Source organism: Stegodyphus dumicola, chromosome 2 (assembly GCF_044657685.1).
Source record: "Stegodyphus dumicola isolate Sdum_Otavi_A_Nest chromosome 2, ASM4465768v1".
Lineage (NCBI taxonomy): Eukaryota > Metazoa > Arthropoda > Arachnida > Araneae > Eresidae > Stegodyphus > Stegodyphus dumicola.
In genome coordinates, this window is record NC_140769.1 from 154,917,627 (window position 1) to 155,058,825 (window position 141,199).

At 35.8% G+C, this 141,199-nt stretch overlaps 2 protein-coding genes across 2 annotated transcripts; both read right to left on the bottom strand.

The window, feature by feature from the left end:
- Positions 1 to 671: 671 nt before the first annotated feature.
- LOC118197062 (prostatic acid phosphatase-like) lies at positions 672 to 72,991 on the bottom strand. The gene is made up of 8 exons (XM_085811332.1): positions 72,245 to 72,991; positions 49,431 to 49,511; positions 48,249 to 48,401; positions 41,075 to 41,170; positions 36,160 to 36,249; positions 33,208 to 33,334; positions 13,230 to 13,309; positions 672 to 2,899 (listed from the first exon to the last, which is right to left on the bottom strand). The coding sequence occupies exons 1-8, from the start codon at positions 72,245 to 72,247 to the stop codon at positions 2,621 to 2,623; spliced, it is 909 nt and encodes a 302-aa protein (XP_085667458.1). The 5' UTR covers positions 72,248 to 72,991; the 3' UTR covers positions 672 to 2,620.
- A 16,247-nt stretch (positions 72,992 to 89,238) lies between these two features.
- LOC118197061 (prostatic acid phosphatase-like) lies at positions 89,239 to 114,276 on the bottom strand. The gene is made up of 5 exons (XM_085811333.1): positions 114,180 to 114,276; positions 101,604 to 101,693; positions 99,265 to 99,385; positions 97,257 to 97,336; positions 89,239 to 90,460 (listed from the first exon to the last, which is right to left on the bottom strand). The coding sequence occupies exons 2-5, from the start codon at positions 101,607 to 101,609 to the stop codon at positions 90,182 to 90,184; spliced, it is 486 nt and encodes a 161-aa protein (XP_085667459.1). The 5' UTR covers positions 101,610 to 101,693; positions 114,180 to 114,276; the 3' UTR covers positions 89,239 to 90,181.
- Positions 114,277 to 141,199: the final 26,923 nt, after the last annotated feature.

A 141,199-nucleotide genomic window follows, 5' to 3' on the forward strand; every position in this document is an offset into this window, starting at 1 on the left:
TGTATCAAGAGATCTTTGTTTTGTGATTCAACTGCTCGTAAACTACTTGTCTTTGTATCCGTTATTGTTCCAGTTAATAAGAATTTGAGTGCTGTATGTATAACTCAAACCTGCTACAAAAGGTGCTGTTGCGAGAAAAAATACTGTCAATAAAGTTAATTGCAGATGTATTGCAAAATGTGTTTAAAACAGCACAATAATTAAAAATGAATATATTTTACATCGTATCAGTTTCTATTTTATAATAAGCAATTTTCTTTAAATAATTACATAATTTTATCAAACTGAAGTGATGAAAATGTACTTAGTCCAATATTCCTTAAATTAGTTTACGTTAAGTGACTTCATTTGAACCACCAATAGAAAGAGGCCCTGAAAACGGGTATCCTGTGGGTATACTATGATTTCTATGTCGCTGGACTCAGCTCTGATGACTGCATGAAAGATGAAACATTTCCACCGCTGTTGTCTTAGTGTCATTTGTAAATAAGGAACTACCACACTATTAAATTTCTAGTGGTGTTGTATCCAAAACTTAACTTTAAAGTACTGGAACAGTGTTAGTGAATATTTTGAGTATGTAAAAGAGCATTAAAGGAATACATAGAAGTATTAAACAACAAAATATTAAAATAATCGAAAAAAGAAACAAAAGCATTTGAATGGGACAGATAAAAATTTATTTCAAACACAAACTCGTAATTTTACATAAAAAACATATTTTTATTCTTTGCATGACCATACATAAAATTTCGTGAAATAACTGTAAAACTAGGCTAAATCTTGCCTATCACATATTAATCACAAATGGTTAACTGATGATATGATGTATAATGGGCCATGCGTGATTTTCATGATGGTCACATAGCCCCTAAAAGAGATCGTGGATGCTATAAATGAGCGATGAATTTCATGAATGGCAAAATAAAAATAAGTAAGATGGTTTGAAAGATTTAAAAGGCGATTCGGGAATATGAATAGAAACATTAGCTTTGAAATTTTGAAAAACTGCATACAGCTACGAAACTCCTATATTGTAAATGGTTTAAGAATCCATTTTAAATTCCTCCTTCTCGACATTATTTAGTCCTTTATATCAAATTCTTAAGCTTCTGAGTTTTTTAGTAATATTATATGCACCGTTGTTTTAAAAATTTTATTTTTATTGGAAAATATATATTGGGTATTGGCTAAGAAGGTGTTTATTTTCGCACTACCGAATGAGAAAGTATTGAACAGGAACAAATAACACAGTTAAAATATAGCTGAAGTAAAGTTTTTATTAAGGACAGCTCGTTTGCTATCTGTCACATTTGATTCTAATGAACATAGTGTTACCGGAGAAAACGGATGTCATTCAGGCGAAAATGAATGTCAAGAGATTGGTTTAAAATTTCATAACTACCTTTCATAAAATATTTTATTTTCGTAGGCTAATATAGAATTCGAGAGGGATTTGATTATTTTAAGTTTCCTTCTCGAGCAATGCATCCAAATATTAGATGTTTAATTCGAAAATAAGCAGTCAATAATTTTAACACAATGTGATTCTTGCTGCTGTTTCAACGGCAGAGGGCTTTCGCCTGTGTTGATGATTCTAGGCCTAGTTTAAAGGTTTCAGAAAGATGGATCAATAATTTAACGTTCTGGAACTGGGGAACAATAGGTAGTTTACACTGACCAGAGTTATCAATACACGAAGACTAGCATTCTAAACAGGAATATTATCACGAGTATCCCATCACAACAAATGTTACTTTTTCTTCCTTGCTCAAAGTAAAAAAAAGTATGGTAATCGCGAAAATTTTCGGGTACCATATTTCAACGAAAATATCCATTTAGACCGCTCCCGATTACATTTGAACGATGTTTTCGCGTTACAACTGTATGTACGGGCAGAATAAAGGTCTCTTTTTCCCAAAATGGATTGTGAAATAAATTTCAAATGGATTCAGAAGAGATGTTTTTCGTGACGTCCGTAAATACGTCCGTATGTATGCATTTCGCATAACTCAAAAATAAGCGGTCTTCAGAACGCTGAACTTTTGTATATGAGACTGCTATAACATGTAGATGTGCACCTCCCTTTTTGGTTGCAATCTGCAGCTAAGATTCTTTAGTGTTATATATTTGGTAAATTGTGCATTTTTTGCTTCGAAAATAATTCAGTTATATTGCTCTTATATTTCGGTTAAGGTATTTATGTCTTTAATTAATCTGCATACAGTAATTGGTAATTGTAGAATTATTAACAATTTATAGTGATTATAGGGCTTAGTGGAAAATAAATTGTGTTTCGATTCTTCATCAAGTGCTTCTTCAATTCCTCCAAATCCAGAATCCGTAGAACAGAACACTATGTACTATTATGCAACGAGTACAAATGTTTAAAAAAGTGTGCGTTACTTTCTTGTATTACAAAATGTAAATATGAAGGACAGTAAGATTATCAGCTACTTTTTCACTTCAAATCAAGAGACGTTTATATTCTTGAGAATTAATAGTTTAGAATTTCGGTTATGAATAAATGCTTTTTTCTTCTCTGCAAAGACAAATTCTTATGAAGTTGATCAATCCGTCGACAGGTTTGGATAATATCAGTTTACGCAAATAGTTCATATTATATTTCACATTCCTCTATCCAATTTTCGGGTGGGTTTAATCTTCTGATCATTCCTCTAAACTTTTCGAATGGACAAAATTCATCACACATAGAAAGCTTAAGCACACAGTGCTCTTCGTCGCCATTTTCTGGAGTTGTAGAGTTGAAGAATAACAGCCGAACTGTGTGGTTCTCATGTTCCTTGTATAATTCGAATACGAGCGTTGCACAAAATGGAGGTTTCTTTCTGTTATACACCTCTAATGTATTCAGAACTGCAGCCAAATTTTTTTTATTCTGAAAGAAAAAAGGGAGATCTTAAATATGTGCAACAGCGGAATCTACACATTTATTAAAATTAGTATATAAACTGTAACAATAAAATCGCTAAAAATGTTATGAAATAAACAAATGATCTACTCTAGTACAAGAAGTAAACCACACATAAATAAAATTTTCGAATCAGGAGAAGAGGCATTCCATTTTCAGTGCGAGGCAAAATTTGAAAAATGTAATAAAAAAAACTCAAAATTATGTAATTAATAATGTTGGGTAATGAGGATCGGAAATGGAACATTTATTAAAACATAATGACTCTCAGAAGCATGAAAAGGTAAAACATTTACCAATGCAATGTGTTTAATAATGATTAGTCTGTAAACTAATAGCCATAGGAATCGCCAGAGATTATAGAAGTCAATGGAATATCACAAGAATCGATATTCATATTGATGGAATGTCAAATGAATAAATATATAAATGGAATGGAATGATCAGTAGAATGCATCGAAGGAATAGTAGTGGTAGTGTAAGATAAAAGTTAAATATATGGTGAAGAAAATAAAAAAAGGGGTTAACAGCCATGAAATCTTTTGAGATAGGTTTGCACTCATTTGCACCACATTTTAAGTTTCTTCCGAGAGTATTAAAAGGAATATATAGACTGGGTCATCCAGAACATTCTGCTGTTTTTTGCTGATATAAGCAAATGAATCAGTACAAAAACATACGAGACTTTCATTGAATAATACAAGCACCATTCTATTTTATGACTTTTTGTTACTAGTCAGGCAACAGGAAAATACCGTTTTGAAAAAAGTTATTGGTTTACCCGTAAAGAAGTCTTCGATTTCTGCTTTAATAACAGCTATTCGGGAAGAGTACTTTTCCGGATTTATTGTCTGATTTGTTGGCAAATATTTACTAATATACTGTTTCTTTGCATTCTCACCATACACAAAGCATTGCGTTTTGGGGAATGCAGACCATTTCTGGATATTACTAAAGATAAGTTTTGTTTACCCCCGAGCTTCTCTTGTAATATTTATTGTATAGAATTTCACTGCTCATTTCCTCCAATGAGCCGTTTAAAAAAGTAGTTTCTCTATATTTTTTCACCAAAGAACCGCATAACTAAAATCGAGCAAGTATATTCTTCTCTTTTAAAAGTATAGGTTAACCACGCTTCATGGTGGGGTACCAAATACAATGGTACTACACACAGTGATCATATGCCGTATTTTTTGGAATGTTTATCATGTTTGATAATTGCTGTTCTGAATTCTTTTAATGGGTCCTTGTTTGCAGAGGATGTACATCCAAAGCGAACATCATATTTAAGGCCGAAATTTCCACGCTTGAATTTCTCGTATCAGCTTCGAACCGTGTTATCAGAAGCAGCACATGTTCTACATGTAGCACAAATTTTATGAGCAGCCTGACAAGCCATTTTTTCCTATTTTAAAATAAAATATTAATGCCAAAATAAACTTCTGGGTTCTCCATTATTACTACTACACTGAAATAAAAACTATGAAATAACACATGCAAGATTTATGCAACATAAGCAGAAGAGACCGTATTTAAACATCTGCATCCAATTAAGGTCACTCTATGTTAGCAGAAATCAAATGATTATAAGAAACTGCGCTTAGATTTGAGGAACTGCAGAAACATTCGGGATGATCCAATATATATATACATGTAAGATATTAAAAGTGTAAATGAAAATTATCAACTTTTATTTTCTATCAGTCCCTTTCCTCCCCCATTTTTATTTGGCTATCTCATCTTTCTGTTCTAAATTATGTATAATAATTTTTCTGGACTGCATCTTTCCGTTTCATGGTTGCTTATGTAATTCTTCGGCATTGCGATAGTTCGTATCCAATCAAAAATATAGAATTTAAACAAAGAAATCAAATCTATAAATAACAGTGCTACTAATGCTCAGCCATCTCCCTTTTTTTTTCGATATTTCGCCGTCCTGCTGACAAAGTGTCGCTATTGTTCTGGTAATGTAAGCTATACGAGGTTGCGAAGGACGTATCTCACCCATAAGTGATGATATATGAATCTATTTGTACATTTTAGCGCTTTTTTTGCGAGGACATAAAACTTTGTTGAATTAAAGGCCTCTTCGGCGTTTTTCTTCTCAGCTATATTATCTAATATATACAAGCAGCTGTTTTTCTAATCTCAAGCTTTCTACGTAGTTTAAATACACGAGCACAAATATTAATGTGTGTATAAGATAAAACAAAATACGACGGCTGCTTTAAAAAAATAATTGGCGACCTCAAAATTAGCATTCTAGATTTGGTGCTCTCCCCTTAAATTCATCTGTTCTCCCAAATTCGAGATCATTCCAAAATTATGTAACGCTGCTTGAAAAAGATATCTAAAACTAATATTGACCAATAATAGTTTAGAATACACGCTGCACCTACGAAGTATAAATACTGAGTCACGAGCACTACGCTTCCCTGACTTCTGCCATGCAAACAACGCTGCGCTGCTTATGCTTCCCTGACTGAAATGACATCATAGCTATTAATCGGCGTATATAAAATTATTTTTATTCACCTATGATCGAAAAGCAATCTGCCAAAGAAAGATCGAAAAGCAATCTGCCAAAGAAATAAATTTTGATGTGCCTACAAATAAGGTGGTGACTCGGCGAAATTAGTTTTGCCAACGATAAGATCAATAAGATCGATAAGATATCAATAAGATTTCTAAACAAGGTAACTACATACTGCTATCTGCAAAAATAAAAGATAACACTTATTAGATTTCAACTAATTAATATCAGATGAAGAACAGAGAAGTCTGACTGCCAAGATACCCAGAGAGGCACAATCGTGCAATAGTGCTAACAGTGTGTTAAAGTGTTATAAGTTCACCAAGTGTGACGCAAGTGTCATCTCGAAGTGCTAAGTGCTAGTATTTTAGTGTTCAGCACATAATTGCTCAGTGCTGTGCTTCACTCTGACATGACACGTCCGACAACTTTATCAGACAAAGCAGGAACTACCTCATAAGATAACTTGGATACGGAGGCCTTATTGACGTCTGAGCTTACACGCGAAGAGCGAATTGCAGCTCTAGCAAAGAACATCAGTCTAAATGCCGACACTTATCGAGGAGGCAAACACGTTCTTTCCCAAGTCTTAAGGAACAGGCTCAAAGATTCACTGTAAGTGCTAAAAGGGTTGGCACTCGAAGGCCCAGATTTCAGTCCAAAACCACCAACACACGAGACAGGCACAAACACATCTACCCTCGTCTGTTGCGGCTTAGCGCACTTCCAACATAACGCAGGACCAAGTGATTCAGCAGCACCAAGCCCTTTCACTGACTTAGAAACAGCTGTAATTCCCCAGGTTCCCATTCCAAGATCTTTTGCGGAGGCGGCAAAGCTGATTCAGCAGCCCAGCCAGTCTAGAAAGCCCAGAACCCATACTCTGCTGATCTATACGGCCCAAGACGCCAAAGGAACAGGCAACGATCTAAAAGCCACCTTGAATGAAAAATTTCCCCTTGCTACCTTAGGAGTTAGAGTTAATACAATAAGGAAAATCCAAAAAGGAGGACTGGCAATAGATTGTCCCACAAAAGAAGACCTCTCTAAACTAGCCAATACATTGGGCAGTGAAGAAGGTCAAAAACTTGTACAGACGAAACTCCCGGAAAAAAGGCATCCTAGAGTTGCGATTCACGCTGTACCGCCAGAAGTAGAGAAGGAGGAGGTCGAAAGGACTCTAGCTTCAGAATTTGCTCTTACAAAGTCCATAGCAAAGGTTCTGTACAGACTAAAAGAAGGACGAAATGGAACAAAGTGGATTATCCAATGCGAACCTGCGGTATACGACAAGCTTACGCAACTCAAAAAGATCAGCTTCGGATGGAGAGTCTACAAAATCTCAGAATATTTTAATACGCGACGGTGCTATAGATGTCAGGCATTCGGACACCTACAAAGTAAATGTAAATTCCAGCAACATTGCGCCTTCTGCTCAGGAAGTCACAGCGTTAAGGAATGCAGAGCCAGCAGATCAACCTGCATCAACTGTGCCGATTTTAATTTCAGAACACGTGGTAAAATCAATACCGCGCATGCAGCATACACAGCCTCATGCCCGACATACGCACGATATGTTGAACGGCAACAACGCAGCACAGCGTACTAACAACCAACTAATAGCAACAAGTAATAATCAACAGATACCCACAGCATCAAATAACCCTACGACAGCACAGATAATCCGCTGCACACAGATAAACCTGCAAAGAGCAGAGGTTGCTACAGCACAGGCGATACAACATGCAACGGAGCATTCTGTAGACTTCCTGGTGATCCATGAGCCCTACTGCCGGGAAGGACGCATTGCAAGTTTCCCTATAACATGGCAGGTCTTCCAGTCAAAAGCAAGGAATCAGGATCAAGCACCCAGAGCGGGTCTAATATGTTGTAACCCAGCCTGGAATCCGCTGCTAATTAAACAGGACAGAGACTTTGTTGCCGTATTAATTGTACTCAAAAATGCACAACTGATTCTTATATCTGCGTACTCCTCCCCAACAGACTCCATCGACAATTTCGTAGCAAACGCAACGTACGCCCGATCTAAATGCCATTCAACGCCACAAGTCTATGGAAGTGATCTTAATGCGCATCATGTAAACTGGGGATACCAAGATATCACTCCCAAGGGACAAGCGCTAGAGGACTACTTAACAGCAAACGACCTACACTTGGTCAATACCAGCGGCGCACCCCCTACCTATGATAATACGTACTGCAAAGGTTGGCCAGATGTCACCCTGGCAACAGGAACGGCTCTATCGCAAGTACAGGACTGGAAAGTTAGCGGAGAACTAAGCTGCTCGGATCACCGTTACATAACCTTCACAATCAACTGTGACACCAACATCTGTATTTTAAAGCTCTTTAAGTTACCAAAAGCCAAAATCCTTCCTCTGACAGCAGCCTTCTCTACTTTATTAACAGCAGAAGAGGAGACACTAGAAGCCTACAACGGCAAAGACGAGATGGAAGAATTTACAGAACATCTTCTGGATAATATTAAGACCATCTGCTCAAATTTGCTTCCGACGCGAGCTGCTAAGAAACGGCACAGCATTTCATGGTGGAGAAAAGAACTCAGGCAACAGCGTCAGAAATGTCGTGCTCTAAGGCGCAAAATAAGAACAGCAACCGACGAGGACACAAAAATGCACTACCTTTCAATTTTCCGTAAGGAAAGAGCATCATACAAAAAGAACATCCTCGCAGCAAAGATAACAAGTTGGAGAACTTTTTGCACGCAGAATAACAATCCATACAGCGTCCTCCATAAATTGTCGACTAATAAAATCTACCAGCAATCACAGATCTTTGCCCACCCCTCTCTTACAACAGACATCGCAGGAGCCACAGCTGCCACCTACTTAGACGCACTGTTCCCGAATGATGATCCAACACAGGACACAACAGAGCAAAGGCAGATACGTGCAGACTCAACACTTCCAGCAACTCCAGCCGACGAGCCCTTCAGTGACTCAGAAATCAGACAGATCTACCGCCATCTCCCTCTCAAAAAGGCACCGGGACCCAATGGCATCGATTATAACATCCTTAGAATAGCCTACAAGGCAAGACCACCCTTCTTTGCTAAATTCTTCAATCAGCTCTTGCACCATCGAGTTTTCCCTCGCGTCTTTAAAGAGGGACAGGTCGTCCTTTTCTTAAAAAAGAATAAAGATGCAGAAAATCCGCGGTCCTTCAGGCCAATATGCCTTCTATCCTCCCTAGGGAAGATATATAAGAAGTTAATTGTCAATAGACTCAGATTTCACCTTCATCGCAGCCGCTACCTCAGCAATAGACAATTCGGCTTTAGAGTTGGACAATCCACCACCCATGCTCTGCACGCTATCTTGGAGGAAATACAAAAGAATAGATCAGGCAACCTGCACACCGTCTTCATCTCGCTGGACCTCCAGAGTGCCTTTGATACATTCTGGTGGCCAGCAATCAAGCAGGCACTCAGGAAAGCGCAATGTCCCATCAATCTCTACAGCGTCCTCTGCCACTACCTGCAGGAAAGAAGTCTACTAATAACTCATAACAACGGAGTTACTACTAAACACCAAGAAAGGGGCTACCCGCAAGGCTCGTGTGCGGGACCGATTCTTTGGACGATTACTTTCAACGCCATCTTGGAGGCCACATGGCCAAGACATACGTCCATCGTCACCTATGCTGACGATGCCGCATTGTTAGTACAAGCAAGAACCCGCGACGAGCTTGAGAAGAATGGCACCGAGTCTCGTGCACTCTTTGCAGAACTCTGCGGCAAACTTAAACTTCAACTATCTACTGAAAAGTCCTGTGCCCTGATCATACCGAAGCAAAGAGCCAACCTGAGACGCAAACCATGCATCAAGTTAATGCAGAGGAACATTAAAATCAATAACACCTTGAAGTACCTTGGCCTTCTGTAGGACAACAAATTAACATGGATCCCCCACCTCCAAAGTATTAAACAGCGAACTTCCGAAATAGCAAGAAAAGCCCGCCTATTTCAGGGACGAAACTGGGGTCAAAACCCCCACATACAGAAAATTCTTTATCTCACGGTCTCAGAGAAAATAGCCCTTTACGCTTCAGCAATATGGGCCAATCCTATGAGTGGTAGAAAAGTCAAACAGCTGGGCTCATACAGCGACCTTACGCCTTACTCTTGTGTAAGGCCTACAGAACAACGGCCACTAGTGCAGCAGTGGTATTATCTGGTCTAATGTCACTGCACATACGTGCGGAAACTGAAGCTGCTTACACTACTGTTATCCATTTAAAGAAGGAAGCTACCTTCTGCGGAAACACTTATGGTCCAGTTCAGTATGAGCATCCAAGGAATACCCTGGAGACGCACCCTGCGCACAAGGGAAGAAATATCAGGATTCATGTAAGCAGAAGTGGCGAGCAAATTACAATACAGGATCCACGGTACCCAATGCAGTACTATACAGATGGATCCAAGCTCGACGAGGGTACAGGTAGTGCCTTCGTCCTGTACCACGGAGGATGCAAGGAAATCGAGTGGAAGGGGCATATTCAACCAATAAACAGTACATTCCAGGCTGAAGTCATAGCCATTACCACTGCGATTCAGCATGCAATTGACAGCGGGATCTCCGATGCAATGCTGTTTACAGATAGTATGTCAACGCTATTCGCCCTAGTCAACCATAACCACACCTCCCCATTGGTAGCGGACCTCCAGAATATCCTACAATCACATCCTCAACTAATTGTAAATTTAATATGGACTAAGGCACACGTTAACAAAGAGGGTAACGAGACAGCTGACCAACTGGCAAAGGAGGCAACAAGCAACATAGCTGCACAGATGGTAACTATTCCAGCGCCATCCTCGTATCTCAAGAGAACTCTTAAGGAAAAAGGTCTGCAGAAGTGGCAAGCTGAATGGGAGACCTGTGATACGTGTCGCAGAACCAATTTATTTCTGCCTAGAGTGAAAATGGAGCGCCAATACTCCATACCTCCCATCACTAATTACATCTCGGGGCACGGGCCCTTTCCCAGCTATTTTGAGCGATTTGATATCTCTCATACAGGCTTGTGCGTCTGTGGGTCGCTCGGAACTCCAGACCATTACATCTTTGAATGCCCGCTCACGGAGGATAATCACCTCCACTTGCCAGCGAACAACCAAATAGCCTTCAAACGATTCATCGTTAAGAACAAAGGCACAGTGAATACCATCTGCAGAATAATCAGCCAGATAACCGCCCTGGGGCAAGACCTATGCCAACCCCACTAATTCAGGGCCTTAAGTGAATGTAAGTACTCCTCTGCATCTAAGGAAATACAGTATCTTCCTTCTGCTATCTTCCTTCTGCTAAGCGCAGGTACCTCCTTTATTAATAGTATTTATGTGTCATGTCATGTATGTGTTATGTTAATGGGTTTTTTTTCTTAAATGTGTAACCAGTATGTTATGTAACGTATACCTTGCAAACCTAAAATCTGTAATACAATATAAATAGCCAATGTATCTGTCATCTGCCCCTGTATGGCAATGTAATAAATCTTTTAAGATCTCAATAAACCCCCGGTAGATAGGGGAGGGCGCGGGACATATGCCTGTTTACCTCTGTTAAACACCAGGCGTCCCCGTCCTCCGTCACCTGTCACCTGCAAAAATAAAAATGATGTATATACTGACTAAACTATGATTCTCTTTCTTAATCCTGGCTCATATCATTGCACCAACTTTTCCTTGTCCTTATATCCATCTTACGTCCATCTGAGCGTGGTGGAATGATGTCAACCTTTCACAGAACTGGCTTACATCCCCGACACTGCCACTGTTTCTTGGAGACCGTTCGCTGAGCTGTTGTGCACACAAAGATGTCCTCGACAACGGACGTCCTGTCCAAGCAGGTCGGAATGAAGTCAAAAGTTTCATCTAAACCGGTACCAGATATTGGTATGAGGTCAGGCTAATCCATTAATTGTTATGTCTTTAAAAAGAAAGGTGGACAGTTCGTGCGTTTTTTATCTAACGTTATTATGAAAAAATATAATTGGATGCAAAAGCATATAATTTGACGCAAAGTACACTGAAATGACTTCTTCACTAGGGAACCCAGCTTCTGTTCGAAAGAAAGGAAGAGCATTGTTTGATATGGAAATAAATAGGTTTTTATTACTAGCTCTCTAACTTGCGTCAAAGAAACGTAACCGCAAACGTCCCATGGACTAAGAAAATTGTGTTACTTTAAGCAGAAGTAGAGATTTCAAGAGGTGTCAGACACAAGTGGATGCTTCAGCGCCCGGAAGAAAAAGGTGAAATAATGTGTCTTTGGAGGGGTACATCTTATAGCAAGTGCAGCAGAGAAAACATTCATGTTATAAGACAGTAATTCTATAAACGGATTATTTTTAAGGCAGGAGGTACTTTTTAAAGCAGACAAAGTACGGCTACCTTTCTAGGGAACGGGGTATCTTCGTGCAGAATTTTCGAAGAGAAATTGGCTCATACGTAAGGAATTATTATTTTTTTTTGTCTGTCTTTACAGTACATTGAACGTAAGGAAAGGTAAGAAAGCTTCCTTGTAACCAAGCTTTTTCAGCCGCCAGAAAAGAACTACTATTGCTGTAGTTTAGCCATCTTACCACTGGTCGGCTCAAATAATTCTTGCCTGCATCGAACTTAAGCATGTTTGGTTAGATTATTTGAACATCCCAAATCACATACGAATTACCTTCCTAACAGACGAGATGCCTTCATGGAGCATTTTCTAAGGAAAACTGGCTGGTAATCACATTACACACACGAAAAATCATGTACAAGCACTTTGCAGCCAGCCCATTCGCCTGGATCCGAGCTACCAATATTCATCTGTCTTAACACTCGCCCGCTGATAGAGGCGATATTTATAGCAAAGTACAAATACAGTATTTCTTTTTCGTTAAAATAATGTAAATTTCCAAACACGTATGTGATGATTTGTGAATGACTCAGATAGGTTTTAAAGCATACATTGTGGATCTGAAATGAAGAAGAAAGTTGGAAGTCACAAAGATGCAATAAGACGCTCTTGTAGCCAATTTAAATTATATTTTTTAATTGTAGTTAAATATTTTGTAGCCACAAATACTTATCACATTACTCGTGCCTATTCCAAAACAGTTAAAGTTTTGATTTTTTTACGGCAGATCAAAAAACAGCAAGCAGCGTCTTGGCGAGAATAAAGAAGAAAAGTGAATCGTATTCAGCAGCTGTTGTGTTTATAAACTCAACTTCTTAGATTCAGTTTTAAATGGTGATTAGACAAGAACTCTATGGCGTTGAGGATCACTGCAGATGAAATAATGACATTAGTGACGCAGTTGAGACTGCCAAATTAAAGTTAGGAATTAAAGGGCTATTGCCATATTAAGTTAGTAATTCATTAGTATTTTTTTTAATTTTATATTTTACATGTATACATTGCAAAATTACATTAAAATAATGTTCAGACGCGTTACATTAAAATAGAATAATATGGCAATACGAACATACTATTTATGAAGTTAGATTATTTTAATGAACAGGAAATATTATATTTATGTTTTGCTATAAAATTCTGAGCAAATCATTTGGTGCAAAATTATCAGGAATACACCATTTTTTAAACGTATTTTTCTACTTAAATTCCGTTTGATTTATTTCACATTTAAATTTCATTTGATTCGAAATAATTCAAACGCTAAGAAAATTGCGAATTAATACATGTACAAATGCAAATTCTTAGATATGTACATACTTACCCCCGAGTACACATATACTTTCTTTCTTTCGCCCTCAATTCTTTCTCTCATTAATGCGGCGATGTGAGTCAAGAGAGGCACTGTTATGAAAAAAATAAACTTTTATTAGAAAGCCATAACTCTGAAAAAAGTGATCATTGTAGAGTACACGTAGCATTCTAAACATTTTTGATAAAATATTGTTACGAATTTTGTATATATGTAAATAATTTTAGTGACATTATATGTGAAACGTAATACTTCTTGTATAATGTAACATAAAATACCACAAGAAATGAAGCTCTACTGGAAAATTAAGATTACAAGTGCATGTCCATTTAACACTGAAGTAAATGACTACCTCGCCAAACCGGCCATTGGGATTAACGCCAATCTGGCGATGGGTTTTCACGACTAATTTTTGTCCCCAATTTTGGCAATAAATCGCCAGAAGTATTAGGGATCATTTGATCGATTCTCTCTGTAGGTGTTGGTGTATTTAATTATGGCAAAGCACACCAGGGCTATCTGCCTAAGAGGAGGGATGCCTTCCGTGGAGGACTTTCTAAGGGAAACTGGCTCGTATACACGTTACACATGGGGAAAACCACGAAAACACCCATGCAGCCAGCCCGTTCGCGGGATTCGAACCTCGGACCGAACTACCAGTGTTCAGCGACTTTACCGCTCGGCCGCTGGTGGGCTGATTCTCTCTGTAACTGTAATTAGTCTGATGCCTAGATGTAGCTGTAAATACGTATGCCTTCCAGTAATTTCGAGAAATCGAAGATTCTAGAAATTTCTCGTCCGCTGGGCGAAAACTGTACAAAATTATATAAGCATCAGTTCTCAGCTTTTAGTTGACCTCGGAGTATTGAGTGTTAGCTTCGCTCTTTAGATGCGCTTTGGCATTGCTGTATGTTTAACGTTGTTAGCAGTTTGAAGTGGTAACTATGTGCTCTGTCATATTGAGAAGAGTTGTACTGTCTAACCACCCTAGCGAGAGCAGTTTGGATGAGAGCCAAGATGGGTCAGTTTAATTGAAGGGGTGTGGGTGAAAAGTGTGGGTATTTTACCCTCTCGGAGGTCGTAGCGGTTGTAACAGCTTTACTATCGTTATTAGTCTCTCGTGCATTTGAAATAGATGAATGTGCAGGTTACTGGCAATATTGAAACGCAGGCTCGAGAGCCGCATGCATTTTTTCGCACAAAGCATGTAATTTTTTTTTAAATAACTTTTTATACCTTTTCTTATCTTTTTGTATGTCGCCATTTTTTAGTGCAAAATAAAAGTTATTGCTGTGTTCCAGCATCGAAGTTTACTTCAAATTATTTAAGAAGTATCACAGGGTGTGGGTGAAAAGCGCGGGTATTTTTTCATCTCCAGAGGTTGTGGGTCATTTAGTGCTTTTTCTTACAATCGTTGAGCATCGCTGTTACTGACCTTCTGTTACTTTCAAATCTTCATTTTTACGATGAGTTCTAATGTTCCAGAAAACTCTACAAATAAACCTTTCCGCAGCGATTTTGAGAAATTAGTGTATAACGTGATTAACGTATTTGATGAAGAATCACAATTAGGAAAACTGACTATCCCAGTTACACAGGCAAAAATGTAAAGGGGAGAAAAAGGTCTAATTAAAACTAAAATAATTTTTATGCAACCTCTTCTCATTAAATTGCTTTATTTTATTTATAGATCATTTGATTATATTAATAAATGTAATTTATTAAAGAATATTGAACAGATAAAAGTTTTTCATTCAGTGTTTGAAAATATTAAAAATTAACTAAGATGCATTATCTAAATTATTATTAATTTAAATTAAAATATTTTTTTCAAGCTATCAGGATTCTGTGTGCATTCAATCCATTACAATCTCTTACGCGCGCAACAATATATACTAATTAAACTAATTCTTTTGATTTTTAATGATATTTTATCTGATTAGGACGAAATTTGACAGTATGTGTACGTCTAGTCTAATTTTGCTGTTGAGCAACGTTCCTACGGCAAACGAAATCGCCACAAGTAATAAAAAAACAATCGTTTAAATTTTATTTAATGTCTAAAAAAAGACTTCGTGAAAAAATTAGGAAAAAATAAAGACAACAGTTGTGGAGTGATGGATGGCACAAGGACTATGCACCCGTCCAAACAGCCCTATCTGTCAAGCAGTTTCTGACCAGCATAAACGTTACCGTGATGGGGCATCCTCCTTATTCACCTGATTTGGCAGCTTTTTTTTTTATTTCCTAAAGTTAAATCTTACTTAAAGTGGCCCATTTTACCTCAGCTGAAGAGGTTCGAGCAAAAACGTAGAATCTCCTGAAGGGGTTCTAGAACGATGTCTTCCAAAAACCTCGTTACAGAACTGTTACCAGCAATGGCGGCACCGAATGGAGAAGTGTGTGAATGCTGAAGCGAACATCTTTGAAGGTGAGAATGTCACGGAGAACTGATTCTGTAAGTACAATGATTTATTGGACCAGTCTCGTTTCTTTTGTGTCACACCTTGTATATCGAGCTTTAACGAAAGTTTCTCACCGCCACAAATATCGTCTGCTCAAATAGTTCGCGTTGGGGAGTGTTTTTATCATGTTTTGCCAAACGAGTTTTGGCATTTGAAAGCATGAGACTTCCTTTAGAACACTGTGTTGTGAAACTGGTAAAAAAATATCGCTATCTTAAGGTACAAGGTGTCTGAAATGGAATCATCACGCTGCCAGATTAGAACCATCATTTACTTCCAGTTCTGTTGCAAAAAGTCAGCTACAGAATATCACCAAATCATGTGCACAGCTTTAGGTACTAATGTTGTATCATATGACATTCTGAAGGTTTCGCACTGAAAGTTTACAAACAAGGACAATGACACTCAAGAAATAGAGCGCTCTGGCAGGCCGTCTGATGTTGATGAGGTTCGCCTGAAAGAACTTGTGGAGAAAGACCAGTATGCAATCACTCGAGAGCTTGCTAAGGAGTTAGATGTAAATGCCATGTCCATTGAGGCCCGTTTCCACTTCTGTGTATGCATATGCGGTGCGTATGCGTTTCTTCAGTCAGGGAAAGAATTCACTTTGATTGACATCTGGAATCCGGTCGATGTGCGGTGACGGATGACATACGGATGGAGTTCAACAATGTTCAACTTCTATCCGCATGTCTGCGGATGCGTTGGGGTCACGTGGCAAAAAAGGAGCAATCAGGTGTTGTCACCAAAAATTAACGGCGGCAGAAGTAGCGATGAACGCTGGCTTAGGGAAAGAATATTTTGCTAAAAAATACTTATTCCTGAATTAACATTATAGCGAGAAATCTGCGTGCTGAAAAAGACAGCAATCAGCTGAATTTAGTTAAAAAAGATAAGAAAAATAAGATAAATGCAACTACAGTACTTGTTCGCAGTTAAAATCAGGCATTCAAGAAATTCAGTTCAAGAAAATCTGGTGAAAAAATTATAATTCAAGTCTATGAAATAGCAAAATTTGTCCTGACAATTATTTTCTAGTTCTCCATACACATTTACCTTTAATGAAAATGAATGTTTGACTTTATCAAACTGCTATAGCAAATCAGATATGGCATTAAAAGATTCGTTATTTTTTTCTTTTGAAACAGGTAAAAACTAAAAACGTTAATTATAAATTAAATTTGATGGTCTTTTAAATATTCCACTGCATTAAAGAGTATGTTAAATTTATATTTCTCTATTTATAAATATACCTTTTTGGCTAGGATATATTTGTAAGCACATGGAATATATTTTTAGCAGCCCGTTGAACTTCAATCGGAACGCCACTTTAAAAGAAAATGTTTTTTTGTAAGAAATGTATGCTAGAAGCTGAAGAACAAGCACTGGTGAATTTTTTAGACGATAGCACACTGAAATAGGACCAAAAAATTTAGTTTTCAGAATTCATTTACTTGTATATAAGCCAAAATGTCATTGATGTATATAAGCCAAAATATGCACACTATACTCGTGTGATGCTAGCTTAGTGGTAAAGCTGAAGGTAACAAGGTTTATCTATTGGGGGGTGAGTTTTCCCACCCTGTCTGAATTTTCTTAGCTTCTTGTTCCAATTTGATCTAAATTCGTGTTTTATAATTTATTTCTATTATTATATGCATTAAATGTAATGCTTCATTTATGCTCTTATTTGTTAAATTTTCCCCGCAAAAAAATGTTATAATTAATTATATAATACGAATTTAAAGCATACCCTGTGCATATATATATATATTTTTTTTTCGTTTCACTTTTATGTGAATGTACATACATGTGCTCAAACTTTGGGATATTTACAGCTATAAACTTTCATTACCAATTAACATGATTAGATAACATGAGACAGTATTAACATTTTTTAACAAAAAATTACTATAATAATTCCATTTAAATTCAGTCCTCTCCAGCAGAAGCGCAGGAAGTAATTAATTAAATATTTCCATTTTCCTTACCTAATGTATGTGTATATATATAAAGAGAAAAAGCTTTTTCTATAACTTCTTCTATAAAACGAGATATGACTTGTACCTTTTTTAACACCTGTAGCTATATCTTGCTGGTGCTATCTTCCATTCTGCACAGACGTCCGAAATGAGGTTGGCCTGTTGTTGAACTCGCGGCCATTAAGTTTCTATACCGAAGGCTTTGAAAAACTATAAAACCGTTGGCGGGGAACCATAGATTTGGATGTAGATTACTATCCGCACTAAAGGTATTGTTTTCACTTTTTTTTTTCTAACTTAAAAACGCTTTTTGGCGAAAATCTTTCGTTAAGATTTCGTTTCGTGTTCTGTTGTTCTACTTAAAAAGATCCTATTTGCTTTATTGCTTTGAATTCGTTCATTTGCTTCCATTTTCATTTTTCACTTCAATAAGTTCAAGCTCCTATCCATTTTCCTTTGTATTGGGCCTGTCTCACATACTTATTTAAAAAATCTGATGTATACACCACATGACTTCCTTGTACGGAATATTAAATTATACGCATTTTTTCTTGCATTTCATTTAAACTTATTAGATTGAATTAAACATACTTCGCCGACAGCGCATAAACCACAATAGAATAAATGCATTTTTTAAAATTCACTCTAGTATTTGTTTACCATAGTGACACTCTGGCGCTAGGTTTACTTAACAGTATTATATTTCGTTCATATTATAACTCAGAATGCACAAAATTTATATCATTTAAAGAATTATCTAATTATTGCCACATGTTCTATTCAAATACTATAATAAAGCTAGAACTATGTATAGAAGAAATTAAGCAAACAAAACAAAAATGGAACAGTTTTTCACAGACGATTGAGTATTTCTCATTCAATTAATTTTTTCACTTCGTGACAAAGCAAAAGTACATAAAAAGTCAAAATAACTGTATTGAAAATTACGAAGTAAATCTTAAATACTTATTTCCTAGAAAAAATTCCAGAAAGGATTAAGCATGATTTAAATAATGAATGGAGGCGTTATCTTTGTTGTTGCGAAGCTAAGTTTCTCTAGATTGGCAACAAATCCGCTACTCAGCTGTTTCAAATGTAAACAAGAGCAATGGCCGCCATCAAATTAGGCTTAGCGGCACTTAAACAATTTTAAAATTGTTGATAATTCTAAAAATATTGCATACATATTTACTAAAGGCATAAAACCCTTAATCGGAAGATAAAAACAACATAATTCACTCATTTTTAAAGCAAAAAATGTACAATTTACAAACATATAAGAGTAAAGAAACTGAGATCATTGAGTCGGGTAACAGAGTGGATATATTTATATATATATGTAGTATCCGTAAGTGCGACACAACCAGCAGAGGGCCTCACAGATGCGCCAGCAGCGAGGTGAAAGGAGTATGACAGAGACTGTCTTCTGCTATCCCACGCGAAGGTGGTGAGATGTCTGTCTACACGTGAAGGTGTAAAATAAGGAACTGTATGTAGTTTTCCACGCGAAGGTGGTAAATTGAACTGCATAATACATCAGCAAGTGCGAGTAGGCACTAATCGGTTAAGTGATAAGACTGGCAAAAGCTATACAGAATCCTGTTTGTATCAAACGGCCCTTGTATTTAATCTAATTTGTACCTTTTCTGATTATCTTTATTAAATGTTCTGTGGTGTGTAAAACAACGTTGGAATTGTTATTTAGCATCTTCAACTCCCCCACTACATATATTTATATACGTTTGGCGCGGCCGATTACGTACGTACGTATCTCGCCTCAAAACTGTACTTACGTACAGACGCCACGAAAAATTCTCTTCAGAATTCATTTTAAAGCAGTTTTTTAGTTTTTTGTAGGAAAAGAGTCTTTTATTCTGTCCTTACGTACAGATATCACGCAAAAACATCGCTAAATTGCATTCGAAAGCGGTCAAAGTGGATATTTTCGTTGAAATATGCTGCCTGAAGCTTTTCGCGATTACAATACTTCCTTTTTACTTCGTACAAGGAAGTAAAACGAAATCATATCATTTTACTCAATAGCGCTAATTGATTATTGTTGAGATATTCGTAATCGCATTCTTCCTGGTTAAAAGGAAGTATAGCTTTCTGCCACGTCCGATACATTCATTAGCTTACAGCCAGGTCCGAGTTATTCTGAAACTTAAATCTCATTCTGTATGTTACTTTTTATTGGTTATTTATTGTGTCTTGTTTATGATTTGTTAAACCATGATCTGTTGTGAAGTTATATATATGACCTCTGTAACCGCTTATCCTTGTCGCTTGGTGAAGTGTTCCTGATCGATGGTGCTTCGATCAGGAAGTAGTAGTAAGGTAGTAGTAGTAAGGTTCGATCAGGAAGTAGTAGTAGGTAAGTAGTTTTTGAGTTTGGTTTTTGATTTTTGCATGTGTTTTCATGATGGACTTGCCTTTCCATCAGGGACGATAGGTTTTTTGGACTGTTGCAAGCAATGAATCGAAATTTAGAGTACATTCAGACCTTAAACTTAATTAATGATAAAAATGTTATTGAAAATCTTATTGAAAGTGGTTCAGAAGAGGAATTAGATGCTATATCTACCTATTTGCAAATCCAAAAAAAAAACTTATTGATAGTGGTCAAAAAATAGTTGATTCAGAAGTTGAAAAACTGTTTCAGGTTATGGTAGCCAAATTGTTCAGTAAACGGCAATTAAAAAATATTAAATCTGCAAAGGAAATTGATGAGATTGTAGGAATTGGTCAAATTCTGACCCAACAAAACATGAATAATGTCAATGTGCAAGACAATAACTCTCTTAAGCAGCGCGAAACTTGGATTAAACCCAAAAAAACGCACAAACGTACTTTAAGTGATAGCAGTAAGTCATCTGTTACAACAATCAAAAATACATATTCCACCCTTAGAATAGATGACGGCATGGAAGTCAATCAAACGCCCAACACAAGCCCTCAGGATATGGACCAATCAGAAGAAGGCGAATTCATAGCCCCTAGAAAAACTGCAAACCGTGTACCGCCGATTATAATATCTGACGTTACGTCTTGGAAGCCCCTTAGAGACGAAATTAAAAAATTTACCACAGCTATGGAGTGCGTACAAAAAGGTGGAGACATCCACATAAAAGTCAAATCTGACGATGACTATCGCTCAGTCACAAAATTTTTGGATACTAAGGAAATACCTTATCACACTTTTCCCCTACCAAGGGATAAGCCCATTAGAGTAGTAATAAAGAAGCTTTCAGTGCATACTAAACCTGAAGAAATATTAGAAGAACTCCAACAAATAAAAATTCCAGTTAAAACGGTAAGACAGATAACCAAAGAGATTGACAATGAAATTGTCAAATTGCCAACTTTTCTTGTAGAAGTCCCACGGACTGTTGAAGGAAAAAAGATATTTCAGGTAACACATATCTTGGACCTTGCGGTCAAAATTACCTCTTTCCAACCTACCCCAGGGCACAAACAGTGCCATAACTGTCAGAGATATGGACATAGTCGCTCCCACTGCAAACATAAACCAAGATGCTTAAAGTGCGGATTAAACCATATCACCACTAGCTGTACAAAAGATAGAAATCTTCCAGGAAAGTGTTGCCTTTGTGGGGGACCCCACGTCAGTTCCTACAGGGGTTGCGAAATGCACCCTGACAATATTAAACGTAAGATTGCTGAAAAAGAAAATCAAAGAGATGCCTGGAGAAAGACAAGAACAAATCCTCCAGAAAACAACTTGGAGAACTTCCCCCCATTACCGAGTAGGAGAAACACTAACGAAAATGTTAATGAAGCCAGTCTCTCATCAGCCAACCAGAATGAAGCTCACGAAAGAGAACAAACAGGCTCCGCCCCAGATTTCCTGAAATGGATAAAAAATCTATTTACCCAAGGCAAAGCGCTATTTGAACGCTTTTTTAAAGCCAAGTCAATAATGGAAAAGCTCCAAATAGGGTGGGAAGCCTTTGAACTTTTAGCAAATTTAAATTATGAATGTTAATATTGTAAATAACTATGCAAGCATCCGACTTACTACCTCCAGCAGTTTAAATTTCGCCTTCTTTAATGCCAACGGAGTTTGCGGCAAGAACACTCAGATCATAAACTTTCTTAATTGCCATGACATTGATATTTTCTTAATTAACGAGACACATCTTCGAGCTAGTGATAAATTTAACATCCAAGGTTATAGAACCTTTAGAAAAGACAGAGAAAATAACAGGGGCGGCGGCACCCTGATTCTCATCAGAAGACACTTGCAGGCCACCTATTTTAATCTCCCAAGTTCTAGTAATATTGAAACTACTGCCATCATAGCTCACTCTCGCACTAATGAACCTATTATGATTATTTCTGCTTATAATCCCCTGGGACATAATATCAGCAACAGTGACATGAGCATCTTTAGCGGCATTATGCTTCCCACTATACTAGCCGGAGACTTAAACGCGAAGCATCACTCTTGGAACTCTCGACGTGCAAATGCAAACGGGAACTTCCTTTATAATTATGCCCTTACAAATGATTTAAGTATCTTTGGACCGACGGATCCCACCAGATACAGCCATACTGGCAGTGCTGAAGTTCTTGATTTTGTTATCACAAAAAATATTGCACAAATTCCCTTCCTACAAGTTTCACACCAGCTAACTTCCGATCATCTGCCTGTCAGGTTTACTTATTACGGCTTTGAAAAAAATATTCCACTTAGAAAAATCACAAACTGGGATAAATTCATTCATTCTCTGAAAAAACTACCAGCGCATCCTGCTTTAGCTGATATTACTGACACTGAGTATCAAATCACTAAGGTCAATAATTGTATAAAAAGTGCTCTTGACAAATCTACTAAATATGAAGAATATAAAAAAGAAAAGCTTCCGGATAACATTATTTACAAAATTAAGGACAAAAATCGCACCGCTAAAATTTGGCGCCGTACTGCTGATCCTAATATCAAAAGAATTCTTAACAGAAAAAATAGGAATATTAAAAATCTTCTAAGTGAATACAGATCGGATAGTTGGAATAATTTATTAGACTCAATGGACTTCAACCCTGATACTGTGTGGCGTATTGGGAAAGCGCTCAGAAAGACTCATAACGACAACATTGGACCGTTGCACACCGATACTGGAATCGCATATTCTGTAAAAGATATGGCAGAAGTTCTTGCAACACATCTTGAAAAAACCTTCACGACAAATAACTCACAAGATGAAGATACAGAAGAAGATTTTAATTTCATTATTCACCTTCCTGATAGAACAGATGGACAGCATATTGGTTACACCTCGCCCTTTGAAATTCAAAACATTATAAAAAATCTGAAAAATAGAAAGGTCCCCGGCTACGACGGGATAACAAATAAAGCGCTCAAAATTCTCCCCAAGAGTTATATTGTCCTAATTACCAACATAATTAATGCCTGCATAAGGCTTAACTATTTTCCGCAGCAGTGGAAAATGGCACATATCATTAATTTTGTTAAACCCGGCAAAGATCCAAAAAATGTTAACTCTTATCGCCCAATTAGCCTGCTTCCAAGCCTTAGCAAAGTTTTTGAGCGAGTTCTACAGAAACGGCTGACCAGACATTTGGAAGATAGAGGGATAATTCAAAATGAACAGTTTCGTTTTCGCCCACAGCATAGCACAGTACATCAACTTCTCAATGTTACTGAATTTATTGCCGATTCCTTTTCCAAAAAGAAGAATACTATTGCAAGCTGTTTCCTAGATTTAGAAAAGGCATGAGGTGTGGCATGAGGGACTCCTCTTTAAGCTACACCTTGCTCATCTGCCTATAAATTTTATCAAACTAATGCAAAGTTATCTAAAAAATCGCAATTTTCATGTCAAAATCAATAATACTTTATCCTCAAGAAAAAGAATCAAAAGCGGCGTCGCCCAGGGAAGTGTTTTGGGGCCAATTCTCTTTAATATCTTTACTAATGATATGCCAATCCCACTAAATTCAAAACTTGTGAAATATGCAAATGACACCGCTATTTTTACAAAATCTTTAAAACCACAATTTGCTGTAGACAAATTAAAAGAAGCAGTTAACATCATCGCACATTACCTCAAATCTTGGAAACTTAAAGTCAATCCGGCTAAATGTCAAATTCTGCTTTTTAGAAGGTATAGAAAATTTACTCCAGGAAACGTAAATATAAAGATAGAAGATCAGCCACTCCGCGTCGTCAATAGTGTTAAATACCTGGGTGTCATTTTCAATTCACAACTCCTCTTCAGGGAACAGACTGCATATGCCTTACGGAAAGCTACAGCCGCAAAAATGGCTCTGTACCCTCTCATCAAAAGAGACTCAAAATTAAACATTCAATTAAAGAAAAGAGTTTACATGATGCTGATTAGACCGACACTACTTTACGCAATTCCCATATGGGCTACACTGTTCAAAACGTACAGACACAAGTTACAAGTCTTTCAAAACAAGATTCTAAGAGAAATAGTTAATTCTCCTTGGTTCGTTAGAAATTTGCAGATACACAAAGAATTAAAAATCAGACCAATTGCTGACCAAATTATTTCAACCTGCCATAACTTTTATAGTAAAATTGAACAGTCTCAATATGATCATATTAAGTAACTAATCAATTATGATCCAACACTTGAAAATGCTGCTAAGCGTCCTAAGAGCATTTTTCATAATCCAAGGTGGTGAAACTTGTAAATAGCTGTACATACTGTAAATATTTCCCCACTAGAGACTTTTGTGTTTTTTTTTCAACTTATTTAGGACTTAAAAAAGCTCAGTGGATTACTACTTTATATCATTATTTTCATTATTTCAAAAATTTTATATTTTATTAGTGTTCCTATAAAGAGACTTTGTTAGAACTATTAAACTTTGGACTTATAAACTCTTTCAGGACACACAAACTGAATTAATTATGTGTGTTTCACCATCCCGCCTTCTAAACTGTGACTTGTGCTGAAATATTGTGTCTTTTAAAATTACAAGTGTTTCTTAAAAAGTGTGTTTATTCCAGAACTTTGTACAATGTGAACTATTTGTGAATACTGTTAATTTATATCACTTTAACATTTCTCATACGAGAACTCTTGAAATTCACCAGAAATATATTACTGTTGACTTATTCCTCATTTGAGCCACTCCCACCAGTACAATTACGATCCATTTAATTCTGAACCTGTTTCAAAACCATACTTAACTTAAATTACTTAATGTTTATTTTTTCAAATACTTTATTAAGCAAACTTTTTCAGTTAGTTATATCTTTTGTCACAACTCGAACAGCTTCCAGATGCTTTTTCACTCTACATACCTTTGTATTTGCTTCAGCTTCGCCTAGTAGGCGCGGCGTTACACGCCCATTTTTTCAATTATATATACCAACGCCTAAGGGCCTTTTTTTCAAAAGCGGTGGTTAAAGCAGCAGAGGCTACTAATTGCCTCCTAACCATTCAAAAGACAAGACAAGACAAGCTTATCCTTGCTCGCTCGTCTTGGCTCGCTGCTCACAGTCGACTGTTGCTCTCGCTCTCTGGCACACTCTCAGTCTGGAGGCTGCTCTCTCGAGTACTTCTTAACTGCGCATTTAGTTGATAAAACTTTTTTTTCCCTTCATTCCTAATTTTTCGGACGTTTTGGCTTCTCAAGTTAGATCGCTATCTTGGATAAGGATTGTTCGAGACTTGGTGAATTGAAAGGAGGCCTGGAGGTTTTGGATCGCTTTGGTTAAGAATTCTACCTTTTGTTTCTTGATGCATTACCGTGCCAAAGCAGCCCGTTAGCAGCTTAGGTTATGGAAACGGATGTAACGCGATTAAAGCGGCTACGTGAGTATTACCCAGGAGTAGATGATTACACAATTAGAGACAAACTAATGCAGGAGTTAGACGCCCTTAAACAAAACAACTGCCCTGAAAACGATACTAGGCTAAAAGATTTAAGCGAGCATATTGCTAGTATTACTATCAGTATGGAAAAGGATAATAAAGAAAAAACGGAAGGAGATTCACAAACCCCAAACTCATCCCAAAAAATGGAAAAGGGAAATATTTTAACTAGAAACGCAAGCGGCAAAAAACGTAAAAAGCAATCCACCGATAAAGAAGGATTTGTTACCCCGCGCGTTATGCACAAGCGTACACTATCAAATGAGGAACCAGAATATCCATCGCAAAAAAATAAATTCGATCAGTTAAATGCTGATGACAAAATGGATGATGATAATGACGAACCATTCATTATACCAAAAAGGACCGCAGGTCACATTCCCCCCATCGTCCTCGCAGATTTTGCAGGAAGTTGGAGCAAATTTAAAGTTGAATTTGAAAATGATTTAAACATAAAAAAATACACCGGTAATCTGTCAGGCGGTAGACTGACAATCAGAGTATTTGAATCAGATCACCGCCTGACAATCAGAGTATTTGAATCAGATCACTATAGAACCATTACTTCATTGCTAAAAAAGCGAGAAATTCCATTTCACACCTTTAAGCTGAAATCAGAAAAGCCAATAAAAGCTATCATTAAAAAACTCCCCAAAACATCTGACATTGAGATTCTAAAACAAGAAATCTTAGATTTAGGAACCCCGTTGAAAAGATAAGACAGATAACTGCCAAAAAAGATGGAGAAATAATTAAATTACCCGTTTTCTTAGCGGAGGTGAAAAGAAACGCCGATGGGAAAAAGATCTTCGACATAAAGAAACTTCGAGGGTTAGACGTTCTCGTAGTAAACTACAAATCAAAGCCAGGTCCTGTGCAATGTCATAAGTGCCAGAGGTACGGACATACACGGGACCTGTGCAACTACACTCCTAGGTGCCTAAAATGCGCAGAAAACCACGAGACGCACTTATGCAAAACGCAAAAAGGTGTCCATGTTCCCATCTGTGTTCTTTGTGGAGAAAATCACGTTTCTTTCTACCGTGGTTGTAAAAAATACCCAAATTATACCCAAAAACGTATTGAGAAAGAAAAAACTGCAAAAGAAGCGCAGGAAAAAGCTGACAAAGATCAACTGAAACTTACTCCTGAAGATTTCCCCCAAATTACTCAGCCGTAGTGCACAGGAAATCCGTGCTACCTCCCAAAATAACAATAACGCAGAAACAACCAATCAAATAGAACATTCTTTCTTTGAATGGGTGAAAATCCAAATTATGCAAGTCAAGAAATTCTTTACTAAATTCAAGACTGCCAAGTCTATATTCGAAAAGTTAGAAGTCGGCATTGCCGCGTTTGATTACTTTTCAAGCCTGAGTTATGAGTACAAGCTTTTTAAGAATCTCATATTTTAACGCAAACGGCGTTTACAGCCATATTCAAGAAATAATTCATTACTTGAGAAAATATAATGTTGATGTTATGATGATCAACGAGACGCATTTAAAACCAAGCAATAGAACAAATATTCCCGGATACAGCGTTCTTCGCGACGACCGAAGTCATAATAGAGGTGGAGGCACTGCCTTAATCATTAAAAATCATTTCAAGCACACCAGATTCAAAATCCCCAATACTGGAAATTTAGAAAAAAAGGCCGCAGTAATTTACACAGGATTCAACAAGGTTGTAAGCAGCAATGATGAGCCTTACCTCATCATTGCTGCTTACAACCCTCCAAATAATGCACTCAGAGCACAGGACTTAGATAAAATTACAAACTTTAATTTTCCCACCTTAGTAGCGGGCGACTTAAATGCGAAACACTACATTTGGAACAGCAGAAACATTAACAGAAATGGCCAAATTCTTAGCGATTACTCCCAAAGGAACAATATTAGAATACTTGCTCCAGATATTCCTACGAGATATCACCACAACGGCAGCGGAGAAGATCTTGATATCACTATAATGAAAAACATTTCAGCAACACCTTATCTGGAAGTCAAAGATGATTTAGCTTCTGATCATAGACCCGTTCTTTTTTACTTTTATGGATTCTATCCACCACTGCAAAAAAACCAACAAAAAGTTAATTGGGAAATTTTCAAAAATCACATGACTAGCATTCCCTGCAGAATCTCAATAAATAATTGCGCTGAATTAGAAAACGCAGTTCATAATCTTAATACCAAGATTCAAGACGCCATTAAAAACGCTACCTTCACCAGTAAGAGAAATGATAGCAAAAACCTTCCGGAGCACATTTTAAATCTAATAAAGCAGCGAAATAACAGAAGAAAATTTTGGCAAATGACAAAAAACCCAACAGATAAAACACACTTTAATTATCTTTCAAGAAAGATTAAACAAGAAATTATTAACCATGGATCCAGAAGTTGGGATACCCTCCTTGAAAACATGGATTTAGAGCCAAATGTAGTTTGGAAAATCGCAAGATTCCTCCGAAATACCTGAGCACAACATCTGCATCCGATCGACTACATGGGTCACACATTTTACTCAGAATCCGACATAGCAGAAATTATAGCAAGCAACTTAAGTAAAGTTTTCAATAAACACGAAAAAGAAAATTCCGAACACGAGGAAGAAGTTAAGGAAGAAATACCGTATTTAAGCGAATCTAATGCGCCATCAAATCTAATGCGCATCCCCATTTTAAAACTTTAAATAATAAAAAAATTGTTTGTCGGCGAATGTAATGCGCATCAATGATATGAGGAATTTATTGAATCTTATTTTATACAACAATGGATTTGTACATAAACTATCAATTAATGTTATGATAATTTTATTTAAATTTAGATACCATATTTTATACAACAATGGATTTGTACATAAACTATCAATTAATGTTATGATAATTTTATTTAAATTTAGATACCATATTTTATACAACAATGGATTTATACATAAAGCAGCAGAACATAGAATTAACCTATTAGTGGGCTATTGTCATGTGAAACAATCATTGTTAATTAGCAATACCGTATATACGGTACCTATCGTCAAATATGAACATGAAATAAATCGTAACATTTCTATCTAGCTAACAGTTTCTACAATCAGTGATTAATAGTAAACGTCTTTATTCACTAATGCTTTCATCACTGGAATCCTCGCAGCTCTCTTCGTCAGAAGCAGATTCATTTCTTCTTTCCTCATCATCATCATCCTCATCCTCGGCGTTTCAGAGCACGTCATCGTCACTGCCATTCAATGCATTTGAAATGCAGCATTTCTTGAAAGATTTCACAATCATTGGTGCTTCGATGCTTTTCCAGGCAGCAGAAACCCAGTGTGCAACAATGTGCGGTGCAGCACGTTTAACTTTTCCTGTCGGGGTAAATACACGGTTTGACTCACAAAACCATTTTTCGTACTCCGCCTGAACGTACCCCTTAAAAAGTTTATTTATACTAACGTCCAGGGGTTGCAACACAGACGTCATCCCTCCAGGAATGATAACAAGATCACTGCCTAGGCTGTGCATCTTTTTTTTTACGTCGTCGGTGAGATGACCACGAAATGCGTTCAGACAAAGCATTGATGGTGGATTAGAGAGCCCACCGGGACGGCGTTTCCATACATTTCGGAGCCAATCAAGCATTAATGATTCCGTCATCCACCCCTTCTCTTGGTTTCGAATCAGGATATCATCTGGGAACAGCTTTTCATTCTTAGGGGTTTTAGGGCATGTTTTCCGTTTGAGGATTAAGAAAGGGGGAAGTTTGCACCCGTCTGCTGTTATTGCCAGCATCACTGTTACGCGTTGTTTTTCACATCCCGAAGTTTTGATGATACCTTCCTTAGTCCCCTTCTCCGTAATGGTGTAGTTACGAGGCATATCAAACCAAATTGCCGTCTCGTCAGCGTTGCCAATTTGCCCCATTGAAAAATTCTTTTCTTTCCGAAGTGTGATGACATACCTCTGAAATGTTAGTAGTTTTCCCTCAAAATCTGCAGGAAGCTTTTGGCATATTGTTGTACGGCGCCTTAGAGATAAACCCATCCGCTTCATAAACCGATCCACCCATCCACGGCTAGCCTTAAACTCTTGTTTCGGTATTCCAAGAACTTCAGCCTCCTCTTTTGCTTTATTTCTTATGGTGTCACTAGTCACAGGTTGTCCATTCTTCCTCCTTTCACGTACAAATTCCAAAACGTTTTCTTCAATTTTAGGGTGTCTTCCTTTGCGAGGGCCAGTGAAATTCTTTCTACTAGCTTTAGTTGCAAACAGTGCCAATTTCTGTTGCCGCCACAAGCGAACATTGCTCTCAGCTACGTTGAACTCTCTCCCTGCTTTTCTATTGCCATTTTTTTCAGCATAAAGAATTACTTTATGTTTGAAAGTAGCGTCATATGACATTCTTCTCTGTTTGCCCTCCATTTCGTGACTACGTACTCTGCAGTTTGTATCCTCTATACAATAATGTGTCAACGATAAATGTAACGGTAAATGTAGTCGAGAAATTTGGTTGACGTCATCGGCGAACTTTGCACTCGAATCTAATGCGCACCCCAATTTTGAATACTACATTTGGCCAAAAACGATGCGCATTAGATTCGCGTAAGTACGGTAGTTAATATAAAATCCCGGCATAATTCTAACTTCATTAAATTCACTTCTCCAAACGAAGTTCAAAGCATTATTAAAAAACTCAAAAAACGGAAAGCAAGAGGGTACAACGTAAACAATGAGGCTCTGCAAGCACCTCCAAGAAACTGTATTGTGTTACTTTGTAACATATTTAACGCATGCATTCGACTCACAAATTTCCCTCAGCAATGGAAGCATTCAATTATAATTACGATACTAAAACCAGGAAAAAAACCCCATGAAGTCACAAGCTACAGACCAATTAGTTTACTCCCGGCAATAGGAAAGGTTTTCGAGAGAATTTTAAATGACCGTTTGACTACTCACCTTGAAAGATTGAAAATTATTGACGAAAACCAATTTGGATTTAGGAGAGGCCATTGTACCACACACCAAATCCTAAACTTAATAGAATATATTGCTCTAAATTTCCAGAAAAAGACCGCAGTCGCTGCATGCTACCTCGATTTCGAAAAAGCTTTCGATCGAATGTGGCATGCAGGACTTGTGTACAAGCTTTCAAACTGCATACTTCCTAATAGTTTTCTAAAACTGATTATTTCATTTCTCAAAAGAAGAACTTTTCAAGTTAGATGCGGTGATTCTCTCTCCAGCAAAAAGTAATGTACAAAGGCGTCCCACAGGGAAGCGTACTTTCGCCAAAATTATTTTGCATTTTTGTCAATGACATGCCTCAGCCTTTCTCTTCAACTGGTTTAAAGTATGCTGATGACACCGTGGTTTTAACTAACTCCCTGATACCTCAAAATGCTGTAGACAAGCTGAAGTACCAAATTAATGAAAAAAATGCATGGTGCAAGCTATAGAAGATTAAAGTGAACCCTTCTAAATGTAACATAGTGATTTACAGACGGTATGAAAAATTGTTCTCGCTTAATATTGACGTAAAAATTGACAATATCCCAATTCCTGTTGTAAATTATTACAAATATCTTGGAGTGCATATTGATAGAACTCTCTTTTCATGATCATGTGACCTACGCGACCAATAAAGCTAATGCAGCATTCATGGCCATCTACCCGTTATTAGGACTAAATTCTAAATTGGATTTAAAGATTAAAAAAACACTTTATATCACCTTAATTCGCCCAGTTTTATTGTATGCCGTACCGGCCTGGGCTACAGCAACGAAAACAGACAGATAGAAGATGAATGTGTTACAAAACAAGATACTTCGATCTATTACAAACGCTCCCTGGTTCATAAGCTCTATGAAGAGTTAAAAATTCTACCAATTCAGGAACAGATTCTGACCACAGCACACATTTTTTTCAAAAGTACGCAAAATTCTCCATACTCTGCCATAAGAAATCTTACTACCTACGATCCCACTCAGGAGAGTGTTGTAAAACGCCCACGTTCAATCCACCACAACCCACGGTGGTAGTAATGTACATAATGTAAATATTTCGTATTTTTTTTTCCGTATCTTATTTACTCACTTTTTTGTCTAGTTTGTGTTTAGTGTTTTGCACCAAGGACTGTGATTTTTATAAATCATCTTGACAAAGCAAAATGTGCACCGTTTTTGGTTTTTGTGTATAGCCAAGTTTGGTGTTTTTTTTTTTTTTTTTTTTTTTTTTTTTTTTTTTTTTTTTTTTAATGTGCTTTTCGTGTTTCTTCAACGGACTAGATTTTGCAAAGCCATTGAACTGTGTAATTTAAATATTTACGAACGTGGAAATTATTTACTCTCTGAAGTTCAGTTAAAATAATCCCAGCTAAATTTTTTTTTAAATTGCATGTATTTTAGATATCAGCTTTTTACGTCTCATCATCATAATCGCTCTGCTTAAAGCAAGGATCAATCTGAATTTGACTTTATGTCATGTGAGTTTACGAGGTACTTGTTTCTCCTGCTCTATGCACGCTCGCGTAGCTGCTAACTGTGTGTAATGACTTCAGCCGCACTTACTCATGTATTTACGAAGGCATTATTGCTTAAATGGACTAATTTCAGCATTTTGTTTAAATGCTTGAACTTTCACGAAGGAATGATTTTCCTGACTTGCCACCAGTGTTTCTTAGTTTTTCGTCCCCTCGACCCGCACACAAGACAGTTTTCCTTTAATTGAAAAAAAAACATAAAGTAACAGCCCAAGAGCCAAGATATCTACTGGTGATTACTCTTTGTAGTAGAGGCCAGACTTTAAATTTACGATCCAGATCCAGCTTATCCTTGCTTGTACTTACTTCTGTGCTTGTATTACTCTGCTTATGCTTATCTCTGCTTGCTTGTATGTCCTGGCATGTAACTCTGCGTGTATCTCTGCATATCTCAGTAATAAATATTTGCTTTGCGAACCACGGCATTTTCTATGTTTATGTTGGGCTCATAAAATTCGCTTAGGTGAGATTTTCCTGTATACACATTGTAAAGAATTTTCCTCTTCCTTTCCAATTTGATGATTTAATTTATCTCACGTATGGTTAGAAATCGGAATATCAGTTTTCTGAATCCCAGTAACGACATCGCCAATTTCTTCTCTTCCCTAGCTTTTAAAAATTCTAATTTGCTTTAAAGCTGCGCTCAATTAAAATGCAATGAATTATAATTTGTACATATGTGGATTTGGCTACTAGATTCCCTAACTCCCTACTCGCTTTTCCAGTGGTAAAAGAGGAAGTAATTTTCTCTTTCCCCACTGTGTTCCTTTGTGATGCAATTGGTAGCACGTTTCCAGTAATTCGGAAAGCCTGGAGTTCGAAATCTCGGTGAGAACACTGCTGGTTTTTCTTATTCCTGCTTCAAAAAGCCTGATAGACTTTGCAACATTTATAGTTTTTCTCGTGATTGGCATAAACGTCAGCCCTATTCAGCCGATAACAACCAAAAGAAGTATTTTTGGAAGAAAAATTGCAATCATCAATTACTCGCCTATTCGTGAAAAACAAATGAATCAAGCTTTGAACCATTTTGTATCATTGTCTTTGTAAATAAACTTTGAAACACAGACTTTAACAATAAAGGAAAAAAAAGAGAAAAAATTATAAAATTTACATACCTGCTTTTAGTCTTTGATATTCTTTGGATTTTGTCGATAAATATAATGACATATCGCTTATCCGCTCCAGTTCTTCCCAATTTTGTCTTTGTCTAGCCCAAGATGGAATAATTAAATTATATGTCTTCTGAAATAAAGAAAATTTATATTGTAAGAAAATATTTTCATGATCTTTCGACATAGAATTTAGTGAACTTAGAGATTCAAAATAAACGTCGATAAAATTTTAGGAAGAACATTTTTATTTAGAAAGCAGATATTACACACACTGGCCAATGAATTAGAAACCCAAAATCAATATGTTAGTTGGACCACCTTTTGCACGGATAACTGCTCTTATTCGTTTGGCCAACGATTCTACGTGCTTCTGGAGAACATTTGCATCCAGAGAATACCATGTATTGGCTATGCAGCATTTTAGATCTTGCAAATTAGATGGAAGAGGAGATTTCTTTCGGATGCCTCTTTCCATCATATCCTATACATTTTCTATAGGGTTAAGATCCTATACATTTCTATAGGGTTAAGATCCTGGCTTGCGGTGGCCAGGGAAGGTGCTGGAAGTCAGACTTATGTTCAGCGTTCAGCGAACCAATTTTGAACGTTTCTGGCACCATGTATAGTTGCATTATCGTCCAAGAAGTATCCGTCGCCATTAGGGTAAAAATGCAACATTCTAGGTGCACGTTATCAGCCAAGATATCTAGGTATCTTATGATTGTTTGTTTGCCCTCGAGGAACACCTGGGCCAGTACATTCATGCCAGCAGAACTGCCCTATATCATGATACTCCCACCAGACCCTTGCACAGTACGAGCAAGACAAGATAGCTTCTTGGCTTCATCGGGTTCTCGCAAAATTCGACGTCTTCCATCAGTGCAAAATAAGGTGTAGCCAGATTTGTCCGACCACATTCCCGTTTTCATTCCTCAGATGTCCAGTGTCTTCTTTTCCGACACCACTGCAAACGAATTCTTGAATAACGGGCAGAAATGAGTGGTTTTTCTCACAGGTACCCGACTATGCATTCCTATCCTCTGCAATTATCTGTACATGGTTCGAGCTCAAAGCTGTTGGAAGAGCCTTGGTTGACGATCTGTGTCACTTGAAGCATAGTAGAGTGTCTGTTCTCTCTTATAATTCGTCGTAGACGCCGTCGATCACTATCCTGGAAAATTGTGCTCGAACCTCAGTCAAGTCTCGCAGAGAAGGAATGGGGGTTCTGATTTTAACTTTTAAAACTCTTTGACATGGCTACTTTTTGGGAACCCAGTGAGATTTGCTGTCTTCTAAATCGAGACCGCTGCTAAAGGGGCACCAACAATAAGCCCTTTTTCAAATGGTAAAAGAGATGTCGATTTTCTCATTTTACTTCATTCATCGTGAAAAGCACTCTTAAACTTCACTTATACTAGCATTCTAACCACGTGTAACCCACGTTATAAGAAATATTTGCATACTTCATCCCAACACGCATTCAAATGAAAATCTCAAGGGTTTCTAATTCTTTGGCCAGTGTGTGTATATGCATCTGCCTTTATAATATGGAGTAAAAAAAATTAACTTTGTATATAGGACAGCTAGTATAACATGCAGATGTGCACCTCCTATTTTAGTTGCAATCGGCCACACCAAAAGTATATAAATATGTGTGTATATATATCCACTCTGTTACTCGGCTCAGTGAGCTCAATTTCTTTATTCTTATATGTTTGTAAATTGTACATTTTTTGCTTTAAAAATGATTTAATTATATTATTCTTATCTCAGTTACGCTTTTAATATCTTCAGTTAATCTGCCCTATAATAATTGTAGTATAATCAACAATTTAAAAGTTTTCTAAGTGCGACTAAGCAAATAGAACAGTCATATTTGTTTACATTTGAAACTTAGCAGAATACCGAATTCAGTTTCTGCATCTTCAGCATCTTTTTGCCGAGTGGGACTAAAATGAAATTTTTAGTTTCGTGCACCGAAACATTTGCCTCCTTGCCCGCTGGCCGAATTGGTTGTTTTTGAGCAAAAACTCTATAATTTTAATAGTAAAAAAATTTTTTAACTGTTTTAATTGCATTTGGTGTTTTATGTTTTTCTATATTTTTCAATTTTTAATGAAGATGTCTTGAGTTTTTATGTATTGTTATTTAGAATTTCCCAAAATATACGTGAATTTATATATTGGCGCGTTTTGAAATTTGAAATATTTGTTATAAGCGATAATAACGCCAAATATAGTTTACGCACTTTATTGAAATTATTTGAAAGAATGAATGAAGCACCTTTCTTTCCCTTCGTGTACTTCGAAAGGGAAAGGGAAATAGGTTGCCACAAATAAAAATTTTCGCCAGTTAAATTATTCATGACACAAACTGAAAACGATGTGCCAAAATAAATTTTTAAATTTCTCGGTAAGTTTCACGCTAAAACTTACAAAATTGAATATTTACGCATAATTTGAGTTGTAGAACTGAAATACGGAAATTAGTATATCATTTCTGGAAAAGTCCGATTTTGTGTCAAAACATTTAGGTGAGAACTAAACGATGTATATAGCTAACATATGTAAGAAGTTGCGCTTTGGAGACATGAAAATTACAGAAAAATTTCGTCAATCGGCCCAGTAGAAAGCGAGATATAGAACTGGGGTTTCCCCCCCCCCTTTTTTTTTTTTTTTTTTTTTTTCACATATTGTTGGCTATGTTAATTCCCTATATTCCATTGTAATGAAGTTCTTTAAACGGAAATTGTGGTAATAATAAAACAGTGGTCAGGAAGAGATAGAAATATACTCTAATCCTAATTCACTTCATCCTTTCTCTCTTGGAAAAAAATAATTGTCATATGAACTATGAATTTATTCAAAATTTTTACAGAATTTGTTAGACCTTGCAGAATCTCAAACGTTTCTGATAAAACAAGAATTCCAAGGCATAATTTGATTTGAAACTTACTTCCATAGACAAAATATCGTACAAGGCTGCTGCATCTGCCCAGGTTTCAATTTTTAATCCGCTGCGATATGACAAATATTGGAAAAATTTCTGAAAGTTAAAATAATTGAGTTTTAAAACACATTAATAATATTGTATACACTATAATATTCAGTTTTACACCGTCTGATATATTGCACGGATTGCTATACGTATTCATGCCCATATTTGAAGATATTCCTATGAAATATTATAAACACTTAAAAATGTTTATATTCCTTATGTAATAAATAGTGTACGGCAGGAGTCGACAACCTTTTTTATTTGCGGGTCAAACTCAACCAAAATGTGTATTAGAAAGATTTCCGGTCAGTAGTATTTCATTTTAGAACTGTATTTCTTGGTGAATAATAAGACAGATTTTATTGAGAAAATGATTACAATATGCTTTAAAAAATAAATTTAAAATTATAATTATTATAAAAACAAATTTAAATGAAAAATTTTATTTTTCTCTTCGATATCAATGGCTTCCCTTATGGTAAACTTCTGACATCAATTAAGTCAGTTCAGTCATCAATTAAGTCAGTTCTGGCTTATAGTTAGTCATCTTAAATTCAAGCATCAGAATTTTCAGTAGTTAAGGTGCTCTTGTTCTTACTTAAAATAAATTTCATGTGTGAAAATATTTGCTCGCATTTATACGTTGAACCGAATGCGAGCAAAATGGAAAGCCAGTTTTTTAGAATTATGCATTATGGACTGGTGCTGCCAAAGTTACCGATTTCGCTTTAAAATTATGTTACAAATTTTATTTTTTAAAAATAAAAGTGCATGTTCGCTACTGCAACTTTGTAAGCAAATAAAAAATGTTATTAGCCCAAATGGACGTTAGACCAGAAGGGCTATTAGTGTCGAAACGGCATTTTGCGTTGAAACTCTACAAACGGCTACTTTTCAAATTGTTGCCATTATATTTAAAGAAACTAAATAATGAAGAATCTTCATGAATGTATGTATGTTTCTCGCACTGTGATAAAACAACGATGCCTAGAGTCATCTAGGTGTTGTTGTCATCAGTTATTTTCCATTTTATTATATATTCTTCAAGTGCTCGCTTCATATTTATGTTTTAAAATTTATTTTTATATATAAATCTTTATTTTCGAAATTCAAGTGAGTCACTTGAAATTATGAAATGGATCACTCAGTGAGTGACCCGCAGGTCAGAATACCAAGGCCTACTGTCCGAGGACACTGCTTCTCAACTTAAATAATAATATTCCTCTATATAGTGATATAGCCTACGCATCTACGCTAGTACTTTTCGTCCTCTTATCAACGTAAAGCACAAAATTCCTGACATGCATCAATATTCTGAATATAGCGCGTCTGTAACATAGCATTGAGCTTTACTGCAGCAACAACGCATGCAGTAGTAGCCTGGAATATGCATCAAACTTTACATAGCTCAAGCATAATTCTTCTATTCATAAATTAATGAAAATTTATACAAACATTCCTACTTACGACATTCTAAAGACGACACATCTTATTCCTTTCATGACCCATTTCAATAATAACTACGTTTAAGATGTATTAAAATTGTCATATGTGTATATGTATAATTAAAGCAGTAATTATTTTAACTATTCATCAATGCGTCATATTGCTTGTTAATGTATTAGCATTATATAATGATATATACATACATTTCTCAAAACTCCTTGTCCTGCCTTTATTTTCGCAACCGTTGGTCATAGATATATACTTCATACAAAAATATTTCAAATGACGCAAAGATTCAAGTTTATACGTTTTTAAATTTAACGACATCATTTTTGTAAAAATTAATGAAATTTAACTTTTTTACACTTTTCCTGTCTTTACAATATATTTAGAAAAACTGCATAGTTTTTTTAACAATAAAACAAGAAATTTTGACTCCCATTCAACAGAAATTGACCAAGATATTTGATATTAAATTCGGAGGTCACATTCAGTGGCCGTACACAAATTGAAGGGCGAAATGTTTGCATTTCTATATAACTAAACATAAGATATTGTTTAGAAAAAAGATTTCTGACGTTGAGAGATTATGTGACGAACATTTCTATGCAGATTATTATGAAAAATATTGATCGATATAATTTTTTAAAAAACGAGATCTTATTCCTAAAATCTAAAGAAGATTCGTTTCCAGAAACAGTAGTCAACTAGTAATATTATTCGCGTTAAATGAAAATGAAAAATATTTGTACTTTGATAACCTGTACTTGGTTATATTACGTGCACTTGTTTTCATTAAATTGGAATCATGACCTAGTGACCGTAAAAAGATTATCAATTTTTTACGGTTCGATTTCAAACGTCATGAGCATATTAATAGCACATTTTTAGATTCTGAAAACTTAAAAATTAGTTTTGCGGAAATATTTTCAGCATGTCAAATGTAACAAAGTTAAGACACCATTAAATCTCTGAAGAATATCATTAAATATGATTTAAGGGGGACAAAAATTTGCCTTGAACTATTCTAACTTATTTATTAACCGATCCCTTAATGCAAATTCAAAATGATATCAAATATCGCAAAGGAATGGGAAACAGTTACGAAACAATCATGAAAAGAACAGTTAAGATAAATTTTCAATCACAAATCTTCAGATAACTTTTTCATGACCATCTGATATATTATTAAACAATGTGAAATTCAGTTATTCATTAAACAATGTGAACCTGTATCAAGCTTCAAGAATATCATACTGAAAAAGAAAATATTGGAATATTTTTTATTTCTTTTAGAAGCATATCAAGCCAAAACGTTTGCATCTACCTACATCTGTATGTCAAACCCTCCCATACGAACCTTGTAACATCACTATAACCACATTGTGTAATGAATAATTTATCTCTCTGTGCAATATTTTCTACATTAATTACCACAATTTATTAATACATGACATTTGTATGTAACAACTTACGTCGAGAAAATCCTATGAGTATCATGTAAACATGTACATGTAAAACGTATACTTCTTCACAAAAGTCAGTACCTTCAACACATCATACAATACAACAAATATGTACAATGAATTCTTGGAAAACATAATATATTTTGAGAACAGATATAATTTTACTCTATTCATTGCACTATTAGACACATTTGCTGACAGGTGACTTTCTTCTTCTTTCTTCTTCTCTCAATCTTTTATTTAAAGGCTCTCTTTTATTTAAAATTACTTTTAACAAGGGCCTATTGTTTATTTATTTTTTGTCCCATGTGTTCTACCATGTCTGGTCTTTCAAATTCACATAAAAAAGTACAAGATTATCTTTCTTATTTTTAAAAGTACGTGCTGTGTATATTCCTTTCCTTCATACCTAAGCTTGATTTTTCGCCCTGTGGGGGAAAGATTTACCAGCTGCGGAACAAGACATCTGTTTACTTTGACTGTCTCTCTGTCAGCACACTAGTTAAAACCATAGAGCTGTAATGTAAACAACGCACATCATCTACACGGCACGAACTTGTAATATAAAACATCTTCCTATGAAAAGATGAATTTTAGAATTTCTCTGAATTTTGGTAGCATTTTTCATGTTTTAAATTTCTTCTATGCCTCATCAAATTAGTTGGTGCTGATAAAAAGAACATGTATTTTCTTGCATGCAGTGTCGTAAAAGACTGAAAAGACAGATAATGAAAACAAACATGTTGCTAAACCTAATCTATATATATAAAGAAGAAAGTCTGTGTGTTTCTCCTCTAATTTTAAACTCAGTCACTACTATAGCTATCGTCGCCAAACTTTCTACGATTCTTTTCTTGGTCCTGGAAAAGGTCAACGTCCACTTTTCTCCAAAAAAAGTAGCTAAAACCAGAGATATTAATTAAAAACTTGGAAAAACGATCCTCTTCGCCCTCATTTTTCTCATTGGCAACAGTCTCCCTAGCTGGAGGTGAAAATCTGCTTTATTTCGAAAGTACTTCCCAAATAATAAATAAAAAATTTCTAAGTTTTACGATGAAATAAAAATAGCATTGCCAAACATTAAATACATTCCTCACGATTCCAAAAATTCGTGGAAAGCCATTTCGACTACGTACGACTTTAATCAGCCGAGATATTAATTAAAAACTCCAAAAACATTAATTTTTGCACACATTTTTCCGACTGGCAACAGTCTCGCGAGTCGGAGATAAAAGTAAGTGTTACAAAATCTATATATATAATAAAGAATGTTTGTTTGTGAGTTTGTTTGTTCGCTTTATTCATTTTTGATCAATTATGATCAATTTTTGCCACATTGAATAGACTAATATTGGATGGAACCTGAGCTTTTACGACCATTTCATTAGAAAGACGAAAATCATTAAAAACTGAGCGCCATTGTTGCTGATATAATGAGAGAAAGAATAAGCTTATTTTTCAATTGATGATATTTTTTATGTGGATTCCATATCGCATCAGAGTGAAAAATGTATGACTATGAATCGTAGTTTTTGTATCGTTATTAGAAAAGGATTATAGCAGTATCGTTTTCTCTGTTGTTCGATGCATTACTCTCAATCAAATTTAACTGCCATCGGGTACTTCCGCTTGTTAACAAATAGTTTATAAATGAATAAATCAATAAATGCCAATTACGTTTTAATGCGCATGTATATTAGTGTATTTTTTTTAGCTTTTATTTCCGAGAATCAAGCATCTGGTAACTCAAATAGCATTTTGAAATTCTGGAAGATCGCCAAATATCTGATAAATATCATTATAATTAACATATTATTATTTTCTTATTTACAGCAATATGGCAGCTAATTTTTTTTTAACTCGAGATTTGCTCTCATTAGAAAAATAATTTGAGGAAGTTGTCAGACCATTTTCATTAATAACCCTACCAGGGATAAGTCATTCAAAAAAATTTTTCCTACCTTATGAGATTCTAAGAACGCTTTACCTTCTTCCAATTCTAATATTTCTGCCGCTGCTTTTCTTGCTGCAGAACATTCCATATCTGTTCCTAAATACTAAGATGGGAAGTATTGATTAGAATATATATATAATAGTTGTTATTTTAATACATTATTTATCACTTAAACCAGAAAAGTCAACGTAAAAAATTTAGTACAAAAAGGAGGTTTTCAATTGCTTTTGATTTTAAAAGCCTTTTTGGCGAGAAAGAAATCGTCGATTTTAATCAGAAAAGTACTTAAAGGGCTGTAGAGTTGCGCGCCTCCACCTTGCACGCAACCAAGAGGTGACTGTTGAAACTGGAAAAATAGACAGAGTCTTGCTAAGGGTTTAAGTCCCTTTTTATTCAACTTAAGAAGTTACAATTGCGTGCCCTTGACGCTCACAAACTACGCCGACCCGGCGGTAAAATAAAAATAAGACTCTGAAAAAGAAATAATAACAAGACTCTAACTATGAGGCTCTCTAAAAGTAACTAACCTCACCGCGTTTTACAATACCGCTGCTACTTCAGCAAACTTTGAATATCACGTTGAACGATTAACAATTCTCCAAGGCAAGCACACAGGCCGAAACGCGGGGTTCTTCAATTTCTGGCTAACTACCTCCGCGCTCGTGAAGTAAGAACAGCACACTTCGAACTCGTTTCCTTTCTATTTAACTCAGAATACTTCCGCTGATAATATGAATCCTTGCGCATTCTACTAAAATTTACATACTCTGGCATTGGCAGTTCCAGGGGAAAGTAAGGCTTGACAGGAAAGATAGTTTAAACTTAAAATAAATGTTAGTTAAAATAAATATAAACCCTACATTTGCCGCTGCCAGAATTTGGAAAACTTGGAAGCAGGTCTTACAAACGACCTGTTTTAAGTTTCTATAATTCTGAACTAACTCTCAAGAGCCTCGTTTACACAAAAACAAAATCTTATGTAACAAATTGTATACTAAATTTCTGTCGATACTTATAAATCTCTCTTCTTACAGCAACTTTTCCTGGACTTCATCAATAAATCTTGTTCTTTTCCTTCCAGCATCTGGAAGGAATGAGTATCAGTATCTTTCTAAATACATTATAATTTACACTTTCTTGACACTAAATAAATTTTTGTTTTTAAATGATTCGTTTTCCTTAGTTACTGCTTACTTCACATTCATTCAATTTTTCAAGCATTAATTTAACTTTACCCTGGCTCTCCACCATGTGTGGTGTCAAACGGGAATATTCGTGTTTTAGTCTTACAACACTTCCCCTAACAACCAAGATTTGTTAGAATTCAACGACCAAATAGACACACCTTACTCGACATTCTACAACTCGATGAGCTACTTTAACATTCTTAGAAATTCAAGTGTAAGTGGAGAACCCTACAAAACACATTTATTCTAACTTCCCCCTCATTCATCTTTAGACATGCAGGCTTTCGCTCTAAAGCATGATTTTATCTACAGTTTAATAGTTAAATTTTGAATTCATTGCTTTTCAGCATTTTACTTTTAGCATCTAAAATTTTATGCTTCTAGACTAAATTCTACTTTTACATAACATTCAAGTATTTACGTACATTTACAAAATTTTAATACATATGATTTTTATAATTTACCATAAAATGAATAAGAGGAAATAAATTTTTACTTTACTCATTCTTCGCCAAGTTGGCGGCACTGAAACTAAAATTCTTATTAATACAAGAATACGAAGTTATTTTTATCTTCGGCCAAATTTTGGCTTTAACATAACAGAATTAGTCTTTCGACCAACAGAAAATGCTTGTTCTTAGCTTTTATACTTAAAGAAAATAATACTTTTGCCTTAGCTAAATAAAGTAAAACAAAACTAAGTCTCAACCGAGACATATTGACTTTCGTCAAAACATAGAACTTCGTACTTATGCATAACATTTCGGAACAAAAGAAAAAAAAATTATAGAAGATTTTAACTTATCTTTGAGTTTTCGATGATTGAAACTCCGTCATTCTTTTCTGGCAGAATTGTTCCCATGTTATAGGTTTCATGGACGTCAATCTTCTCCTTACTGACCTCCGAGTGTCGTCCACATTAGTTTTTCTTTTGCGTCCTCTGCATGCTGGCCTCTTGGCGGAGTAATCGTCAGGTTGTTGTCGTATTCGTTTTTCCATTGGACGGCTGGTCTTGACGTCCTCTGGTCTGGAGTCTTTCTTGAATTTCTTCTGTTGTTCCTGGTATTTTCGTTCCTCCTGCTGCCTTTTCAGTTTCCGGAACGGCGGCCTTGCTTGCACCTGACTCTCTGGCCCTGGGAGCGTTCTCCTTGATGTATAATTTCTACTGCGATACGTTGTAGGTGGTGTTTTCCTCTTTACCAAGGTTTCTTTACGCGGTGGATCTGCATTCTTGTTTTTCTTAAATGCTGGAGTTTGAAAGTTTTCATTTTTTCTTTTGGTACCGTCGTCTGGGTTGTAGAAGGGCTAGGTCTCTCTTCAGTTCTCTGCTTCTTGGGTGGTGGAACAGTTGTTATTTCTGGACCTTCTACTTCTTTTAGACTTGAGTCCTGAGAGAAACTTTTAAGGATTTCAAAATCATTTGGATTATAGTATTTTTTCACCTGGTCGGAACTTGCTTTACAGATCTCCCCTCTCTCGTTCTTAAGGTACAATACGACTCCTTTGATTTCCTGAATTACATAGGGGCCTTCAAATTTTGGAGCTAACTTTGCAGTAAAATTGTCTGGGGCACTTGATAAAGAAAATTTCCGCTTCAATACTTTATCCCCAAATTTAAAATCTGCTTCACGGCGTTTTCTATCATAATATGCTTTTTGCTTATTTCTTGCCGTATCCGAGCTTTTAAGCGCCTGATCCATAAGTTTTTGCACATCTTTCTGTTTAAACGCTTGCTCTCTTTGTTGCACAAAGAATAATTTATCTAAAGGCGTAATTAACTTTCTGCCTAAAAATAATTCTGCTGGGGTTTTTCCCGTAGTATCGTGATTTGCCGTTCTTAAAGCATAAGCTAACTCATTTATGTAGCCATCCCAGCGCTTGTGATGTGTGGTAACGTAACTGCGAATTATTTTTACTATGTTTTTATTCACTCTTTCTGCTATGTTTGCCTGTGGTCTATACGGAACCATTTTGATATGGCGTATGCCAAGTCTAGTGCATATGTTTTCAAATATTTGACTAATGAATTGTTTTCCGTTATCGCTAATGACTTTTATCAGTGCACCGTATTTTAAAATGTATCTGTGTAAGAATGCATCTGCGACTGTTTTGGCTGACGCGCGTTTAAGTGGAACAATTTCTGTCCATTTTGATAAATGATCTACTATTATTAAAGAAAACGATTTTTATTTAACTCGCTGTGGGGGAAGGGACCAAGAAGATCTATGCCTAAAATTTCATTCGGAAATGTAGCGCGAATGCTATTTAAGTACCCTGCTGGGCTGTAGTTAATATCATTTATTAACTGACATTGATTGCAGGACCTGACATACGCAGTTACTATTTTGTATAATTGCGGGAAATATACCGCCTCGCGTACCCTTTTTAAAGTCTTTCTGACCCCTATATGACCCGCTGTTTTCGCGTCGTGGAATTCCTTCAAAATGCTTAATCGAAGCGAGGCTGGGGTGACTGGTTTGTACTCGAGATTTTCGTTTGTTGTTTTCGTATAAAATAATAAATTATCTATTATTTCATAGTTTTCTGCTCTATTTCTTATCGCATCGATATCTGTGTGCTCAAAGCTTTCGGGGTCTTTCAAATATGCATAGATATTTCCAAATTCAGGATCAGCTTTCAGTTCAGTGATAATCGTATCTCTAGAATCCCGAGTAAAGTCTACCTACAGCCGGATGATCCGAAAAGACTGTTACTGGCGCTTTGCCGAAATAAACTCGAAATTTGTGTACAGCCATTAATACGGCTAATATTTCTCTTTCTGTAGCTGTATAATTCCTTTGTGTCTGATTCAACGTTTCACTAAAAAATGCCAGAAGATGGCTATTTTGCATAAGAACCGCACCCATCGCATAGTCTGACGCATCTGCTGCAATTTCCAGGTTTTCCTCCCCCTCCGGGAATTTCAAGACAGGGGCATCGATGAGCGCTTCTTTTAATTTTTCGAAAGCGGTATTTGCTTCCGCTGTCCACGTAAATTTACTTCTCTTTCTTTTGATTACTAAGAGTGGTTCAACAATATTAGCGAAATCTTTTATGAAAGACCGATAGTAAGAACATAACCCAAGGAAAGAAGAAAGTTTCTTGGCGGTGTTGGGCGGTGGAAAATTCTTGATTGCTTTTATTTTTGAATCTTGCGTTTCTATACCCTTTTGCGAAATTTTATAACCGAGATATTTAAGTTCTTTAGTTGCGAACTTGCATTTTGAGGCGTTAATTGTAAGACCGGCCTCTTTTAATAATTTAAAAAATTTCTAGATCTTTAATGTGTTGTTCCAACGTACTACTCGTTATAATTATATCATCTAGATAGATTAAAGTCGATTTTCCTAGGACAGGCTTTAGAACAATGTCCATAGCTCTCTGGAATGTTGATGGGGGCCCCACACAACCCAAAGAGAATGCGTAAAAATGCACAAGTGCCCGATTTTGTTATAAACGCGGTTTTATGTATGTCTTCGGGTCTCATAGCTATTTGATAGTAGCCAGACATTAAGTCCAAAGTAGACATGTGTCATGTAGATTTGATCTTTCTAATGATTTCCTCTATAACCGGCAAAGGGTAAACTGGGAATTTAGTAATACTATTTAGTTTTCTGTAATGGATAGCAAACCTCCAAGCCCTTTTATCCGAAGGAGGAAACTCGTTCTTTTTCCTACATAGTACGACTGGACTCGCGTACTCACTATTTATGGGCGTTATTATTTTATTCTTTAACATCTCCTGAATATGTTCTTCGATGATTACGTCTTTTTGTTTGTCATAACGATAAGGTTTAGTCCTACAAGATTTTTCGGCATTTAATTGGCATAGTTATAAAATGCTTAACTGGCAACAATTACTAAGCCATTTAACAACCAGACTCGAAGAAAAGGAATATTAAATATATCTTTTAAATCCCTTGGGGAGATGATTTAAATTAAAATCTCTAGTTATATTAAAGATATTTTCATTTGCTAAAAATCTTCTTCGTCAAATGGTTCTTTAAGCAGTTCTAGTGAAAAGGAAGTTAAAAGAATGATTAAAAGATCAACAATGATTAACAGTGAATAATTTATACATTTTTGTTTTCCTGACGTAAGAATCGCATTTTTAATAAAAAGTTTAAGTTCTCTTGGTTTGATCATTGCATATTAAATCATTCCAGTAAGAAATGATGTGGATTCCCCATAATTTGAAAAACTGATCTAGAGTTTTTAAAGAACTGAATAACTAATTTTACAAACAGATGGTAAAATAACTTTGAAAGTGAATTTACGAAATCTTGACCTATATATTCGAACAAGTTTTTGACCAATAGAAGGAAAATTTGGATGACAACAAGTTTGCCGTTATTTTTAACGGTAGAATGTTCTATAGAATGATAAGGACGTAGGACATTATAGGAAACACAGAGGAAAAAAAAACATTTGCTGATAATAAAATCTGTCAAATAATTGATGCCCAAACAAGAAACGCCTGTGGAGAACAAATATAAAATGTAGAAAAACACATAAAAGTAAACAGAGGCGACATTTCTTCCTGAGCACAGCGGAATGACAATATTCTACATGAATGATGAAAGCAAACAGTTAAATAAGTCTAATAATGAACTCTAATGCTTAATGAAGAAACTAAAAGAATAAATTCAGTTATTTATTCTGATTTTGGTCAAGTTTTGCCAAAATTAATAACAGATTTTTAATCAATCTTATCTACTGGAAACTTTCAAATTACCTACGGTCTGACAAGATAATTTTTCTAAACAGAATTCTTTAATTTACAGATTTCAGTCATAAGAGTTATTACGAAACAAGAAACGCAAATTTTCAAATACTGTTTGGAGCTATATAGTACTCCTTAAAACTTGAGAAATATATGACATATTTACAAATAAAATCATACAGGTCTTAAATTGTTCTTCTTAATCCTTAAATGGTTAAATCTGAATCCTTAAATCCTTAAATGGTTCTTAGAACGTTATATCTTTTGATAAGTATAATCTGATTAACACGAATGTAGTATCATTTTTCATATAGCCTTACTTTTTTACCTTTGTAGACGATCATACTTTAGCTGAATGTACAGGGTGTCCCATAAATGTTGCCATAAACTTCTGGGGGAGGTAGAGCAAGTCATAAGGATTAAGAATTGCATAGGAACCCATTGCCCGGAAATGTCAGGGTTAAGTGGTACTGGAGGTACAAGATGGGAAAGGAAACAAGAGAGTGATTAATTTGAAACATTTATTGGACATGAATACAAATGGGGTACTACAGCTTGAATGATACAACAGATGCCCTAAGTTAGCCCCATTAGACGCCAAAGATTCCGGGCACCGACGGACCATTGATTGCCAGACATGTTCAAACAAACCGGGAGTCTCTTTGATTGTAGAAGCTGCGCAGGCGAATCTTGCCACGAGATTCATTTCAGACACAACAGGATCGTGATACACGACACTTTTGATGGTGTCCCACAAAAAGAAATAAAGGCTCAATAAATCCGTTCGGCGTGAGGGCCAGAGAATCGGTCCACCACGCCCAAACCGTCGATACGGAAATGATCTCTTCAAATCGCTACAAGCATCCAGTCCAAAATGAGCAGGCGCTCCATCATATTGGAAACACATGTTCACAAGCTCTCCGCTCGTATAGCGTTCCATGCTTTTCGTATGGGGTCTACCACTCGAATGAGACAATCCTCACTTTCCACTAGCACTCTCCTGTACAACAACACCTGGCGACTACAATGCCGTTTTTAGGTAGGGGTTCCTATGTAATTCTTAATTCTTAGGATGTGCTCTACCTCCCCCAGAAGTTTGTCGCAACATTTAAAGGACACCCTGTATATATAATATCACTTAAAGTTAGTGCTGTATATCCAGCTAAAAATTCGTATGAACTTGATGTTAAATACATGTAGTAACATAAAATGAACGCTTTGCAACAAAAATCCTTTGAGCAATACTTATTGAAATCAAAAGATCAGCTTACTTTATCAGTTCCTACAGCCCTGTACTTTACTGGTATTGGCTGCCATGGAAAATTTGGTAAGAATTCCCAGTTTTGATTAGGAAGATATAACGAAGCCACGTGACAGAGAGCGCTGAGCATACAGCGATTCTTTTCGCTGCTTAACACTTCCACCTAGGAAAAGAGGAAAAAAAGTAGTCTTCAAAAATATACTTAAAACTGTATCATTAAAAAAAAAAAAAAAAAAAAAGAAGAAGAAGAAGAAGAAGATACTTATAATGTATTCCTCCCGCCTTCTTAACGAGCCTTCGTGGTGTAGTGATCAGCACACTCAGCTCGTAATAGAGAGGTCCGCGGTTCGATTCCCGGTGAAGCCGTTGCTAATTTTCCAATCTCTCTTGCTTCAAAAAAAAAATACCTAATGTCTCTACACACTTTAAAAGACTAATTTCAATTAATGTTCTAACTACTGCATTAAAAGATAAGATTTTAAGGGACCGATAATTTCGCATTGGAAGTGAAGCTCAGCAATTTTTATCACAAATAATGGTATGAAAAATGTTAGTGTGATTTTTGACATAAGAGTTTCAAACTTTACTAATTTATTTAAAATTTTAAGCTTTCTCTCGAGCGAAACTGTATGTTCAGAATATCTTTTTGAAAAATTTATATTTGGCTTTAATATTAACTTTATATCTACACCTTAATATTAAATTCACAAAAGACTGGTTTTGCCGACATATTTGAAGTTCAACTATAACTTAGATTCAAGGTAGATTTAAATGTAGATAGATATTTAGATTCTGAAGTAGGAAAATGACGATATTAATTACTTAAAGTAACTATTGAAAACGAACTCATTTATGAAACATAATTTGGCATTAGCGAGATTTTACGTTCAGAGTGTTGCCATTGGAAAATTTAGAAATTTTTTCACTGTAGCCATAACCGCGACTTAGAAAGCTCTATTGTTTTAAATCATCACAATCTTGAGCCTTCAAATAACAATATCTGAAGTTTCATTATGGTTGGTTGAGCGGATAGGCCGCTAGGAGTTCATATATTGGAGAAGTTTTTTTATGATCACTCTGTATATCCAAATAACTTTCTGCATTCTACACAGCTATTACAGTACATTACAGCCGTGATTATTATTTTTACAAACTGCCATTCATGTTAAACTGGAATTTGAAATTATTTTACCTCCTCTGGATGTGATGATATGAAGTCCTCATACCTCCAACGTAGTAGCCGTCCCAGCGCATAGCTCTGATATTTACCAAGCTAAAAAAGACAATTCAGTGCATAAGCATCTCTTCAAAAATCTCGAATATTTCAAAAATGAAAGATAACAGAAATAAATTTTTAAAATATCATAATGCGACGATTATGTGTTCTTATAATTATGTAACTTACTGAAAATAATTGCTTTATTTCGAAAAAATAGTAATATAGGTTTTGTCATTTACGATTATGAAAGAATAAATTTTTTTTCATAACGGTAAATGCCTTTTACATGCGTGTCCTGGAAGATTACTACGAACACAGTTATTTTACGTGTATTTTAATCCCTGATATAGAAATACTCGGTATATGACTGGCTTCGACTAAAAAGTACTCACTACAGTACGCTACGGTATGAAATTTTCTAAATAAACTAAATTTTAATTGGTCAAAATAAAAACAAATTCTGAAAGTGAATACATAATATAATTTTTAATAGGTAAATGATTAGCTTTTGCCCCTATATATACTCAGGTCTCTTTTTTTTTGTGCGGTTTTAAAATTATATAATAATTTTAAAAAATAAAATCTGAAAGCTTTTAGATTTGATATTACGCCCAAAGGGTCGTGTTGCGCCTGCGCGCGCATTTCATTACTAGCGTCGGCGCATGCGTCTTGAGCTCTTGGAGTTTGTGACATGAGATTGTGAGCTAAGAGCGTGTGAGAGAATTCGTGGCTTCGAGTGGCCATGAACGATGTAAATTAATGAGATTTAAAGTGAGATATAATACAGTCCATTGTTCCTGAGTTTATTGAATTATAGTGTAGGGCCTGTGCAAAACATCGTGGTCCGTCATGGGCCAGAGATCTATGGATTATGAGTTATATACAAGTAACAAGTAAGTCAGCAGTTTCGATTTAAGAATAAAGTGCCATTTTGTTATTTTGAGATACTGTGTAAGAGTTTTGAGAAAATTTATAGTATTTATATATTGTGTTTAAGTAATTCAGAAGAATTACTTATTATCTTCTGTTATTTCATTAAGAGTACAATGTTGATAAAAGGTGCACTTAAAGCTATTGGCTTTAGAACTGAATATAGAGTTAAGTGAAAAGATAACTGTTACAGATTTAAATTTAGCGATTAAAAGTAGTGAAGCTTTTAAATCCGATCCAAATTCGGTAATAGAGTTGGGTAATTCCATAGTAGAGCATCGTAAATCTGAAGAAGCTAAAGTATTACAGTTAGAACAAATTAAATTAGAGAGATGTAAAACAGAACTGGAAATTGCTCGATTGCGAGCTGAAACAAAAATTGTTAATAATGATCAAAACGAAAGTAAAGGAGAAAGTTCCGATTCCTTAGATTCCCTTATTAAAAGTATAAGAACATTAACATTGAAGGTTCCGAGTAAACCTGAAAACTGGAGTTATTTTTTCTCGTCTTTAGAAAGAGCTTTCGCGACAAAAAATGTGCCTGAGAAATCTAAAGCGGAAATATTGTTAAACGTGTTAGGGGAACGGGCTTCGAACATTATCGTGTATATTAGAGATGAGGAGCTAAGTGACTATGAAAAAGTAAAAGCTATTATTCTAAAAGAATTCGAACCTACACCACAAATTGTTTTAGAAAATTTTAAAAAGGCTCAACGCCTAAATGAGTCCCATGTGCAGTTCGTGTCGCGATTAACCACAAATTTCGAATATTACTTAAAATTGAGGAAAGTGTTTGATTTTGAAACTCTGAAGCAGTTAATAATATCATACAAATTTTTTGAAACATTAGATCGAGAAACGTCAACCCATATTTCTATAAGGCAAGCTGAAAGTTGGTTTCCGCCTCAACAAATGGCAAAGGAAGCAGATTTATTTTTCACATCTCGCGGAAAGTCCCTTGCCGCAAGTGTGCACAGTTTTCAAAAATCTCGCAGCAATTACAAAACGTCGAAAAATGTTTCAAAGGTATTCCTTGCCGATGTAAAAGGCTTAAAGTGTGTTCTTTGTGAGGAAAATCATTTTTTGGCAAAATGCCCAAATTTCTTGAGACAACCGGTGAATGATCGGGTTGAAATCATCAAAAGTCATAAATTATGCTTTAATTGCCTAGCATTAAACCATTCCGTCAAAAACTGCAAATCAAAGTTTTCGTGTTCCGTTTGTGGGAAAAGACACCACATGACACTGCATTTTCCAGTAGAAAATAAATTATCGAAAGAGAAGGAAAAAAATAAAAACGAAACAGCGAGTAGTTCCAGTGTGCTTTCCCCCCTAGCGCCAGACTTTCTGCCTAACAGCGGTAATACTCTACTTACAGCGACTAGTGTAAACAGATCCAAAAAAAGTGTTCTTCTGAGCACGGCTATTTGCTTTATTAGTGATGGTATGGGTAAGCTACATACAGTCAAAACATTACTTGATGGCGGCAGTACTTCATCGTTTATAAGCAGAGACTGTGCGAATAAATTCAACTTTGATTATGAGAAGGTAAACATTGCGATTTCCGGATTAAATGATTCCTTGTTTACAATTCGGAAAAAAGTTTCGGCATGCATTAGCAATAAAGATAAAAGTTACGTGAGACATTTAGACTTATTAGTAGTACCAAAAATCACGCAAGATTTGATTCCGTCAAGGAATTTCAAGGAAAATTGATATTAAAATGCAGGATTTTTGTAACATAAAATTAGCTGATAAAAATTTTAATGTTCCAGAACGTATAGAGATGCTTTTAGGAGCTGAGGTTTTCTTTGAGATATTAAAATCTGAACAAATTCGCTATGAAAACTCGAGTCTTATTTTACAAAACAGCGTGTTCGGGTTTATAGTGTCGGGAAGCGTTACATCAGAACAGAGCCGCGTACATTGTGGGTTAATGAAAACATCTAATGACTTAGAACAAACAATGAGAAAATTTTGGGAAATAGAGAATGTTGAAATAGCCATTCCAAAAAATAAAGAAACAGCAATATGTGAAGAACATTATGTGCAAACTCATAAGCGGGATGAAGAAGGGAGATACATTGTAACAATGCCACTAAAGGAAGATCCTATTTGCTTAGGAAATTCAAAGGATGTTGCCCTTGAGAGATTAAATTCCCTATGGAAAAGATTAGTTAAAGACCCTGAATATTTGAGTCTGTATCAGGATTTTTTAAAGGAATATGAAGAGCTTGGGCATATGACTGAGGTTAAAGAGAAAAATGAGCCTAGGGTAGTGTACTATATGCCACATCATGGGATATACCGACCTCAAAAAACAACAACTAAATTGAGAACAGTGTTTAATGCATCATGTTTAACATCAAATGGAATTTCGCTAAATTCTTTACAACGTAATGGAGGGGTTATTCAAGATGATCTCTTTTCAATCATGCTTAGATTTAGAAAGTACCTATTCGCATTTACGGCGGATATTAGAAGAATGTATAGAATGATTAAAATTAACCCTGAACAGAGATGCTTGCAGCGAATCCTGTGGAAAAAAGAAAATGATGCACCTGTGAAAATCTACGAGCTTAATACTGTGACTTACGGTACAGTTAGTGCGCCATACTTAGCTATGAGAACTCTTAAACATTTGTCGATTGATGAAGGTCCGAAATTTCCATTAGCTGCGCCAGTCTTACTTAAAAACTTTTATATGGATGATGTGCTTAGTGGAGCGGAATCTTTGAGTACAGCTAAGGAACTTAAATCTCAGTTAACTGCAATACTGAAGAGTGCAGAAATGACACTGCACAAGTGGTGCTGAACTTGCGGAAGAAGATCACTCCTATTCCTTTCCTAATGAAGCAGAATCTACAACACTTTGAGTGTCTTGGAGGTCTAGAAGAGACTGTTTCTGTTTTAGAGTGAAACTCGATAATGACATAGTTAGTTGTTACCAAACGACAGATATTGTCCACAATTGCAAGATTGTTTGACCCGATTGGTTTACTAGGGCCAATCATAAGTAAAGCCAAAATATTCCTCCAACGATTGTGGTTGTTAAAGCTGAATTGGGATGAATCACTACCAAAAAAGGAAGCTGATGAGTGGAAGAAGTTCTCTACTGAACTGGAAGTTTTAAGTAAAATAGAAATTGAAAGGTTTATTCTTATTGCAGAAGTAGATTATGTGGAACTTCATGGATTTGCAGATGCCTCTGAGGTAGCATACGGAGCAACCATATACTGCAAGTGCCGTTCGAGAGATGGAGAAGTGAAGACAAGACTAGTGACGAGTAAATCCAGAGTCTCGCCTATTAAACGAGTTACTATTCCGAGACTGGAGCTATGTGCGGCAGTCCTACTTGCAAGGTTGATGGTTAGAGTAATATCTGCATTAGAGATTCCTGTGAACAAAGTTTATCTGTGGAGTGACTCCATGATCGTGCTTTCATGGATACAAAAGGAGCCTTTCCAGTTGAAGACATTTGTTGCAAATCGAGTGGCAACAATTCAAGAGTTGACTAATGGTCATCAATGGCGTCATGTGTCTTCAAAGGAGAATTCGAGTGACCTTATATCCCGAGGCTTGGATCCCAGTAAACTTCTACAAAATGATATGTGGTGGAAAGGCCCTCTGTTCCTGAGATACGACGACTACCCAAATAGAGAGATTCCGGTGGAAGTCATTGTGAAGGACTTTCCAGACGAACTTAAAATCCTTAGTGACTCTAATATTTTTCTTAATGTGAAAGCTTGCTTAGTTGCAGTAGAATAAATATGTTATTAATGTTTAAATCTGCATCGTATTATTAATGGATATATTCGTCATAACATCAACTTAAGTTTCGGAGATTTCACTGCGCTGCTGAGTGCACAAAAGGTAAGCTAAACTTAGCTATCTTTATTCTTCACCTTTTCTTTAATTTGTTGTTCGATTCATTGTTGAACGCAGAAAATCTTTCTTAGATTTCTCCAATTCTGTTTTCAACCATGTCAATTCTGTCTTCCATACCTTCAAATTTGTTTTCTATTATGCATGTAATTTCGCTTTTCATTCCCTCTTGCCCTGCTTCAATCTTTCTTAGCTTTCATCACAGCTTTAAAAATTACTTGACCAGCTTTCATCTTTCTTTAGCAGATACTTGGCCAGCTTCCGTCTTTCTTTAACTGAATCTTGGCGAGATTTCATCTTCTCTTTACCTGCGTTGACGACCCCTTCCATCTTTTCTTGGAATGCAGTAAATGCAGTCATCATCTGCCTCAACTGTTCTTTCATCGCTCTTGTGACTGGCATTCAAATACCACTTCTGACACCAAAAAGTGTCGCGTGCGTAAGGGTTCGTAATAGATTGAATGCCCAAGTCTAATGAAAAGTTAATAAAATTTATTCTTATCACAAGAAATAAAACAAAATGCTGAAATTGTTCCTCACAGATATTCGTAAAATATCACAATATCACATAGTAGTTATATTTTAAACTACTAAAACGTTAAATAGAACACAATTCAAACACAGAGACTCCGATCTCACCGCGAATTCGCTATAATCAGCAACTTAGTAAACAACTAATAACAACTGAACTGAGATGTTTTGTTCTGGCTTTTATAAACATTCTTATCATTCACGAAAACATTCTGGTATTTTCTCGAGGTTTCTGGAAAGCAAAAGAGTAGAATTACGAGATATCTGTTTATTAAATGTTAAATTCGCGTGCTTCTGTATTTTTACTTTTCCGACATAGCTGTCTCTTAAAATAAATCTCGTACTGCATTGCACGGGGATATAAAACAATTTTAATTATCATTCTACTAAAAATAGCAAACTAAATATAAAATTCGGAACAATATAACCCCAAAAAAATTAAATTTTAGTGAAATTATAAAACTTAGGTGAAAAGACTTAATTAAAACTCCTAGGAATATCGCGACTGTAGTGAGTTATAAACAAAATAGAATTCTCTTTATTTAAGGTACAAGATTCTAATTAGAATTTATTTTGTTTTTCCCTTGCTTAGAGGAAGGGCCAGAATTTTCGGGTGATCTATTATAATCAAAATACATTGAAATGGTTCATCGGCTAATTCTGGATACAGAAAAGCAAGGATTTTTTGGAAGAGGGATTTCAATTGATTTCAATGTTCCTGCTCCCTGATGAAATGGCATTGAAGTTGACTGAATTCCTCTTCTGTTATGTTCTTTTTTCTTTAAATTTCATTAAAAAAATTGAATTGGGGTATTGCTTGTTTAAAAGCTTTGGTTTTTACATTTATTACATTCTTTGTTGCATTTATAGGATTATTTAAAATTTATTAATTATAAGTTTAAAAAAAGTTTGGTCTTCGTGAAACATAGTTCTAATTTCTTACTTTATATACATATATGTGTATATATATATGTATAATTTTAATAACATTTTATGTGAAATAGTGGTATTTTTTGCATAATGTAACATGAATTGCTTGAAAGCGACTAAGCTCTGCTGGAAAAACAAGATTACAGGAGCAAGTCTATTTTACATTAAGGTGCATAACTATCTCGCTAAATTAGCGAATTATCGCTAAGCTGGCAACAGTTTTGGTAAACCTTTTCTGTAACAGAATTCGGCTCTACGTAATGTGGCGACCATTCGGCGACATTTTGGCCCGGTACCCGTATTACAGTAATAGATATTGTAATTGAATAAATGTAATTGATTACTGTATTATCTGTATTCTTATGTGGCCCTCAATTAGTTTCAATAAGCAAAAAGTACTAGAAATATCTTAGGCCTTATGTTATTTGAAACTTATCTGGGTCCAAATCTCAAAGAACAAAAACCAAACTAAATACCTAATTTAAACGCTTGTTTGGGAAAACATCTCGTATAATTAGGGAAACAACAAAAAAAGAATTAAAAATTTTTTTGACATATTTTTAGGGATTTTTAAAAAATACCTCATCACGGTGTACACTTAATTTTTCAAAATACTAACTTGATGTGAATCATTTACCTATCTGTCTATCCTATTATATACCATACATAGCATTGATTTATTGCACTCACGATTTTATTCAAAATTTGTAAATCCTTGCCAAAATGCTAAGAAATTATTTTCCACTGTAAAGTAAAATAGCTTTGTTGGATAAAATTCGAAGCCAGATACTGAGTCATGGAAGCCAAGCCGTTATAGGGAGTACCAAGTATAGCTCCATTCCAGTAATAATGCGTGCATGACTTTTGAACGTTTTTGAAGTCTACTTATGAGTTGGGAAAAATAGAATTACGACATAAGCAAAAGAAAATGATTTTACTTATCGACAATTGCGCTCATTTAGATCATCTAAAAAATGTATGGCTGGGATTTCATCCTCCTAATACAACATCCATAGTTCAACCAATGGACATGGTCATAATAACAAATTTAAAGACGCTGTATCGAGAGAAATTGTTTAATTACACACTGGAGTTCTTTGATGAAACCCTATTAACATGATCATCAAAGCCAGAGCAGTCACTGCAAAAATGTTTCATTTTGAAAACAATGCAGTTTATTGCTGATAAGTTGCTAGGCATAAAAAACAGCTCAATACAAAACTGTTTTGTCGTTTTGTCAATACGAACTGTTTGTCAATACAAAACGGTTTTGTTATCTCCAGAGATTTAAAAATCTCTGGAGATTCCTGAAGTTTTGATACTGAGGAATGTCAAAGCATACGACAAGTTCCTACCATTATAAGGATTTTAAGTTTTACTTTTATTTTATTTTAAAACTTTACTGTCCCCTCTTACTTTCCACTTCCGGCCAGAATAAACGCGATTAGTTTTAGTATGCAAATTGAGTGTGCAAACGTTAAGTATTTAAGTTGTGGCTTTTAGCCAAAGAGAGAGAGAGAGAGAGTGATTTCTCGCCACCTTTATTTCACGCGCGCTTTTCAGTCTGTTGCTGGCCTCCTTTAAAGCCAGAGGTTTAGTCCTCTTGATATTGAAGACGTATTGTACTTTTTCCCGCATTCTGTATGCTACATACGTAAAGATCTAAAAGGACAATCTTAGTGTTATTAGCCTCTGTAAAGTATTTGGGTTTAGCTCTCATTTAAATGCAGTTAGTTTGTAGTTCTTATTTTTACGTTCAGACTACAAGTTCTGGTCTTTGTATACCGAAAGTGCCGGAGCGGCTGTAAGCTGTGAAGAATAAAGGTAATTCAACCCTTCCCTTCTTTGTCATCTCTTCTACAATTTCAAAGGACATGGTTTAAAGTAAACTCACTGTTCTACTCAGGACACCCACATGTTCGCCAAACAGATTAAAAGAAATAGTAGTCCTGATACCATGAATAATGAAGAATTTATAACATTAAGAATTAACAGTATGGCATATTAAGACAAAAATAAAATTGAGGATGTAATTGTTGAACAAAATCCAAGCATCAATCTTTGACGAAGAAAGCGATAATGAGGATGATGACCTATGTGTACTTGTGAATACTCGAGAGTCAAAATAAATTTACAGTCTTATTCTGTCCAGAAGGTAATGAAAGAAGCCGTACATCTGATATGATCAATATATGTGTTGATTTGTGATGTGTGATTGTAAAACTTCAAACTTTCATACGTGAAAGATAAACTGTTATACTAGATGTATTTTTGCAGAAATAAAATTTGAAATTGCGAAAGTTATGATGTATGAATTATCTTTTCTGCACAGTTTATAGTACAAATATTTTCTCTATTTTAATTGATTAACTCACGGAAATATGTATGTAATTAATATATTTTTACATACGTGTTATATATTTTGTTTTACAATTTATTATCAGTTCGTTAATTGGGGCAGCCGCTAAGGTAGGCAAAACAGATCAATTCCAACGCGTCCTAATTAAATGCAATCGACTACATTATAAACAGCAGTATAATACATTCTGAATCTAAGAGATATTTTATACACAGAACAGGAATAAAAAAGAGATTATATAAACAGAAAAAAGAAAGAGCAATGAAATAAGTAAGGATCCAATATTATTGAGCCCATTGAAGTCATCGAAGTTATGCTGATGTAATGCGGAAATCATCGAAATTGCAAACTGATGCAATAAACATAAAACGAAGTAAGCCTACCGTCAACATCATTAACTAGTTACTAATTCTGTTACACTAATTGCTCTCGATTTCTAATTCTGTTACACTAATTGCTGGCGAAATATAAGCACATCGAAGACTTCAAACTAAGAAAGCATTTACTTCAGTAAGAAAAATTTTGTCAGTCATATATCTATCAAATAATTAATCAAATATATCAATATATCTAGCAAAATTTCCCCAAATTGGATTAGTAGCATTGGTATTTCGAACAAACTGCAGCCTTTACATCCTGCATGTGCATGCAATATCAATTTCTCTGCCATATTATCCCTAAGACCTTTTAAATAGCTGCTCGAAGCTCGATTTTAAGGAAAGAATGAAACTGCTATTATCTGTTGAGGTTGCTTATGATTCAGTAATAGATTAGAAATATCGCACTTCTATAACTAAGATTTACTTTCCGGGGGAGGAAGGCATATCCAATGTTTTTGTAATTGTATTCTATTTAGAAAGCTGAAACTCAGTTTCGTTGGCGGGGGGGGGGCGGTTGCAGCTCCTTTCGTCCATGCTATATTATTATCTTAATTAGATGCGTCAGCTTACTTGATTATAGTTCCTGCTTTTATGATTAGATATAAATTAATCTTTCCTTTCACGTTCTGTTTTCATCTGCTTAAAACCTGCGATAGTTTACCTGTGTAAGTCTACCAAGTCCTTCTTCCCACACAGCTTCTGGATTCGGATCCGATGGATACAAAAAATCAGGAGCACGCATTCCATGCCGGAAGAACTTGGGAGAGAAAAATAAGTTCAATAATCACCTCACTTCATAGCAGGTGTTTGGTAGTTCGGTCCGAGGTTCGAATCCCGCGAACGGGCTGGCTGCATGGGTGTTTTCGTGGTTTTCCCCATGTGTAACGTGTATACGAGCCAGTTTCCCTTAGAAAGCCCTCCACGAAGGCATCCCTCCCCTCGAGGCTTTGCCGTAATTAGGTTAGGTTATTTAATTACGGCAGCCCTCGAGGCTTTGCCGTAATTAAATAACCTAACCTAACCTAACCATGGCAGGTGTTGATTTTATAAAACAAAACAGTAAAATAGATTATTATTTTATTTACATGGATCAAAAATAGATGATTTACTTGAAACTTTTGCAACAATGATATTTCGTTTTTTTTTCATCTGATACTGTTTTGGGGCAAGAACTCAATACGAATTTTTAATTCTTTTAACAATCTCCAAAATAATAATAAATTTTAAATTACTGATCTTATATTTTGTAAATTAAGTGTTAATGATCTTTCTTTCGGTCTCACTGAAGTAATGGCACTACATTTGCACATAGTACTTTATTAATCCTAGAATATTTTATAACACATAACTACATCTAATTGCTAAAAGCTAAATCGAAAAGTAATAGAAAGATCTGTTATGTAAAAATGAAAACGTTTCTTCGCTAGAACTAAGATATAAAAAAAAAAATTACTGTTTCGTGAATTTCTGACATCTGTCACCTGCAACGAATATCTCGGGGCATTTCTGATGACTCGCAATTCATGACTTTTAAAATCGTCCGTATAAAAGAATACAGAGGTTTTGAATTGCAAAATATGCTCACTGTCAACTGTAAAAAAAATGATTTGATGCTGACTTGAATGTTAAAAAAAAAGGGGGGGGATATAATGCGCATGCACATCGCGGTTCTCCTCGACATATTGCTGAACGCAGAATTCGCTGCCAAACTCTTTATGAGAAATATTTGTCTGAGCAAAAATAGAAAAATGTTGTCACAATACATAAATTTCGAGTGCATTTAAATGAATAAAGTAGAAAGAAATGTTTTTATTATCACTTATCACAGTATATTTTAATTTCGAACTCCTTTCTTATCAATTCTTGTTTCAACTTACAACTCCCTATCAAAATGTGTTTTTAGAATCACGTTGAATACAAATGAGTTAGAAGATGTATTTAAGGAAGGTTCAACTTACTTCGATAGAGAGTGCTAAGAATCCTTAGTAGTGCGTTTTTTGCCTTCTGGCTAAGTCACTTTTACGTGCCTTTTTGATATTCGCTGGCTAATTTATTTTAAGAGCCTGCTATGATAGATAATTGTGTTCAGCTTCGGCTAAGTCTTGTTTAGTTAATTATAGTTGAATTTCTTATTCTGAATTAAAGCCCGAGTAGAGGCTCGCTGTAAGACTGTTACTCTTATATGAGTGAATAAAAGGAGATTTTAACACCTCTCGAGTCTACGTCTTTAGTTGTTTGAACTCAGCCATAAGTCGCTATATAGTTCACTAGGTTCCTCGACGTTCATCTTAGACAAAAGGGGTTTGGAACCCTACATTTCGCGCTCGAAAATTTTTATTGGACTATGGCGTTATAAAGTGGGAAATTTGCAATGAATCCCTCAGGCACCAGTTTACCCCACGGAATGGTTCGGTTTCATATAAGGAACCATTGCGGACAGCAATGAAACTAACTGCGACGTTCGAAGGCAAATGTCCTTTGTCGGTTATGACCTTTGTCGAGGACATGGAGTTGCATTTTACGCTACATTCCATCAAACAACTTCAGAAAAATCACAAAAAAGCAAACTAACTTAAAAGGGCAAGCCCTTAAATGGTTCATGGGTATCGGAAAGTTCCTGATGGGGGATGCAGGCTCTGAAGCATAACACTGGGAAAACTTCAAACCTGCGCTACTGAAAGCGTTCCCGGTGGTCAAAGACTAAGCGAAATTGAAGTCAGCTCTTCAGTAAATATCAGACGAATGTAGAAGAACTGACCGATTTTATCTTGAGAAAAATTCAAGTGTTCAGTCTACTGTAGTGGAAAGAAACCGGATAGTGAAATAATCGAGGTAATTCTGCCGTGTTTACTTCCTTTGATTCAGGATTTCATGAAAGTGAGAAATCCACAAACGCTGTAAAGTTTATTTCAGCTCACCGTGATGTTCCAAAGCAGACGAGCAGCTGAAAAACGCGCGTACGGCAAATTTTCGCCAGGGCTGGTATTAGAGCTTTTCGTCTCAACAAAGACCTCAAAGTAGACAGCACCCTTATCAGCACTCGGTGTTGGTGTATTTAATTATGGCAAAGCACACTAGGGCTATCTGCCTAAGGGGAGGGATGCCTTCGTGGAGGACGTTTTAAGGGAAACTGGCTCGTATACACATTACACATGGGGAAAACACCCATGCAGCCAGCCCGTTCGCGGGATTCGAACCTCGGACCGAACTACCAGTGTTCAGCGACTTTACCGCTCGGCCGCTGGTGGGCTATCAGCCCTCGGAGAAAACCTAAAAAGGCAGTAGCAAAAAGACTAGTCAAACGAAATTATTTTACGATCGCCAAAAGAAGCAACAGAAACAAGGGGCTAAGAGTGTCCGAGAAGAGGGTCCGATCATACTCTGCGTCGAAAACGTCCTCGGAGATTAAGTTAAATACCGTAATGATACAAAATTTGGCCTTGCCCGAAATTAACATAATGTTAAAAAACCTGCCTACCATAAGCCTTACTCGACAGGCCGCAGTGCAGCTTTTTGGAGCAGGAATTTTTTTAAAAAGCATTTTCGACGGTTTAGACTGTTTAAATCCACGGGGCAGAAAGTAGTTGCCGCCCAAGGTAAACAGTGTGTGCGCATTGTAAGCGTAGGGCTGCATTCACAGATTAAAAATGAATACCCAAAAGTGAACTTTCTTGTAGTGAAAGATCTGTTAACGACAGTAATTTTGAGGGTGACCGCGGATTTAAATTTTATGAATTCTACTTTACAGGTACAAATAGACGCTGTACAAGAAGAAGGGGGAGAACTTCCAGAAGTAAAGCTGAATCACCTCGAGGAAGAGAATAACAAGAAAATTTAAGCTCTGGGTAAGAAATTTTAATAAACAATTCGATTCGAAACCTGGCTTCTGTCAAGTAGTTAATCACGAAATAAACGTAGAGGTAAAAGAGACGTAATAACATAAATAATAAATAAACGTAAAGTAAAAGAGAATATTATAGCATATTAGAGATGTGCTGGAAAATAATATAATTACTCAAAGTAACAGCCCTTACGCAAGCCCGGTAGTCTTATACAGAAAGACAAACGGCCTCCCAACTTCAGATTCGAAATCGTGGAGATTCGCCGTGGACTACCGCAAATTAAATAGCGTAAAAAAATATCCCGTATATCCCCTGCCGGTAATAGATGAAATAATTCGAAAAATACGATCGACAAATTACATGACAACGCTTGACTTCACGTCAGGGTATTTTCAGATACCAGTACAACCCGAAGATGAAAAAAAAAAAAAAAAAAAAAAAAAAAAAAAAACTGCCTTTGTAATAAAATCAGGCGTATATGCCTTTCTGAGAATGCCGTTTGGCTTAAGCGGAGCTCCGGCTACATTCCAGAATATAATGGATATCGTCTTAATATACATCCTAGGCGAAAGTTCTTTCATTTATCTGGATGACATTATTATTATAAGTGGAACTATTGAGGAGTATACGTAAATCATTTAAAAGAAGTTTTTTTCATTATTAAATAAAACCTGCCTCAAGGTGAAACCTTCAAAATTAAATTCGCGGGTAAGGATTTTACATACCTAGGGTATGAAATTTCGAAAAAGGGGATAGAAACATATAATTCCAAAATTTTACCAAACAAGAGTTATCCGTCTCCTAACACTACGATAAAACTAACACCTTGTTTGGGCATCTGCTCATATTATCGATCCTTAATAAAGGATTTTGCGAAGATAGTCGAACTCTTTTACTGGTTCTAAAAAGGAAGAAAACTAGATTCACGTGGATGGCAGAGGCCAACACTGCGTTCGAACAATTAAAGCACGCATTAATCAATGCCCCAGTACGCAAATTCCCCGAAGGGAACCAAAATTTAGAAATCGCTGCGGACTCCTCTGATTCAACAGTCCAAAACGGGCAGCCAATTGCCTATTTTAGAAAAACTTTGAATCAAACTCAACGAAATTACACCGTGACGGAAAGAGATACTCTCACCGTCTTATTAGCAGTGCAGAAATTTCGTGTTTACCTTGGAAGCGGCCCGGTGATAGTCTATTCACACCATGCGGCAGTTGATCCTTTCTATTCCAGAAAAAATCTTTCACCTCGGCTTATACGCTTGACGTTAAAGTTGCAAGAGTATAATCTCATAATTAAGCACACGCTGGGAAAAGAAAATGTTGTTGCGGATGCCCTGCAAAGAATTAAGATTAATAAAGAGGGAAATATTATTAGATGTACGAATTTAACCTCGAAAATAATTGAGTCCCGCGATACGATCATTCTAGAATTGAAAACGGACCCCGATTTCAAGAAAATATATGCATATCTCGAAGACCCCCAAAATTTTCGAGCATCTGGACATTACGGCAATTAGAAATAGGGCAGCTTACTATGAAATCATTGATAAATTGCTATGTTGCACAAAAATAACAAACGACAATCAACAATACAGGCCGGTGATGCCAGCGAGTCTACGATTAAATATTATAGAAGAGCTATATGATTCACCTATATAGGGCCACCTCGGTATTAGGAAAACATTGCAAAGGGTCCACGAAGCGATTTATTTTCCGCAATTGCAGAAAGTTGTAACGGCGTATGTTAGGTCATGCAATATGTCCCATATAATTAATGATGTTACTTATTATCCGGCCGGGTACTTAAATACAACAACGAGATGGTGGACATCGATTTGCTGGGACTTTACTCCTGAACCAGGCGAAATAAAAATATATATCTTTTAACTATCGTAGATCATTTTTTAAAATGGGTAGAAATAATTCCTGTTAACATGAGCATCGGCAAAAATCCTTTCAGATTCGTTTTTAAATAAGTATATTTTAAAGTACGGGGCTCCATTAAAAATAATATCCGATAACGGTACGCAATTTATTAGTCAATTGAAAATCTTTGCATAAGACTTGGCATGAGCCATCCGAAAATGGTACCATATAGGGCACAGTCGAATATAGCGGAACGCGTGAATAATAATATTGTTAAAATGATTCGGGGATACATTTAGAATTATCATGACCACTCGGATAGCTGTGTCAATTAATTAGCCTTGCATTGAGAACGGCGAAGCATGACATTACGCAAAAGACCCCGTGGAATTTTAGGGAGGAAATTTTTAACTCCTTTTTGTGCGACAAAGGCAAAAAGAATTTAAGTTAAAGGACATTCAGAAAAAAATCGACGAAGCGATAAAAAACGCAGATTCAAGCAGACAGAAAACAAAATTTACTACGATAAGAATAGACGGCAGGTGGAACACTGTAGGTCATAAAGTACTGAAAAGTAAATATTCTTTATCATCTGCACCAGAAAATCGAGTTGCAAAATTTGAGCCCAAGTTCGAAGGGTCTTTTATCATTGAAAGACTAAAATTTACGATTGTCTCCATAAGTTCAACTTACTTCGATACAAAGTGCTGGGAATCCTTAGAAGCGCGTGTTTGCGTTCTGACTAAGTCACTCTTGAAGCTGTTATGCTCGGCCGTATATTACCGTGCATTTTTTACAGTCGCCGGCTAGTTTAACTTAAGGGCCAACTACCTTAGATAATTATAATTTAGTTTCTTATTTCGTATTATGAGTTAAAGCCCGAGTAGAGGCTTCCTGTAAGCCCGAGAAAGGGCCGACTGTTATTTTTATGTGAGTAAATAAAAGGGTATTTTAACCCCTCTCGAGCCTACGTCTTTAGTTGTTTGAACTCTGCGATAAATCCCTACATAGTTCACCAGATTCATCAACGTTCATCTTAGACAGAAGAAGTGAGGATTTCTCCGCCTTCTTAGCATGCCTTCGTAGTGTAGTGGCCAGCAGCTCGACGCGAATTCGAGAGTTCTGTGATTCGATTTCCGGCGAGGGCTTTGCTCATTTTTCCTGTCTCCTGCTTTGAAATAACCTAATATCTCTACATGGAACCCTGCAATAGTTTATCAAAGAGGGGGGAAAATTCTTAAAGCATGGTTCAAAAATCTATAGAAAGTTTTTCAAAGGGATTTATGACTGTTGCTGTTACATAAAGGCAAATTAAAATAGAGTAGAGAAAAATATTAACACCAACTCCACATAATTATCAAGAATATTATTTTATACCCAACTTTCAAATATGAAATACCCTTTGTTTACCAACAGTGCCATCAATCCATTAAAACTGCATCACGACAAAGCAAATAGCCACGTGTAAAAGCCCACCTGGAGTATCAATTTCCTGTTAAAAAATGGAAAAAGAAACGGGTATTTGAAACTATGGATTTTTGCTATTTTGGTCTCTTAAAAAGCGGATTGTCCAATCGTCGGCCTACAAGCCTCCTAGGGCTTTATAAAATTCCTTAAGAATGGGATAAAGTACCTCTTCTATTACTATAACGAATTATTTATTGTCTTGGAAATTACGGTGCAGAATGATAGTGAAGAATACGGGCTATCAAACAGAACATTTAAAACAGAAAAGTTTTAGATCAAATATTTCTTTAAATACAATAAAAATCGTCTAAAAATGTACGATCAACTTCTGTATATGTATTTCGCACGAGTGTTTTTTTTTCAGTTGTTTTTAACTTCGTATAATTAATTATGTAAAACACTTACTTTGTCCTTTATCAAAATGCAGCATGACACTTACAAAAATAACGATATTATATCCCATGACTAGATCTATCTAGAGGCTGGAATTGAATTATTTATAACCGATTTATTTAATGCATTAAAAAATTGACAGTTTGGACTATTATGTTACACATAAATTTCCTGGGAATATGATTACGTTACAAAATACAGCACATTCCCGATTAACCAGGTTAATACCAAAAACGAGTCAATGCTTAAGCGAAAATGACGGTTAATCCGATAGCAGTTAAAAAACTCAAAATACCTTATTATAACTATAAACCTGTAGAAAAGAGGGGCGCAGTTCTATATCTTCCATTTTACTGGGCCGCTCGCTAAATTTAATTTGCGTTTTCACTCTGAAATGCTCTACTTAGGATACATATTACACTTATATACATTCACTTCCAAAAGTTAAGCACGAAGATGTAAAATGCAAAAAAATCAACAAATACTGCTTTGATTGACACAAAATTCGGCAGGAAAGTAGCATATATATTTATGCATAAAACAAAATAAATAATTATATACAGAAATGAAAACAATATTAAATTTTTGTAAGTTATCAGATAATGACATACTGGAGACTTAACTAGAATTATGTATAAAGTGAAAATAAACAGCATAAAATAAAAAAAAGGACATTAATAGGGTATGTGATCCCTCCCTCATCTGTATACAAAGTTTACACCTTGTGACCATGCTTTCAATTAGGTGGTCAACTACCGCAGAATTAAGCAATAGCCATTCTTCTTGTAGAGCAGTTTCCAGCTCAATAAGAGTGGCTGGAGGTGGGAAACGTGAATATACAGCACGGCCGAGAGCATCCCAAAGATTTTCAATGGGATTAAGGTCGAGCGAATATGCTGGCCACGACATGCGCGCAATCCCTTCACTCTCCAAGTAGTCATCGACGATGTCAGCTCAATGAGGACGTGCGTTATCGTCCATTAAAACAAAAGTAGGGCCAACTGCTGCAGCGTACAATCTCACAATGGGTTCTAGGACTTATCTCGATACTGGACAACCGTCAAAGAACCCCAACAACGTAAAGAGCAAATCTTGGCTCATTAGTAAACAGTCAGACACATTCCAATTGACATGTTCCCGGCACCACTATAATCGTGCCCCTCTTGATTGGACCGATAGAGGAACACAAAAGCTGCAGATAGCGCCTTACCAATGGACGCTGTAACCATAGACGTCACACGTGTGGAGGTCGCTCTACGATCCCGCTTGGTTACAATAGCAATATGTCGATCTTACGCGGGAGTTGTAACCCTTGGGCGACCGGATAGGGATCTTCAGACAACTGTCTGTGTGGTTTGGAATTGTTTCCATAAACGTGAAATTACAGAATGATGAACGCCGAAGAAAAGAGCAACATCTGTGATCGACTGTCCTGCTTCAATGCGCCCCACAGCACGACAGCGCTCAGAATCTTCCATTCGTCTTCTGGAAGTCATAGAAACACGTATGTCTTGAAAACAAATTGTAAGGAAGCTTTAAACACCTTCTATCAGCACTTACAATCAACTTCTGTAACCCTTCATAAAGCTGGCTTCTTATAAGACTGCCTTTTTTGCACATTTCTTGACATGAAAGCACGATTGGCTGTTACCTAACATATTTGCATACTTCCATCTACCTCTGCAGCGAATTGCATCCTCTTCAATTCGGATTTGCTTCCAGAAATAAGCATTTTCCTCTCCGTGCTTAACGTTTGGAAGTGAGTGTATATCATTGTTCTAATATAGGTATTTTGACACAAAATCGGACTTTTTCTGAAATAACATGCCGATTTCTTTCCATATTTCAATTCTGCAGCTGAACTGATGCCTAAATATTAAATGTTGTAAAATGTGGTGTGAAACTTCTCGAGAAATTTAAAAATTTATCTTGGTGCACTTTTTTCAGTTCGCACCAATTCATTTGGCGAAATGCTTAATTCATCGCAACCTATTTTTCGTTACCTTTTTTTGTGCACGAGCGGAAAAAAAGGTGCTAATCATTCATTCTTTCAAATAATTTTAACTAAGTCTCTAAAACACATTTGACATTATTATCGTTTGTAACAAACATGCAAAATTTCAAAACGTGCCAATATATAAATTCTAATATATCTTTGCAAATTTTGAATAAAATACTCTAACTTGTTCCATGTATGCTTAGAAATACACCTTCCTTAAGATGATGGCAAAAAGTTACATGTTTCCGGAAAATATTGCCAAAATTGTTTACGATAAATTTACAAAAGTTACTAAAAAATACAAATTTTAAAATACATCTAGAAATAGTTGCGTATTTTATTTGGATTGAACCTAAATCTCGAATCATGTAAGAAGGATCAAGTAAGTTTAATGAAAAAAAAAAGAGGTATTAATAATTATATACTAAATTCAATTAATATTGAGGAGCTAAATTCTTAGAGCTAATTTTTTAAGAACTACTCAAAACTACTTTTTGCAAAATTTGACACTTTGGAATGATTTGAGAATTACAATCGAACTAGGGAAAAAAATAGGTATGTCAGGAAAAATCCGATTTTATATCAAAATACCTGTGTTAAAACAATGCTATATATAAATCTAATATATGTCTCGGAAACCGACATTGTTTAAAAGGCCGATTTTGCCTAAAAATCTCATTTTTTTTTATTTCACATATTTAAAGGCCATACTCTTAACTATCAAAAACAACTTTTCTTTTCTTGATATGTTTATTAGAAGTGGAGATGTCCTAGCTTCTTTGAGAGACCACAAAGCTGAAGCTTTTGTTTACCACAGCAGAAGCGAAAGTTCAAAGGGCAAACTAAAAATGCAATTTTCGCTCTTTCTTATGTTATTTGTTAACTAATTAATTTTAAGCATTTCAATTAGTTTGGAGAATCTGGCAAAGTATTTTTATTATGAATTTTCTCATTTTCGTTTGGCAACGTGAATAGTTACGTCCTGAGAACTTTAAATGCGATTTCTGCTAACTTTTTTTATGACTTATGTTCACAGTAACCATGATAACCAAATGTGTTCTTACAAAATCACTTGAAATTTTGAGACTTTGTGTATTATTATGCATGACGTAGAATAAAAATTAAAAAATTTGGCTTACAGAATTTAAATTATGTAATTTTTTTCTTCAATAGTGTATGCATTTTTTAAACATTTTTGTATGTTGACTATACACATAAAATAAAGTCAAAAATGTTTTAAACATCATTATTTCCTTATCAAGTGATGGTTGACGTTTTTGTTAATTTCGATGTAAAATTTTCAGTTTTTGCATAAACTTCACAAAATAATGAATTTTTGTGCAATCCAATACAAATTACATAGAAACATAACAAACATTTTGATAAGTCGCACTTTCAAGACATGAAAAACGCAAGTTCAATTTCATCAATCGGCCCACTAAAACAGAAGGTATAGAATTTGTCTCCACTTTTTTGGAAGGATGGTTTTTGGAAGGTGTACGTTCTTAATTATTTCACGCATAACTGGCGGAAATTTTTCAATTTTGATACAACTGTTTATTCATCTTCGTCTATGCTTGCTTTCGGTTTTAATTAAAAATGTGTGTTTAAACGTATTTTAAACAAGGTCAAATGGCGTTTTCTTGTTTCGAGAAAATATCAGGTTAATTGAAATTGAATGTAATACTTTGCACTGCGAAAGCCGAAATATATAAAAGTATATTAAAATGATTCTGAAATCGAAATGTTTGCAGATTATTATAACTTTGACACTATGCTCTTCCTTTTCAATCTCCATTGAATTAACATTTCATTCTTAAGTAAATCAATATTCGTGAAAACATTACAATTAATAATAACTTAAATTTGAAGTATTATTTAGTACTTTGGCATTATGGCAACCACGTTGGCGCAATTTGGCGATTTTTTAAAAAGAATAAGAATGGTAATTTCAAACCGGAGAAAGTTATTTCATATTATACATGTTATTAGGTCATTTCAATTTTAGCTCGATATTTATCCCCGAAAACAATTTATAAAACTGCTTACAAATGGTATCTCCAGAATCTATTTATTCCAACTGACCACAGGCGCACCAGCGGCCGAGCGGTAAAGTCGCTGAACACTGGTAGTTCGGTCCGAGGTTCGAATCCCGCGAACGGGCTGGCTGCATGGGTGTTTTCGTGGTTTTCCTGATGTGTAACGTGTATACGAGCCAGTTTCCCTTAGAAAGTCCTCCACGAAGGCATCCCTTCCCTTAAACAGATAGCCCTAGTGTGCTTTGCCATAATTAAATACACCACCACTACACCAATCGACCACAGTCTTGGCCATATCTAGTTAATTCTTCCAAGCGAAATTTAACTTTCATTAATTCTTTATTCTAGCAGTACATAGATCGCTGTAGTAAATGGCAGATGACTATTCTCGAAATAATTACCGCTTCGAATGCCAACGTGTTAATTACACTTTTTCACCCTGCATTTCAAAAAGAGTGTTTTCCGCAACATAACATTATTAAATCCGAATGTGAACATCTTTCGTGGCAAAATATTATATTGTTGCAAAAATTTCGCAGAATTTTCTTTATTTGCAGTCAAATCTCACAAGCGCATATTTCAAAATTCAGCTCAAGACCAAAAATATCGCACTTTGCCTCTAGAGCTTCTGATACAACTAAAGCAGCATGTACATTGCGTGAAAAAAAGGGGACAGTTCTATATCTCACCTTCTACTACGCCGATTGACGAAATTCAACTTGCGTTTTTCCTGTCTCGAAAGCGCGACTTAGCATATGTATTAGATTTATATATACCATTGTTCTAATATAGCTATTTTGGCACAAAATCGGACTTGTTCTGAAATTACATTTCAATTTCCATATTCTACGACTCAAGTTATGCCAAATTGCCAAGTTTTGTAAAAAATCGCAGGAGTAGCTTTTTAAAAAATTAGCTCTCAAAATTTTAGCTCCTCAGTGTCAATTGAGGAGCTAAAATATAATATAATATTATAATAATAAATAATATATATTTATTTATATCTCTGTTTTTATTAAACTTATTTGATTCTTCCATTGATATTTCGAAATTTAGGTTCATTCCAAACAAAACTCGCATATTTTTTATGATTTATTTTTAAAATTTGTATTTTTAAATATATTTTTATAAATTTTTCGAAAAACATTTTGAATTATAATCTATTAAATATTTACCATCATCTTAAAGAAAATGTATTTCTAAGCATGTTAACAAAAGTTTAAATTTTTTTATTCAAAATTTCCGAAGATAGACGTGAATTTATATATTGGCACGTTTTGAAATTTGGCATATTTGTTGAAAGCGATAATAACATCAAATGTGGTTTAGGCACTTTGTTTAAAATGATTTGAAAGTAGAAACGCTGGGACTTTTTTCCCCCACTCCTGCACAATGAAAGAGAAAGGAAAATAGGTTGCCATATATTAAGAAGTTCGACAAATGAATTTTTCTTGGCGTAAGCGGAATAAAATACCCCAAGTTAAATTACTAAATTTTTACGCAAATTTCCCACCAAATTTTACAAAATTTAATATTTAGGCATAATTTGAGTCGCAGAATCGAAATACGTCTAAAAATTCGTATGCTATTTCAGAAAAAGTTGCATTTTGAGTCAAAATACCTATGTTAGAACAATGCTATATATATATCCTATGTCGCGCTTTCGAGACCTGAAAACCGCAATTTTAATTTCGTCAATCAGCTTCCATTAGAAGGGAGATATAGAACATTTTTTTTTCTCGCAGTGTACGAAAATGGCGACGTTGCTACTCAAACATACAGCTTTCGATACCTATTAATTGAATAATTGTTAAGCTCCTGGTTGCCACAGTTTAGCGTTTTCTACCAGGATGGCAGAGATAATACCAAAGTACCTGTTATTTAGGCATATAATAAAAGTAAAATACAATCAAATTTGCAATTAAAATAAATTATTTTATATTTAAATAAACAATTATTGTACATCAAATCATAGTTGTAATTCCATGAGATTCAATTTGCAAAAATTCTCTAAATGGGCAGAATACATTCTATATTTATTACACATCAAAATAAATAACGTATTAACATTTTAAATAAACAATCATTGTACGTTAAACTATAGCTGTAATGTTATCAGATTCAAAACTTCAAAAACTCTCTAAATGGGAAAAATTCATACCATATTTATTGAAACAGAAATACTTTAATGCAGCTGGATAAGCTTCTTGCCATGCTCTAAAAAATTTGAGTTTACTTCAGAAGACGAGAAAGGAAACATATGGTTATTCTCCATAGTGATATTATAATCAACGAACCCCAATACATGAATGTTATTTAGGCAAATTATTACTGATATAAATAACGAATGTAATTTCAAGACAAGCATTATCTTCTAAAGCCGTGTATCAATTACTTTTTAAACTATAACAGGAGAACTTATATTGATATAAATTATGGTTTCTATGTATTCGAAAACAGAAACTGCAACCTTCCGCCAAGCAGAAAATTCCTGTGCTGTCGATCGACTGTTTCGATACAACCCTTTTACTACGGATTCATAAAATCCATAATCCTTTACTAGATTACTTCCGAAGAACGTACAAGGTTAGTAAAGTCACCCGATTAGTGGAACACCTGCATTTACCAAGCCGGCAGATCTTCGCAGAGATCGATTAAAACATTTATTGACAAAGCTGCTTAAGCACGTTTTATCAAACTCTTTTGTCTCATTTTCAAAGTTCACCGCTTTATCAGATGGCACAGATTGTAAAGTGTCTACACGTCTGACGTCGGATGGTCAGCTCATAGAGGGTAAAAATGCTAAATGTCCGACTAGTTGCGCAGAGACATCTGCGCATTAGCATAATTTCAATGTGCCATGCCAGTCTAGCGCTATTTTGTTTTTGAACGTGGTCGGATGGTGTGGTGTAAAAAAAAAAAAAACAGTAATCCATACAAAGTGGTGCCAGACACCAGGGTACCTGGGTATTACTAACCCTACCCCTCATCGAACAAATTACAGTATAGTTTCGAATATATGTGAATTATAACTGAATGCATTAACGAACATATCTTAAAATGTTGTGGATATACATAATTATCAGGTAATGGTACATAATTTTTTAACAGCATATCTCCTAACGGTAACTTAAAGCATTAATCTGGATAGAAAGTCAGTCAAGCACAGAAGCTGTCGAGTGGTAGCGCTGGAAAGAGAACATAGACAAACATGGCAAAACAAAAGAGGTAAGTGCGCTACTTTGGTGCCGCTAAATTGACAACATGCATGATACTAAAAAATAATATATAATACAATAACAGTACAGAAATTTGTAGATTATATATGTATAATAATAATCAGTCATTACACACAGAAGTTAAGTTAGGTTAACACACATAATGGCTCGCGGGCGCTTAATATTCATAGGATTATTTACATCATAGTTATACTTAGTTATCGCAGGATTGTCAATAGCCTCCTGCTTGTCATAAAAATTCCGCGATAGGCGGCTGTAAAAATCCCTGAGTTCCTCAAGTTTTAGCTCCTTGTGGAGCTCTCTATTCCTAACATACCAGGGGGCATTGCAAATTTGTCTAATTGCCCCATTCTGGGCTGCTTGCAGTCTTTTTCTAAGTGATTTTACAAGAGTATGCTCATACCGGGCAGGCATAACTCAGAATGGGGCGTAACATAGATTTGTAAATGAGCAACTTGTTATCTATAGATAGAACGCTGTTTCGAGCAATTAAGGGGAAGAGTGAAGCTTTACTAGCTCGAAACGTCTTCATAATATTTGTAATGTGTGGGTTCCATGTAAGAGATTTAGTGAGGATCACCCCAAGATAAAGGACCTGCTTGACCCAGGGGATGCTTTCTCCATACATCTGCAGGCAGACTGGAAATTTCTTTTTTGTTGTAAACAATATAGCATATGTTTCCTCAACATTAACCTTAATTCTCTACTTGACAAGCCAAGCCTCTAATGCCTGGATGTGTTCTTGTAAGTGTATAGCTGAACCAACAAATGCGCTTTGTGTAAGGATCGCAGTGTCGTCTGCATACATTGCGAGTGTCGTGTTGGGTGTAGTGGGTATGTCGTTCACATAAATGTTGAATAGAGTAGAGCCCAAAAGGGACCCTTGTGGTACTCCAGCCCTTATAGGGCGGCTGGTGGATAATGTGCCAGAAACGTGAACTACAAAGTGTCTACCTGTTAGGCAGGATTTGATCGTGTTAGTGATGTAGCCTGGTAACCCCAGGTTGTGTAACTTGTATGTGAGGGCATCTAGCCACACACGGTCGAAGGCCTTAGCAAGATGGTGTGGTGTTGAGTATTGGAGTGAGTGAATTCTCCTAAACAAGACACAGAAATGGAATTATCTTTCACTCGTAGTCCTAATTTCTTCACACAATCTCTTGAAATAAATGATCCAATGTCACATAAACATCTACAGTTCACAAAATGTTGTTCAGAATTTTGAACTTTAATCACTACAGTGTGGAATGCAACAAAATGTGACTAGTTTGATTACTTTTTGCTTCCGAATCATAATTAGAAGCACAAACTGTAGACGGAACATCCTTCACATTCGCTGACTCATTACTTTTTCGGATAAATTGTGTATAAGGAGACATACTGTTTAAATGAGTTTTTTTTCTTTGAATTGTTTACAATATGCAAAATACTGCTCCTAAAGCAATGTTCATATGTATTTAAACTCTTACATTTTTTGAGCAAGTGCATTTTAGATAAACAATTCAAACAGTAATTATTAGATTTTACAAACTGTATTCTTTGCTGAAACGTTACTCTTATTCTAATTTGCGGTTTTGAAATGTTCTTTCATACTTCTTAAAGAATTCAATTTATGTCGTAAGTTTCGAAATCTCATTACATTTTAGCTGTTTTTCCCACAATAATTTTGTATAAAGATCTAACTTTTGTAAAATTAAACAAGTCATTTAAGTATTTCTAAAATTATCAATGATTTGATTCAATACTTCTAATGAATGAATCATTTCATTAATGCTGTCAGCTAAATTTAAAATAGCAATAGCTGATTCGTTTTGAATAGTTGGTTAACTTAGGGAACGTTTAATATAGGCAAAAAGTTTTTCTCCTTTTGTTTGAATGTCTTCCGTCTAAAAGGTTCCATGCTATCTCTAAATTACAATCCGAAATCTGAATAGTTTGAAATATGCGATAAACTTTAACTTAACGAAGCCTTCAAATATTGCAATTTTTGAGCATTGAATAAATTTGTATTATTTCTTAAGCATGCACTGAACAGATCCTTAAAAGCTATCCATTCTTTAATATTACCTCCAAAGGTTGGTAATGCTAACTTAGGTAATTCAACATGAACCTATTCTGAAATTACACTATCAGATTTATTTTTAGTACTTTGATTTTTTTAATATTTTTTCATCTTTAAATTTCCATAAATTAATTTTATCTGCAAACTCCTGAATACTATCTATTTCGTTTTCTAATTCTTTATTTTCTGTATTTTAAACGTTCAATTTCAAAATCAAGCTTCTTTAATTCAGTTCCTTTTTGTTTCAATAATTCAACGCATTCTTCTAGTATGGAAATTTCCGGTTATGTTTTTACCACCAATCCTCGAATTCCATATCACAGATTATGTTCTTACTGCATTAATATAATATTAACAAGACATAGTGCACAATAAAAATTAAGCTTTATTTAGGAACTTCGCGCACACTGCCCGACAGCCTGCCTGTTTCGCTCTGCTCGCTACTCGTAAGAAATTTCTCCTCTAGGGTTGCCACACTTATCGGAGGGCGCAAGGCGCGCTCCTTATCGCCATCACCACAGAGTTTCCCCCCCAGTTCCTTTAATGACTATTCAAAGGAACGACATAGGTTATGAAATTATCTTAGAGGATCCGTACTGTCGGGTATTTTTTACATGATTACAAAATTAGAATATAAAATTAGAAAAGATCAAAATCCAATTCAATATATAACAAGGTATTGACACATATAATAAACATGAAATAACAAGAAATATGTTAAGATATGAATTTTAAAAGAAATGTTTTAAATTGTTATGTAAGAAGCAAGTTTCTTAGGGAAGTGAACATGTCTTCCCGATCTGGTGACAGTTTGTGTCTTAGAGAGTTCGTTTGCAGATTTATTCTGCTGAACTGTCTTTAAGTCTTTATTTGTTTTCAGTTCAGGCAAATTAGAGTCCGAAAGCAAATAGGCTGGTTTCACACGGTCTATAGACACAGTAGATTTCAGACCGTTAACATCAATTGTGAAAGTTTTGTCTGTTCTAGAAAGGACTTTATGCGGACCTGTATATGGTTGGCACAGAGGTGGCTTTACTCGATCGACACGTAAGTATACATGCGTACACGACTTTAAGGTAGCACTTACGTAACATTTTTCTTGGCAATGTGCAGATGTTGCTATTGGATTCAATTGTTGCATTCTATGCCTAAGATTCGTGATAAATTGTGTGTCATACGGAGATATCTTAGATGACGTTATCATATCACTAGGCAGCTTGAGAGTTTTGCCGTACACCAGTTCAGCACAAGATGACTGTAGATCTTCCTTTACGGCTGTCCGAATACCAAGCATAACAACTGGTAGTGTTTCAGTCCAGTTATTGGTCTCGTGAGCCTTGAGAGAAGATTTTAAATGTCGATGAAATCGTTCAACAATGCCGTTGGACATTGGATGATAGGCTGTTGTTGTGATTCTGTTCGTACCTAGAATGCGCGTAAATTCTGCAAAAAGTGCGGATCTCATTTGAGAACCTTGGTCTGTTGTTATGCTCGATGGGCAGCCAAAACGAGATATCCAACAGTTGAAGATGGCTCTGCAAATGGTTTCCGTTTTCATATCCGGGATGGGAATGGCTTCAGGCCATCTGGAGAATCTATCTGTTAGAGTCAAAAGGTACACATTACCTTCTGATGGAAGTAACGGTCCGACGATATCCATATGGATTTCTGAAAAACGTGCATCAGGAAGAGAGAATGTGCCCAGTGGTGCTTTAGTATGCCTAGTAATTTTCGATTTTTGGCAAGATTCACAGGATTTCACCCAATTTTTGATATGACGTTTCATATCAGGCCATACATACCGAGAACAAATAAGCTTCGTAGTAGCTGCAATTCCTGGATGTGACAGATTATGCAGATGATTAAAGATGAGTCTACGAAAGGAATTCGGAACAAATGGACGAGGAATGTCTGTTGATATGTCACAAAGAATATTACCATCAGAATATTGGCACGGTTTAAATTCCAGTTTCAAAGATGATGTGTTGTTTTTGAGAAGGTCTTGTACCTCCGGATCATGCCGTTGAGCTTCCGAAAATTTTTTAAAATCCAAAAATGGAGATTTTGTTATGGAATCAATTTCGATTCTTGAAAGAGCGTCAGCAACGACGTTTTTTGAACCTTGCACATGCCTAATATCAGTAGAGTACTGAGAAATAAAATCTAAATGGCGCAATTGTCGAGGTGAACATTTATGAGGGTTCTGTTTAAAAGCGTATATTAACGGTTTTTGATCCGTATAAATTATAAAATTTCTGCCCTCTAACATGTGTCGGAATTTCTTAATTGCAGAATAAATAGAAAATAATTCCCTATCATACGCGGACCATTTCTGTTGACTTTTACTGAGTTTCATAGAGAAAAATGCTATAGGTTCCCATGTTTGTTGAGACAACTGCATAAGTGTGCCGCCGATTGCGACGTCTGAGGCATCTACCCAGATGCTTAGCTGGGCTCCGGGAATAGGGTGTCTCAAAAGGGTAGCCTGAGCAATGGCATTTTTGGCAGCAATAAAGGCTTGTTCAGCATTCTCGTTCCAATTTAATTGTGGGGATGAATCCTGAACACGAGAACGAGATTTCTTTTTATTAATATAGCCTTCTAACAATTTTATTAAAGGAGAAAGAATATGTGCTGCTTTAGGTATGAAACATCTATAAAAGTTAAACATGCCTAAAAATCGGCGAAGCTGAGTGAGAGTGGTAGGTTGAGGAAAATCTAAAATACATTTGACTTTGTCAGGAAGAGGTTCAATTCCGTTTTCACTAAGGTGAAAACCTAAGAAATCAATAGATGTTTGACCAAAGGTGCATTTTGAAACGTTTATGCAAAGTCCATATTCCTGAAGTTTGGAAAATAAAGCTTTCAAATGCCTGCAATGTTCCTCAGAATCTTTAGAGGCTATGAGCAAGTCATCGACAAAAGCGTAAACGCCTTCTAAATCCCGCGTGACTTCATCTATAAAACGTTGAAAAGTCGCAGATGCATTGCATAAGCCGAATTGCATACGGATACTTTCGAATAAACCGAATGGTGTGCATATGGCGGTTTTGTGGATGTCGGCTGGGTTAATTGGTATTTGATGGTATGCCTTAATCAGGTCGACATGACTAAAAATTTTAGTACCGTGCAATGCAGCAGTAAAATCGGCTAAGCATGGAATAGGGTATTTGTCTTTTATTGTTTGAGCGTTCAATGCTCGATAATCTCCTACAGGTCTCCATTCCAGACTTCCCTTTTTTGGAACCATGTGAAGTGGGGATGCATAATTGCTGCTCGAAGGTCTCAAATGCCCCAATTGCATCATAGTTTGAAATTCTTGTTTTGCTATTTTTAAGCGATCTGGAGCTAACCGACGAGGTTTTGCAACCACAGGTGGACCTTTAGTTATGATATAATGAACGGTGTTATGTTTAACAGGTTGGTTAGGATCTGGTAATCTAGTAACTGAAGGAAATTCTTTTAAAATTTTGTGATATGGTGTATCACTAAATACAGTTTTTACTGAATAAATGCTTGCATTTTTCACGCAACCGACGGTTTTAAAATGCGTTTTTAAATCTTTGAGACATTTGTTTCTGAGATCAGGCACCAATTCAAAGAAATGGAGAAATTCTGCTCCAAGAATGGGTGTACTAACATTTGCTATAAGAAAAGTCCATGTAAACTGTCGTCTTAATTTGAAATCCAAAGAAAGTGTTTTTTGACCATAAACATGAATAGTAGAAGAATTAGCAGCGAAAAGTGTTTGTTGGGACGAATTCCGTTTTTGAGAATTATTTGCTGGAAGTAAGGACACGTCAGAGCCGGTATCGACCAAGAATGAAAGGTTTGTTCTACGGTCACGAACGAACAGGCGACGTGAAACTTGAGGCAAAGAATAAGTCGCCTCTATTCTTTGCTGGTTTCGTTTCCCTGCCATGAACAAGGTTTTGTACATTTGTCATCTCTACACTTTTTCCCAAAACGTCTATGATACCAGCAAACAGAATAATCTCTCCTTTTGGAATTGCTTCTTTCCTTATTGCGATCTCCGCGATTTGGCGAGCGACCACGAGAAAGAGAAATGCGATCAATACGTTTGTTTAATTTTTCTATTTGTTTAAATAATTTATCCTCAAGAGACTGATCGACTGTGCGAGAAACGGCACAAGTCCCTGGGGTTGGATTTACTTCTAAAATTCTGTCGGCAATTTCTGCAGCTTTATCTACAGTTAAATTGGACACCGCTGCCAAAATAGACTGAACAGTCGAAGGCAAACGTTGAAGGAATAATTCTAACATTAAGTTATCAGGAACATTTAAAGATTCTGCTCGACGTTTCATATTTCTAAGCAAATCGGAAGGTTTTCGAGAACCTAATTCTTCTCCAGATGATAATTGGCGAATTTCTTGCTGAGAAGATTCTCCTGAACGATTTATTAACTCAGTTTTAAGCTTTGCATATGGATCAATAGGGTCTGGTTTCATAAGTAAATCCCGTACTAGTGATGCGATATCTGGAGGAAGATGAGAAACTACATAATTATATTTAGTAATGGATTCTGTGGTAGGTTTGGGGGTGGCAAGAGCAAAAGTACTTTCACACATAATAAACCATAAAGATGGGTCTGATCGGTTATAAACCGGAATTTGGACGGCATGAACATCAGACATTGTGCAAGGTTTTTTAAGCCAAAATAAAAGCAAAAATTTAACTAAAATGAAATTAAATGATAAGTAGAAAACAGAATTATAAAATGATCTATAATTAGTACTCATCTGTGATCCGGAGGACGAAAATCGATGTAATCCATTACTTCTGGTTTGGAGATCTTGAGTGATGGCTTGTAGTCAAAACCGAAAGTGCTTGAGAACTGTTCATACGATTTAACACAGTCCGGGTTACCATTATGGAGATTTCCGGTTATGTTTTTACCACCAATCCTCGAATTCCATATCACAGATTATGTTCTTACTGCATTAATATAATATTAACAAGACATAGTGCACAATAAAAATTAAGCTTTATTTAGGAACTTCGCGCACACTGCCCGACAGCCTGCCTGTTTCGCTCTGCTCGCTACTCGTAAGAAATTTCTCCTCTAGGGTTGCCACACTTATCGGAGGGCGCAAGGCGCGCTCCTTATCGCCATCACCACACTAGTTCTATTAAATTTATTTCATCAGCTGTTATATAACTTCTATTTTCTTAATATAATTAGTTACACGTCTGCATAAAGAAGTTTTTTGTTTTAAAAGTTGTAAGTTTACTCATAATTGCTCAATACAAAAACATAAGTTGTTCTCAGATTACACCAATATTAAGATGAAATCGAAACACTTTTATCTTTCATCATAATGTTCTTAAAAATAAGGTATAAAATAACTTTTTCTTAAATAAAACATACGTAAATACTCAATATTCACTTACCTTGAAAATTGAAGAAATTTTTTCGCGCCCAACATGCGTAGTTACAATGCGTTTCGGACGATCAATAATTATCTTCACTAGCACTTCGTCGGTGTAAGAGGGCTGATAACAGCTATGAGTTAATAATACGTGATTGTGATTTAATTATGAGAATTAATAAAGAACTGAACCAGAGAATTTATTATAGTGTGTGTTATTTGGGATGAGACCCAAACATTTTTGGTCGGAGTCGGCCGGAGCGTGAGTTTTGTGCGTGAATAAATAGTGTTTCGTTTTTGAGAACGCAGGAGTGTTTGTGTTTGCCAGTATTCCTGGCTTGTTCTTTTCAACGAATATCGCTGATTTTGGATAAGGATATTCATCAAACGTGAATCACTGCAGAGGTAAGTGATTCCTCTCTTGTTAATTCTGTACATTCTGTGTTTGTTCTGTTATAAATAACAATGTTATTTAAGGGTGCTAAAAAAGAAAATTTAAGACTTATTGCCTTAGAAATAAATCTAAATGTTGACGAAAAAATTACTATAGCAGATTTAACTGATATTGTTGAGAATAGTGAAATTTTTAAAACTAAGCAAGATTTAGTAAAAGAGATAGCAAACTCTATTTTCGAAAATTGAAAACAAGAAGAGCAAAAACAGCAAAAACTTGTCGAGTTAGAACAAGTAAAACTTGAGAGATCAAAGAATGAGTTAGAGTTGGCTAAGCTTAAAGCAGAAACTAAACTTGATGGTGTAAGCGAAACCGAAACAAAATCAAAGTCACTAGATCAATTAATAAAAAGTATCAGAACCTTAACTGTAAAAATTCCTATACGGCCTGAGAGTTGGGGATTTTTCTTTTCGTCATTAGAACGAGCGTTTATTACAAAAAAATGTTTTGGAGGACTATAAAGTAGAAATTCTGTTAAATCTGTTAGGAGACAAAGCTTCGACTATAATAACCTATTTACATGATAAGGATATCGCGAATTATGAAAAAGTAAAAGAAGTAATTCTGAAGGAGTTTCAGCTAACACCGTATTCGTGTTTAGAAAACTTTAGAAAAAATGTTAAACAACCACATGAAACTCATGTGCAGTTTGTTTCACACTTAGTAACTACCTGGGATTATTATTTAAAATTAAGGAAGGTAACTGACTTCGAGACCCTCAAACAACTAATAGTTGCAGACAGGTTATACCAAACTTTAGATACGAGAACAGCTTCTCACATTGCTGTGAGGCAAGGTAATTCATGGTTTTCACCTAGTGAGTTAGGTAAAGAAATAGATTTATATTTCACGTCACGAGGAAAACCTTTTACTGAGAATTCTCATGTTAATCGTAAGAATAACAGCTCAAAAAGTGTAGCTAAAAAGTTTTGATAAGATGTTAAAACAGAGAACTGAATTTTATGCCATGAGAATCACGGTTTGGCAAAATGCCCATCGTATTTAAAATTACCGGTTCAAGAAAGAGTGCAAGTTGTGAAATCTAATAAATTATGTTTTAACTGTCTACATATAAATTAATTATCAAATTGCCCATCGAAATATTCCTGTTTTTGTCAAAAACGGCACCCCAAAACTCTTCATTTTCCGAAAGCAAATATCGTAAAGGAGAAAGAATGTTCTTCATCGGAACCAAAAAAAAAAAAAAAAATGTATCTGACTGCAACGTTCCCAAACGAGATGACTCATCGACCTTGAATGTTAATGCGCAAGAGTTCGTTCAAAAGGCATTTATTAGCAATTATTCGAATAAACAAAATGCAGCTCTGCTTTCAACCGTCGTATGTTTTTTAATTGATAACGAGGGAAGAAAACACAGAGTGAAGTGTCTGCTGGACGACGGCAGTATGTCCAACTTTTTGATATGTAATTTTATTGAACATTTGCAGTTAGAGAAAGAAAAAACAAACATTTCGTTTTCGGGAATAATAAACGATGCTACTTTAACAATAAAGCATAAAATTAATGCTTCGATATGCAATAAAGAAGGAACTTTTATAAAGAATGTGGGCTTTTTAGTAATTTCAAAAATAACTACTGATTTAACACCTTCGCGCAAAATTAAAATTTCAGTGCAAGATCTTCCTAATTTAAAATTAGCAGATGAAGTATTTAATGTTCCAGAAAGGGTAGATATGTTGTTGGGAGCGGGAGTTTTTTATGAACTTTTGAAACCGAGTCATATTCGAATGAATGATCCTGATCTTATTTTTCAAGATACAGCTTTTGGTTTTATCGTGTCTGGGAGTATTCCAACAGAGACTGAAAACATTGTGGGTTGATAAAAGAAGAAGACAACTTTGATAAAACTCTTAGAAAATTTTGGGAATTAGAGAATATTGAAACTGATAAACCCAAAAACAAAGAATCTTTAATTTGTGAGAAACATTTCGTAGAAAATTATACACGAGATAAAACCGGTAGGTACGTTGTTAAATGCCATTAAAGGAGATCCGGAGACTTTGGGAAGTTCTAAACAAATTGCAACGAGTAAATTAAATTCCTTATGGAAACGCTTAGTAAAGAATCCCGAATATTTAAAATTATATTCAGATTTTTTAAAAGAATATCAACAGTTAGGACATATGGTTGAGGTGAGTGAAAGCGAGGAGAAACAAGGATCATATTACATTCCTCATATTGAAGTATATAGGGGAAAAGAGAAAAGTAAGTCGACTTCCTTGAGGGTAGTATTTAACGCTTCTTCTTTGACAACCAAAGGAAACTCTCTAAATTCTATACAGTATAATGGAGGCGTGATACAAGATGATTTATTCTCAATTATGCTGAGATTCAGGAAAAATATTTTAGCTATCACTGCAGATATACAAAAGATGTATCGAGCTATTTCTATCCATCCAAATCAGTGGAAATTGTAAAGGATTTTATGGAAAGAAGACACTGATAAGCCAGTTAAAAACTCTGAGCTAACCACCGTTATGTATGGAACTGTGAATGCACCATTTCTAGCAATGAGAACACTTGTACAGCTGTCAAAGGACGAAGGAGATAAATTTCCTTTAGCAGCACCTGTACTGAGAGAAGACATGTACATGGACGATATTCTATTTGGAGCTGCGTCGTTAAGTTCTGCGTTAGAACTTCAAAATCAGTTAATAGGCATTCTGAAGAGTGGAGGTATGTTACTCCATAAGTGGTGTAGTAATGCTACTGAACTGTGTCAAACAAACAACAAAACATATCCCTTTTGTAAATCAGAAGAATCTAAAGCATTGGGTATTTTATGGCATTTAACAACGTAATAAGTCAAAAAAGGATTGTTTGAGCTTCAATGTTAAAATCAAAGAAAACGTAAAGGTTACGAAACGGCAAGTGTTATCCGTCATATCTCGCATCTTTGACCCATTGGGTATAGTTTCTCCAAATATAATTATAGCAAAAATATTTATGTAGAAATTATGGCTATTAAAATTGAACTGGAATGATGTTCTGCCAGAAAAGGAGGCTAAAGAATGAAAAGAATTCTCCACTACCTTGCAGCTAATTAACAGCATTGAAGTCCATAGATGTATTTTATTAACAGATACAATCAATATTGAACTAAATGGTTTCTCTGATGCCCCAGAGGCCGCCTATGAAGCAGTTATCTACTGTAAAGCCTCATCAGCAACAAACCATACATCAGCGTGTTTCCCCCATAAAGAAGACTACAATCCCAAGACTTGAGCTTTGCGCAGCAGTGCTATTCGAGTGAAATCATCGTTAAAATTGGAGCTTACTGCTATTCACCTTTGGACCGATTCTATGATTGTGCTGGCATGGATCAAGAAAGAGCCACATCTGCTCAATACATTTGTTGCAAACCGGATTTCAAAGATACAGGATCTAACTGAAATAGCACAGTGGCATCATATCGCTTCTGAAGAAAACCCATCAGATCTCATATCTAGAGGTATGGCTGCCAAAAGACTGTAACTAAGTCAACTGTGGTGGAACGGGCCTGACTTCTTAATGAAGGATGAGTACCCTATAAGAGTTATACGTGAAGAAATTACTGAAAAGGACAGTAATGAACTTAAAAACTTTGCTGATTCTGAACTATCAACAGGTTTAAATCTAAATGTGAATAATTTTGTTAATGATTTATTGAATTTCAGTAATAAGTATTTAAAATTAATTTGTATTATAAGTTTTTGTTTTAGGTTTTACAAGAATTGTAAGCAAGAACAAAAGAAGGTAGGTAATTTACAAGTGGAAGAATTGAAAGCAGCTGAAGAAACTTTATTAAAATTAGTGCAGGATGAGTATTTTATAAATGAAATAAAGGGTCTTAAAAAATCAGGCATTGTTCCAAGAAATAGTTCTATTAAAAGTCTTAACCCTTTCATTGACAGTAATGGACTGTGTAGAGTTGGAGGTAGATTAAGAAATAGCAATTTAACGTATGAGAAAAAAATTCCTATTATTCTGCCTTCTAAACATTGGATTGTAAGTGGTAGAAATGTTTGTAGAAAATTTGTAAAAAAATGTATACCATGTTTAAAGCTAATCCCAATGTAGCTCAACAAATCATGGGTGATTTACCCAAGGAAAGAATTACAGCTAATCTTACATTTAATTGTACTGGAGTTGACCTCTGTGGCCCATTCTTAATTAAGAACAAAAACCAGAGAAAAGGTATATATCAGAAAGTTTATGTGTGTATATTCATTTGTATGGTTACTAAGGCCATTCATTTAGAGCTGATAACAGACCTAACATCTGGAGCATTAATAGCTACCTTGAAACGTTTCTTTGCACGAAGAGGTAAAAGTTCTATACTATTTAGTGATAACGCTACTAATTTTGTAGGTGCAGATGAAGAATTAAAGAGGTTAAATAAACTAGTGAACGAACAAGATGAGTTTTTAGCTGGTTATTTGAGCTCTGAGAATATCGAATGGAAATTTCTCCCTCCCAGAGCACCCAATTTGTAGGCCTTTTAGGAGGCTGGAGTTAAATCTTTTAAGAGCCACTTCAAACGTGTTGTAGGTAATGCAAAATTCACATTCAAATATCAATTTTTAACAATTTTTAACAGTTATGATTCAGATTGAAGGAGTTTTAAATTCCCGACCATTGACACCCTTATCTTCGGACATTGACGATTTAGAGGTTCTAAAACCTGGGCATTTTTTAATTGGTAGAGCAATTAATTCGATCCTGAGCTAGATATCACGGAATTTAACATTAACAAGTTAAAACTGTGGCAACAGAGCACAAAATTAGTACAAATTATCTGGAAAAAATGGAACTCCAATTATTTAAGTCATTTACAAAATCTATCTAAATGGCAAAGCTCTAAGGACAATATACAAGTTGGAGACATGGTCTTAATTAAAGATAATTTGCCTTGTTGTAACTGGGCGGTTGGTCGTATAATAGAAGTATTTTATGGTAAAGACGGAAAGGTTCGCATGTGTAATGTAAAAACTCAAACTGGAACTTTCAAGCGACCAATTACCAAATTATGCGTCTTACCAATACAAAAATGAGCATTTTCTTTATAGTTATTGTATAGTATTGAATGTGCTTCACATAAAATGTCATTATGTAACTGAAATGTTATATTGTATTGTTTTGAGTTATACGCTAATGTATATGGTAAATGTCTAATTATAATAATGATTTTATGTACTATTATATGGTAAATGTCTAATTATAATAATGATTTTATGTAATATTACTTATTCAAAATTGTTTATGATATACTTGTTTCAATTTTTATACTATATCTTAAGCACAATAGTTGAATGCTACGCATTGCAACGCGGGGCGGCATGTTTGCGCCTACGCACCTCTAATGTAATCCGCGCATGCGCATCTGTAATGATGTTCAGACGAATTTGAGAATCGCCATCGTCGGTGTAAGAGGGCTGGTCACAGCTATGAGTTAATAATAAGTGATTGTGTTTTAATTATGAGAATTGATAAAGAACCGAACCAGCGAATTTATTATAGTGTGTGTTATTTGGGATGAGACCCAAACATGCGTCTTTTAAAGAGATCATTATACGGTCTTAAACAGTCAGGACGTCAGTGGTACAAAAACTTGGATGAAAACTTAAAATTTATGAAATTTAAATCTCTTAAGTCAGATAATTGATTTTATATTAAAAAGACGTCTAACAGTGAAACTATTATAATTGTTTATGTCGACGATCTTATCGTTTTTACCGATTCTAAGCAAACGTATGAAACAATTCGCGATAGTTTAGCTTCTGCTTTCAAAATGAAAGACTTAGAGAAATTACATTATTGCTTATGAATAGAATTCTACCAAAATGAGAATTCAATTAAAATTTCTGAAAAGAAATACGTTGATGATATTTTAAATCGGTATAATATGCAAAATGCTAAATCCGTGTCCTACTTACAGACAATAGCAAAAATTATCAAAAGAGATGAGTCCTAAAAACGAAAACGAAATCGCTGACATGAAAAATGTTCCATTTAGAAATCTGTTCGGATCACTAATGTACCTATCAGTAGCTACTAAGCCAGATATCACATACGCCGTGAATTTTTAAGTCAATTTAACAACAATCCGGAAAAGAACATTGGAAAGCTGCGAAACGAATACTTCCATATCTAAAGGAAACCCAAGATCAAGGACTATATTATACGAAAACAGGAAAAGCATTCATCGTTTTTGTGGATGCAGACTGGGCATCAAATGTCAATAATCGAAAATTCTACGCAGGTTTTGTATATATATTAAGTGGTTCAGCCATAACCTGGGAATCACGAAAACAACGCAACGCAGTGTAGCTCTATCTTCAACAGAGGAAGAATATATGGCTCTGTCTGAGGCCGCCAAAGAAACCGTCTACCTATGTCGTTTCCTGAAAGAGCTGCGTTAGAACGTAGAAAACCCAACAACAATATACTGCGACAATCAAGGAGCTCAGAAAATTACGAAGAACTCAGTGTTTCACTCCCGTACAAAGTACATAGACATTCGACATCATTTTGTGCGTGAAGTATGTGAACCCGGTGAATTGGATGTGCAGTACATACCTACCAGTGAAATGGGAGTTGATGTGTTAACCAAACCCTTGACTCCTGTTGAACATCAAAACTGGTGTACAATTATAGGATTGAATTGTGTTTAATATGTACTTTGTTGTACTTTTCAGGAATAGGAGTATCAACGTCGAAAGGGGGTATGTTGGCAACCGCTGTTGATTCCCCTAGCGCATGCGCATGATAAGCAAGTTCTTTGCTGCATGTAAGCGAGAAGTGCTAAGCGCTGTGTAATATCATGTTTCTACTCTATTGTTCAACGTTTTCATAGCTTAAATAAATGTTTGTCATGTATAAGGAAGACATCATTTTATTCTTCATTTTACTAAAAAGGTAATGAAAAAATTAAAAAATATAGTAATTCAATTACAAAACAGTATTTTCTGATATCTATGTTATTAAAATCTGTGCGCGCCTGTCTGACTGACTGTTTGTTTGGGGCATTATATCCTCCGGAACGGCAGGGAATTGAGTTTCGAGAGACAGTACACCCCCCCCCCCCCAAATTCCAAAAATTCGTGGCAAGCTACTTCGACCATTCTCATCTTCGTACAACTTTTATCAGCCGAGATATTACTAAAAAAACTCTGAAAACGCTAATTTTCCCCCTCATTTTTCCGAGGTGCAACAGACTCGCACGCTGAAGGTAAAAATCTCCTTTATTTCGAAATGTTTTGCCACTACTTGCTTTCAAATCGTAGTTTGTTAATAAAGCATTTGAAATAAAAATAGTGTTGACAAACATTAAATATATTTTTACTACATAAGGTCATGTTCTGACTTTGGAGAAAGCAAGCAGTTTCATGTGACGTCATTGTATGTCGAAAATGTTTCCGTTATAACAGCATCTTAAATAAATAGCTGCTGTTGGCAACGTTTTAGTTTCAAATTAAGATAATTGACACGGTATGCTATTACCACGTTAATTCTCTTATTGATATTGAGAAAAAGTTGTTACATTACATCAGATTTAAATCATGATGTCATACGTATGCGTATTAACCTGAAGTGTCAAAAGTTTTTGAGGGCCCACCAGCGGCCGAGCGGTAAAATCGGTGAACACTGGTAGTTCGGTCCGAGGTTCGAATCCCGCGAACGGGCTGGCTGCATGGGCGTTTTCGTGGTTTTCCCCATGTGTAACGTGTATACGGGCCAGTTCCCCTTAGAAAGTCCTCCACGAAGGCATCCCTCCCCTTAGGCAGATAGCCCTAGTGTGCTTTGCCGTATTCTCAATACACCAATACACCATCAAAGTTTTTGCTTCCTGTCTTGGCAACAAAACATTATTTACTAACTGGTTGTTGCTTGGAAAGAATGAACTGACTTCATTCATATTGAAATGCTGTTATGCACTTTCGTTTCAGGTGTATATATAACTTATAAATTTTGCTTTGGTCGCAGCTAGTAACTTTGTATACAGTACATTAAATTAATAGTTCATTTTATTTTCGGTTTTTCAGTACATAGAATTTATAAATATTGCTTTAGCCGTAGCTCGCTCATCTAGCGGGCTTGCCCACTAGCATATATTTATTCTCAGACACTAAAGTTATGCACTTAATATATTATTAAATGCTTAAATAATTAATTTCATATTCAACGAAAACTGAAAAACAAAACATTCATATTCAACAAAAACTGAAAAACAAAACATTCCTATTCAACAAAAACTGAAAAACAAAACATTCCTATTCAACAAAAACTGAAGAACATTTTTAATTCTTGAAATGAAAGCACTGAATGTTTTCATATTTTATTTCCTGAGATTTATAATAAAAGCTAAAGTATTACGTTATGTAGTAATTTAGACAACACAGTGTAGGTTCTTGCTGCGTCGGTTAAGTAATGAGCTATACAAGTCTCTGTGCGGCTCTAGATTTAAAAGGGAGCTTAATTCTACATATTTTAAGAAATATGCAAGTAAACTCATAAATTCAATCTTTTCTTGGTACCATTATATTAAAAATTGCCACCGCGGACATCTCCTGGGGCGCTGAAATTATTGTCTGTCCCATCTTCTTGGATCATGTACTTTTGTGCAAGATAAAATCTTTGATGATTTCATATACAAAAACTCCCAAAGACTCTGATTTGTACCTTTCGTACCATTAGGTAATGATTTACAGAGTACAAATGTTTAAAAAGCAGTACGTTACGTTCTTGTCTTACAAAATATAAATATGAATGATAGTGAGATTATCAGCTACTTTTCCGCTTCAAATCAAATGAAGTTCATATTCTTGAAAATTAATATTCTCCGATTTCAGTTACGAATAAATTATTTTCCCTTCTTCGCAAAGACAACTTACGAAGTTAACCAGTTCGTCGACAGGTTTGGACAATATCAGTTTACAAAAACAGTTAATATTAGATTTCACATTCCTTTTCCCAATTTTGGGGTGGATTTAAATTTACGATCATGTTCTTAAACCTTTTGAACGGGCAAAATTCATCACACATAGGAAGCTTAAGCACAAAGGGCTCTTGGTTGCCATTCTCTGGAGTTGTAGAGTTGAAGAATAACAGCCGAACTGTGTAGTTCTCATGTTCCTTGTACAATTCGAATACGAGCGTTGCACAGAATGGAGGTTCCTTTCTGTTATACACATCTAATGCATTCAGAACTGCAGCCAAGTTTTTTTTATGCTGAAAGAAAAGAGGTGATCTTAAATATGTGCAACACTGAAATCTACACCTTTATTAATATATAATTTCCATAAACTGTAACAATAAAATTGTTAAAGTTATGAAATTGTTAAAGTTAAAAATAAAATTGTAAAGTTAACACCTCTGGGTTCTATAGAATTACTTCTTCTTCTTTATAAGCTCCACATTATATTATGAGATAAAGAAATTATCTGCTCTAGCAGAAGAAGTAAAACGCACGAAAGGTAAAATTTTGGAGTCAGGAGAAGTGACATTCCATTTGCTGTGCAACGCAAAATTTGAAAATTGTAATAAAAAGAACTCAAATTTATATAATAAAAAATGTTGGGTAATGAAGATCAGAAATAAAGTATTTATTAAAACATAATGATTTTTCAGAAGCATGAAAAGGTAAAAACCTTTGCTAGTAAAATACGTTTAACAATGATTAGTTTATAAACAAATAGCCATAGGAATCGTGGGAGAACATGGAAGTCTATGGAATATCGCAATAATCGATATTAAACCGATGGAATATCAAATGAGTAAATACGTAAGCGAAATGGAATGGATAAGTAAAATGTATTGATAGAATATTGTGGTAGTACATTTATAAGAAAAATAAAATACATGATGAAACAAATCAATAAATACAGGAACCTGTTGAGAAACCTGTTGAGATAGTTTTGTACTCATTTATGCCACATTTTCAAGTGGCATAAATTTCTTCGGTGCCACAAGTTTCTTCGGTGTGAGAGTATTCAAAGGAACATGTATATTGGGTACTTCAGGAAGTTCTGCTGTTTGTTTATGATAAAAACAAATCAATCAACACAAAACATACGAAACTTTCACCGAAGAATACAAGCACCATTTTATTTTATGATTTTTTGTTATCACTCAGGCAACTGGTAAATTTCGTTAAAAATTGGTTTACACTTAAAGAAGTCTTCGATTTCTGCTTTCAAAACTGCCATTTGGAAATAGAGTTTTTCCAAATTTATTGTCTGATTTGTTGGCAACGGTTTATAATATGCCGTTCCTTTTCTTTCTTAGCACATACATAAAGCATTGCGTTTTAGGAGATGCATACCACTTCTGTTTATAATACTAAAAGATAGTTTTTGGCTTAGTTTTTGGCTTATCCCTTGATCTTTTCCTATAATATTATTGTATAATATTTCACTTCTCATTTCCAGCAATGAGTCTTTATTTTGTTGCAACAAAGAATCGCATGCCAAAACTCGAGCAAATATATTCTTCTGTTTTAAAATATAGGCTAACTACACATCATGGCGGGGTACCAAATACAATGATCACGTACCGAAATTTTTGGAATGTTTATCATGTCTGATAATTGCTGTTCTGGATTATTTTAATGGGCCTTTGTTTACAGAGAATGTACATCCAAAAGGAACATCATATTCAAGGCTGAAATTTCCACACTTATACCAGCTTCGAACTGTGTTATCATCAGTTTCGAACTGAGTTTCTCATACCAGTCTCGAACTGTGTTATCAGAAGCAGCACTTTTTCTGCATGTAGGAAAAATATTTTGAGCAGCCTGACAAGCCAATTTTTCTATTTCAAAATAAAATATTAATGCCGAAATTAGCTTCTGGGTTCTCTAGAATTACTTCTTCTTCTTTATAAGCTCCACAGCCTGTTACAGGCCAAGGCTGCTCTCGAAGTTTCCTCCACCTGACCCCATTCAGCGCAGTAGCCTTCCATTGGTTAACTCCAATTAACCTTAAATCCTGCTCGACATCATCTATCCATATAGTAAGTGGTCTTCCTCTTCGTCGTACTCCCTCAATTCTCGAAAAGGTTATCTTTTTGATTGGAAATGCATCATCATACTTAAACACATGGCCCAGCCATCTGATACGAGATGCTTTTACAATTCTCACAATATAAGTTTCAGCATATTTTCTATATTTTCCATATAGTTCATGATTGTTATTATGAGATAAAGAAATTATCTGCTCTAGCAGAAGAAGTAGAACACACAAAAGGTAAAATTTTGGAGTCAGGAGAAGTGACATTCAAACATTCATATTCAACAATAGAAACTGCTCTTAGATTTTCAGGAACGGCAGAAAAATTTGGAATGGCCCAGTATATGTATGTAATGTAAGATATAAACTATGCAACAGAAAATTATTAACTTGAATTTGCCAATAGTCCTTTTCATTCCCCATTTTGATTTTTGATTTCGCTGTCTCCCCTTTTTATTCTAAATGTTTTATAATAATTTTTCTGCACTGCGTCTTTTCGTTTCACAGTTGCTTGCGTAAACCTCCTACATTGCGACAGCTCGTATTCAATCGCAGATATAGAATTTAAACAAAGAAATCAAGCGTATGAATATCGCTGCTACTAATGTTGAGACATTTTTCCTTGCTTCGCCGTCCTGCTGACAACCTGTTGCTTAACCTCTGCTAGTTATTCTCTATTGTCCTGGAGATTAAAGCTGTACGAAATCGTGGGGAAGGGGGCATATCGCACCCATAAATAATGATACGTGAATCTGTTTATGCTTATCAGCGCTTGTTTTACTACGAAATAAAACTACTCCTTGTGAATACTGTAATAATTTGGAGAGATTAAACGATGGCATTAAACAGAATGACACTGATACAATAAAGACCACATAGATAGAATAATGACACTTGCAAACACAACAGATGTCGCCATGGATTCAACAGATTTTATTTCTGATTAAAACAATTCTCGAGGCACAATACTTCATTCATATCATTATGGACGCAATATGCACCCCACAATTTTGTAAGCTTAGCACGCTGTAAGCTTAAAGAAACGAGGGGCAGCGGTAAGTTAGAAGGAAGCGGAAAGCCGAATATGATACATTCAGAAGAAAACCTGGAACAGAACAGTCAAATTTTCGGTTTCAACTGAAATCTTTAGTCTGTACCTACTTTGTAGCATTACGTAACACCTTAGGATGCACATTAATTTTGATATGATGCAGTTTAGACTGATGTACTATAAATATATCCACATGCCATTTTTATTGTATTTAATTTTTTTTTTTTGTTTTGTTTAATTCTCAATTACATTATCAATGATGAAACTTAATCAATATTAAAACACAAGCAATAAACCATAAGAAAATTATGCAATTTCAGAAATTAGATGTTGATGTTGTGACTTATCTCATTTATCTGACAGTAACATCAGAACAAGCCCATAAAATTCATCGTGGCAAGGACTGCAAGATTGTTCCTATCGTTGGCAACAGACTTGAGCACCATACAGGTGACAGTTCCGTCCCCAAATCTGATGGATAGCATCCTGGGGAGACGGGCCCGAAGGTCTCCAACACCTTTTTCCTTACCACAAACTTTTCGAGAAGACTTTTCGCTTGCGGTATATTTAGAACACTTCCATATCACACAGACACACAGTACATTAAAAAATATTCATGTCTTCTCTGGGATTCGAGCCCGAGCCCTTCGGTACGGCAGTCAGTGTCACTAACCACTATTCCGGCTGGGCGACGGAAATTAGATGTAATAACAATGTTGCAATGAGCGTTTTACTTGAAGCCAAAATGTGAGAAGACAGAGAAAAAAAATATCGCCAATTCTTCATTAAGGGCTCTAAGTTGGCAAACTGAGAAGCTTTTTTCCGCGACACACGATTTTTCTCCCGATTGCTTTAGACTCCAACACATTTTTAAAAACATGGTGAAAAATCGCTCAACCAATATTTTTTTAAATTTTTACTGCTTTGAAAGAGATAGAAACGTTTGTTTACTATCTGTCATCCCCCCGGGGGTCGACGTAGAGTACTCTGCGAAGCTACTGGCTAGGATCTGCACCTAGGCAACGGGCTACTGGCTAGGATCTGCACCTAGGTCTCGGCAACGGGGGTATAATAATTACGAGCCTGGCGGTTCCCGATGATCCGTGGGGTGGGGACTGTCTCCACGCTTCACGGGTTGGGTGACGTAAATCCTCTTAACTAGGGCATCGGTAGCCAAACAGCGCCTGGGCCATGGAGCGTCCAGTCACCGCTGTCCTTGGTAATCCGTGCAAGGCCTGGAGGGAGGGGTAGCTCTTGTAGTACTGGCGGGTAGCATCTAAACGATCAGTCAAAACTCTAGGCATTCAGCCCACCCCATCGTGGTCTCTGATCGCTGGGACGGAGGTCTTGGTTGACCAGTTTAGCGATGGGCCTGCTTAGCAGAGAGATGTTTCTGGTGATGTGGGCACCGGGACCTCAGTTGGAGTGTACAACCATCTCCAAGGTGGCGTTTTGCTGGGACGCCCGCCCCGTGCCTAATATCGGGGGACTGAATTGGGTATTACCAGCCGCGTAGTGTCACTAAGTTGACGACGCGCGTATAAAAATTAGTTAGTTAGTTACCATCTGTTAAAAGACTGTTTTTACTATCGGTTTTTATATCCAGTACATTTTTAGATGTTAAAGTTTTAAAATCATAAACATCAAATAGTCTTAAAGTCGAATAATTTTCGAAAATTTGCCAAAAATTTAGAAATCAAGATACAATTTTCCTGCAAGTTTCAGTAAAAAGACTTTATTCGCTCTGTTTGATGGTGCAATCGGTAAAATTATGATATTATGTTTATTCGCTAAAAGGAGATGTGTCGAAAAATCATTTAAATATTAAATTTTAAAAAATCTAAATCGGATTTTGGAAAAAATTCGCTTTAACACATAGCATTGTTATCGACAAACAGTGTATGCAGACTGCGCAAAACAAATGGGACATTTCTATATCTCACGTTCTACTGGGCCAGTTGACGAAATTCAACTTGCGTTTCTCATGTCTCGAAAGTGTGACTTAGGATGTGTATTAGATTTATATATAGCATTGTTCTAATATAGGTATTTTGACATAAAATCGGACTTTTCTGAAATAACATACCAATTTTTTTCCCATATTTCGATTCTACGACTCAAGTTACGCCAAACTACCAAGTTTTGTAAAAATCGCAAGAGTAGTTTTTAAAGATTAGTTCTCAAAATTTTAGCTCCTCAATGTTAATTGAATTTGGCAAATATTTATTAATCTCTTTTTTTATTAAATTTGTTTGATTCTTCCTTTCACATTTCGAAATTCGGGTTCATTTCAAATAACGTTCATCCACTTTTTATGATTTATTTTTTAAATTTGTATTTTTAAATAATTTTTATAAATTTTTCAAAAACATTTTGAATGATAATTTATACGATTTTTGCCATCATCTTAAAGCAGACTCATTCCTAAGCATACCTGCAAATAATTACAGTATTTTATTCAAAACTTCTGAAGATGTACGTGAATTTATATATTGGCGCGTTTTGAAATTTGGCATATTTTTGAAGGCGATAAAACATTAGATGTGGTTTAGACACTTTCTAAAATTATTTAAAAGTTGGAACGATGTGACTTTTTTTCCATTCATAGCACAAAGTAAAAATGTAAAAACGACAAGCCTTTTTTTCCGCTCCCGCATAATGGAAGGGAAAGGAAAATTGGCTGCCATATATTAAGAAGTTCGCCAAGTGAATTATTCTTGGCACAAACTGAAAAGAATTGCGACAAGCTGACCTCTTGTCTAAGAGCCTACGGTGTAGTAAAGAGATATCAGGGCACTGCTATACATGGCTCTCCGAGGGCTGATTGTGCCGCCGAGTTCAAGAAATAGATTATTTTTAAGGCAGGCACAGTACGGTTACTATGGAACGGGATATCTTCGTTCAGGATTTTCGAAGAGAAATGTGCTCATATGTAAAGAATTATCATATTTGCTTGTCTTTGCAGTACATTAAATGTAAGGAACGACAAGAAAGCTTTCATGCAACTAACCTCATGCAGTCACATTACACATACGAAAACCCTTGCAGCCAGGCCATCCGCCTGGGTCTGAACTACCAATATTCAGCTGTCTTAGCACTCGGCCATTGGTGGAGGCGATAGTTATAGCAAAGTACAAATAGAATATTTCTTGTTCGTTAAAGTAATATAACTTTCTACACATGTATGTGATGATTTGGGAATGACTCAGATAGATTTTGAAGCATACATAGTAGATCCGAAATGAAGAAGAAAGTTGAAAGTCACATAGATGCAATAAGACGCAGTTGTAGCAGATTTAAGCCATATTTTATTGTAGTCAAATATTTTGCAGCCACAAATACTCAGCACATTATTCGTGCCTATTCCAGAATAGTTAATTTTTTTTTTTTTTTTTTTTTTTGCGAGAGCAAGAAAAGCAGCAATCTGTGTCTTGGCGAGAGCAGAGGATAAATGTAAAGCCTATTCAGCAGCTGCGATGTTTATAAACTCGACTCTTTAGTTTCAGGTTTAAATGGTGAGTGGACAAGAAATATAGATCATTGCAGTCATTGGAGATGAAATAATGACATAACTGAAGCAGTACAGCTTCCTTGAAAGGGAATTAGTCAAGTTAGGAATCAAAATGGCTATTGCCAAATTAAATTGATAATCCGTTAGTCATATTTCATATCTTACATCTATACATTGAGAAATTTTATGTTCAAACGCGTTAAATTAAAACAGAGTAACTTCGCAATAGATATATATTTAGGAAGTTAGATTATTTTTATGAACAGGAAATATTATATTTGTATTTCGCTATAAAATTTTGAGCAAATTATTTGGTGCAAAATTATCGAATATACACCATTCTTTGAATGCATTTTTCCTACTTAAATTCCGTTTGATTCAAAATTATTCAAACACTAAAGATATTCTGAGTTAATAAATGTACGAATACTAATTCTTAGATCTATACATACTCACCCCAGAATACACAAACACTTTCTTCTCTTCGCCCTCAATTCTTTTCTTCATTAATTTTCCGATGTGAACCAAGAGAGGCGCTGTCATGAAAAAAAAAAAAAAAGAACTTTTATTAGAAAGGAGCATAACTAAGAAAAATTGATTTTCGTAGAACACATAGCATTTTAAACACTTTTTGTTAAAATATTGTTCCGAATTTTGTATATATGTAAATAATTTCAGTGACATTTTTTATGAATCGTAGTGCCCCTTGTATAATGTAATTTGAAATACTTCAAGAGACGAAGCTTTACCAGAAAACTAAGATTACAGGTACAAGTCCATTTAATACTGAGATAAACGGCTACCTCGCCAAACTAGCGATGGTTTTTAGCGCCAAGCTGGCGATGATTTCTGATGATTAATTTTTGTCCCCAATTTTGGCAAGAAATCGCCAAAAATATTGGAGACCATTTGGTCTGAGACACGTATAACTGTAATTGGTCTGATCCTTACATGTAACTGTAACTGTTATGTGGCCCTATATGTAAATGTAACTGTATATGCCTTGCAGTAATTTCGAGAAATCGAGCGTTCTGGAAATTTCTTGTCGGCTGAGAGAAAACTGCATAAGACCGGAGACAGCATTAATTCTCGGTTTTCAGTTTAGATTGATTTCGGAGTATTGAGAGATCCTCGGGCCAGCTTCGTTCTTTACATGTGCTTTGGCATTGCGCTATGATTAACATTGTTAGTAGTTTGAAGTGGTAGCTACTGATTGTGCTGTGTCATACTGGAAAGAGCTCCACGAGATTTTTCACGGAAAATTCCAGAACTTTAGAGTGTTTCTTTTTGAAAAAAAAATTTTTCAAGCTATCTTCGATTGTGTGTATTCAATCCACTACGAACCCCTAAACAACGCAACAGTATATAATAATTAAAATATTTCTTTTGATATTTAATAATATTTTATCTAAATATGATGAAGTTTCACTGTACATATTTGACTAGCATAATTTCGCTGCTGACTAATGTTCCTAAGGAAAACAAAGTCACAAGTTATCAAAAAAATCAATCGTTTAAATTTTATTTAAAGTATAAATAAAGTTTAAATATTAATCTAAAGTACGTTTATGTATAGTGTTTGATATTTGCATTTTGGTAATGAATTTGTGACAGCTAACGCTCACTTTACAAAGGCTTCGGTGGACCTCGAAGCATGTTACAACAAAATTTCTTTATTTCATTCACTGTAGTTGAAAATTTAAAGTTAGAATTTTAATCACAACACGTACATTCTCTCCCTGTTGTCTCTTCTCTGTGTTCAATTCAAATTCCTGATAGACTTAACAACGTTTATAGATTTTTCGTGAGTAATATAAACGTCATCCCCTGTTCAGCCGACAACAAAACCCGTGAAAATATTAAAAAAAAAAAAAGAAAAAGAAAAAAAAAAGAAACGTGATTACCAATTTTCTATATAATCAGTTACTTGCCTATTCATGAGAGGCAAACGGATCAAACTTTGAAAGATTTCGTGTCCCTGACCTTTTCGGAGATCAGCTCGAGAGTTAAATCTACTATTATTCTCTCTTCTTAGCATTCTCTTCCGGCTCGAGCTTCGGCAGGTAGCCGAGAGGTCCTACTGCTTCTGTGAACTACTTTGTCTACTTTGACGAGCTCAGGAGACTACTTTGACGAGTGGACACCTGAAATGCCTTAAATTTGACCGAGGGAATAAGATCTACTCCATCTGTAGGAAATCTTATACTGATAATTTAACTTCTGAACAGCTTCTCACCTGTTTGGGACTTATAAAAGAGGACCTATTGAAAAGACTTATCTTCGTATTGGAAATGCTGATGGCTGTTGGATTCATGGATCTGGTCTGGCCTAATAACTGGCTACTTAGGATGGGTAACAACAACAGATTTCGTATCATTGTCTTTGTAAATAAATTTTGAAACAGAGATTTAAACAGAAATGTCAGAGAAAAGAAAAAAAAAAAACGCTTATGAAATTTCCGTACCTGCTTTTAGTCTTTGATATTCTTTGGATTTTGTGGGAAAATATAATGAAATATCGTTTATTCGTTCCAGTTCTTCCCAGGTTTGCCTAGCCCAGGATGGAATAATTAAATTGTATATCTTCTGTAATAAAGAAAATTTATATTGTAACAAAAAATTATGATCTTTCGACATGGAATTTAATAAACATAGAGATACAAAATGAACGTTGATATGATTTTACGAAAAACATTCTTATTTAGAAAACGGGTACTATCTGATACTTCATTATGTGGAATACATAGTTAAAAATATCTGATGTGGACACCACATGACTAGCACTGCTGGAGTGCCAGGTGAACTGTAGCTACTATCACTTGGCATTCTAGTCGTGCCTAATGAGGCCCACCAGCGGCCAAGCGGTAACGTCGCTGAACACTGGTAGTTCGGTCCGAGGTTCGAATCCCGCGAACGGGCTGGCTGCATGGGCGTTTTCGTGGTTTTCCCCATGTGTAACGTGTATACGAGCCAGTTTCCCTTAGAAAGTCCTCCACGAAGGCATCCCTCCCCTTAGGCAGATAGCCCCAGTGAGCTTTGCCGTAATTAAATACACCAACACCAACTAGTCGTGTCTACTCAAGAACATTTACATTTTTGATATTGCTGCGATAGGAACAGAGCAGAATGAAACAGCATCTAAGCGCCACAGAGGCAAAACCTGAAGTGTGTAGTTATCCAATATGAAAGCACACGAAGAGAAAGGTTTTGGTTTGTAAAAATACAGGAGCACGCGCATTTAATAAATAGATATCTCGTAATTTATATTTAAATCGAATAAATGCAACTGTGCGTTAACTGTAACTGTAATTCTACTCTTTCGCTTTCCGGAAACTTCGAGAAAATTGAAATTACCAGAATGTTCTCGTGCATGATTAAAAAGCCTGATAAAAATATCTCAGTTCAGTTTATATTCTCAGTTGTTTTAGCGAATTGCTGTTGTTTACTTAACTGCTGTAATTTCGAGATTCGGATTAGCTTTCTCTGCTCTTTGGATTGCGTTCTATTTAACGTTCTAGTAGTTTAAAATATAACTACTGCGCGATATCGTGTGATATTGTGATTTTTTACGAATATCTTTGAGGAAATATCCAGCGTTTTATTATATATCTTATGATAAGAGTAACTTTTATTAACTTTTCATCAGTTTTGTGCAATCAATCTCTTACGAACCCGGATCCAAGCAACAATACTTTTTAATATTTTTTTAATATTTTTAATACTTTTTAATAGTTTTCATTTAACTAATTTAATTCCTTTTTTCACAGGTCGAAGTATAAGCTCAATCTAAATAAAATTCGCAGATATTTTCTGATTACTTATTTTAATTTATATTTTTTAGTAATTTTTATAAATTTTTCGGGAAACGTTTTGAATTTTATCTTCTAAAATTTTTGCCATTACTTTAAAGTAGATATATTTCTAGGCGTATCTACAAAAATTAGAGTTTATTATTCAGAATTTCCCAAGATATATGTGAATTTATATATTGGCGTGTTCTGAAATTTGGCATATTTTTTATCAGCGATAATAACGCCAAATATGGTTTACGCACTTTGTTGAAATTATTTGAAAAAGTAACCGATGCACCTTTCTGTCCCCTTGTGCACTATGAAAGGGAAAGGAAAATAGCTTGCCATAAATTAAGAATTTCGCCAAGTGAACTATTCTTGGCTGAAATTGTAAACAGTGCGCCAAGATAAATTTTTAAATTTCTCGGTAAGTTTCTCGCCAAAATTTATAAAATTTAACATTTAGGCATACTTTGACTCGTATACTCGAATTATGAAAAAGAAATTGGTATGTTATTTCAGAAAAAGTCCGATTTTGTGTCAAAATATCACTGTTAGAACAATGCTGTGTATAAATCTAATAATATATACTAAGTCGCGCTTTCGAGACATGAAAATCTCAATTTAAATTTCGTCAATCGGCCCAGTAGAACGCCAGATATAGAATTTCCCCTCTTTTCTTCGAAGACTGTCCAGCCTTCTTCATACACTTTTGAAGTTTTCTGTCTTTTTTTTTTTTTTTTTTTTTTTTTTTCGTATTGTTCGCTATGTAAATTCCTTATTTCTATTGCAATTTATTCTTTTAAAATGAAATGGTCGGGAAGAGATATAGAGGTACTCTTATCTCCATTAGCTTCATTTTTCTCTCTTGAAAGAAAATTAATTATTAAGTCGATTATGAACTTTTACAGAATTTATCATACTTGTAGAATCTCAAACGTGTTTCTGATGCGATAAATGAAACGTTACTCTAATGAACATCAATTCAAGACATACTTCGATTTGCAACTTACTTCCATAGACAAAATATCGTACAAGGCTGCTGCATCTGCCCAGGTTTCTATTTTTAATCCGCTGCGATACGACAAATATTGGAAAAGTCTCTGAAAGCAAAATAATTGAATTTTAAAATGGCATAATGATATTGTATGCACAGTAAATATTCAGTTTTGCTCTGTCTTATATATTGCCACGGATTGCTATGCATCTTCTTTTATCTCATATTTGAAGATATTTCATATGAAATAATATAAGCATTTGGAAATGTTTATATCCTTTATATAACAGTAATCAACCCAAAATGTGCATTAGAAAGATTTTTGGGTCTGTAGTATCTCATTTTAGAACAGTCTTTCTTGGCGAATAATAAGACAGGTGCTATGACTAAGACGTCCGAGAACGATAGTATTATAAGGTGTTTCTCCCGCCTTCTTAGCGCGCCTTCGTGGTGTAGTGGTCTGCATGCTGGGCGCGTATTCCAGAGGTCCGTGGTTCGATTCTTCCAAAAAATGCCTAATGTCTCTGCAATGGCACCCGTACTAAAAGGGTGGTGGTAAAAGGTAACTCATTTTTCACTTCTAAAAAATACTTAATGTCTCTCAGTATCTGCGATTGTGAAGAGCAAAGACGTTTTTAAATAGGTTAATGTTGTATAGGGGCTGAAATCGATTATTAAACGAAGATCAGAGACGTTAAACATGGTAAGAAATTGCTTTTGATTTAGATAACAGAAACATTTTATGTATGGTAGGATTTATGTACAGTATATACTTGTATTTCACCCACTGCATTTCTATTTTAGACTTAGATAACTTTTAGAGACATTAGGATTTTTTATGGAAGCAGGCAAGATGAAAAATGAGCAATCGCCTTCGCCGGGAATCGAACCACGGACCTCTAGAATACCGGCCCAGCGTGCAGAACCACTACACCACGAAGGGAGGCTAGGAAGGCGGGAGAAATACCTTATATACTCCCCGTTTTAAAGGGCGACTGGGGCTTTTAGGAGACCCAATTGCCAAATCCTGGGTGAGGAGAATCATCATCCAACACCCTTTTAGTTCGGGCGCCACTGTAGAGACATTAGGTTATTTTTGGAAGCAAGAGAGATTGAAAAATATGCAACGCCTTGGCCGGGAATCGAACCACGAACCTCTGGAATACCGGCCCAGCGTGCAGAAACACTACTCCATGAAGGCACGCTAGGAAGGCGGGAGAAACACCTTATAAGGTAAATAATACAAAAATAGGATTTTTTTAATTGAGAACAGATTAATTATTTTCCCTTTATTTCTTACTGGAAAAGATTCTTTGGTTTACGTCCAGTATGGTGTAACACTCCAGATATGTGGTACAGATTTATGAAGTACTAGATGCGTTGCAATGTTAATTAAAGGAAAGAAAGTATTTGTCTTTGAATTCAACTTATTGAAGTGCTTATAAATACACAACACTTGTTCGTTTTTCCATCTGGTGCGTACACGAATGAATCGGAAGGTTTCTGACATGCAGCTGCCCTTGTGTAAAGTATGGCTTTTTATTTATTATTATTATTATTTGGTGTTACAAATTCACGTTCAGAACGCAAACAAAGCGCGTATAATACAATAAAATGCATGTGAATGCGTGAGAAATTAAATATTTTACGCTTTGCTGAACGATAACACACTTTATAAGGTATTTCACATGCCTTCTTAGATGCCTTCGTGGTGTAATGGTCAGCGCATTCGGTGCGCATTCGAGAGGTTCGAGGTTCGAGTCCCGGTGAAGGCATTGTTTGTTTTTCATCTCTTCTGCTTTCAAAAAATACCTAATGTCTCCACAACGACGCCCGAACTAAAGAAGGTGGTGGATGATTATTCCCCACTACCAGAATTTGGCAATTGGATCCCCTAATCTCCAATCGCCGTTTAAAAGGGCGGGTATATAAGGTATTTCTCCAGCCTTCTTAGCATGCCTTCGCACACTCCGCGCATTCGAGAGGTCCGAGGTTCGAGTTCCGGCGAGAGCATTGCTCATTTTTCATTTCTCTTGCGTAAAAAAAAATACCTAATGTCTCTACAACTTTAAAACATTTTAATTCGGGCGGTGGCAACACATTTATCTTAAATACCTCGGTTTGTTTATTAAATTCGAGACAAATTAATATAATTACGTTTTCCCGAGTGGCAATAGCTTTTTTTATATTGCTGAATTTTCTGATTAAATTTGAAACATATATATCTTACGTTTTGCAGAGTGGTAACGCAAAGCATTTAAATCACTATGTTTGGTTTTTGAGAAATCTTCCCTTTCAGAATGTACCTCTGCGGGAGAAAATCACTATTTAGACTCACAACCGTCAGGCCCAACATGGAATACATCAAGGAATTGGCAAGAGCAGGTTAATACATCGCCTGCCAAAAACCAGTATAACCCCAAAGTTCCAAAGCTGAGATATCTCATGTACACAGTGACCTTCTTTTTCTTTTGAAGGTCCAGTGTGGCAGGTTTCATAAAGATTGGAATTAAATTATAGATTTACGTAAAAGAAAAACAGACATTCATTTTTGTCATATATCTTAAAAGTATGAAAACTATGAAACCAGAAAAATTTATAACAAATTATACAAAAATCTCATATAATCTTGTTGCAGTAATTAATCAGTATTTGATCTGTACATCTATTTTTTAGCAGAGTTTAGCGATGTACAATTTAAGTATGCGAACTGATTCCAGCATTAGGTCTGCCAACCTTGAACTTCGGTTCGGTTTGGAGAAAATATGAATGATACTAATCATTCAAAAACAATAATATCAGTTTAATTAACTGCTAAATACATGTAGATAAGCTAGAGAAGATATAATCTATGAAGTTTCTAGCAACAATGTGTTTTGCAAAATGAGCAGAATCATTTGCAGTTTACGTATTGCTTATGTTTTGAACAAATTTATCATATTTTTTATAAATTGTTATTATTATAAATTACATTATTATAAATGATGATAATTTCGCTAATTACATAAAATCAATTTTTTAATGTTTCATAAAATCTGCAATCTATACTTTGAGTTCAAAGTTATCAAAAGATGATTCTTAAAATTTCTCTGAATTCTGGCAGCATTTTTTCAAGCCTTAAATGTCTTCTATGCCTTATAAGGTATTTCTCCCGCCTTCCTAGCGTGATTTCATGGTGTAGTGGATCTGCACGCTGGGCCGGTATTCCAGAGGTCCGTGGTTCGATTTCCGGCGAAGGCGATTGCCCTTTTTTCATCTCTCTTGCTTACAAAAAATCCTAATGACTCTACAGCCTTATGAAATTAGTTACATAAAAGGCACATATAATTTCATGCATGCGGTGTCATGGACGATTGAAAACAAGCATGTTGCTAGACCTAATTAATAAATAATATTTTTAAAAAATCTTACAGTTTTCTGATTTTATAAAATTCTCAAAGGGACTTTTTAAAACTTTTTGCGTGTTACCTTTATTTATTAAACACTGTTACGGATTTTGTATTTATTTATCTATTTTTAGTAGAATTTGTAATTAAAATTGTTTCATACTCTCGTGTAATGCAGCACGAGACTTATTTGAAAAGAAAGCTACGCCGGAAAACTTAAAATACAGGAGCACGCGCATTTAACATTTTAAGAAATAAATATTTCGTAATTGTACCCTTTTGCTATCCAGGAAAATCGAGAAAATAGCAGCATGCTCTCGTGTAGGAACAAAAGGATTATAAAAGCCAGAGGAAAGCATCTCAGTTCACTTGTTTACTTAGTTCTTGTTCTTGACTATAATTCGCGGTGAAATCGGATTAGCTTTCTCTGTTTTGAATTGAGTTCTATTGAACGTTTTAGTAGTTTAAAATATAACTACCGTGAGATAATGTGATATTACGAATATCTCTGAGAAAATTTAAGTATTTTGTATTTATTCTTAGAATAATAATAAATTTTATTAACTTTTTATCGACTTGCGCATTCAATCTACTACGAACCCGTACGCACAGGAGTGTACGTTGTACACTCCCGTACGGTGTCAGGAGTGGCGTTTGAATGCCAATCACTAGAGCGATGGAAGAGCAATTGAGACAATCTGTCACTGATTTTGCTGCATTCCAAGAAAAGATGGAAGCTGGACAAGCATCATTTAAAGAAGAGATAAAGGATTCCGTAAAAGAGATGAAAACTGGCCAATATATCGTCAAAGAGGAGATGAAAGCTGGCCAAATTTCTGTTAAAGTAAAAATGAAAGCCTTTTAAGAGAATTGAATCCGGACAAGAAGTGATGAAAAGAGAAAATACTTGCATTATGGAAAATAGATTTGATGCTATGAAAGGCAGAATACACGCGGTTGAAAATAAAGTTGGAAGAATTGAAGAAAACGTTTCTTCTGTTAAAGAACAAATAGAAGAGAGAGTTTCGACAGTGGAACGGCAAATCTATTAACGAGTTTCTTATGTCAAAAAACAAATAGGAGATAAAGTTTATGTAGTGGAACAACGAATCAAAGGAACAGATTTTGCAGTCCAACACCAAATTGATCACAAGGTTGCTGTGGTCGCCAAAGAAGCTGATACCTTGAAGAAATTCGTAGCGGAAGCAGAGATCAATAGAGATAGTTTTAAATTTTTATCCATGCCTGCTCGTTCCTCACTGAAGATATCCACATATGATGGGAAGACCTTCGGCACATGTACAAGACATAATTCACAATAGTGTCGGAATCGAACCGATGGGATTCCCAAGCTAAAACCTGCCATCTCGCCGCTTCTTTGAGATAAGACACGGCGGATTTCCTTCAGACTCTTCCCGAAAACAAAGGCTAGAAAACCAAACGATAAAGCCAAAAGCTTTAGAAGCTGTGTGCTGCGCACTGGAGCTGAGCTTTGAGGAGAAGTGTTCAAAAGAATATAGTAGGCTTCAATTGAAATCCCACAAACAGAAGCCCACGGAAACCCTCCAAGAGCTCGTCACGGATGTTGAAAGGCTATTTCATCTCACCTTTTCGAAGTGCCCGACAGAAACAAGGGAAATCCTGTACTTGCAGTACTTCATTCGACGGAATCCGGGATCCCGAAATACAGTACGTTCTGCGAATGGAGGATGTGAAGGACTTGAAAGGCACTATAGTGTATGCCTTGAAATTCGAAGCAGCCCGGCAAGTCACTCGTAGAGACAGCCACCCAATCAGTGGTGCTCTAGCCCAAAAGCCAGAGGATCAAATTGATCAATCAAATTAAAAGCCAAAATTATCATCTAGATGATTTAACCAGACAACGGAACACCTTGAGACGGAATATTGTTGACAAGAAAGCGACCATAAAGTGCTGGAACTGCTGCGCTGAAGGCCACATTCAAAGAAACTGCAGAACTCCCAGGGCACGGATGTTAAGACCGTTCCTAGAAAGAAGGAGGGAAACTTATTAGTGGCCATCTCGCGGGGCGGAGGGTGCCACATAATGAAAATCCCTAGTTTGAAGCGCTGCAGATTCCTGCAGTGAGTGACGGCAGTGAATTAGCTTTCATCATGGGACGTATCCATGAGAAAGAAGCGACGAGATTCGGTGAGAAGATCGACATCGAGGGGAAATTAGACGTTAACATCATGTTTGAAAGTGCCGTCTACCACCTCGAAGCATACGTGGAAGATATTGCAGATCCTTGCATACACGGATTGGACTTTCTAAGGAAATACACGTTTTCCTTGGACTTTAAAAACAATGAACTACATAATGACGAAGGAGTGAAATCTATCCACAAAATCATAGCTCAAGACAAAATCACAGTACCAGCAAGAACAGAATTTTTACTTTGGATCCGTAGCCGAATGCAGAAATTTTGGCTACGGCATCATCAAATATCCCATTGACTGTAACAGCTCGAAAGGAGTACTAGCAGCCTCAGCACTTGTCGACTTATCAAGGACCGCTATCCCGGTGAGAGTTGCCAATGTAACTGAAAAGGCGAGAGTTATTAAGAAAGGTGCAGTGATTGCAGCATGTACTCCAGTACGCAGCGTTGAAAAAACAGTATTATTTCAGAATCATTGTCTTCAGAGAGCATTACATCGGAGTTATTGAAGAATAAGCATTTAAACGATGAAGAGAGGAATGCTGCCGAACGTGTCATTAAAGATCTTCAAGATGTTTTCTCCCGCTCGTCTTCTGAAGTGGGTCGAACCAATTTGACGCAACATAGAATCGACAATGGTGATGCTTGATTGGTGGATACCAATCAAGCAACATCCAAGAGTCTGATGATTGTTAAACAGGAAGAGGCACGAACACTTTTAAAGGACATGCAAGAAATCGATGTCGTGGAGTCTTCAGCAAGTCCATGGGCATCTCCAATCGTCCGCGTCAGGAAGAAAGCCGGTTCAACTCAATTTTGCGTTGACTATCGTCGGTTAAACGAGAATACGAAAAAAGACAGTTACCTTCTTCCTAGGATTAACGACATTCTGGAAACTCTTTCTAGAAGCAAGCGGTTTTCAACACTAGACATAAGTGAGGATATTGGCAACTAATCTTGGACATGTCATCTCTGCTAAAGGTGTGTGCAAGGATCCTGAAAAAGTGTCAACCGTTAAAGAGTGGAAACATCCCGAAAATGCCCTTCCGAAATCTGAGAAGCTTCCTAAGGCTTTACACCTACTACAGCAGATTCTTGAAGAACATTTCTTCCATTCCAAGACACCCTTCACAAGCTGACTGAGAGCAAGCAAAAGTTCTTGTGGACAAAAGAATGTTAGGATGCATTTAAGAACCTGAAGGAAGCTTTAGCATCTGCTCCAATCCTGACGGAACATCAGCTCGACAGACCATTTATTCTCGACACTGACACGAGCAGTGAAAGTGTTGGTACTGTTTTGTCCCAAGAAGTAAACAGACAAGAACATGTAGTGGCTTACTGAAGCAAAAGCCTGTCTAAATCTGAGAGGAATTACTGCGCCACCAAGAAAGAGTTGCTAGCCATAGTCAAAGCCGTAGAACATTTCCATCACTATCTATACGGCAGAAAATTCCTGTTCCGCACGGATCATGCATCGTTATTCGCCTGGCTTTTAAATTTCAGTACAATTTAAATTTTGAGTTTCAAATAACTAGGTAGATACAGACTCCAGGAATAAGACATCACTATCCGTCATCGGAAGGGATCACACACGGAAACGCCAATGCCTTGTCTAGAAGACCTCGTCCAGAAAGCTGCCGATATTGTTCTAGGGTCGAAACGAAATACGAACTGCTAAGTCCGGTCGCAACGACAAATTACGACATCAACATCGGCTGATCGAGACCTGTGGAGTGATGATGCAGTCAGGATAGACCAACTGGAAGACGGTGACATTAAACCCATAATTCATTTAATGGAGTCTTCAAATAGAAAACCTACCTAGCAGGACATTTCGATCTATAATCCTACAGAGGCTGTTCGCACATTTTTTAGACGATTTTGGTAAGCGATAATAAAAATTCGTTTGCTGCAAAAGAAGTAATTGCAATTGTACTATGTTTTTAAAAGCCAAAATTATCGTCTGTGGCTTGAAAGTTTTGTTTTTATTCAAAATGGCGAATTTAAAAAAGCAGTGGCTCTAAGGCTACATTTACGCTCTTTCCGAAGAGAAATATGCATACTCCGTTATCCAAAAACGATGTGAGAGTCATGGTTTTGTGATATCTAAAGCGTTGATAGGTAATATCATCAACAAGAAAGCAAAAAAAAACGTCAAATTGGAGCCTCAAGTGGGACAAAAATTCCAGACAAGTATCCAAGGAGAAAACGGATATCTTCGACTATTGCAAAGGTACGTTGTTTAACGTTAAAAGAAAATCCCTCTAGTCAAAAGACAGTTGCAAAATCATTAAAATGCTCGGTGTCCACTGTAAACAAAATGATAAAATTTGATTTAAATCTTAAGAAAGCGAAAAAACGCAATATGCATCGTCTTCTTCCAAAGCATATCGCTCAACGCAGAACACACTGCAGAATTCTATATGAGAAATACTTATCCAAAGAAAAATGGAAAACAATTGTCACAATAGATGAAGCATGAGTGTATTTAAATGATTGTAACAAAAAAAGAACCATTTATCATCATAAAAGGGGAGAAAAAAATTCAAGTACATGGTTCGAAAAATCGAAAGAAAGTTTTTCTAAGGGATTCATGATTCTTGCTGGTTTTTCTTATAATGGCAAGTTAAAAATAAAGAGAGTGCAAACAAAAATCAAGATTAACTCCAAATACTATCAGGAACATATTTTATCGCCAATTTTTCTGAATTAAATACCATCGCTTTACCCACAGTGTCATCAATCTGTGAGACTTCATCAGGACAAAGCTAGCAGTTACACATTAAAATCCACTGTAAATTTCCTAAAAAAATGGAACAAAAAACTGGTATCAAGGCCATACCCTTCACTGATATCAATACTAAAATCTCCCGATGTGTCACCTATGGATTTTAGTGCTTTCGGACTTTTAAAAACTACATTATCCAAACGTTGTCCCAAAACTCTAACAGGACTCTGGAAAGCTGTTCGGGAGGAATGGGATAGAATACCTCTTCTGCCACTTCAAAAGGCATTATTATCCTGGAAATTGCGATGTCGAAAGATAGTTCAGAATAAGGGATGTCAAATAGAACATTTAAAACACAAGAATTTTAGGCAATTTAGTTTTGTGAATACAATATACATCATCTAAAAAATATGTAAACAGCCTCTGTATAACAAAACAATATTGATCCCTCGGGGACTCACTCCATATTCGAAATGGAATCTTGTACTCGAAATTCGAAAAGGATGATGGAAATGTTTTCCGATGGAACCTGATACTTCCAAAAGCCCAGATTTTGGATGTGCTTAAAGAACTATATGACAGACCTGCAGGAGGTCACTTTGGAATAATGAAGACATTGCAAAAGGTTCGTGAGTATTTCTACTGGATTAATGCAAAGGAAGACGTGCAAAAGTGGTGCCGATATTGTGATGCCTGTGCAGGTCGGAAAGGACCGAAGAAAGGCAGCCGAGGCAAGTTGCAACATTACAATGTGGGAGCGCCTTAGACATATTGGAACCTTTGCCACGAACTGCTGATGGCAAAAAATACATCCTGGTTGTCTTTGATTACCTTACCAAGTGTCATGAAGCATATCCTATTCCTGATCTAGAGGCTGTCACAGTAGCTGAGGTAAGAATACAGCACTGGGTTTCCAGGTTCGGAGTGCCTCTTCAGTTACATTCCGATCATGGAAGGAATTTTACCTCGGCTGTGATAAAGAAACTCTGCAAGCTACTCGTCATTAACAAAACCCAAACGACGCCTTTACATTCCCAGTCGGACGGCTTGGTCTGCCACTTCAAAAGGCATTATTATCCTGGAAATTGCGGTGTCGAAAGATAGTTCAGAATAAGGGATGTCAAATAGAACATTTAAAACACAAGAATTTTAGGTAATTTTGTTTTGTGAATACAATATACATCGTCTAAAAAATGTGTAAACAGCCTCTGTATAACAAAACAATATTGATCCCTCGGGGACTCACTCCATATTCGAAATGGTATCTTGTACTCGAAATTCGAAACGGATGATGGAAATGTTTTCCGATGGCACCTGATACTTCCAAAAGCCCAGATTCCGGATGCGCTTAAAGAACTATATAACAGACCTGCAGGAGGCCACTTTGGAATAATGAAGACATTGCAAAAGGTTCGTGAGTATTTCTACTGGATTAATGCAAAGGAAGACGTGCAAAAGTGGTGCCGATATTGTGATACCTATGCAGGTCGGAAAGGACCGAAGAAAGGCAGCCGAGGCAAGTTGCAACATTACAATGTGGGAGCGCCTTAGACATATTGGAACCTCTGCCACGAACTGCTGATGCAAAAAATACATCCTGGTTGTATTTGATTACCTTACCAAGTGTCATAAAGCATATCCTATTCCTGATCAACAGGCTGTCACAGTAGCTGAGGTAAGAATACAGCACTGGGTTTCCAGGTTCGGAGTGCCTCTTCAGTTACATTCCGATCAAGGAAGGAATTTTACCTCGGCTGTGATAAAAAAACTCTGCAAGCTACTCGTCATTGACAAAACCCAAACGACGCCTTTACATTCCCAGTCGGACGGCTTGGTAGAGAGGTTTTAATTGAACCATCCTTAATAACCTCTCATTAGTGATTTCCAGAAACCAACAGGACTGGGACAAGAAGTTCCCACTGTTTCTGCAGGCTTACCACAGTGCTGTCCACGAGACTACCGGCTATTCCCCATCTCAGATGCTCTTCGGTCGTGACCTTCGTCTGCCATGTGGTCTCTTACATGGTCACCCTCCGGATGTGCCTTCATCGCCTGAGGAATACATCCAAGATCGCTAGGCCCGGTTTGAAGTGATGCATAAATTTGCACGAGAGCGAGCCAACTTGGCGACGGAGAAGATAAAAATCCGATCCCAAGTAGCACGGCAACGTGTTAACGACGTTGCAAACTGGTCGCGGATGTCGTTGCAAAAACGTTGCAATATGTCGTCTTTAAGAAGCCCAGATGTCTGCGAAACTCCATTGTTTTGCAACCGTTGCAAAGACGTGTTTATTACGTCTTTGCAGATAAGGTTTATGTTGAATAGTCGTCGTTATTGCGTCTTTTTCACGTTATATTTTGGCTGTGAAAGCATCGTATCACAACGTCTTAATGACGCCTATATGTTCGCAGAATTCAACCTTTTTGCAACAGTTGTGAAAACGTCGTTATGACGTTCTTGTGTTACATATTGATTTATGCAGATAAATAAGCTTAATAATTAATGTATTTTTCTTCTTTTTTATAATTTTGTATTCCTTGTATTTTTTTAAAGTTTAAATATTTTATCATTACCTAAAAACCAGAAGATAATACAATTTTTTCTCTTTAGACTAAATATGCATAATTAATAATAGCTTTAATTATTTTCAGTACTTTAATTCTAAGTTACGGTTATTTTATATTTCATAATTTTTTTCTTAATTCTTTAGTATGTAAGTGAGAGTAATTATGAAAGTGTTATTATAAATATATAACAGTAACAGTAGGTTTTAACAGTAGTCTACCAAATGACAAGTAATAAAACTGCAATTAGCAATCAATAAAAAAATATTTAGTGTTTTTTAATTTTTCACACTTAAATATCGCATGATTATAGATTACAATATTTCATAGTAATCTTAATGTTTCCTTAACACTATTTTTTCGATCATATGCGGAAAGTCTGAGCACCAACCTGTTCGTTTAATATGAGTGATATACGATATAGCACTTACGATGTTATAACCGAATCCGTGTATCCAAATATTGCACCGCTGGATCACTGAAGATTGGAGAAAACCACCATGTAAGTTTAATCACTAGGAAACATAAAACACCAAAACAGAACACTATTTCACTGTATGGCACATTTTAGCACGTTGCATTGTAGAGCAGATATTCACAAACAAAATAAGCAGAAATTCGGCATTACCACCATGATTTCTCCTCAATTCAAAATAAGCTGCCATCATTATATTCTTTTCCATCGTTCTCTTGCTGTATTGAAGATCTCCAGTATTTAATTCCGACGGTGAATTACAAAAACGTGAAGAAAATATTTCTGAAAATAAGATGGAGTCTGAAAATGTCAATCTCTCGAACAGCAGTTCAGTCTAAACTTTCCAGCGGTTTATACGATAGCATTAAACCTTTCGACGGTTCTTCTGATAATTTAATAGATTTTTTTTAAATGGCATAGAAGAATTATTTCAACAGAATAGAATTACAAACAATATCCACAAGATTATATTTACAAAATAATATTTATCGGGCTATCGGGATCGCTAAAACATTTGTGATGTCAGTATAGGCAAATCCTGAGTGAACCGTAATACTAGGATTAAACCAAGCATTTTTAAATGCATGGAGGTGGACAAAAACATAACAAACAGTTCATCAGAACTTTTATAGATAATGAATTTTGTATTTTGTTCTCAGTTTCTCTAATTTTGATGTCAACATTTATTAGTAATTTATCAAAGCCATTAATTTTGTCGTTTTCCATTAAAAGTGTTAATATTTCTTTCTCCTTTTCCATTAATTTTTCCGTTCTTCTCCTGACTGTCAGTGAGTTTTCCGTCAGATATATTAGACAGCCGTTGTATATGCATGGATATGCAACGTCTTTTAACACTGGACATTTTCTCAGAATTCTTAAAATCGCCCCATTTATAACCGTGAATACATCTTTACGCACAATCATATCTTCGCGAAAATTGTACTTTTTGCTCTGTATGCGGTAAAATGTTTCATATTATGTCAGCATATTAATTCAAGCAAATTCGTCCTTACTTCAAAAATAATAAATAAAGTCATATTTCAGCAGTGAAATAATTGCTAACATGTGATTTCCATTGATTTCGGAAATATGATTTTTTAAAATATATAAAATACGTAACTTACTTTACAGATTAGTTTCATTTTCAAATAGTTTGCTATAATATTTATAAAAAAATATTATTTTAACAATAATTTAGCAAATTGAAACAAATACCATATCATCGCTATGAGCAAAAATGGTATTGCTCCGATGTACTTACCTTTCGGTATTTCTTGAGAAAATTAACATGCAATCATACAGATGTTTTGGATATACATAGTTGCATATTGTTACATTTGGTGATGGTAATGTTCATAGGTAGGCGTGATACAATATAATAATAGATACAATATCATGGTATAGATACAATATCATGGTATGGAGATAGTTTGCTATAATATTTATAAAAAAATATTATTTTAACAATAATTTAGCAAATTGAAACAAATACCATATCATCGCTATGAGCAAAAATGGTATTGCTCCGATGTACTTACCTTTCGGTATTTCTTGAGAAAATTAACATGCAATCATACAGATGTTTTGGATATACATAGTTGCATATTGTTACATTTGGTGATGGTAATGTTCATAGGTAGGCGTGATACAATATAATAATAGATACAATATCATGGTATAGATACAATATCATGGTATGGAGATAGTTTGCTATAATATTTATAAAAAAATATTATTTTAACAATAATTTAGCAAATTGAAACAAATACCATATCATCGCTATGAGCAAAAATGGTATTGCTCCGATGTACTTACCTTTCGGTATTTCTTGAGAAAATTAACATGCAATCATACAGATGTTTTGGATATACATAGTTGCATATTGTTACATTTGGTGATGGTAATGTTCATAGGTAGGCGTGATACAATATAATAATAGATACAATATCATGGTATAGATACAATATCATGGTATGGAGATAGTTTGCTATATTATTTATAAAAAAATATTATTTTAACAATAATTTAGCAAATTGAAACAAATACCATATCATCGCTATGAGCAAAAATGGTATTGCTCCGATGTACTTACCTTTCGGTATTTCTTGAGAAAATTAACATGCAATCATACAGATGTTTTGGATATACATAGTTGCATATTGTTACATTTGGTGATGGTAATGTTCATAGGTAGGCGTGATACAATATAATAAATAGATACAATATCATGGTATGGAGATAAGGCACAGATATGAACGAAGACTGAAGGCACGTTAAAAGTGTGTGTTTGGTGGTGATAACAATGGCACTCTGAAAAAATTAATTAAATTCTTCTGAAATTAAAATACAGAGCATTTAACATTTTAATAAATAGATATATCGTAATTGTACTCTTTTGCTATCCAGGAAATAGTAGATTAAAAAGATTATAAAAGCTAGAGGAAAACATTTCAATTCAGTTGTTTACTTAGTTCTTGGTGTGACTGTAGCGAATTCGCGGCGAAATCGGATTAGCTTTCTCTGTTTTGAATTGAGTTCTATTGAAGGTTTTGGTAGTTTATAATATAACTACAGTGAGATACTGTCATACTGTACGAATATATCTGAGAAAATGTAAGCATTTTGTATTTATTCTTGGGATAATAATAAATTTTATTAACTTCTTAATGGCTTATGCATTCAATCCATTGCGAACCCGTACGCACGCAACAATATCGAACTTAAACTATAGTCCTTGGCACTTAAACCATAAAATTCAATTCAACAACAAAAATATTTGAAAGCGCATATTGTTAGAATTTCCAATACATATTGTTAGAGCACGGACATTAGTGGCAAAGCTCAATTAGCAGTGTTTCTTCGTTCTTGTGATAAGAATTTTAACATTTTTGAGGTATTACTGGAACTAATACCGATGCCTGGTACTACCACAGGAGAAGATATATTTACTTGTGTTTTTGGACTTCTGCAGAAATACAATCTACCTTTGGCAAAATTAAATTCTGTAGCTACAGATGGCACTCCATCAATGACCGGGAAAAACAAGGGCTTCGTAGCATTACTAAGAAAAAAACTTAGTGAAATTCACGGTTCAAACATTCATCATATGCATTGTATTATACATCAAGAAGTTCTATGCACGAAAGTAATAAATATGGAGAATGCTTTGTCATATATAAAAAAAGTTATAAATTTTATAAGATCTCGAGGTTTAAATCAGCGTCAATTCACTGCTTTCTTAAGTGAGTTAGATAGTGAATATTCGGGTTTGTCCTACTATACCGAGGTACGTTGGTTATCTTGCTCCAAGATTCTCAAACAATTCTGGGATTTGAAAGAAGAAATATGTCAGTTTTTAAAAACGAAAAATCAAGACGTAAGTTTGTTCTATGATCCAATATGGATACAAGATTTATCTTTCTTGGTTGATATAACCAACACTTAACCGATTTAAATTTATCGTTACAAGGAAAAATTCATATCATTACGAACATATTTAACATATTAAAGCATTCAGATGCCAACTAGTTCTTTCGGAAAAACAACTTAAAAATGAAGATTTGACGCACTTCCCGACGTGCAGCATGAACAAATCAAGTTTAGATGATACTTGTTCGAATCAAAAATACGCAGAAAAAATTGCAAATTTAACAACTGAATTTGAAACTGTTAATTTAATTTATTCTATCGTTTAAGCACGGTGCTTGCGACAAATATTTCCCTCAAGCGGATATACTTTCTTTTTGTTCAAGGCAAGAAATCCGCAATCTTTACTATGTTCCTTTAAAGATGTTTCCTTCGATATGGTTAATAAGTTATAATTGTGTTTTGTTTTGTCAATTTTCTACAATTGCAATTCAGTTGTAGTAACTGTGATATTAACTGACATATTTACAATGAAAAATTGTGATGTCTCTCTGCACGTCTAGATACACGTGATTCGTATTCCTTTTACTTGCTCTAATAGCTGCAAAACATATCTATCTACATATGCACGTGCTTGTGAAAAATCAAATTGTGTAGGCACGTCTACGTACTCGTGACTATTAGCGTCTTTGCTAAAGATCTCTGAAAAAGAAACGCATGTAATGCGCGCGAAAAGTCTAGACATTCTGCAAAAGCACTTGCAGGCATTATGTCACGAAAATGAGTCGAGTTTGCACACCTGTACTAATTATAGAAAGATCGGATAATGTGCGTCAAGAACACAGAAAAAAAACCTTATCAAAATCTCTATCAGTTACTTTTCAGTTAGGCCAAGCCATTCAGCTGCGTTTTCGTAAACAGAGGGATATTCTATCAACGGTTATTCTATAAACGCTGTGAATTTTATGCACGCAGTTACACCTTTAAATATCAAAAGACTTTTCAAGTATTAGAATTAAAACCTTCCTTAAATATTATTCCGAATAAAATGCTGAATAAATTTATTTTTGTGAATATAGAGTGTCCCGGACAAAGATAAATTTAATGATTAAGTGTGAACCAGTGAATATAAATAAGTAATTTTTTCAAATTGCCAATGGTAACAGCAATTCATACTCTTCAAAATAATAGCAAGTTAGTTTTCAGTTGATGTCAAAACCGTTTACGAAATAGTTCCTTGTTTAAAAAAAGCTCTTAAAAACGAAATACTTCCCATTTATAGTTGTGATGCCAAAAGATGCAAATTTGCTTTTCTTAAGCATTGCAAATATAATCAGATTCTAGAAGCAGTGAGTTATCCAGTTTTGAAAGATAGGCAAGACATGAGCGTGTTCATATAAATCGAAGTTTCAGGAAAGGAATCCGAAGAATAGGTCCAGAAATCATGAAAATGTTCGGAAAATCATCGACATCGAAATTCATCGAAAACTTTAACATTTCTGTAAGACATATTTCCCGAAAAATGTAGATATCGAAAACGACTATTCCTCAGATTAAGCAAGGTTTGGGACAAAAACCTTGTGGAAAAAAAAAAAAAAAAATCACACCAAATTACAGCAAAAGGTACAGCAATTGGAGTAAAAATTATTGTTTTTACTTCCTTGTACGAAGTAGAGAAAAAAATCTCTGGTATCGTATTTCAAAGAAAATATCCATATTGACCGCTCCATTTGAAAGATGTTTTTGAGTTACATCTGCACGCACGGAAGAATAGGATTGGATTGGATTATTCATTTATGGCAAAGCACACGAGGGCTATCTGCCTAAGGGGAGGGATGCCTTTGTGGAGGACTTTCTAAGGGAAACTGGCTCGAATACGCGTTACACATGGGGAAAACCTCGAAAACGCCCATGCAGCCAGCCCGTTCGCGGGATTCGAACCTCGGACCGAACTACCAGTGTTCAGCGTCTTTACCGCTCGGCCACTGGTGGGCCACCGCGGAAGAATAAAGGCCAATTTTTCCCGGAACGAATTGTGAAATGGATTTAAAATGGATTGAGAGCAGATATTTTCGTAACGTCTGTATGTACGTACGGTATGTAGCTCGTATAAATCAAAAACGAGTAGCCTCAGAACGTTGAAATTTTGTATATGGGACTGCTTTAACCTCCCTTTTTGGTAGCAATCGGCAGCACCGAAAGTATATAAATATATCTGTGGAGGTACCCACTCTGTTATACGGTTCGGTGAGCTAAGATTTTTAATCTTATAGGTTGGAAAATAGTGCATTTTTTGCTTTAAAAGTTATTGAATTACATTGTTCTTATGTTGCGGTTAAGGTTTTTATGCCTTTAGTTAATCTGCATGCAATAGTGTTAGAATTATCAACAATTTAAAAGTTGTTTAAGGTACACTAAGCCTAACGAAGCCGCCATTTGTTTACATTTAAAACTTAAGATTATAGTGAATTAAGTGAGTTTCTGCACAAAGTTCAGTGTCTTTTTGCCAAATGTGGCCAAAAGTTTCGTTCACCGAAAAATTAGTTTTTCTGCCTAATTTTAATTAACTTACACTGTAATAATTTAAATTGTAAAAATTGTTTTTTTAACAATTTAACTCTATTTGGTGTTTTACGTTTTTCTGCATTTACAATTTTTAGTGAAAATATTTTGGAGATTTTATGTACTTTTTCTTTGCTGCGAAGTGAGAACTGAATTGATTGAATGAGAAATATATCTCTAATGAAATTCGGGAAAATAATTTCAAATGAAATGCATCAAAAATGTGCACCATTTAATAAGTTGTACAAGGAAGTCATGTGTGTCCACATTAGATTTAAATTTATAAGTAATTGAATCTATTAGAAAGTGCACGGAAACTACTCCCATGTTATGAATCGCTGGTTATATTACGTCCTAATATCAAACGTTTCTCTAAGTATGTGGCAATTTAGTTTATTTTGACTAACAAGTTAGGTTTTTCAATTTGCATCTCTTCTATCACTTAGTCAAGCGGTTTTCTCCTTCCAGGTGGTTACATAGATTGAGATCAGCATAGGTGTATGTGTAGGTCAACTGGAACTGGAGAGTTGTCTGATGTCTGAATCTATCTGAACTAGCTGCTATCTGAAGTCCTAGTCTGGGTCTAGATTTGGCGGAGTAAGCTTGAGGATGGAGCCGTGAGAAAGTAGCAGCTGGTGATTACTGATGTTTAAATCCTGTCCGGGTATATCCTGTTCAAAACGGTAAGATATGGTTGAAAGCTAGCGTGTCAAGGATAGAACTATGATTCCTCTTAGAGTAAATCTGAAGTGTGAATTTTATCGTAATCAAGTGAACTGTTACCTGTGTATTAATTATTATCTGTATGTTAAAGAAATGTTCCAGATGTTAATTCTCAATTAGAGACTCAAAAGAGTTTTAAGTTAAATGTTATTGAACTCTTGTTCCATGAACTTGGAAACATCATTTGCATCACCACAATTCGTGAAAGGGAAATCCGTGGCACTTAATAATTAGACCTCACAGAGTCAGCTGTAGTGGTTATAATACGCTCAACACTCTCCAATCCAACAGTATGTGCCATAAGTACTGCTGTTTCCGTGAAAGACCTAAATTGGAGAAGGTCGACATTCTCGAAATGCGTTGGTAAAAGGTCGAATGTTTGGTTACATTCTTATACATTCGGATCATCACCGATTGTTGTTGCAATGATTAAGACCACATAACGTCAAACACATTGTTAAGTTATAAAAGTATTTTCTCCCTCCTTTCAGCATGCCTTTATGGTGTAGCGGTAGCACACCAGGCGCGTATTCGAGTCTCTTTGAGGACATTGCGCAATTTTCATGTCTCCTTCAAAATAACCCAATGACTCTACAAAGTAAGTTTATTATTGGTGTTCGTTTCTTTTCTCATTCAGAATGTAATATTCGTTTTAAGTTCAAGACTTTATGTATATGTGCTGTTACTTAAACTTTTTCCTATTTTGAGATATATCATAACATGTTTTAATAATAAAGTTTGATTTAAAAACCTAGCAAAAATATTTTTATTCAACATTTTCCATCAGTGCATGGCAAATGTCTGCATGCCAATGTAAGAGAGAAATAAATATCTTTCTTTAGCAACTATTTCGGGCATACACCAAGCGATTATGTGAATGTTGACATTCACCGGAGAATGTCGCAATTCTCCAGCTTTCAGTCCTTCACAGTAGCACTATCATTTTTTGATTCTAGGTCTCTTATACTTGCACTGGGTATGCAAAAGTTAGGGACGAGGCGGTTTTTTTTCAATATAACGTTGTGCAAAAGCTCTTCATTATCAACGAAAATAATACCATAAGATTCCCAAAATTTAACAACATTGTTAATACAAGCAAAACTTCCCCAAAAAGAAATCAAAATGATAGAAAGGAACTTTATGAAAAAAGCAGCATAGAGCACAATGCAACAGAAGGCCGAAACATCCATGTGATTGATGTCCAGCAAGAAACATCCCGCCTTTAGTAGGAAATATGATCTTCCCCGACAGCTGTGCAGGTTTCACATCATTTGTCCATTCTGAATATGCGGTTGTTTATGAGTTGTTGAGGCATTGTGTTCCTTTTCTCTTGTAAACTGGCGATAAGTTACGTGCTGCCACGCGTATCCCTAAAAAGTTCCATACCTGCTCGATGGGACGTGGTCGTCCATGGAGCGTTGTCGTCCATGAAGAGGAACTGGGGACCCATAACATCTCTGAAAAGAGGGATGTAAGGAAGGAGAACTTCGTTAGAATAGCAGTCCCCGGTGACGCAATCTCTTTGGAAAATGTGAAGGTCGGGACGGCTGCCAGCATCATTTCTCCCCAAATGAGAACATTGCGACCTTCAAATCGGTCCCTTATAATGATGTTGAAGGGGTTATTGCGTGTTTCCCGCTCTCTCCAGATATGTATGCGGCTAGAATCGCAACTCACACTAATTCGTAAAGAGTACTCGATCGCATTAATTATCTGTCCAATTATGGTGGTCACTGCACCACAGAAAACGCCTTTTCTGATGAGCAGGCATTAATGGTATGCATAGTACAGCTCATCGTGCAAACAGACCACAATTGTTCAGCCTACTGGTCATGGTAAAACGCAATATCGGTTATCCAATTGTCCGTTCCATGTGTCTTGAGATTTCTCCCGCTGTTCGCTGACTATTTCTTCTTGCTTGCAGGGCAATATAATATACCGGTTGTCCGCTGATGTGGTTGCTCGTGGAAGACCACTGCTTAACCGTCAGACAGCTGTTCCTGTAGTTTGAAATGCTCTTTAAAGTCGAGAAACAATGCTATGAGCAGTCCCAAACTCCACAGCCACACTTTTCACACTTCGACCTTCCTTACCCTTTCCAATGATTCGACTTCGGGTAAAAGTATCCAGATGCCGTGTAACAGAGTTATTCTTCGACATTTCACACTGATGCAGCAAATCGACGTTGTTTAAACTGATATATGCTGTGCAATAGATTTCCCAAAATGCTGATCTCATATCTCCAGCAGTCTTTATACCCTTCCGACACTGCCCCATTACTTCTAGCTGCATATATAGGCATGTGCTAATGTACCTTGTCAGGAAATGTATGTCTTTTCACATGTTTCGGGAATATACTGTATCCTGAATAAGAACAGTTAACTCACTGAAGCTCTGTTCGAGATTGTGTGGAATAGACGACACAAGCAGGAAGGGTATACGAAACCCTTCATTCTCTATACTTTACATTTACTCCCGAACTTCGGGATATAAAGACCAACCACTTGTGGTCTAAACGTCTAACTAAAACTCTAACGAAAAGCTAACTTTGACTTAGGATACAAATGCCTAGCACTAAGACTGGCCTTTATTTAAAAGGGTACGTATGTAGCACGCCGAGCTGCTGAAACTACAATACGTTTTCAAATATCAAGAGGGCTAAACCTCTGGCCTTAAAGGCAACCAGCAACCGAGTGAAAACTCGTAAAACTGCAGTGGTAAGCGGCTCGCTTCCTAAATCTCCTTCTTTCTCTAACTCTTGGCAAAAAGCCACAACTTAAATACATGAGCGTTAGCAAGACAATTTGCATAAACAAGTTAAAGCATTTACTTCTGGCCGGAAGTAGAAAATAAGAAATGATAGTACAGTTTTAAAATAAAATAAACGTTAGTAAAACTTAGGATCCTTACAACCTGACCCTAGTCGATTTCCTGATTAATTTTTCAGTCCGCTGTATCTATGAACGAAAATATAAATGCTTTTAATCCCTTCTTTTTCAGAGAGTTCTATTTATTAGAACTATAAATAAATTTGTGGTTCATTTACCAGACATCATCATCATAATGAGTATATCTTGTTTTGACCTTGCTGATGTAAGCAAATCGAAAACTTTTACTTGCATACATGTAGTAGCAAAGTTCAATGAATAACTTTGAATGTCTCGTTGAAGAAATCGTGCAGTTCCATTTTTAATTGCTTACTGAATGAAGTGATATTCTAGTTTGTTGTAAAATGCTTGAAGCTGAGTACCGTTCTTTGATTAAATGTTTGACAAAAGAAGATCTTAATGCCCCCGTTGCCAAAAAAGGGATAGTGCTTGGATCATGTGTATGGTAATACGTCTCCTACTGTCTTCAATAAAAGAATGGGTAAAATAATTTCATATTAGCTGAGATTCCGTAGAAGATGATTTTCCTGAAAGTTAACCTCTTGTGACGTCGTGGATGCTTCAGTGGGAACGGAATCAACACTGGTATTGGTGATGAATCACTTTAATTACACAACATAACACAGATATAACATTTAATTAATACATTTAGAAAAACTTGAGTACATATCCGAGTTGGTGACACGATCAGAGACGTTAACGAAGATAGCACTCGTCATCACTAGACAAATTTAGTCTCCACACCTCAGCTCGCTGGCGGAGCTTCCCAAACTCTCTCTCACTGACAGGCGTCCGACAGAAATCTCATCTCTTTACGCATGCGTATTCCTCAGTTAAGTCGTTGCCATTCACAGTTCTTTAAAATAGGCGTTAAAATGAATTACAGTACTCGTAATGTGAGGAGTTTGCTAACGACGTTCTCTCTAGTCAAGAGCATCATAGGTCTTTCTAGTAGAGTTCAGGAGCGTTCTTTACAGACTAACTCCTTCCGCCTCCAGATTTTGTTTTCCTCGGACACAGAGGAAACAAAACTTTTTTTAAAGTTCCTACGGGATAAAATACAAGTACAGGCAGGCGTTCACTACAAACAAACACCTTCCGCCTCCAGTTTTTGTTTCTCCGGACACAGGAGAAGTAAACCTTCACAGTTCACAGTTTATGGTTTCAATAGATTGTTCAACCAGTTAATTTTAAACCACACTGTTACAAAGGCTCTCCACTCTCATAACCAGGCCATCATAAAAAATACATATAACAATACATATACAATATATAAAAAACCAAAACAAAATGTTTTCTCTGTAAGAATAAGGCTAACAATTTACTATATAGTATGAATTTAAAAAAAAATACAATATACATAATCAAATAACAAGACAACTTAAAAGAAATGATAACTAGTCTATTTAACTGGCATGTACAGAGTTTCTACTTAAGCAGTCTACATTTAAGTTGTCACTTCCCTTTTTATGATGTATCGTAAAATTATAAGATTGTAAGGCTAAGGCCCAGCGTAACAATCGACCATTTCTACCTGCATTATTTTTTAGCCATACTAGGGAATTATGGTCCGTTTGAATGGAATTTGCCAATAACCTTTAGTTAAGTCTATCAAGGTGATAAATTTGGCTGCTGCAACAGTTTCAACACGTTGCTCTATATTGGGGATCGGATAGAACTCAGTACGCGTTATTTCGTTTAACTTTCTGTAATCAATACACGGCCTAGGATCCCTACCTGGTGCTTCAACAAGGATCATGGGTGAAGTATACTCAGAGGGTCCTGGTTCAATAATCTTGTATTTTAACATTTTTCAATCTCGACTTTAAGAATTTCGTTCTGTCGATTTGTCATTCTATAAGGCTTATGCTGTACGCGTTCGTCACTGATTAGTTCGATATCATGTTCGACTAAATTCGTTTTCCCTGGAATATTCGAAAATATAGCAGAAAACTTTACCAATAACTTTCCCAACTGCAGGATTTGTTCATCATTAAGCCTTTCTTTAAGATTATCTTTTGCTATTATTTCATTAAAATCAAACACATTGGGGTCGGTTAACATATAAGGAAAATCCTCCTCTAATTCCGAGGGTTCAACTATCTCCTCGTTGTCAAGGAGCACCATATTCAAAAGTTCAGGTCTCTTATGATAAGGTTTTAACATATTGATGTGATACACTTTATTCCCTTCCTGATTCCCTTCAAAACTAACCACATAGTTTGTTTCTGATAATCTTTTCTCTATTTTTCCCGGCCCTTTCCATTGAGGAGCGAGTTTATGGGGTTGGTTCACTGCTAATACTAATACAGAATCTCCTTGCTGGAATTCCCTTTTCACGGCATTTTTGTCATACCATTTCTTCCTTTTGTCTCTCACCTCTTCCATTTTCTCTGCAGCTAATTCTCTACTTTTCTTTAACCTATTGATTAATTCGAAAACATATTCTATTACGGTATCTTCTTTTTCCTGAGGATCTAACCATTTCTCATACAATAATGCGACAGGTGTTCTGAGGTTGGTCCCGTACACTAATTCAGCTGGACTAAATCCTGTACTATCATGCGTTACTGTTCGCAGGGCAAAGAGAGCGGCAGGTAATTGTACTTCCCAATTTGGGGCAGCTTCAATACATAATACCTTTAAGACCCTTTTTATTGACCTATGGAACCGTTCTACAGGATTGCTCTGGGGGTGGTAAACCGAACTTCTGGAAATTTTTATACCAAACCTCTTCAAAAATTCAACGGTTAAGCGACTCATGGAAGATTTTCCTTGATCAGTTTGAACCTCCCTTGGAAAGCCCATCCGACTAAATACCTGCAAGAGTGCACTTACAACAGATTTCGACGTTATATCCGATACCGGGACGGCGTCAGGATATTTAGATGCTAAACACATAACTGTAATAAGATATTTATTACCTTCAGTAGATGTAGGCATAGGCCCGCAAGCATCTACATTAACCTTACTAAGGACTTCAGAAATCACAGGTACTATAACCAACGGTGCTTTCTTTTTGTCACTTGCTTTTCCTACACGTTGACAGGAGTCACATGTTTTAACGAATTTCTCAATGTCTTTATAACAATTTGGCCAGAAAGAATGTCTTAGTAACCGGTCTTTTGTTTTCAGCACTCCTAAGTGACCTGAAGTTCCTTCATGACAAGTTGCTTTAATTTGCTCTCTGAGGTTTTCTGGGACAACAATTAAATGTTCTTCTCCTCCTAACTTATTTACTTTCTTTTTTACTAAAACCCCATTTTTAATCCCATAACTTGTTTTACTTCCGCTTTTTACTAGTTCTAATAAAGGCGCAAGTTCTTTACTTTTTTGTTGTTCATCAATAAAAGTACTTGAGTCTATTTGAATCGCAGGACTTGTGGGGACACAAAGGTTGACAGGAAATAATATCTCTCTGTTTTCAGACCTCTCATGAACATCGTCCTCCTCTTCCAATTCTAACTCATTCTGCTCAGAATTTTGATTCGTCTCACATAAATTTTCCGCTTCCTTACATTGTCGTGCTTGAGATCGAGTAACGACCGCATTAACATTACCGACATACTATCAGGTTCAATGTTTCTTCTAACCTTCTTCGGAAACATACAATGACCTGACTAGGAACAGAGAGCTTACTAAAGCTATGTTCACTAATTGTAGTAAGTAGACAGGATACAGACGAAGGGTATACAAGACCCTTTATTTTTCTTTATATACAATGACTTCCGTACTTCGGAATACAATGACCCTCCACTCGGTGTCTAACGTAAAAGGTATAAAAATAAAACTAAACTCTAATTTAACTTTAGAATAAGATTGGCCTTATAATAACAGGAAGCGTATGTAGCACAGAGACTGTGAACACTACAATACGTTTAATTTATCAAGAGGATTAAAACCTCTGGCCTGGAAGGCAAATAGCAACTGCGTAACTTCTAAGGTAAGCGGCCTGCTTCGAACTCACTGCTTCCTCTCTCCTGCTTGGCAAAAAGGCCACACTTAAATACTTGGCGTTCGCCAGACAACTTTGCATAAAATCCTTCACGCTTATAATTCTGGCCGGAAGTAGAAAATAAGAAGTGATAGTAAAGATTTAAAATAAAATAAACAATAGTAAAACTTAAGATCCTTACAATACGAGGAATAATTTTTCTCAGTTCCTCTGAGAAGAGCCGCTGTCTGGTTTCCTAATATATATCGTCCTTGGTCTAAGTGGTCTCCTATAACAGCTGCTTTGGTGGTTACTGTACCCAAATCGCATTCAATATCTACTTCAGCAACAGGTAAACAAGTCATATGATCATCCAACAAATGTCGAACCCATACATGTTCTCCCTTCATTCTATCTCTGTCTACATATTTCTGACAAATAATATCTACCGTTGCTCCTGTATCTCTTAGAATAGGTACTTCAAATCCATTTACTCTTCCATTTAACGTATAGGGATCTAACAGATTCTTTTCTGATCTCCCGCTTATCGATACAAGTCTGCCTTTTGGGTTTTAAAATTAGGGCACTGAGGACGTAAATGGTCAAAAGATCCACATTCATAGCACTGGAGTCTTTTTCTCCTATCAAAATTCGAGTCTGACTTTTTCCCAACATTGCGTGCATCATCATCTTTTTTAAATTGTGTACCTTGAGGGTTTTTTCTATTTTTGAAAACGTTACCAGTGGACTGAAAAACACCCATTTGTCTACCTGATATTGTCGTTTTCATTTCACCCAATTTCGTTTTCCCAACCATCGTCTTTTTCGCATCTTCAAATTCCTCTATTTTACCCACCAACAGTTTTGGTGAAGTGATCGTAGCCCATTCATCTATAAAATGTTCCTTAAACTCATTAGGCGTGCGCCTTTTAATCTGATCTACCAACATTAAATCCTTGAGTTGCTCAAATGCTTCGATTTTTAATCCCTTAAGCCACCCATCTAAAAATGTCTTAATTTCGTGATAAAAATCGTACCACGTAGCATCCGGATTTTTCTGAGTCTTAACAAGAAGTTGCCGAAACTTCTCAGCACTTAATTTAAATCTTTTAAGTAATAATTCTTTAATATGTTGGTAATCTGTAGCCTGTTCTTCAGGTTCCCTAGCAATTATATTATTTACCTCAATCGGAAGGACACCAATGAGATATGACACCCATTGATCCGTGGGCAATTTTAAAACTTTAGCTTGCCTCTCAAAAAGTTCTAAGAATAAACTGATATCATCAGTTTTTAAATTAAACTTGGGCATAAGTTTCTGAAAATTCTGATTAAATACCGTTTCACCTCCAGGTTTAGCAGATTCAGTGTTCTGTTTTTCTTTAAGGCATTCTAGTTCTAACTGTTGCTTTTCAATTTCTTTATTTTGTTGTAGTATCTGAAATTCCCTCTCCCTAGCTTCCTGTTCTAACTGTAATTCTTTCGCTCTTGTTTGCTTCTCTAAGTTTTCTTTTTCTATCCTATCAGTCATAATACTTTCTAACAAATTTTTAACAAATTCTTCCTCATAATGTTTACTATTCATTATTAAATGTTTTAAATCTATTACTTTCATATCTTCTAAAGCTATTTCCCCAAGTTCTGAAGCGACAAGGAATAGATCCCTTTTCTTAGCTTTTCCCAAAAATGTCATTTTTACAAAAGTAATTGCTCAAAACAAATAACTTAAATAGTTATTCACAAGTAATACACATAAAAATATATCAGAGATATTACAAAATTAGGCAAATAAAAATAAAAGGTTAATAAAACCATTAATCATTTTGGATTTATTTCCATTCAAACATAAAAACGAATAAACAACCTTACTGAACTTCGTATAAAAAAAATAATAACAAATTCTTTTCATTTAGTACAGCCAGACAGAAAAAAAACCAGAGTGGCGCCAATAAATATAAACACCTTTAATTAACTCTCGTTTTCATGACAGCTACTTCCGTTGGCAATCCACATGGCCAACGCAATTACTACGTAAATTCGATAGGCGCAGGTTTAAATCAGAACACTATTAGAACATTTCTTTACTGCTCAAAGGTTTAAAATTAAAATGAAATGATAAAATTTAACATTCTACTTCTCAGAAAATACGCATCCTATTAAAATACAGCACTGGTGTGCTTTCATGAGAAAACAAAAGTAACAAGTTTTTAATATCTTCAACAACTTATTTCTTTCACAAGAATTTAACATAAATTTTCTTCTAATGACTTAGAAATGAAAATTTCAATATTGCACTGATGTGCTTTCACATATACACAAAATAAACAGTTCAGATTCTATCACACCAATTGATAGCGAAACGTTAAATATAAATACACTGATGTGCTGTTTATTTACGGGAATGGATTTTTCCCATTATCATCTCGTTAGATATATAAATGCAACACTTTGATTGTTTTAAAAACTCTTATGCACTGACGTGCTATAAAATGCACTGATGTGCTACGTGTTAATGGGAAAATGTTTTCCCGAATATACCACAAAAGGAAAATATCTTGTTAGATATACTATAAACCAAACACATTGTGTGTTTACACTCGTATGCACTGACGTGCTACTTCTGCTTTGGGAATTGATTTCCCGAATAAGTAATAAATAACTACATTATACACTTCAGGCCTGGAAATGAATATTGTGGAGAACACTGGTCTCTTGTCACACAAATCTCGGTGGAACCTCCAAATTTTTTTTATATTCTTTTGTCTGTGACGTCGTGGATGCTTCAGTGGGAACGGAATCAACACTGGTATTGGTGATGAATCACTTTAATTACACAACATAACACAGATACAACATTTAATTAATACATTTAGAAAAACTTGAGTACATATCCGAGTTGGTGACACGATCAGAGACGTTAACGAAGATAGCACTCGTCATCACTAGACAAATTTAGTCTCCACACCTCAGCTCGCTGGCGGAGCTTCCCAAACTCTCTCTCACTGACAGGCGTCCGACAGAAATCTCATCTCTTTACGCATGCGTATTCCTCAGTTAAGTCGTTGCCATTCACAGTTCTTTAAAATAGGCGTTAAAATGAATTACAGTACTCGTAATGTGAGGAGTTTGCTAACGACGTTCTCTCTAGTCAAGAGCATCATAGGTCTTTCTAGTAGAGTTCAGGAGCGTTCTTTACACTCTTCTTGACTTGAGCGAATACTGCCCATGTCCAATAGGAAATATTTAGTGATAGGAGATTTCTTTTGAAATACAAAACAATGTGTATCCTCATCAGGCAAACCCCTGCAGGCTAGAATTTGAAAAGTAGCTTGTTCAGATTCTTACAAATCATAACCCCTAACGATGGAAAAAATGTAAAATCAGTGCACAAATCATTCATTTGATTTAAAACATTCAATACAAATCAAGTCAAGCAGAATAATTCATTAAATAAAAATGATAAAAAAAAGTAAAAAATGATAAAAACTGCTATTGTAGGGGGTCAAGCTATGTCTTAAAACAAGTTGTCTTAAAACAAGAGTTTATAGACCAAAAACCAAGGCTAAATACTGAAATCTAAAATTGCACCAATAATTAATAATTCGAATAAATTAACTAAGGTAAATAAAATATACAAAAGTCTATGAGCAATTCTATATACATTCGTATTGAAAGACTGGAACAAACTAATCCTAATATGTGCACTGATGCAAGAGAATTTTAAGAAAATGAATTTTTAGCAAACATAATCTTTAATGTAGTATCGTACGAATAACTTAATGTTTTAAGAGAAGAAATGAGGTTTTGGAGCAGCTTTGAGACCGATAGAGTAAAGTCATGTTAAGTCTGTCCACCAAGTGATTCAAATAAAACTAATCTTTTAAGTATGTTTCAAATTCTAGATGTGGTGATAGTACTTTATTAGTTAAAATGCTAGAAAATGAGTTAAGTAGTTTTTGTTATAGATGACAGAAATTCGCTCAAGAGGGCTGTCTTGAGACTAAAAAACATAACCAGGCTCTTTTTTGAACAGATATAAGATATTATTAAACAAGCTTGTCAAATTTATTAAAAATTGGAAGATTTCTGAAAACAGTGTCTAATTTAACTGTGTTAATACAGCCAGTCTAAGCCACCATAATGATTTACGCATAGCCTACAACCTTACAACTTATAAGTGAAAATTAGATTGACACCGGTAAATTAGCAAGCTGGTTTTTAACAGATTTAGGAGCAATTTTGTTATTTTTTACTATTATAGTTGATATTATAAGTTTTTTTTTTTTTTTTTTTTTTTTTAAAAAAACCTGTAGAGACTAGGATTTTTTGATGCTGAGAGACTTAAAAAATCATCACGAAGGCATGCTAAGAAGACGGGAGAAATACATTATATACCACCCTTTTAAACGGCGACTGTGGATTAGGGACTGTGGAAATATCAATGTACCCTTATGGGGCTCATGAGATGTTACCCCGGATAGTTGCGGAATCTGGACTAGAACCGAATAGTCTAAGTAAGCCGCACGGATGTTCAGACTCTGCTCTCAACTGTCAACTATGGATTAGGGGACCCAGTCGCCAAATCCTGGTGGTAGAGAATCATCATACACCACCTTTTTTAGTTCGGGCACCACTGAAGAATCGTTAGGTATTTTGAAGCAGATGTCGTGATAAATGAGCAACGCCCTCGCCGGGACTCGAACCACGGACCTCTCGAATACGCGCCGAGCGTGCTGACCGTTACACCACGAAGGTATGCTAAGAAGGCGGAAGAAATACCTTATAAACCACTAAATGTCATTACAGACAGTTTAAATTCCTTTTATTTGAGTGTTTACTGTGAATTTTCTCGAAATGTCTGATTGCAATTAATTAGTTTCATGGTATTAAAATTGAATATCTTTCTTTTGTCAAAAATTTGTCTTCTTTTGTCAAAGATTTTTTTTGTTGGGTTTATATATTTGTCGGTCTAAATAATCAGCTTCTGCATCATTGGTGTTAGCTTTCTTCAGGTTAAGTCATTTATGATAAACGTTTTGTTTTTACTTCCTCATACGAAGTAAACGCAAAAAATTTCTTGTATCATATTTCAAAGAACTATCCATTTTGACCGCTCTCAAATCCATTTAAACGATGTTTTTGAGTGGCATCTGTATTTACGGATGAAATAAAGGACTCTTTTTCCCAAAACGGATTGAAAAATGGATGTAAAACGAATTCAGAAGAGACATCTTTTTTTTTGGTGACGTTTACGTATGCGTATGTACGTACGTATGTATACATCTCACATAACTTAAAAGCGAGTAACCTCAGAACGTTAAAATTTTGTATATGGAACTGCTATAACATGTAATTGTGCGTTTTCCCTTTTAGTTGCCGCACCAAAATTTTATATATGTATATACTCACTCTTTTCCCCGCTTTGATGAGTTCAGTTTCTTATTTTATATATGTTAATAAATTGTGCATTTTTTGCTTTAAAACTGATTGAATTCTGTTGTTTTTATGTTTCTTAATTAATCTGCATTCAGTAAATGTAAAATTTTCAACAATTAAAAGTTGTTTAAGTGCCACTAAGCCTAACGCTACTGCCATTTATTTACAATTGAAAACTCTTAGTAGAATAGTGAATTACGTCAGGTTCTGCATCTTCAGTCTCTTTTTACCGAATGGGACCAAAAGTAAACTTTCAAACTTTTAATTTTGTGCACCAAAAAAATCTCCCTTCGTGTCCGTTGACCGAATTTCTTGTTTTTTCCTAGAAACTCTTAATTTTAACTGTAAAAGTTTTATCAAGTACTATTTAACTGTATTGGATGTTTTATTTTTTTCTGTCTTTTACAGTTTTCAATGAAGTAAGTTTTTATGTATTTTTTCTTTGCCGCGAAGTGAGAAGTGAATTAATCGAATGAGAAATATATTTCTAATGAAATTCGAGGAAATAAATTTAAATGAAATGCAGTAAAAATGTATATAATTTAATAGGTCGTTCAAGGAAGTAATGTGGTGCCCACATCAGTTTTTTTTTTTTTTTTTTTATTTCTTTGTTACTATGAATGATATTTATGCTGTCGATACAGCTGAAATGAAATTTCAAAAATCTCAAGTTTTTGGGTAACTGCTGATAAAATTAAAGTTGAGAATAGGTTTGTAAAGTTCAAGCAAGTAAATCTCAAGCGGCTACGTGGTATACAAGTTTTCAAATTCATAGCAATTAATATTATAGATTTAAATTTTGGTAATGGTCTTAATCACGATAATGTTTATTAGTAATAATCCATTGATTGTGCACAATTATACAGCGTGTTTATAAAGTCTTTATAAATTTTTAAGAAATACGTTCTAATTCCAATTTCTCTGGAGGCGATCTGAAAGAATGCTATGAACAGGGGAAAAATAGCCATTATTTGTATCCGTACAAGTGGATTAACGTATCAACAGGTACAAGAGCACTTCGTCCGCAAATTCAGAAAACAAGCCCCTACCAGAGTAGCTATTAAACGCCACAAGTTGAGCAAAGCATTGTCGTTCCAGATTTTATTACAGTTTTTTAGTCAAGGCTGTATGGTTATTTCTCTGATTTATCAGATATGTTGGAAGATGCAATATTGAGTAATTCCTCAATCGTATTTTCATACTGTTACGAAATGCCCAGCTGCTTCCTCGCAAAGATAGCTTCCCATCGCCAGAAAGTGACAAGGAAAGGAAGGATTGTCAGATTTGGCGCGAAATCGATCATTTGGTGACAAAACTGGTGATATGCTATAGACGGAGCGAGAACATTCTAGAGCGAATTCTTACCGATGTTCCCAACAATGTTCTCGAAGGCAGGTCAAAAGCTGTATATACCCTGCCTGTTCGCGGAGTAGAGAGTATGTTGAGTTCATTAGTAGTGACTTGAGTTCAGAGGTTAGCTTCAGAGCGACCGAACCAAGTCGGGAGCTGTACTTTAAAGCTTTGCCGTGAAGTTGTCTTTACCGTTGTAGCCTGAAGGTTGTTTCGCTGATTGTTTCAGGTGTTTATCATCGTTTTTCGACGATTGTAAACGTGTCTTCGGTACTGTCCTGTGTAATACTGGGGAATAAATAGATTTTTGATTCGTCATCAAGTGTTGGCGTTGGAGACGACTGCGTCATAACTTTGTAGGATTCCCCACCGTGTAATTTTAAGTTACTGTTGCAAGTGAAGAATCTTAAGAACTGATAAGCGAATAATCGCTTGAGTTCGTGTGACAGGAAACAAGAAGATAGAAGGGTAAAATAACTCTTTATTATTCCAATTAAAGTTTAACAAAACTCCGTCTTGGAGTTATACAATAAAGCCGACACTTGGGCTTGAACTTAAGAGACTAAGAATTAAACTAATCTTAACTAAAGAGATATAGCCGAAGCTATCAAAATTCTAGCAGAGTTGGCTCCTTAACGCTAATTGACTGCGAAGCTATCGAGGGCCTAAAGTATGGTCGAGCATAATAATAGCTTACGAAAGAGTAGCCTAAAAAGGCGGACGCGTGTAGTCAGAATATCTGGTATTTCTCTCACGAAGACTGTAGAATGTCGCGCTTATATACCGTTCTTCCTCATTAACATTCAGACGTGATTCTAAAACTACGTTCTGGCCGGAAGTGATAAGTTAAGTAAGAATCGATAAGAAAGGAAATTTATCTCAAAATTTAACTGTTAATAAAATTAACATAATCCTTACAACCGGAAGACTTTGCTGCGTACTTAGCAAGATGACACTCGAAGGATACACATAAAGGTAAATTCCACACATAATTTTATTCTTGGATAATTCACATTATCACTGGGTGCACTACGCGCCTCTCAATTTTCTACACCTCACATTTTTTGAAGAATGGACTAAATTTAGAAAAGTAAACTCTACGAGTCTAACGGCAATGCAAAGCAGCGACACGAAGCAAGAGAAAAGACGGAAGAGAGGGAGTTGACTGACTGACTGTTTGTTTATTGCCAGAATGCAGCACATGGCCGCTTGTCCGGCTCCATAAATTTGCCATGAAGGCACGTCAGAGTAGTACTATCTTCAATTAAGAAAGATAGGAGGTGGTAAAGAGGGGGGCCAACATCGCAGAGCCAAGCAAGGAGACGATCATAGACAGACGGGAAGTGTGTAAATCATCAGTGTGAAATAAACAAAATACATAAACAAAGTACAAAAATTTTATTACTAAAAGATACAATCAGAATGTAAAAATACTATGTACAAGGCGCTTTACAATTATATACAATTCATAATTAAGTCGGAAAATTTGAGTCGTGGGTGAGGTGAGCCGCGAGAGGTCTCAATTCTTCATCATCAGAAAGAATAATATAATTGAGTGTGTCGAAAATTGCAAGATGGTCACAGTTCAGTGCTTTATTGAAAAATTGTGAGTTCAGCTTGTGCAGGTGTTCTTTGATTGAGTGCAGTTGAAAGTCATGATGCAATGTGACGTTACTAACGTACATGTGTGCATTAGTCATTTGCCTAAGCACTTTATTCTGAATGATTTGCAACTGCTTGATTTCATTTTCTTTCGCAGTGGCCCATGCAGGCGACGCGTAAGTTAGAATAGGCCTGATCATAGTAATGTACAGAAGTCTTTTCCTGCGTAGGTGAAGGCTTGAATATTTGCCAAGTAAAGGCCTGAGGCAGTTATGCCAATAATGCTGTATGTTAATAATGCTGTATGCTTTCCTTTTAAGGTTTTTAATATGGTTGCTCCAGGTAAGTTGTCTGTTAAATACTACTCATAAGTAAGTGGCCTCGTCAACATGTGGGACAGTTTCTCCAAACAGTTTGATATTTACATTCATCTGTGCAAGTCTGCGTTTCTTTCTAATCATTAATAGATTCGATTTTTGTGCGTTAATAGAGATACGCCATCTTTGGCACTATTCTTCAATGTCAGGCATGCGTTGCTGCAGTTTGATTATGGCATGCTTGGCGCTAGCGGACTTAACGGCTAAAGCCGTGTCATCCGCGTAGCAACCAAGAAAATAGTTAGGATCACTAACTACGTTAGGGAAGTCTGCTACGTAAAGGAGATATAAAATGGGTCCCAAAATGGATCCTTGCGGGACCCCTGCATTTATTGTTTTGACACATGAGGAATCATTTCCTATAGAGACTGAAAATGACCTGTTAGAGATGAAAGAGACAATGAGCAAAATGATCTCTCTGTCAAGTTTGTGATGTATTAGTTTGTAGATAAGTCCCTCATGCCAAACGCGGTCGAAAGCTTTCACCACGTCCAGCATGAGGAGAGCCACATTCTGATTTTTGTGCAGTGCATCACCACAAAACTCTACCAATCTGATTAGTTGCTTGGTGGTGGAAAGTTGGCTGCGGAAGCCGAACTGCTCAGGTGGAAGTACAGATAAGTAGGGCCTTAGTCTGGTAAGAATAATTCGTTCAAATATTTTCGCAAAACCGGCGAGCAGACTTATGGGTCGGTAATCATCCGGCTTTGTGATGTCTTTTCCGGGCTTTGGAATTAAAATCATCTTTGCATGCTTCTATGTAGTGGGAAAATAGCTCATGTTCAAACATGCGTTAAGGATGCTTGTGTATTTAGTGACACAGCTATCAGGCAGGTTTTTGATAGCGTTGTTGCTGACTGTGTCATAACCAGGAGCTTTCTTAGCTTTGAGTCTTTTAATAACTTCTTTTACCTCAGTAGGCGAAGTGAACTTGACAAGGTTCCTAGCAGTCGGTGCATTTAGCCAGTCCCTGATGAAATAGGAAACTTCGTAAGTAAAGTTGATATTTCTAGGCTCTCGGTTCGGCATAAATTGCTGTTCAAAATGGTTAGCAAAAATCTGTGCTTTATCACTATTGGTGGTGGTAATGTGGTTGCCCGCATATATAGGTCTGTTGCTACAAGGCTTTCGTTTTAAGTTTTTAGCGAATTTCAAATAGAACCGTCAGCAAGGTTGAGATTGAGAAGTTTCTCTTCCCATACTTCGTTGCGGTATTCAGCAATTTTCTGTTTAATTTCTCGATTTAATTTATTCCATTTTCTTTTTACATGGGGATTCCAGGTCAAATGCCATCTCTTGCGTAATTTATTCCGCTCAGAAGTAAGATCCTTAATGCTGCGGGGGAGAAAATTCGCGAATTGTTCTCTGCTGATTTCTTTAGAGGCATTATTAATGGCAGTTTTGACGCCATTAGTCAAGTTCTCTATTGCAACGTCAATATCTTTTCTAGTTTTGAGCGTGCCAATATTCGGGGGATTAATCTGAAGAATATCTCTGTAGAGATTCCAGTCCTTGAGTTTAATTTTATCGGTATTCTTTTCCCTGGTTACTCCAAGTGTGACAACCACTGGCAGATGATCCGAGGTGAGTTCATGTAGAACTTCAATAGTCATGAGAAAGGAAGTATTAGTAAGGAGGAGATCTAAAATCTCTGCTCTGCGAGGATCATTTGGCCGGTAAGTGTATTCAGCCGGCGCCTCTAGTGCAATGGGGTGATTTGTAATAAATTCATGTAGAATTTTTCCATTTTTATTTGTCTGTCTGCATCCCCATTCTTTATTTTTTGAATTAAAGTCCCCGGCGACGATAAACTGCTGATTTTCAGGATATCATCATTAAGCTGAACATAGGGGGGGATTGTAAAAAGCACTAAAATAAACAGTCCCTATGTAAGGTAGTAAAACTGAAATTGTGACCATTTCATTTGTGGCGTTCCTTTTGTCGGAAATAAAACATGATTGCAGGGAGTTTCGTACATAAATTGCGACTCCCCCACCTCTTTGACTCAAGCGATCACATCTATATATGCGATAATTATTAATATTTATGTTCTTACACGGAGTAGCGTAAGTCTCAGAAATTAAAGCGATGTCGATCTCATGAGTAGTGAGGAAATTGTGAAGCTCCGTGATTTTATTAAGAATGCTGTGAGCATTCCAAAAAAACTGCTCTAATAGGGGCCTTATTAATGTTGTGACTGGCCATTATGGTCTCCGGATTGTAGTGTTTCTTGAATTACTGCTTTAGTCTGTTGAATTTTCTGTGAAAACAAAAAGCCTGAGCTTTTGATTACATTAACAAGTTCGGCCAAGTCGGTGAACACCTTTTTCGCTTCAGTGTCCGACGTGTTCAGTGTGATCGTGTCAGAATATATTCCACTGGAAAGAGCTTGTGCATAACTTTTGCTTTCCACTACCCTACTAGTGTAAGCTTTCACTTTCTCTTGTTTTTTCTTCGGGAATTTGTCACACCCTCGAAAATTCGATGTGTGCTCTTGGAGACAGTTGGCGCACTTTGGTGGTTTTTCTTTATTTTTATTGGGGCAAAGATATGAAAAATGTTCCTCAGCGCACCGAACACATTTGGGCGTAAAGTAACATCCAGCTTGGGTGTGGTGGAACCCATGACAACGGTAACATTGTAGGGGCCTTGCCCTACCCTTATAATCTTCAATTCTTACTCTTAGCCCACAGAGGTTAGTGATGTTATGTATTTCCTTCGATTTATCCTTTCTGGATAGTGAAACAAGGAACAGAGGCAATTTAATTACCTCTCCATTTCTCCTGCTAGTCATTTGTTTGACAGAACTAACGACTAAATTTTTAGCTTTTAGTTCCTCGGTATCATGTAGTAGCCCTCTTATGACCACCTTAATATCCTTATCCTGTGGCAAGATAAATGAGTGATGTTCTATTTTTGCGGCCTGAAGCAGCTTAACTATCACCCTGTAGTCTTCATCATCCTTGGTCATAATTCTAATACCCTTAGGGGTTTGACGGCTATCGACTTCAATATTACGCTCTTGAAAGGTTTTCCTAATATGATTCCAAACCTTGTTAGTCACTTTAATGGTAATAGGTGGAATTTTATATTTTCTGACAAAGTTTGTGTCAGTTATTTCATTTTCATCTTTATTTTGTGGGTTTGGTTCGGTTTGAGTGTGTTCCGTTTCTCGAGAAGTGGCATCCATTGTATCATTTTCGGTTTCCACGATGGTGGATAATCCCCGTTTGTGTTTGTTATTTTGTGTTAACTCACGTTGTTTTTCTTTTGAATGTATAGTATCATTAGAATTCTTGTCGATAATGTCAGAGTTAATGTGCCTGCTAGCACGTGGTAATTCGTTTGGCATATCATGTTTTTGCTTTTTCGCCGGCGGTTTCGCCGACCTGGTACGTACGGTCTGATCACCTTTGCGTTTAGAATAAAATTCCTCGTCGGAACTAGTATCCTGGTCAAGTGTAGTCTCTTTTTCTGAACCTGTTTGTTCTTTATCATTAATTGTTAGAGGACTACGTGATCGTTCATTGTCACTATTTTTATCAATTTCATCAGTTTTCTGTGTATGTTTCACATTATTTGCATTGCTATTCTTATCAGCTAAATAAGCATTAATGCATGTGAGCATGTGCACATAAAATTTATAGTCTCGTTCCTGTTCGCAAGTAAGCGCACCATCATCGCAACGCTTAAGTTCCAATTCCTCAATGAGCTGCTCGAAAACAAAGCTAAGTCTGTCCATGATCAATCCGAAAAAATCCAAAAGTCAAAAAATCGCAGCGCCCAAAAACGCAGAAAAACCCGCGCCCTGGAACCAGGCCTGCACGACGGCGTCTCGGCAGACAGATGAGCGGGTGGAAACTCACAAGGGCTCCTGACAATCACGTGACAGTGAGAGCTAGGGAGTTACTATGTGAGTTGGAAATCCAGCGAAGACACTAGCAAAATAAAATAAAGTACAGCAAAGTAATTAATTACCTTCCTGTAACACACAGCAATTAGGCGTAATGGCAATTATATGGCAAGATAAGCAATAAAGCACAATCATAGTCCGAGAAACCGTCACTGCGTTAGCACGTGGCTGTGCTAATCGAAGCGTGAAATCGGCGATTCGGATATGGCGGTGCTCCCCACTATTACGTCCTTCGCAAGCGAAGGCAGCCCCGCTAAACTGAAATGAAAAATACTGAGAGGGAGTTGCGAGGCAACTGACCTTTTTATACCAAATTCCATTTCAGATCACATGACACTTTAATGTATAGGATTTTGGGTTCAGATTTCATTATTTTACATTTATATATATCTCTCTGGAGGGAATGATGTCTTATCATAAAACAGAAATCACAGCCATTGTTCCAAGTATCGGGTTTTACTTCCTGATTCCCAAAAGAAAACATAAAAGGAGTAAGTTTGTACAGATGGATCGAGTATGTTTTAGAAGAGGAATCACAACGTTTGTTTCAGTTTTAACAGCTGACCACCTATGTGTGGTCGTCTTGGATCAGTCCAGGTTTGATCGCCTACGCACGATCAGTAAAGGTGCGTCCACACTACTACGCTAACAAAGTAAATCACAGAATTAAACGCATGTCGCCGGCGAAAAGTTGTCCAAATGGAGACGCGAGTGAAGTCTGCGTTCAGCCAATAGAATCATTGTAAAAAAGAAAAAAACATGTGACGGTTATAGAAGGCTGCAAGCGCAAGGTGTTTCATCAGCTGTTCTGTAATTTGGTCAGAAGAATGTCACACTCGGCTCGTTTTATTGTGAAATTTTGTTTATTAAGCAATTTGACAACACAGGATAGTAAGATGAAACAGTATGCGCATAAACCAATTTTTATGCAAATTAAGATTTATAAAATTGTTTTGAAATAGAGTACATAAAGATAATTAAATGATTTGAAACACCGTATATTAAAATCAACTTCATATTTTTAACAGTTCTCCCCCCCCTCTTGGTTTCTTTATTTATGTGTGGGAGAACACTACGGAGGGGGAAATAGGACAGTTCTATATCTCCCGTTCTACTGGGCCAATTGACGAAATTTAAATTGCGTTTTTCATGTCTCGAAAGCGCGACATAAGATGTATATTATATTTATATATAGCATTGTTCTAATATAGGTAATTTCACACAAAATCGGGCTTTTTCTGAAGTAACATGCCAACTGTTTTCCATATTTCGATTCTAGGACTCAAATTACGCAAACTGCCAAGTTTTGTAAAAATCGCAGGAGTAATTTTTAAAAACGTAGCTCTAAAAAATTTAGCTCCTCAATGTTAATTGAGTTTGGTATATATTTATTGATTCTTCCTTTCACATTTGGAAATTGAGGTTCATTCCAAATAACATTTGCCAATTTTTTAGGATTTATTTTTAAATTTGTATTTTTAAATAATTATTATAATTTTTTCGAAAACATTTTTCAAATATAATCTATATAATTTTTACCATCGTCTTTCATTATCTGTATTTCTAAGCATACCTGCAAAATATTACAGCTTTTTATTAAAAATTTCCGAAAATATACGTGATTTTATATACTGGCGCGTTTTGAAATTTGGTATATTTGTTGAAAGCGATAATAACAATAAATGTGGTTTAGGCACATTGTTAAAATTATTTGAAAACAGAATGCTGTGACTTTTTTCCCGCTCATGCACTATGTAAAAGGTCGGAAAGATGTCACTTTTCTTCCGCTCCTGCACAAGGGAAGGGAAAGGCAAATAGGTGGCAATGTATTAAGAAGTTTGCCAAGTGAATTATTCTTGGTGCAAACTGATAAAGAATTTGCCAAGATAAATTTTTGAATTTTTTCGTAAATTTCGCAACAAATTTTACAAAATTTAATATTTAGGCATAATTTGAGTCGTTGAATCGAAATATGGAAAACAGTTGGCATGTCATTTCAGTAAAAGCCCGATTTTGTGTCAAATTACCTATATTAGAACAATACTATATATAAATCTAATATACATCCTATGTCGCGCTTTCGAGACATGAAAAATGCAATTTGAAATTCGTCAATCGGCCCAGTAGAAA

Excerpts from the sequence above, each read along its gene's own strand:
- LOC118197062 (XM_085811332.1), bottom strand. Across the intron at positions 48,402-49,430 it reads TATCATCACATCCAGAGGAG|GTGGAAGTGTTAAGCAGCGA; the intron begins GTAAAATAATTT and ends CTCTTTTCCTAG. Across the intron at positions 13,310-33,207 it reads ATATCAAAGACTAAAAGCAG|TGCCTCTCTTGACTCACATC; the intron begins GTATGTAAATTT and ends TTTTCATAACAG.
- LOC118197061 (XM_085811333.1), bottom strand. Across the intron at positions 97,337-99,264 it reads ATATCAAAGACTAAAAGCAG|CGCCTCTCTTGGTTCACATC; the intron begins GTACGGAAATTT and ends TTTTCATGACAG. Across the intron at positions 90,461-97,256 it reads AAGTGTTTGTGTATTCTGGG|CATAAAAAAAACTTGGCTGC; the intron begins GTGAGTATGTAT and ends CTTTTCTTTCAG.